The sequence below is a fragment of the Panthera leo genome, chromosome F3, assembly GCF_018350215.1.
Source record: "Panthera leo isolate Ple1 chromosome F3, P.leo_Ple1_pat1.1, whole genome shotgun sequence".
Lineage (NCBI taxonomy): Eukaryota > Metazoa > Chordata > Mammalia > Carnivora > Felidae > Panthera > Panthera leo.
The window spans coordinates 17,622,162-17,766,340 of record NC_056696.1 but is presented as its reverse complement, the minus strand read 5'-3'; the positions used below and the strand labels follow the sequence as shown (position 1 = coordinate 17,766,340).

At 46.2% G+C, this 144,179-nt stretch overlaps 1 protein-coding gene across 1 annotated transcript; it reads left to right on the top strand.

The window, feature by feature from the left end:
• Positions 1–49,098: 49,098 nt before the first annotated feature.
• TNR (tenascin R) lies at positions 49,099–132,476 on the top strand. Its single transcript, XM_042925941.1, has 21 exons — positions 49,099–49,597; positions 52,108–52,584; positions 58,620–58,883; positions 62,151–62,266; positions 64,645–64,795; positions 69,897–70,166; positions 77,425–77,610; positions 90,014–90,103; positions 91,207–91,470; positions 92,062–92,331; positions 93,473–93,592; positions 94,516–94,662; positions 97,379–97,498; positions 100,788–100,931; positions 101,607–101,737; positions 102,643–102,775; positions 120,518–120,669; positions 122,076–122,172; positions 126,248–126,409; positions 131,078–131,241; positions 132,182–132,476. The coding sequence occupies exons 1-21, from the start codon at positions 49,099–49,101 to the stop codon at positions 132,299–132,301; spliced, it is 4,077 nt and encodes a 1,358-aa protein (XP_042781875.1). The 3' UTR covers positions 132,302–132,476.
• Positions 132,477–144,179: the final 11,703 nt, after the last annotated feature.

Here is a 144,179-nt window from a genome sequence, read left to right as displayed (position 1 = left end):
TTGAGTCCAGCGTTCGTCTCCTTGACATCCAAGGGCTGGCAGAATCAGGAAACTTTTTTGATAGCCTGGGGTTTCTTCCTTCTTGGTAGGAGCGAGGGGCCCTCCCCTGGCCTCTGGGAAGTGCACCAGGAAAGCCTGGGTGCATATCTCTGCCCTCTTTCCAGCGCCCAGTGGGTGTCTTTGACTTGCTGTGATATTTGGACGAAAGAAGCTAGCAGAAGGCGGCAGAGTAAGCCTCTCAAGACGCACACCCACCCTGCCCGCCTGCACCTTGGTCTCTCCACCCTGCTGACACGTGTCATCTTCTTACCACCCGTTCCCAGGATCCCAGGGCATGACGGGATCTCCATCTGTCTCCTCCCTCCCTTCCCACATCTCCACGGGAAGGCAAAGGCGCCCTGTACCCCCCCGCTCAAGGGAAAAGCCAGATTAACCTTTCTGACACTACAGCAAATGTTAACAGTCTGCCCTGCCTTTCATAATGCCAATCCAGACACCGTCATTCACCGTCTGTTAGAAATACAGAGAATAGATGTCAAAACTCACCCGCACATGCTGAATTGGAAAAGAGCAGTTACTACTGCAAACTCTATATACATTATTTATCAAATGAACTCTCTGCAGTAGGAATACAATTCATTTCTACTCTCTCCCTCTCTTGTTCTTTCATTTCAATAGGAGATGAAAGAAACCATATATAGAATCTTTCCGGGCATTACTCATGCAGCAGTGTCCCTGGCTAGGGTTTGAAGTCAGAGCTGTCTATTGCCTGAAGGGAGTGGGAAGCTTTGAGTGGGAGAGAAACAGCCCCTGTCTGCCAGCTTCTCTCAGGCTCCCTTCCCCATGGCCACCACCGCCACCCCACATCGGGAACTGTGAGTAATGGATCTCTCTTCAGTTTGCCAGGCACACTTGAAGGAGGTGGGAATGCTGGCTCAGAGTGAGGCAAGTAACTTTAAGTTCATTTTCTTTGCAACAACCGCAGAACAAATTATCACAAGGAAGGGAAGGTGTTCCCAGTAGGTCTATGTGGGGTCAAGACTCGTTTCCCATTGACCTCACCTCAGAGAACAGAAGAAATAAATGTCTTATTCAGGTGAGGCTGACACAGGCCTTAAAGTGAGGACAACTCATTTGCATAATCACCTTGGATCAGAGGAGTTTTGCCCGGTGGAGATGGTGGTACTCATGGCGGTGGTGTTGGTGGTGATGGTGGAGGGGAAGGTGGTGATGGTAGGTGGTCTGTGTGTGATGATAGAGTGTTACAATATAATATTTGTGTTCAGAAGAATTTTCAGAAGGAATAACCTACTTCTTTTGCCTCTATTCCAAGTCAGAGCCCCATAAAACCCCTCCCTCCCTGAATCATGTCCAATTTCGCCTATCTCAGTGTAGAGGTTGCAAAATGGAAGTTCCACGCTTGAGAGACTGACCGCCTGCTCATGCCCAAAGCACTTTCTTAACTTTGGGACTAGGTGTCCTGACCATCTTCTCTCCTAAAAGCCAGATACTTCTTATTTTTAGAGCCCATCACAAGCTCAGCTCCACACCTCTGGCCCATGGTGACTGCCCTCCTCCAACCTTGCTCCCTTAACTTAGCTCATTTATTTCCTTCATGATTTCATCTTATGTGTTATGTTTGTCCATCTCAACCAGACTGTAAGCTCCTTGAAGACGAGGGGCATTTCTTGTCTTCCTTAATTCCCATACCCTTTAACCAACTATATATTGAACAAATGAATGAATGGATTGATGAATGAATTTATGATGTCATCATTTTCTCCCCAAAATACATAGCAGAATGTTGCCTGCAGTAGTCAAGAAATTAATTCAAGCATAAAGATGTTTTTTGACATTGCAAGAAAGGGGGCATTTAATTACTACTGCTGCTGTTTCTCTTACAGCTAACATTTATTGAGCTCTGTGCCAGGCTGTGTGCTCAGCACTTCACACACATTATCTCCTTTAATGTTTACAACACAACCTTATGAAGTGTGTAATATTTCCCCATTTTACAGATGGAAAACTGGGATCAGAGTTTCAATAGTTTATATTAAAGCTTCATGGTGAAATGTATTAGCTTTGGATTCACATGGACCCAAGTTCAAATAAGAACTCTGTCATTTGCCATTTACATGGCTTTTATTAAGTCAGTTGTTATCTCTGGACCTTGGTTTCCTCATCTGAAAAGTAGGAAAATAACATTTAATTGTACAAGGGAGAACTAAATGAAGAGAATCATATACATATATATATATATATATATATATATATACACACACACTCCCTTGGCTTAGCTCATATATTTATATTTATATTTATATTTATATTTATATTTATAAATATATACATAATAAATTTACACACACACACACACACACACACACACACACTCCTTTGCTCAGTGTCCAAGGCAAAATAAGTATTCAAAAGTAATTGTTCTTTTTATTCCTTCTCTAATTTTCTGCTTGAGGACGTATAGCTGTTAAGTGACAAAAACAAAGCTTCGCCGATGTATCTGGTTGTAAAGCCCATTGTCTCACATACCATATGTTCAGGTTCAAAAATGAGCTATTTCCTTGAGGACCACAGCTGCGTCACAAGATGTCTTCAAGAGTGATGGCACCACATGACTAATTCCATGAAAACCCAGTCCGGCCAGCTTTGTGGGCCATCTCAGTAGACACCCATACTAGTCTATAAAGCCAGTGTCTTGCTTGGCAATCCACCTGCCTGTGGTCCATCCACTATAGCCTGGGATCCCACCATCAACTATTATGCTGCTGGGAGCACCATCTATGGACACAGAGCCGCTCTGATGCATCCAAATGGTGTTGCGGGCCAGCCTCTGCGGGAGTCAGCCAGTCCAAGCGCCCCTAGCAGCCCCGCAGCCCACGTGTGGTAGCACTGGGGGCACATTTCTCTTCTGCAGCTTTACCCAAGTGTTAAAAATTAATTTAACTCTAATCACACTGACAGGGGAAAAGTTAATAGAAGTTTTATTTTTAATATATGAGGAACCTTAACAGGATTTAAAGTTAATGCCTCAAAAATGGAAAGGACTGCTGACGATTTATCTACCAGAATCTGCAGACTTTGGTGGAAAGCTAAAGAAATGGAAGAAGTATTACTCCAGCAGCTAGAGGCAGATTTGAAATACCCCCCACAGCAATTGGGAGAAATCCCAACAGTCTGCCAGCCTAAGAAATTGACTCATAAATTGCCCAAATCCTCAGTTTCCCCTTATTACCTGACCTCCAGTTCTCTTTACTATCCAGAAAAAAATATCATTTCAATTTTTTTAAGATATAATAGAGCTTTTCACTTAGAATCATAGAATTTTAGAGCTGATTTCTTCCAGCTATAATAATTTATGATACTGAGAGATGTGGAGGGAAAGTTTACAACAGAAAAGCATGCTGAGTGTGGGCTATACATTTTGTTTTAGACATGGCTCGTGGCTGTTTTCAAAAGCTACTAACTTAAAAAAATCTTTCATGCAAAACATTCCTCAGCAACCTCAGACCAAGCTACCCAAACTATCTGTTGTCAGACGATGGTTCATTTAGGAGACCAGTCCGCTACTTTTGCTCAGGAATTCTCTCACCGGGTATTTATTGTGGACCAACTAGATGTCAGGCGTCATTCTGGACATTTAGGGGTACAGCAACAAATTAAACAAAAATTCTTGCCTTTTTGGAACTTGCATGCTAGTGAAGAGAGACGAAAGTAGTAACAAAATAAATATTTATCATATTGTTTTATGGTACATTAGAAAGAGGTGAGTGCCAGGAAGGAGAACAAAGCAAGGAAGAAAGAAGATGATTGAGTCAGTCCGTTTTCAATGGGGAATGCAGGAAAGGCCTTGCAAAGAAATGACATTTGAGTGGACACTTGAAGGAAGGGAGGGAATGAGCCTCCCTGATGTGACCATCCAGGTGAAGAGCACCTTAGGTGCTTAGGGACCAGAGGTGCAAAGAGATGGAGGCAGGAGCTTGCCCTATGTAATCAAGAATCATCAGGAAAGCTAGCACAGCTGGCCTAGGGTGAACAAGGAGGAGAGAGAAGTAGGAGAGGTGGCCAAGGGCCTTCCGGGTGGTGTGTAGGGATAGGATTTAGAAAGTTATACAGGCGGTGACTGTACATTCCAGCTTCCTAGAACGATCTTGAATTACACCTGTTGTCTTGGCAGAATTATTAATAGTGTCACTGCTCATTCTCAAAATGCCCCAGTTTGGATGATAAATTATTGTTGAAGAAGGTCATCAAGAGGATGTGACTGCTGGTTGACCAGTGAGCTGGATCCAGGCAATTGGAGGCTCCTCTCTGCTGCCCTGTCCTTGGAATGCACATTCTGCCCACTGTTCCCACACTAGGAATCACCTTAAGGACTCAGCTTTGAGACAGCAATATGTTATTGAAATCATCCAGATGGTATATGTGACTGAACCCCATTATGATCTCTATGTAAGTATTTAAGATGTGGCAGGCAGATGTAATATCTTCTCTTGTAACCGCCCAGGACAAGCCTCGTATGTAAGTTCCCTTGCTTATTAAACCTGCCACCTACCAGCCCAGAGTTACCTGCCGCTTCCCTCCCTGCCCTCTGTGTACGGGGGCCAGTCTCAAATTTCACTCAGGGAACTCCAAAGTTTGCAAACAACAATTCTATGGTCACTCCACTCGTGGACCACCATTAGGACTTTGGCTTTTTCTCTGAGCACAATCGAAGCCATGGGAGTTGAACCAGAGTATGAGGACCTGACTTACATCATCAAGGACTCACTGGCCGTTCCGTTTAGAAGAGCCTGACCCAGGGCCGAGGTGAGAGGAAGGAAACAACTGGAAGGATTACCAAACTCAGTCTGCTGTGTCTCTCCCTGGAAGGCCCCCCTCCCACTTTGTCTGCTGGTCTTCCGGGGCCTGATTTAAATGTCTCCTGAAATTTCCCCTGACACAGTCTCCTATCCCCCAATCCTCACAAAATTAAATTGCTCCTTGATTGATCTTTTCACTTTATTTTCATATCCATTATAATGTTTGCACATTGTGTTTAGTTATTAGCTGGCCTGCCTGCTCCTATTGATAGACAGCAAAGATCGTTCTTCTGAAAAGGGAAACACCTATTTATTGGGCTCCTGTGTTATGATCTGAAAGTTTGTGTCCCCTCCAGATTCCTATATTGAATTCTAACCCCCAAAGGTATTTGAAGGAGGGACCTTAGAGAGGTGATTAGGTCATGAGCTTGCAGCCTTTATAAATGGCATTAGTGCCCTTATAAAAGACACTCCACGGAGCTCCCTGGCCCCTTTGCCATGTGAGGATGCGATGAGAAGTAGAGATCCCTCCCCTGACCATGCTGGCGTCCTGGTCTCCAACCTCCAGCCTCCAGACCAGTGAGAAATAAATTCTTGTTGTTTATAAGTCACCTAGGGTGTGGTATTTTGTTGCAGCATCCCAAACAGACTGGGACAATAATATAAGCGAGATGCTTTGTAAGCTTTTTCATTTTCCATTTAAAATGCACTATAATCCTAAGGGAAGTAATACTGCTCACATTCTGGTTATCTGTGCAACAAACCACCCCGAAACCTAGCACTAAAAAATATCAGCCATTTCACTGATTGCATGAATTCTTGAAACCCTGAAGAATGATTCTATCACCAGGCCAGGGATTTGCACAATTGCATAATGAGCACAGCCGGTCCCTGGTTAGAGTCGAACAGCAGAGGTGAGAAGAATCGGGGCTGGAGAATCCGGTTCCAAGATGGCTTTCCTGGTATGTCTGGCCCAGGCCCTGGGATGAGCAGCAAGCTGGAACGTCTCCCCCGTGGCCTCTCTGGGGTGGTGGCTTATGTCGTCGCTCAGTGTTCCAGAGAATAAGGAGGAAGCCCCGTGACTTTTAAGACTTAGCCTCAGGAGTCACATGGCATCGCTCCCGCCGTGTTCTATTGATTGAAGCAATCAAAGTCTGCCCAGATTCGAGGGGAGGCAACAGAGACCCCACCTCTCAATGAGGGGACTATAAAGGAATTTGCACCATGCTTTAATGCTGCCACAGTTCCCACGTTGCAGATGAAGAAACCACGGCTCAGAGAGTGTAGGTTCCTGGTCCAATATCATTAAACATGAGGGAAATAGTACTCAAAGTGCTCTGTCTGACTGTGAGGCATATGTTCTTTCCAAAATACCACATGCCCATTGTGAGGAAGAGATAATGTCTTAGTTCTATCGCCCTGTGCTTAGCACAGTTTAGCACATTATGAATGAATGAATGAATGAAGCACGACCAACTGCTTTTAAGCATTTTCTGCTTGCAACCCTAAAGAATGATTCCATCACTGGATTTCAATCACTGTGGCAAGACCTATGGGAGCCATTTGGGAGTGTGGGGAGGCATTTCAGGTAGAGTTCTGTCTGCTAAAACCCTTTTAACTGAAAACCATGTTCTTCTTACTCCCATTACAGTAACCCCAGCAGACAGACTGCTAGACTCATTTAGAAGATGAAGAAACTGAGCAACTTTCTGGTGGCTTCGACAGTTAACAGACCTAAGCCCATCTTCCTTTCCCCATAAGGATATTAGGAGCCTGGGAGGAGGGAGACACGATCCATCTCAGAGTAAACAGCCCTGCCCACCTCTCCCCCACTAATCGCCTGACCTTTTCAGAAAGATGAAAAATGGCTAAAATGAAAGCAGTTTTACCTTTGATCAAAAACTGCAGATGTGTTGAGCTCACATTCTGGTGCTTCCACGAGTTCACTGTGTGTCCCAGGAAAGCTCACCTCACCTCTCTGGGCCTGGTTTTGCTAGCTGTTACTTAATGGTCAGCAACTTGATGCATGCCCTTCCATATCCAGCGTCCTGTAGTTCCAGGGAAGGGACCACAAGTTGCCTTCCCACAGCCCTGGTTCCCGGACCATCACAAAGTCAGGCTCAACTTTATTTCCGAAATATTTCACCGATCCCCTGGGTAAAGAGTTACGGAGGGTTTTTGCTTATCCTTGCAACTTTTCTCGAAGTTCGAAATTATTTCCACCCTTTTCTTTCTCTCTCCATTCATTCCACCTGGTCCGAACCACCACCCACCTGGGCCACTACAGCTGTCTCGTAATGTTGTGTGTTTGTGTTTCTGCTTCCGCTTGCTCTCCGACCATCGATTGTTCACACAGAAGCTAGTGTGGTCTGTTTTTTATTCACTTTTGTTTGTGTTTTTCTTAATTGTGCTAAAATGTGCATACTGTCAAATTTACTCTTTTCGCCATTTTTCAGTGTACGATTCACTGACGTTAAGTACGTTCACACTGTTGCCACCGTCCCCGCCATCCATCTTCAGAACTTTTCCTCATCTCCAAGTGAAACTCTGTGCCTATCAAACATTTCCTCCAGCCCCTCCAGCCCCTGGTGACCACCTTTCTGCTTTCTGTCCCTGTGACTCTGTAAGTGGGATTGTATAATATTTGTCCTTTCACAACTGGCTTATTCCCCTCGGCTCATCGTCTTCAAGGTGCACCCATGTTGCAGCATATGTCAGAATTTCCTTCCTTTTAACACTGAATAATATTATGATGTACGTATATCCTGTACTTTGTTTCTCCATCCGTCCGTTGATGGACATTGGGGTTGTTTCCACCTCTCTGCTATTGTGAATAATGCTGCTGTGAACACTGGCTTATGGGATCATCTTCTTAAAAATACAAATCAGTTCCTGTCACTCTCTGCTCCCTTAAAGCTCTCCAAAGCTTCACGCTAAGAATAAAATCCAAACTCCTTTCTCTTGTCCACTAGGCCCTGTGGGTCCTTTCTGTCTATTTTCTCTCTCCCCCGAAAGCTTCTCAGGCTCCAGCTATATCAGCCTTCTGTCCGTTTCTCAGACACATCAAGCATGTGTGTTGTCCATTTACAAAATGGACAAGCATGGTCAACTTCTGTCTTCATCCAGGTCTCTGTTCATATATGTCCTCCTCAGGGAGGATTCTCCGTGCTCCCAAATTGCGGGATCCCATGTGCCCAACCAGTCACGAGGTCCTGTTTCTGAGGGTGTTGACTCCCTAACAGCTGCACCCCTGACGTCACATAGCACCCCTGTTGGGTCTTGTCTTCTCCCACCGCACCCCCCCTCCCAGACTGTAAAACAAGCTGTCTTGTTCAGTGCTGAATCCCAGAGCCTAGACGGGGCCTGGCATACAGAGGCACTCAGTGTTTGCGGGACGAATGAAGTCTCAATACGTGATTTGACAGTCCACAGTAGAAGCGTAGCAGGACAGAGGAATCACGGGACCCCAAAATGAGTTGAGAGAAGGGAGATGCAGGGCACAGCATGTTGACTCCCATTACATTGTCGCCTTGGCTGGGAACTGTTCCTTCGACTGCTGCTTTGGCTGTCTCCAAGTGGGAACCCAGGCTAACAAACATACAGCGTGACAGGGTATGCTTGGGACGCTAATACCCAAGGCACACGTCCCCACTATGTCGGGCTTTGTGTTCCCAGAAAGCTCAGAGATGACAAGGGAGACCTGGCGGGGTCCATTCAGAGCAATTCTTTACAGACTCGCCCCTAAGTCACTGTACCACATAACCCATTAGTCTGTGTCTCTCCAACATTCAAAATGTTAAGTCATTTTTCAGACTTGGCTTGAAATCTCTTTCATCAATAAGAGCTACAATCCTGCCAAGTTGGGAACAGATAGCTCTACCTGCTGCTTAGAGAGGCAGCCTTGTAAAAGGTGAAGGGAATGCCAGTGGGTTCCACGTGTCTGCTCCTCAGGGCTGTTAGAGGCTCTCTTCCCTGGGCGACAGGGGACCTAACAGTAGGGCCACAGTGATGAAATCCCCCACTGGAGAGACATAACCAAGACAAGTCCTGCTGGAAGCAATGAACCTAGTGGACAGGGAGGCAGATTGGAGTCCTGGAGGCTAGGCTTCTAGATGCACGCCTTTTACTAACTAGGTGACATCAGGAAGTCTTTTAACTCATTGGGCCTCAGTTTCCTCAAGTGCAAAAGCAAGGAATTGGGCCAGATGGTCCATATGATCCCTTCAAGCTTGAAAATTCTAGCTCTTTGACACAGCAAAAGGGGACAAAGAGAGATGGGAGGGAGAGAGGGGAACCAAACAGTGCTTAATCCCCTTCATGTTCTCTCATGCACCTGCTTATAGTTGGTTGTACATGTCAGGACTCTAAGCCAAGGGTGAATTTATCTTTGTGGAAGAGAAGACCAGGAGAGGAAATCGCTTCCCCTCCCTCCAAAATGAGCCATTAAAGATCTGTGGAGTGCCAGTTGATGAGAACAGCTTTCTCATCGTGAGAAGGATGTAACTGGCTGTGCCTCCAGATCACCATGTGGCAGATGGTTCCTTAGGACCTCTGGGATTTTCCTGTGTCCCTTTAGAGAGACCCCCTGCCCCTGTGTGCCATACAGTGCACCTGGTCAGGGTTCATGAATTCATTAATCAAACAAAAATATGCCGAGGGGCGCCAGGGTAGCTCAGTCGGTTGAGCGTCTGACTTCGCCTCAGGTCATGATCTCACTGTTCATGAATTCGAGCCCCATGTCGGGCTCTGTGCTGACGGCTCAGAGCCTGGAGTCTGCTTCAGATTCTGTGTTCCCCTCTCTCTCCGCTGCACCCCTGCTTGTGCTCTGTCTCTCTCTGTCTTTCAAAAATGAATAAACATTAAAAAAAAAATGTGCTGAGCACTTACTCTGTACTGGGAACTCTCGATACAGAGATAAGATATGGTCCTTGTTCTCCAGAAGCTCCCCACCCAGAAAGTCCAGTAAACAGTTTGTCATGATAAGTGCTATGGTAAATAGAAGTACAAGCTTCTATGGGAGCCCAGAGCAGAGAACTTAACCTAGACTTGGGAGGAGTACTCTGCTCTCAGGGAGGTCTCCCTGGAGGAGGTGACAAATGAGCTATGTCTTAGAAGATTCTACCTAAATTCTTTATTTTCTCATTGCTAAAGGTGAAGATCAGCTCACAGCTGCAAGGGGCTATGGAGAGATAGTACGAGGGCTTGGGGAGAGGAGGGAGGGTCCGATGGAGGGACAGAGAGAAAGGTCATGAAGCCCTATTTGTGCCCAGCTTTAGCTGAAACTTTAATGGCTCTAAATGACAAGTCTGGATAGGTTTTTCCCCAGAGTTCCCAGGAAGGCAGAGGGACCCCTAGGTGCAGTGTGGAGGCTACCCCAGGACATACAGGAGATGGACATGAGAGGGAATAATCAGCCCTCCCAATAGACAGTGATTTACAGGACAGGTCACAGGTCTAAGCCTGGCAGGGAGAAGGAAGGGGTGCCGGGAGGGAGCAGGCCCAGGAGAAGACGGAGGCATGGAGGGCCCAGTGAGCCAATGTCAGTGGATGAGCACGTATTGCAAAAGCAAAGAAAAGACATGCTGAAGGTCGTTGATAAGGCTGCAGATGAAGCCCGTGTCAGGCCGAAAAATGGAGACTCTCTGGGTTACAGAGGAGGAAGCTTTGAGGGGGGAGGCTCTGCCCTCCAAAATCTCAAGTGCGAGGAGTTTCTTTGGCCCTCTGGACTCAGAGGCCTCTCCTCCGTCCTATGTGAGCAGGTGAGAGAGGATCCCCCAGAAAATTCAACCCAGGTCAGTGGGGACTCAGCCACATAGATGCCCTACTTCCTCTGACATTTTAGTGAAGCTTAGCATTTCCATCCTTTTTGTTACCCCTTCACCGTAATCTTCACAAAGGCCTTCCCAGGAGAGATGGCAGCCACAAGTATCTAGTCTTCAGGGCTATTCATTTAGTAAGTGACCCAGCACAAAATGCAAATGTCTCCTAACTCGTCTACACAACTCAATATTTTCAAGAATCTAACATGTGCTCAGTTTGCTGGAGCAAGGAAACGAACAGGGAAAAGGAATGCCCTTAAGTCCTGCTGCAGGATCAGCCTACCCCTGAGGTATTCAGGGCGTGTGGGTGTCCTGAACATTGCGGTGGGCATGTGTGCGTGTCTGTGTGTACGTGCATGCATGTATATTCGTGGGTATGTGTGTGTCCACATGCCTGTGCGTGTGTGTGTATGTATGCCCACGCCTGTGTGTGTGCTTGTGTGTGGGAGTGAAAGAGCAGTAGAGATCCCCGGGGAAATGGAGGTTTGGCCAGCCATTCCGTAGAGGTCTGGAGATGTCGTGCATTCAGGCCGCTTAGGCAAGCAGCTGTTTCCACACAGCATTTTCTACAACTCCAAGGGGTCTCTACTATTTCAGATGAAACACAGCTCAGTGTCTTTGCAGAACTTCCCATGATTTGCTACCACTGACACGTGTCAGCAGATGGCAATACCAGCAGGCCAGTCACCGGGTCAGATGACAGGACCCTCCAGAAAAAGAATCCTCTTGGTTTGGAGCTAGCCCCAAGGAAGGACTAAAGCAGGCCCAGGCAACATCAACATTTCCTGGCCTATCCCTCTGTGTGGGATGCAGGGACCCTCTCGGCATGGAGGGAAGCAGGACAGCTGGAAGCCACAGCCAGGTGGCTCCCTCTCTGGGGTCCCCCACCTGCCTTAGAGGTGGGAACAGCTCCAGGCTCAGTCCTAGACCACAGGTTTGCAGGTGGGCTTCCAGGAGCCACTAACTGAATGGGAACCTTGAACCTGGGAGCACTTGCTTCCACCAGGGAGAATATGTGATTGGTCAGTCTCTTCCAGTGGCTTTTAATTGCCTCTGCTGTTCCCAAGCCAAGCCAGCACACCTACCCATGGGACCATATATACCTTGGCCTGGTTAGAGGTGGACAGGGGAGCACAGTGGGCCACCACTGTGGGATCACCAGACTGGGAAGCTAGGAACCCCCCTGGACTCTCCTGGGAGCCAGATATGGTGGGCAAAGCTAGAGTGGCCATGCCAGAGCTCAGGAGCCACCCAGGGTAAGGAAGCCAGGTATGGGTAGAATGGCACCTGTGCAGGTCACTGGAGCTTTGATGTGGCATCAATCCACCCGTGTTCACACCTGGGGGAGATAAATCCAGGCATCTGCTGTCTTTTCCCAGTGGAAAGTAATGGACAGCATGATAGTAATAATAATAGATAACATTTATTATTGAGCCCTTACTACGCACCAGGCAGTGTGTTAAAGGTTCTCATGGATTAGCCCATTAAATCCTCATAACAACCTGAAAAGATAGGAACATAATTGGTCCCATCTTACATGTGCTAGAATAAAATTTGATGATATTAACTGAGAAATGTTCCCCTGTTGAGAGCCATATACCTCCCTCCCCACATGGAGCTAAGGCCTTTGTTGCCTCTGAAGCTGCTCCTTGCCTGCAAGTGGGAAGGATACAAATCAAGGACAAAAAAACCCCAAACAAACAACAACAAAAAAACAGCCAACTAGCAACCAAAAAAAAAAAAAAAAAAGAAAAGAAAGAAAAGAAAAGAAAAGAAAAAAACACAGAAATCGATTGTGTCTCCAAATAGGTCTTGAAAAAGTCACAGCGGAGAGAAGTCTGTGTTGAAGTCCCAGTAGTTTTGCCTGGCGAAAGCACTGGAACTTTTGGATTTGATGTTTTATAGAGAAAATATTTTCTGTGCTCCAAAATTTGACTTTGATTATTAAGAGTCACAAGTGGAAGGCACCGAGTGTCGAAAGTGTCTGCCATAAGCAGGGGCAGGGAAGAAGGCCGGATGATAAATGGTTCAAGAACTGTGCCCTCCCCTCCAAAAAACAAAACAAAACAAAACACAAAAATGAGTAGGAATAAAATAAAAAGAGAAGGGGGAGGAGGAAGAGGACGAGAAGGAGGAGGACTAGGAGTGGAAGAGGGGGAGGAGGATGGGGAAGAAGTGGACATCTTACAGAGAAGCAGGGGAAGACCAGGAAAAGGGAGGAACCAAATTCACCCCTGGTGAGGGTATCCGAGAAGGAAACTTCCCACCCTCTTGGCGACCACCCCTCCCCTGCTCCATGCCACCAATCCTTCCAGAAGATGATAGGAACCCAAGTGAAGTGTTTCCTGGGTTTATGTCCCAGGCAACAGCACAGGGTGGTTTTGAGCCTCTGGAACACACACACACACACACACACACACACACACGTACATACACACAGACACACACAAACACACAGCAAATGTGTCCCTGAGTTCCTCAGGGGCTGGCTCATCCTGCAGGGTGTTATAAGGACTATCACTTCTCTTCTCCCCACCCCAGCTCACTTGCTCTGAGCATCAAGAACGAACAATTTTTTCCTTGCTTTGTTTTTTATTATATAAATAATTCAGGTAAACCAAATAACCTTTCCATGGTGAAAAAAAAGTTAGAAAATACAGATAAACAAAAGGAAAAATCATTAAAATCCTACCATCCAGAGATGGCCACTATTAATAATTTGTGTACCTGTGCATATCTATAGATCTATACATACTACATATCTTTAGAGCAATAAAGTGTCTAATTGGTTTTACAATCAGTTAGAGAAGGACTAGAGCCAAAACTTAGACTACGTCACCAATAATCACAAGGCAGCTCTTAATTCGGGAATTTCTACATAGTCCCAGAAAGATGAAATAAAGGAAAAATCATAGCCATCTTGTGGCTGGAATAATGTGCCTTGGGGGAAAGAAGCGACAGAGCCCAGCTTCTGACCCAAGATCTGGTGCAGACGGGGTCAGACCCTGAGCTCAGGTCCTTGCAATGGTTCCCTGGGTGCTGGTGTTGGGCTCAGGGGGGCTGAGATGTGCATTGGGCTTCGCTCATTCAAAGTACGTGCCAGGCCTTCCTGCAACATGCCCTGAGTTAGAAAGCCTGCCCTCAGGATCAGAGAGGTCTGTGTCGCGGAGCAGAGGGGCGAATTGATCCGTGAGAAAGCGAGAGCCCCAAGTCCTTGGACCTCCACAAGGTTGAGACCCACATCCAACCACAGTATTAGAGATCGGCATGAAAAGATTTTAAAAGCCAGACACACAGGAACCATGTGTTCCCCATAATGGTTCCGATGAAATTCTATTGTCCAGAACATTTTAAAAGCAAGCAGCTTATTTCAAACAGGGGCACACACAGGCTACTGATGTGCACGGTAGAGACTCAATAAAGGAGAACATCTAATGAAAACAGATAAAACGTACAACTACAATCGCAGGCCATGCATGAATTATTAACCTCGGGGAGTTTTCCATCGGTTCTGGGAACTATGGATTGTGTCTCTGGTATATAATTTGGGAGATATTGGTTCTCCATTTCATAAGAGAAAGCTTGAAGCAGGAAATGTAGTTATTTCTCCTTTAAGTATATACTGTAATTGCCAGTCGGCAATGACTAAATGTTATTATCCATCTGTTGGCTGTTCAGGGACCTGTGATGAGTAAACCTTAGCAGCTTCATACCATTTCCTGTAGCACAGTGGCTGGGGCATGTATACACCTGTAACATATTGGGAATTTGTTATTGAAAAATTTTATAGAGACCAAGAAATGGAAAAATTCTTGCACATGTTTAAGACTTCTCAAAATCTTTTGATGTATGCTCATTGCCATCAGAATCAAATCGAACCTCCTATGTTTGGTGCATAAGGCCTTATATGATCTGGTCCAACTCACTCCCCAATGCTGTGTCATGTCTCTTGCCTCCTTGCTAACTATGCATCAGCCATCTTGGTCTTCAGGAGTCTTCAAAGGTGCCAAGTTCTTTCCAAACACAGGGCCTTTGTACATGCTTTCCTCTCTCCCTGAACCGTTCCTCTCCACCTCTACACTCTCTGCCTGACTTTCTCATTCTTCAGGTCTCCATAATATCACCTTTTTGGCAAGGTCTTCCCTGAACACCTTCTCTTAAGTGGCTTTTGCCTGTCCAGCAATATTCTCTATCTCAGCATCCTGTTGGTTACCAATTGCAATTTAGTGTTGTTTAGGTGTGGGTTTACATGCTAGGCCTCTGTCTCTCCCAGGGGACAGAACAGCAGAGACTGTGTGTCTGTATTATTTGCAATGAGTCTAGCAATAAGAATGCTACATGTCATCGATTTGCTGAATGGATGAATGAACAAATCATGCTGTTTGTTAGTTTTTGGATGTGATGTGTGAAGGACATATTTGATCAGAAACTATGACACATTCAGAGGAATCGGGGTCCAGGAAGCTCTGCCCATAGACCAATAGGTACGGCACCTAGTGGTGGGCCAGCTGCACATCAAGTCCCTTATATCACACCTGTTCTTGTGTGCCTCTCTTATGGCATACACCCAAATTCCCCTTGGCCCGTTCAGATCCTTAGCTCTTGTAAAGCCCCCATCACGTCTCACTTCCTCTATTAAAAAGGTCTTAGATTCTGAGGTACCTGGGTGCTGGTGGCATCTAACTCTTGATTTTGGCTCAGGTCATGATCTCATGGTTTGTGAGATTGAGCCCCACATTAGGCTCCAAGCTGATGGTGCGGAATCTCCTTGGCATTCTCTCTTCCTCTCTCTCTCTCCACCCCTCCCCTCCTTGCACGTGTGCACTCTCCTTCTTTCTCAAATAAATAAACTTTAAAAAAGAGATCTTAGATTCCTTGGTCAGAAAATGAAGACTCCTTAAAACCTTTGTTTATATTACAGGGGTCCTTCCTCCCTGCTCTGACAACCACCTTCTTAACTTGCAATTCACTACTTCGTTGGATTCTGTCTCTCTCAGACATCTCCGATCTGTATGCTGGGTTTGACTTTCCTAACAGATTGTATTTTGATTAGAGTCTCTGATTCTGGTTCCTCCCTATTCTGAGAGATCTAGATTTCACCGACACAGACCCCCAAGTCCATGGCCATATTAAGCCCGACGCTTTCCCATGGGCTTAAGCTTTTATGGACCCCTCTGCCTCAAGTTCATACTGACCAGAAATTTAGTCCTCTATTAGGTTCCTTTGAGGAAGCCCTCCCCCCCCAAAAAAATCAATAATCAAATAGATCATTCGTAGGCACAGTAACGTTTCCTGAAGGTTTTGGGAGCTGGAGGGAAGGAAATCACATGTCGTATCATGGGGTAATCAATCTCCGGATCCGTCTTTTTGTATCCTTTTCTTCTCAAGTCCTTCCCAGCAGCCCCATCCAGACTTCATCATCCTTTCTCATGGTCCTCCCATCTTTCCTCTTCCTCTTCTTTCCCGGGACAAAGCAAGTCTCCTTGCTTAAGTGTGGTTATCACCTACGGGCACTGATGCCTGCATTAAGGGTATCTCACTCTTCTCTCCAGGCTCAACACAGCACAGCTTGTTGTGAACTTCTTACCCCAGATTATAACCTTGCTTTGATATCCCCCACCGTCCCTACCATAGTGCCAAGCACATAGTAGGTGATCAGTAAACCCTTGCTCACTTACATTGAAGGAGCTGGCTGGCCTGAGAGTCATGAGCACTCACCAGCGACAGCACATTCCAGGCCAGTGTTCATGTCCCCAATCCTTCTGGTGTGTGGCATGAGAGTTCCCTTCTCCAAAACTATAAGGGCAGTGCCATCCAGAGACAGGAAATCCATCGTTCAAATTAAAATAAAATGGCAATAAAGTGACGCACTCATATCTAGCTGTAAATGCTGAAAGGACTTGACTTAATCAAGCAAAAGGGCACAGCTTTTCTCTTGCCGCATAATGTAAAGGCGTTTTATTACTCTGGCAATCGGCAAAAAAGTCAAATGACTTTATGGGGCTTTTTGCAAATTACCTTTATTAATGCATGCAATATTATTGAAAAATTCTACTACAGAGTAAATGTTCCATTGAGCTACAAGTTGCCTGCAGGAATGTGTTGTAAATACACACGGTGAATATGTTACTATCTTTACAAGGGATTTCGCACCTTTTACAGCCTTCTGAAATCAGACGAGGGCGGCGCAGTGTGCTTGGAAAGGTAAGGCTAATCTTACAACACAGTATACAACGCGGATAAATTTGCAGAGCCTGGAAGTTCGCCGATTGTCTGAGAGTGTGATGCCCTGTTTGGGAGTTATTTCAAGGCTCCTTCTTCCCAGACACCTTACAACTTTCTGATATGTTGGCATTTACTTTGAGAAACCTGTTCTGGCTGATTTGAATAAGGACGATCTTGGGCAGTTGACAGGACTTTTCATATTTATTGTCCTGTAAAGCTTGGAAACAGAGGAGCCAGTGGCTGAGGTAGGTCAGGACGGATGCGGGGGAGGCTTTCCTCTCTTCCCCTCCGCTCTCTCTGCGTGCATCAGTCTTGATAGATGGTGCATCTGCTTCTGGTTCAGGGATTCTAAACACAATTACTCTTCGCCTCTCCGGATGGCTCTGAGACCTCTCTCTCTCTCTCTCTCTCTCTCCGCCTCTCCATGTTCCAGTAATCCAGCCAGAGTAACATCAGAGCCCTGAGATTTAACATCAATGTTCGAACCCATCTCTCACAGCCTCACAGCCTCCCCTCAGGTGGGACCCCAGGCCGCCCCACCTTCACTCACTCTCATCTTGCTCCTTGTTGAGTTTCTTACCACTGTCAGGGCTGAGTCCAATGGATGGGAATCATCTGGTCCTAATTTATGAGGCAAGTTTTCATGTCCTGTGGCCTGCTGTCCACAGTGAATTCTGTGAACTGGCTGAAGCAGAAGGGAGAGGGGGATAAAGCCAAGAGAAAAGTAATATATATATATATATATATATATATATATATATATATATACATACATGGGAGGTCAGTGAGACAAACTAAAATTTACTGCACTGCTCACCTCATAGATTCCTCCAGAACTCCCACTTTGGAGAAGCATGCCGTCCCACTTTGGAGAAGCATGCCGTCCCTCTGCAGGCTGAAGCCACGGCCATTCCTGAGGGCACACCTTCGCCCAACAGTCAGCAGGCTCTGCCCCTCTGTTCCCACTGCAGTTCCCCTCTGGTTCCCAGCTGGGAATGCTTCCAAATGCAAAATATGTCAAACTTACACGTGACTTTTAAATTTTAGTAACTCGCACTCTCTTTCCTTGCTTACCTAATCCTATTTTCTGATTATTTTATTGTTGTTGTTTAAGCCTGTTTTCACGTTGTTCTCTTGGTGAGCCCCAGTATGAGGACTGGGTGTGTGAGGTAAAGTGATTTCTCTAATGCAGCTCACGGGGATGTCTAGAGACCCCCTTCTTCCACCACAGCTCATTCTCTGGCCTCCTGTGGACCTGACTCCACACAATCTTTTGAAAGTATGTGTATTTCTACAGCTGGCAAAATATTGCCCATGTCAGGGTGCCTGGGTGATTCAGTCAGTTGAGCATCTGACTCTTGATTTAGGGGTCATGATCCCAGGGTCGTGGGATGGAGCCCACTTAAGATTCTCTCTCTCCCTCCCTCTCCTTCCCCTCTCCTCCGCTTGCTCGCTCGCTCTCTCTCTCTCTCTCTCAAAAAAAAAGCTACCCATGTCTATAACAGGGAAGAATAATGATCTAAGATGGATTAATCTAGTTCAAAGTAATTATTAGTGTCTATTAAGTTGATTTAATTTTTAAGTATCTATGTGTAACATATATGCATCTAGATAGATAGATAGATAGATAGATGAGATGAGATGGTATATAAATATGCACAGAAATTTTTTTTTTTATCAAATCACATTGTGTTTCCACCATGGCATCCCATCTTCTCTTCTTGCAGAATTCCAGCAAGTGTTCTGATAAGCAGTACAAAGCTAGAGTAATGTTACATTTCCCAGACAACCAGAAAACGCCAAGTCATTGGGTAGACCTTCAACTCATCCACCATGCGTTAATGACAACCATGTGCCGGGCACCATGTTAATTGCTGGGGACCCGGAGATTGATAACACATGTGCCCTCACCTTCATTTTCAGCAGATGACCTGGCATCTTACTTGGAGAAATGGAAACAAGCAGAAGAGAAATCTATCTACTCTCACTTTCCCATCTGTCAACCCACTTGCTTTTACCCTGTCTTCCCCCCAGTGATTAGGCTTTTATCTAAAGGCAACTTTTTCCATTTGATTACTGGATCCCATTCCCTCCTTGCATACTCAAGGACATCAGTTTACCAAACATCCTCTTTATTCTGCATCATCTATTTTCTTCTGCTCTGAAGCCACTTATCCCTTCCATTGCCAAATCCGGGGATCACTTCTCAGTCCTCATCTCATTGGATTGATTCATAGCTCTTAACACAGTTGAATCGTCTCTACTCCTTGAAACAGTGTCTTCACTTGGTACTGTTAAATCCACTCTCTCTCGGCTCTTCTCGAACCTCAGCAGGTCCTCGTTCTCATTCGTCTATGCTGGCTCCTCATTGTCAATGGGGTCTCTAAAAGTTGTACACCAGAGGGGCCAGTCCTCAGAACCCTTCTGTCCTCCTACACTCCCTCCATTCACTTCCATGAACATTCAGTGGCAACTTTCAAAATTATATCTCTAGCCCAACTTCCTTGAATTCCAGACTCACATCCAACTTTCTCCTCAGTATGACTTTTGGGGGTTCTAACAGCTATCTCAAACTTCATACACAGCTAGTCATGCTTCTGGTTACTCCATGCTCTAAACCTGATCCTCTGTTCCTAGTTAATGTCAAAGCTATTCTATTTGCACAGACCAAAGATCTTGGGGCCATCCTTCATTCCTTTCTTTCTCTGATCTACCATGTTCAGTCCACCAGCAAACCCCATTACTTTCTCCTCCAACATGTCATGGAAGTCACACTCTGCTGCTCATAATCCTGCAATGGTTCTCCATACTATTCAGAGAAAAACTCATAGTTCTCGTCATGGCTTCTAAGGCTCTGCAGAGTCAGAACCACTCTCAGACACCCCTCTGACTTTCCTTTGTGTCACTCTCCCTCTAGCTCATTTTCCTTCTTACTATTCTTAGAATATCTCAAACATAACCCCACCCCAGGGCTTTGCACTTGCTGGACTCTCTGACTAGAATGCTTTCTAGTCATCTGCATGGCTCATTCCCTCACTTCCTTTAAGGAGCTGCTTAGTTTTTCATCAGAAGTGTCCTAGGGGTGCCTGGGTGGCTCAGTCGGTTAAGCGGCCAACTTCGGCTCAGGTCATGATCTCGCGGTCCATGAGCTCGAGCCCCGCATCGGGTTGTTTCGGATTCTGTGTCTCCCTCTCTCTGACCCTCCCCCATTCATGCTCTGTCTCTCTGTCTCAAAAATAAATAAACGTTAAAAAAAAAAGAAGTGTCCTTAGACCTCCTAGCGCTGTTTTGCTTCCCTGTTTATTCGATTTGAACTTTCTTTACAGTACTCATTATTACTTAATGCATTTATGTCACTTTACTCTCTTCCACCACTAGGGTATAAATTCCTTGGGGGTTATTTTGTTCATTGCTGTGTCCCCAGTGCCTAGAATATATCAAAAAAATATGAATTTGTGAATGGAATTAAAAGCTCAGTGCTTGCCTTTAAAGAACTCATCGTCTGGCAGGGAAAACAGAAATATAAAAATACATTCAGAAGGCAATGAAGAAAGTGAAATGCAGAAAGCTGTGGGAGTGAAAAGAGATGCAAAATTATTAGCCCAACCTGAGGAGGATCACAGAAAGCTTCCCAGAAGTGGTGACAATCAGTCTTAAAGTTAAGGAGGCGTTAGCTAGGCACAGTGCATTGGTGGGGAGAGAGAGATAGGGAAGCAAGGAATAGAAAAGAATTGTCAGGAGCATATTAGGCAGAGGGACAGTTGGAGCAAATCCAGTGAATTCAAAAACTCCTTGCTGTATGCTAGAACATGGTAGGAGCCAGCATAGGTGGAAACATGTTCCCAGGCACAAATCAAGAGACACGTGGTGGTAAGACGTGAGGTTGGAGGCCTAAATAGAATCATGTCATGAAACACTTTCAATGCCAAGTTAATGAACTTGGAATGTAGATGGCAGGGAGACACTGCAGGATTGTAAGTAGAGGTACGATGGTGTTATTCATTCAGAAACCCAATAAACTTCTTTTGAATTAACATAGGCAAGATGCCAACTGTTGGGCAAATGGTACTGAGGTCACAGTGTTATAGTCCAGTGGGGGACGTCGGTGCTAGCACCATGCAGGGAGGGATGGAGAATGGTTTGAGCCGTGTCACCTTCCTCCCAGGAGGATGGTGGGGAAAGAAACACACAGGAAGCGGTGAAAGATCAGTTGGAGGACTCATATTTCAATTCAGGTGAGAGATGATAAATTATCAGGCCCAGGGAAGGAACAGTGTTCCCAGAGACAGTCAACACCCCATATGTTGTCACCATAAGAGGTAGAGCTTATCTGGAGTCTCCACTCTTGTTCAGGGCTTCACCTCACACCTGCTTTCTGGAAACGAATGTGTGTTACCTCACAGGCTGCCAGAACCTTCCTGGGAAACCAGCAAGTGGATGAATCTTGAAAATTCAATCTGGCTACATCCTGAGAGTTTCACATGCTGGTTCCCTGGGACCACACACTGAGACACTTTGCAAGAAAATTGAACAGAAAACAGATGGCAAATGTCGTGGGGCCTCACATAACTGAGAAGGCAAAGGAGTAAACCAAAAAACAAAGTGCTAGAACCACAGTTCTTAGAACAGGCAGAGAAGTGGTCACCTCTCCTCTGCTCTTTGACTGCGAGGACTGGGAAGGAGTGGTGACCTCTTGCGGGGGCAGCTATGGTCTCTGCGACCTGGTAGGCGAGCTTGGTGGTTAGATTGATCGAATGGTCTCACATCTCTTCACTCTGTTCCTTCACTCTGAATATTCTTTGGGATTATTACAACAGCTCAGAATGAACACTCTAAATTTAGACCCTAACTATTTCATGTTTCCAAGGGAACTGTAAATTACTTTGTGAATGTACATACAACACAGCCAGCAAAATCCGCTTGATGAAGCCCTCTCTTACACTGGTGTCTGAAGCTGCCTCGTAAATCGTTGCCTTGTCCAGGCTCCTGGACAGCTGACAGCCTCAGACAGATTGCCTTTGCTTCCCCATCTGACATTCTGTAGGAGACTCTGCTGTGGGTACTCAAACCTTCAAAAGCTACAGCTCCAAACTCCCCCAAAGTCCCATGTTGTGCCCATGAAGGGTTTGCTAGATGGAGAACCCAGTCAGGGATGCTTCATTGCACATGACTGGCCAGGTAACATAAGAATGCCTAGGTTTTACCCAGCAGCATAGAGTCCTGCCTAATAGTGAGGACAAAAGAGTCAATGACCCAGGAGGCAAAACGGAGCATGGGAAACGGTTTTGATGAAGCTAGTCAATCTTTTAGGACTAAATTCAGCTATAGCAACAGAGAATGGAAATAACAAGGGCTTAACCAACATAGAAATTTATCTTTTCTCTCATGTATAAGAAGCCCAGAGGCATTCGGTCCAAAGGCTGGATGCAAAGGTATCATAGCTGCACAGTGTCACCATGAACCCAGACTCCTTCTGTCCTCTCTCCAATCTTCTTGTTGTGTAGTCCCCATCTTTAATTTCATGATCCAAGATGCATGATCCAAGATGCTTTCTGGAGCTCCAGCTCCCACGTCCACGCTCCAGTCACCAGGAAGGAGGAAGGGGGTGGGGGGCAAAAATGTCTGCAATTCTCGGCTGATCAACTTCCTCTATGCATCTTTCCCAGAGTCCCACACAATATTCTGCTTATGTCTCACTGGACCCACCTTGATTGCTTAGCCGCACCAAACAAGAAAGATTGAGAAATGTAGTTGTTTTTTTTTTTAATTGGATGCAATATGGCCCCAAATAATATTATGCGTTTGCCACCAAGAGAGAAGAGTTAAACAAATATTGGGAGGAGTCTAGTAGTCTCAACTACAATGAGGTTGTAGTCATATGAGGAGCAGAAGACCCTGTGCTTTTGATACGATGGAACCTAAAATAACAGTAAATACTGAGCAAAAGGAACAAGTCTTAAAAGAACAGAAAGATTGAAAGGAGAAGAGACAGAAAAGGACTACCTTTCCTTTCCCTGAGGAAGGAAGGAAAAAGAAATGAAAGGAATGAGGGAAGAAAAAAGAACTGAAAAGAGCAGGAAGTAAGAAAAAAGGAGAAATCAAGAGCAGGCTGAAGAAAGGAGGGAAGGGAAAACGCAAGCTGGGTGTTTCAGGGTGCCTCCATTTTCCATCCTCAGATTTCTGCTACCTTGGGGAAGTTTTGGCTTCCTCCTTCTCTAGCCTAGGGTCTTCTTCTGGGCCTTCCTAGGAGCAGGCTCCCCACCTCTGCTGTAACCACAGTTGTTTCAGCCCCTTCCCCTGTAATGTCTGGAAAATGGGACAAGCCAGGTCCCTCTATCTCTGGGCTTCTCTTGACCATGAGTTGTCCCCAGACTAAGCACTCTGGAAAATAATGTACCTGCTCAGGATCAGGCACGCCTCCAGTGTAGAAGCTGCTGCTAACTTAGAAGGCCCCTTCTGGACCCACCTCTGCAACATAGTTTCCTCCGTGATTGCCTTCTCCACGTAAGACATGAGGTCCCTGCATCAAGGCTCATCGTTATCCACCACCCCATCCCCTTTCCAGCCCTCTCCAGAGGAGGAGGCTCCTTCCTCCTTGTGTCTTGCAAGTTGGGGCAACAATGTCTCAAGCTTTGGCAGAAGGCAGAGCACTCACCTCAATCGGTAGCCTGCAGAGATAGGTTATGGTCCATAAACAAGGGAATGTGGATTCCCAGTGAGAGCTGAAGACCGGCTGATCTTCCTAGGTTACCTACGAAGTAATCGCCTTTCACAGAAGCAAGCTATGGCTTCTCTCAGCTTTTGATCTTGCCCTTTAGGAACCAGAAGACCACCACATGTTCTCCACCCCCCTCTCAATGATTGTGTGAGAAGCATTGGTTCTTTCCTGCTCTGCTGAGGTCTGGCCTCAATGCAAGAGAAATGGCATTGTCAGCAGAAATTCTCCTGGCCACCTGGGAGCAAAGGTGCCCATGCTGATTAAATGATTTTTATTCTGGACCCTCCTAGGACCTCAGGCATTGGGTGGATGCTAGTTCATCCCCTGATGGAACAGAGGGAAGAGGGAAATGGAAGGTGTCACCTGTGGTATCACCTCCATTAGAGTTTAAGCTTCTGTAGAGCAGAGAGTATCATCTTACATCTATTTTATATTACCCTCAATACCAAACATGGTGCTTTCCATACATGCTAGATACTTGATAATACTTGTTAGATAAATATATGAGAAGATGTCTATTGTTTTTCAGCACTGCACAGCAGAGACAAAAACCTTGGTTTTTTGCATAACAGATTAATATGAAAAACCTCCAAGGAAAACTTTATGTTCTGATTTTTTCCCCACTTGATTCATTCCTCCCTAAACGTCCATTTGGTACGGTCCCCAAATGCAAAGGCACTTTTGAGAATGTCCGATGCTGAATGTCATGCACAATGAATATGCGAGATGCAGGCTGTTCCCTGGGCTCTGTGGGGAGCTGTGAACAACTCCATTCCTAGAATTGGTACTCTTCTGAGAAAAAGCAGATGATGGGGTCACATAGCTCTCTCATGCCATTTATAGACACGTGTAACATACGGGTGCCCAAACTGGGCCCCAGAGAGCCTCCAGAATACCTGGAGTGGTGCTGAAGCAAATTTTCCTTCTTGTGGAAAATCGTATTTTTTTTCACTCCAAAGTATGAAAGAACCCCCATCATTGGAGTAATAATTTCCCTTTGGGTGATGATGTTTCATGGGGCCCTCTTCTCCACATGGTAGGTATAAATAGCTTCTATCTACAGACAGTGAAAGGAAAGCAGAGAAGAACCTGAAGGATTCCAACCATACCTGTGGCACTGCGAGGGTGTAAAGGAAAACCCTGAGGCAGCATCGAAGAGGAAGACCATACAGGGCACAGAGCAGGGAACTGGGAGTCGGGAGACCCACGTTCTAGTCTCAGGTCTGCCGCTAAGAATTGGGGCTGCTTCCTCACCTGCCAGCTACAAAGGCCTCAGATGAGCCCTAAATCTCTGCGCCCACTATCTGGAGTGTGTGCCCACTGGGAGGACTCGAAGATGAGAGCGGGGAGGATGAGAAACTATCCTCGGACATGATGGCACCTCAGCTACGAGAATGACCCTTCCAGCCTGAGATGTGGAAGAACTCAAGTCCTCACTGAGACTTCTGTCAAATTCTCGCTTCAGGAACCCGGGCTTAATTCCCTCCTCAGAAGTGAATCCCTAAAAGTCATCTGAATTGCCATTCAGCCACCTCCCCACCAACGTCTTTCTCACTTTGACTGTTACTGACTGCCATGACTTTTGTTGTTATTTAACTTCCTCAGGTTCTAAGCAACGCTGGCTGAAAACGTGGCATCTTCATAGGATTAGCTGTCCATGCTGTGTCCTGGGGTTCCCGCTGCCAGCGGGGGCGACGTGCCGCTGCTACTTTCTTTGTCATTCCATCCTTCCTTGTGCAGGGCTGCACGGGCTGCTGTGTTGATGAGTCGGTGGGAGAGAGCGTCATGGTCAGTTAGCAGTGTCTGCCATGAGGGAAGAAGCAGAAGTGATGACAGTCATGTCACCTAAATTCTCTCCCTGGGCCCAGGCCCTTGAGCTACCAACCTATGTCCAAGACGACAATGATGAGGACCCAATTCCTCCAATGATGACATCTTTCCTCAACCAGTGACGTCATATGGCACTCCCCCCACCCCCCATCTTCTAGAAGATGGCTCCCAGATCCTACTCTGTTCCAGCCTGCCCTCCAAGTCCCTGAAAGAATTTTAGGAAGAGTAGCCCATGTAATACAAATCCCATAAGATGCTATTAAAAGAAGAGTCTTTGATCCTACATTTGGGAAACACTACATGCTAAATATAGCTAACACTGTCATCTACTAGTTAGTGAGCATTTATCATGTTGCAGGTTCTGTTCTAAGTGCTATATATATATATATATATATATATATATATATTAGTTAAGTTAATCCTCACAACAACCTTAATGTCATGTCCATTTTACAGAGGAGGAAACAGAGGCAGAGAGGTCATACAACTAGAAACTATTGGTTTAATCTGGCAATCCAAATCTAGAATCTATTCTTTTAACCACTACATGATGCTTCCTTTCATTTCTATATCGTCTATCTCTTATCTATCTCTCTCTCTATCTGTATTTATCTATCTATCTCTATCCATCCGTCTTTCTCTCTTATCTATGTATGTCTATCTAACATTATTATCTCTGTTTTCACCTCCATATCTACACTAAATCTATACTTACATCTATGTCTAGATCTATCTTGATGATTCACAAATCACATTAGCATGTTCAAGGCTCTGAAAATTTCTTCTGTAAAGAAATCCATTTAACTGTTTAACTAGGTAACTTCTAAATTTATTCGACACAAAAAAACCCTCTACAGACACCTTTTCCCCCTTGTGCTTAGCTTCTACTAACAATTCATGCCATAGAATGTTCTAGAGCACCATGCAAATATGCTCCTGAGGATTTTCTGAAGGAAGAATGAGAATCTTGATTCCTAGATTCAGCTTTCTGCTTTATTCAGGCCAATATTAGTATAATTGATTAGTATAACTGATGACTCAAACTGCACATGAGAGTTATCCGATTCTTCAGGTCTTTAATGAGTTTAAAAAGCGTTGGTAAATGTAGATAACAGAGACGACTCTATCCCTGAATATTTGACTAACTGTTTAAGTAACGGATGATAGATGGTAGACAGATGAGTCAACTCAAGCCAAAAATAAACTGATAGTAGATGGTGAGCACTTCCACATACATAAAATGAGAATAGAATGGAATGGAAAGAAAGCTTGAAATTTGGACTGTGGAGATTTTCATTTGAACCCACATTCAATCAAAAGCTGGAACTTTATTCCTTGCTACATGCTCAACATATAGTATTGGGCTTGGTAGGTAGGCATTCAAAGAAATATGTTGATCTAAATAAATGTTTGATCTAGAACAATTTACTTACCCTCCCTGGGTCTTAGCTTCCTTGTATATAAAATTGAGACAATAATAACAGTTTCAATTTCCAGGGTTGCTGTGATTATTAAATCAGATGATGTATTTGTAAGCAAGTTTTAATTTTAAAGCCTGATATAAATATCAACTCCAAGTCCTATTATCATCAACAGCAATAAACTTAGTTGGGTTTGAAACATTGCTGTCTTAGTTTACATCCATTCTTTCAGCCATGACCTCACGAGAGTTACACCCTGAGCAGGGGTGCTGGTCAGCAGTAAGCTCACAGGGAGAAGCAAGCCCCTGGTGTAGAATGTGTTACAAGAAAGGCCACTGGGGACAAAGCAGGGACAACCCTTAAGCAGCTCAGCTTCTGGCTCTGAAGAAAGATTCCCCCCCAAACCCTTCCACACTGAGACATTTGGTTACTGTTGATACACAGAGGCTGCTCAATAATTGTTGAATTCAGCTTGTATCTCTTTTTTTAATGTTCATTTACTTTTGAGAAAGCGCAAGTTGGGGAGGGATGGTGGGGCATACAGAGGATCCCAAGCGGGCTCCATACTGACAGCAATGAGCCCGATGTGGGACTCGAACTTGCAAACTGCGGGATCATTATCTGAGCCGAAGTCAGATGCTCAACCAACTGAGCCACCCAGGTTCCTTCTCAGCTCCTACATCTTAAGATTCATTTAGGAGGTAGAATGGTGTCACCATTAACCTTCCCCTCAACTATTCCCCAAAGTTACAGAAAAGGTACGATTTCTAACAATAGATCTAGATCCCAACCCCAAGTTCCTTCTGCCATAATGTGTTTCTTGGTGCTGGGGGACACGTGCCTGAGAAATGCAGCTTCAAACAAACAAAAGACATTTTGTCAGTGCCTCACATACCTGTAAATACCATCTACCTATTGGATTCTTCTTCCCTGAATTATCCTCTAAAGCTACCCTGGCCAAAAGGGGAGTTAGCAGCCCCATGTGACTACTGAGCCCTTGAAACGTGGCTGGTCCAAACCGAGATGTGCTGGGAGTATAAGATGCATACTGAATTTCAAATTAGTATTTTTTAAAAAGCTCACTAATAGCTTTTAATATTGATTGCATGTTGAAACGATACTATGTTAGCATATTAAAACTAATTTCACCAGTTTATTCTGGCCATTTTTAGTGTGGCTAGCCAGAAAATTTTAAATTACGTATGTGGTGTCCATCGGTGACTTGTATTACACTTCTTTCAGACAGGTGCTTCTCGAAAGCAACGGTTTTGAAATTGTGGCCTGTGATGTATTAGTGGAGCATGAAACCAATTTAGTGGGTTTCAACCTCTATTGTTTCTTTTTTTTTAATTTTTAAAAAATGTTTTGTTTATTTTTGAGAGAGAGACAGAGAGTGAGCAGGGGAGGGGCAGAGAGAGAGGGAAACACAGAATCTGAAGCAGGCTCCAGGCTCTGAGCTGTCAGCACAGAGCCCGATGCGGGGCTCGAACTCACGAACCACGAGATCATGACCTGAGTGAAGTGGCCGGATGCTTAACCGACTGAGCCACCCAGGTGCCCCTAAAATTTTTATTTTTATTTATTTACTTTCAACATTTACTCATTTTTGAGAGGCAAGAGTGTGAGTGGGGGAGGGGCAGAGAGAGAGGGAGACACAGAATCCGAAGCAGGATCCAGGCTCTGAGCCGTCAGCACAGAGCCCAACGTGGGGCTTGAACTCACGCACCATAATATCATGACCTGACCCGAAGTTGGATGCTTAACCGACTGAGCCACGCAGGCGCCCCCAGCTGTATTGTTTCTTAACGAATAAAATATAAGAGAATGAATTAGAACACATTCCAAACAGTAAGTACTATTCCGTGGAAATTGTGGTTTCAATTTTACTTATCCACGGGATTTACGTATTACATCCTGGGTTACAATGTAAAAAAATATATTTACTGTCAATAGAGTAAAAAGTATTTGAGCACCCTCTTCTAAATTATCCATGATGAGACAGTCCTCCCTTGAGTCAGAATGTTCCGGCATAAACAACGAATGATTTGTATCTGACTGGGGAGATTCATAGTTGAGTCAGGTCAATGCTGTAACTTCAAAGTTCTGCCCAGGGAAGCTTTGCAGCCTCTCCTGATGTTGTACTAAAGTAGGAGAGAAGGTCCCTGCGCTGCCTAGTAATCCATCTGTGAGTCACTCAAGTACAGAGGCTGGAGTGGAGCCAGGCCAAGCACCCCTCTGCAACCTCGCCAAGAGCCCCTGGAGCCCAGGTAGATGAAGGCAGAGGGGCAAACAGCATCCAGTGCCCCGAGGAACAGGAAGCAATGCCCCCTTATAGGCAAATTAGACCCCGCGTTACTAATTTTATGCAGAGAGAACTGCTTCTCCCTTCAGCACATCCTTGTGCAGCTGGAAAAGTTTCTTCTCCAGACTAGTCAGGGAATCCACAACTCCAAAGAGGTCTTCCCTCAAGATAATTAAATTAGAAAATGCAACCGCCCGCACTTTCTGGAGGCTGAGCCTCAGTGATCTCAGCACACTCTCGAGGCAGCTTTTTCTAGGGGGTTAAAGGCTGGCTCCAGGTTGATTTAAGACCCCACAGAAGCATCGTGGTTAACTACAGTTTGAATAGGTCTTGCCTTACATATGGCAGAGGCTGAGGCCCACTGAGGAAGGGAGTCCTGCCCCGTGTGCAAGGACGTAGCGGCCATGGCAGCTGCGGCTCTCCGTATTACAACAGCTCCTTCACCCCGGCACTGCCCCGGAGTCTTAGCCCCGGGAGGGAGGGCAGGAGGGGCTCTGAGTTCCCAGGCCCCAGTCCAGGGGCTGCTGAAGGAACCCTAGCCTTTGCAAATCCAGGTGGCGTGGTAGCGGCAGCGTGTAGGAAGAAAGGATGCAAACATGGCTGCCGGCTGCCATTTTGCCTGGCTCACGTGTGTCACTGAAGGCCTGATTTGCAGAACTGATCAGGACACTGCTTCAGGAACTGATGTCGCAGGTTTTGATAAAAACCAGTTCTATTCCATGCTCGTGAATTACTTAGGGTACCTGCAGTGAAACGCCTCAGATGGTAAGAACTCAAACTTATTCAGCTTGAGTCCCACATGGCGCCTCAAAAACACTATTAGGTAGACTAACACCTTTTAGAGCACTTGCTTTATGTAGGCCCCGTATTAAATGCTTACTACATATTATATACTAAACACTTAAAACAACCATGAGAGATGGAGACCATTATTGCTTCCATTTAACGGATGAGGAAACTGAAGCTGATCGCTTGCCCACGATCACCCAGCTAACACACAGCCCACTCGATTTCAGGCCTATGTGATTCCCCAGCCCAACACCCATGACGCCGTTTTACCTCACATGTCAAGTATTCTTTTTTTTTTTTTTTTTTTTAACATTTATTTATTTTTAAGAGAGAGACAGAATGCGAGCAGAGGAGGGGCAGAGAGAGAGGGAGACTCAGAACCTGAAGCAGGCTCCAGGCTCTGAGCTGTCAGCACAGATGAAAATCAAGAATATGTGAAAATACTGTATAAACTAGGAAGTGTCACATAAGTTGATGAGACGGCGTCAGCATTGCTAATGTGTGAAGAATAAAGGACCACGTGGTTCCATTTCTGCATGGGCCAGAGGTTTGTTATGGGACATCCAGCCGTGGCAATATCTTTCCTCCTCAATTTTCTGTCAGCCCCAGCATTTAGAGGGCCACAGCAGGATGGTGAATCATCACTGGGTGCTAAGTTAATAATTGTTGAATTGAGTAAAGTGCAATTGAGGATGCTTAGGTGGCAATGAGTGACAAATCCCATGGTGGCAATTGTGGTGCATCTTTTTGACCTACATGTCTAGAGGAGAACTAGCATTTCATGCAGATGATCAGTAACTCTGAGGAAATGGTCAACTTTCCCAAGTGAGGAAGATCAGAATGTAACCCCCCCTGGGATTCCCCTGGGAATCACAGGGATTCTGAAATTATTCTTTGGTTGTTCCTGGACTATGTTTGATCCCTGAAACTAGGCCCTATAAAGCCATAGGCTCACCAGGTTCAAAGCTATTCACTTGGTTATAGAAGCTGGGCAGGGGGCCTAGGAGGCCAGCTTCAGGGTCCAAGGCCAAGGCAGGGCTGCCCTGAGCTGGACCAGAACACGATTCTAGGCAAGACTGAGGTGGGTAATGTGACATATCCAGGGCGCATCCAGGGTCAACTGAAATTCACAGAGCTGGATTAAACGTAGTAGGGTCAGGACCAAAAGGAGAGGGGACACATCAACAGAACCAAGACGCAAATGCCACATGTCTCAGGGGTAAAGGTGAGTGTATGCCAGCCAAACACTGTAAGTAACTTCGGGAGGTAGAATGCCCACACCAATGGCCTAAAGCTAAATCAACTCTATATTTTTAAGTGTTTTTTTCCTGATTATGAAAACAGTATACATTCGTTAAAAACTAACCAGAACATACAGAAAGGTTGTATTGTTAATACACCGACCCAGCAAAAGTCACTAGTCATTTTGGTGTATTTTTTCCTCCTGCTTTTTTTCCGCGTTTATTTATATAATCGAGACTGTATTCTTTATAGTCTGGTGGTGTAAACACTTTAGACCCACAGATTCCTTGGGCTCGCTATCTCGGGAAAGCACTGCCCAGGGACACTGCCGCCTCTCGGGCAGGCCTGGAAGGCCGGTGTTAGGCAAACCAGGTCCACATCAGCTGGCAGGCTGTAGGATCATGCAGATGAGGAAGATGCCAGGCCTGGTGAGGGGGTAAGGTGGGGGGGGGGGGGGGCGGGGAGGGGCAGGGCAGACCCCCACAAGGGACAGCTTCTGTATTTTTCCTTCTGCCCCTTGCACCAAGCACACTTCTCTGCCAGTGGGGAGCCTGGGCACGCGCTGACGGGTTGACTAGCTTCCTCCGCACAGTTCTCCTCATTAACGTGTGTGCAGCATCATGTCTGAACATGTAGCTGTTGCGGGGAACATTGTGTTTCAGTCCCGATCAGAATTAACAAACCAAGTCTGCTAGAGAGAGGCCTTTGGGAGAGAAGGGTCTGCTCCTCTCCCGGCCCTGTGATTTCTGACTAGTCTGAACAGCTGACCCTCAGGCAGGTGGACCTGAGGTCTGGAGAAGAGAAGTTTCAGCAGGGGTGGGAATGACTTGAGCAGGGGACAGAGCAGACATGACAGGTGGGGGATGGAAGTCCCTGGGTTCCCACGCACCCCTCCGCACCAGCCAGGTTCCATCAGAGGGAGCAGGGAAGCGGCCAAGTTTGAGCAGAAGACAGAGGCTGCCGGCTAAGACAGAGGGTGTGCTTCGGGTACCTAGACCACACAGGGAAGACCAACTCAAAGAACCTCGATGGTGACTCAAACCAGAGGTCTCTGGGCATGTTTCAACTACCAACATCACCGTGGGTTCAGGGAGGATGGATTCTCACTCCCTTAGAGAGACTTGACAGTCATTCTTACACCAAGTAGTACAAGCAGCCCTCCAGGCTCAGGTCTGAGGATGTTGCTGTGGGCTTAGCAAGCCCTTTGCTAAGATCTTGAGTCAAGAATACTTGGGGTGCTTGGGTGGCTCAGTCGGTTGAGCCTCCGACTTCGGCTCAGGCCCTGATCTCACGGTTCGTGGGTTGGAGCTCCACAGTGGGCTCTGAGCGGACAGTGAGAAGCCTTCTCGGGATTCTCTCTCTCTCTCTCTCTCCCCCCTTTTCTCTCTGCCCCTCCCCCACTAGCTCTCTGTCTCTCAAAATAAATAAATAAACTTAAAAAAGGAATTAAAAAAATTAATAATTCCCCCTTCACAGATGAGGAAACTGAGACTCAGAGCTGTCACATGACCCGCTCAACCGCATAAAGCCAGTGACTGGAAGTGGCAGGAGACACAGAGAGAAATGTGTCTTCAAGGCAGGTGCCCTGCCCACCAGGCAATGATCCCACTCTAAAGTCTCCCTGAGGTGGGACCTGGCCCTGGGCCCATCTATGACCTGGAGGGGACCATCTATGACCCGGCTCACAGCCAACAACCTGCATCAAGTCCAAGGACAAAGAAGGCCACAAATCACTCCTTCATCCCTGAGAAGAATCAAATAAATCCATGAGACTGACAGGGCCTGCGTAATCAGAGAAACCAGCTTTTCAGCAAAGACGGACAAGCAGCACGCAAAGACAATTAGGGGGTGTGAGTGGTCTGACAGGTACCAAGGTCAATAATAGGGAACAATGTGACAGGCAGCAGTAATCAAAAGAGAAGTGAGGGGGGAAGACGAATCATCCTGAAGCTATCAGTGAGAGAGCCTGGGAAGGGATGGGCAGGACATTTATTACCCTAACAATAAACTGTGCCGACAGCTAGAGGAACAGTGTGTCCCCAGGCCCCTCAGGGTCACCTCACACACTCCGGGCAGCAGTTCTTGGGAATAACAGCCCATTGGGAAACTTGAGAAACTTTGGGAACAGGAAAAGCCAGTTTGTGGGGAAATGTGGACCCCTCAGCAGGCAGGCTGGCTGGAACCACATCACGTGTGTATGGATGTACGCATTTAGATAAAGAACCCCTAGATTTCAGTAGTATATGCTGGGACGATAGATAGCTAGATTACAGATCTGCCCTGTGGGCTCTCTGTTTGCAGCGGGGAGGAAACGACTCTGCAAATAACTACCATGTTAAGTGTAGTAGTAACACATGCTACTTGAGCTCAGAGAGAGATCATTGTTGCAAATTCTTTCTTGCATGAAGGCTTCCCGGTCCGCTGGTTACATCCCTTGGCATTCAGCAAGTCTCAGTCTTGGTGCCCTCACTTAAAGGCTTTGGGATTTTAGACAAGCCACTTAACCTCCCTGTGACTCAATTTCCTCACCTGTAAAATGGGGACAATCCTAGTAGCTTGTAAGGTTGCTGTAAGGATTAAAGGAGTTAATATGCAAAAGCCCTTTAGAAGAGTACCTGGCACGCGTGTGGAATGCATGAGCGTCAGCCCGAGAAACTCTCCGTTTCCCTCAAAGCGCAGTCCTGCAATCATCCTGCGGTGGGGTCATGTAGGTACATGTGACCAGCTCGCTGAAGGTGGCGGGGAGCCTCCCTGCCTAATCAAATGCAGCGGATTTGGACAAACCCAACCACGTCTCCAATCTTCTAAGAAAAGCCCAGAGATTTTGCTATTTCAGAGAAAGGCAATAAATATCTATCGTTAATTGATTCCTATGGACTCATCTTGCAGATCAACAGTTTGGACCATTCTAGAGACATTGGTGGGTCTGGACTAATGAATGTATAATCTTCCAGACCAGGATGAGGGCATGTCACTGCCTACCTCATAATTATCCTCAAACATAGCTCCTGATGGATAAGTCATGGAAAATTCTCAGCGCTGGCTCGGGAAATCATTCCTGCTTCAGGCTTCCCGTTCAGTGAATCAGCTGGTGTCTTCCTCCGCAGGGGGTACTCTTACAATGATTTCGCTGCAGGAATCCTGTTTGATAACGCAAACTAGGATCAAAGGGATACGTTTTCCTACTCCAAACTCCAAAGAAAAGATCCAGTCTTGATTTGTTCTTAAGGAAATCTGAGAGCCTCTTGGGAGTACAGTCCTCCAGCCCTTGAGTAGAGGGGAGCTGTTGAGTAAATCCACAGAGAGAAACAGAAAGTTCCCTGTGCACTGACCAACTAAGGGCCTTGGTTGTCAGACCCCACTCCATCTCCAGACCTGCAGCTGACAGTCAATGTTGGTGAGCCCCCTGCCTCTCCCCCAGCCAGCTGCTCATGGAAGCACCTGTCAGTGACCAAAGCATAGAGAAAGTAGAAGGCTGAAACTTTTTTTTTAATTAATAGAACATAGTTCTTGCTGAGAAATCAATAAACCTGTGCCTTTATTATTATTATTATTATTATTATTATTATTATTATTTTTTTTTAGTGTCACTGTATTTCTTCAGTTTCCCTGTGAGAAAAATAAACCCAAGGAGATGTGAGCCAGATTCCTTTTGACTCCATAAATTTCTCAAATGTAGCAGAGGTCACCCTCAGAATACTCAACTTCTTTAATACCAGCTTTAAAACATGTCATTTACAGGCATAAGCCTCAGTTTACTCATCTGTAAAGTGGGTCAACATACCTACCTTATATACTTAACAAAATTCACAGAAGGAGGAACCAAGATTATACATTTTGTGAACCATAATGAGCCCTGCAAACACCAGGTGTTCTGGCACACTGGCTCACTTCGGTGCTTTTCAAGCGGGGAAAGGTAGAAAGATCAATGCGAGGAAAGATGTTGAACCCTTTTACAGGCAATGAATCTTATTCTCTGTTACTGCATGAAACCACGCTGAACCATGTCCACTGTTAGGTTAGATGAGGCTGTTGTTAAAATGAAAAATGTCACTGTTATTTACGGTCTAAGGCCTACCTGTCTCCAAATAGGTTTTCCGAAGGTGTTAATTTATTGCCAATACTGTCTCTTGTATTACTTTGGCATTTGACTACTGAGGGAATGAGGCCCAGAGGACAGGTAAATTTTAAGCAGAGCTGGGGACAGGAGGAAAGACTGGGGTAAACTGCTGTCCCCGGGGCAGCCCGGTCTCTGAGGGTACCTGCAGGGATGAGCAGGGGAAGGCCGTGCTCAGTCAGTGAGGACACTGGATCCAGACCTGTAGGCTCAGTAGAGACTGAGCCGTTACCATCCTTAAGGCCCAAAAGAGGTGAGGGGAGTTAGCAGACAGGTTACTAGAACCCAGAAAGAGACTCAGTCATGTAGAGAAGGTCACCTTGAGAGGAACAACGCCCTTGAGCTGAGGGACACAGCCGGCCTGAGCGACCTCCCGGGTGGAAGCCGGGACCCGCTCTCCTCCTGACTGGAGCCGCCGCTGAACTACTGGGCCCCCCCACTTCGGCTGAACGGGAAGATCCAGGGCGAGGGCGCCTCTGGGGAGACGGAGGGGGAGAGGGTGTGGACAGGAAGACGGAGGTGCCGCAGAGCCGCGTGTGCGGACACAGGGAGTGAGCCCCCTGGCGGTGCCCACGGAGGCCCCTGTCCCGTCCGGGCGGAAGGAGAGCTCGCATCAAGGGACAGGACACCAGGCACGCGTTATTGCGGGCATAAACCCCAACCCACCGGAGACACTGTGCATCCCCAGTGGGCTTTTTTGTACTTCTTTGCACCCCGTACGGATCACCCATGGACTCCGGGAACCCTTAAAACACGCTTGGCTCACTCCCCAAGCCTCAGTGGCCCCGGCCCCGCTCAGAGACTACTCGGCGGCGACCACATTCTTAATTTGTCAGAAAGGCGGCCGCTTGGGGCCAAATGGTCGATTCTTTTTTTTTTTTTTTTTTTTTTTTTTTTATTCAGATCGAAAACATGTAAAAGCCCAATATTTTGCAATACATATCCTGAATTTAGCAGTCAATAAAACAACTTTGGAATTCGACGGGAGCCTCCTCTTAACAACAATGAACAAAGATGATGCCGTATAACTTAATGGAGAGCAAAACGCACTTTGTCAAGACAGAGTGAGAGAAAAGGAACGTAAGAAATTATGTACCCTGAAAAACCACTCTCTAAAGTAATGAGGAGAGCTAATCGGAGCCTCACTGACTGAATAACTGCAAAATAAGATAAACGACGAGCGAACCATCTTCTGAGGTTTTCAGATTAGTATTCATCTTTGGCTCCAATTGCAGCAGCAGATGTCAAAGGGTTTCTTAATCACATCGTGTCCCGCTTAAAACACACTGATGGTTCAACAGGCCCGCAGAGGACAGAGCACGTTTCTAAAGATGCCAGTCAAGGCTCTGCGACAACTTGGCACCCTCGTCCGTAAACTCACGCGAACACCCGGGTGCCACCACCCTGGGGACAGGGCCCCCTCCTCAAGCAGGATCTTCCTTATTCTCTACCCCTCACTCACCACAACTGCCTTTTCCTCTGCCTCCTCCCTTCAAAATCTTTCCCATTCTTCAAGAGCCAGCTCAAAGGCCACCCTCCCCATTGAGCTTTCTCTAGAGAGTCTTGCAGTTGAAATGCTTCCTTCTGCTGGGCTCCCCGAAGATTATTTCCCCAGACTTCTGAGACGGCACTCATCGTGGTCTGCTGTTTATTCTCAGTTTGTGAAGACCTCCCTCCCAGTTACCCAGAGAGTTACCTGAGAGTTCACTAGCTCATCCCTGGCGTCTCGGATGGAACCCAGCCCAGCGGCTGGCATGCAATCAGCATGTAACTGAAGGTAATTAAGCCAGTTGTGTTACGTATACCAGCACTCTGAGAGCTTCCTCGAACTTCGAGTAACAGATAAGGATGTTATTTCATGCTCTAGAAAATATAATTCACCTGTGTGTAGTCTTTGGGTCAGGCTGGTGCTATTTCATGCTCTAAAAGGCATAATTCACACAATGAAGGAAATAACTCCTTTAGACCTCCAGAGCTGAACTTTTATAAGTTGCCACCTCCAATATACAGGCCATCTGAAGAAATTAATGGATATCCGATATGAAAGCAATTATTTGGTTCCTGCTGGAAGGACCAACTCTGACATAGTTATGCCATATAATTGGAAACAGCATGAATTTGATATTTGAATCTGTCATTAGACATTTTTAGAGTGGATGAATTATCTAGTATTCTGGATGTGAGAGAACATGATTTTTGCAGGTGACTACTCCTAAGATTTGTTTGTTTTCTAAAAGGTTTCAATGCCCTAAGATCGAGCAAATAATTCCTACATTTACAGTTATAATTAATTAGAAGTTCTGAGCACACATTTATAAATTGGCGTGGCCCAGAGTTGGCCTCCTGGACCCACTGGTCCTTGGACATCAAGCCCTAGAATCAATGAGAAGACATGGCCAGATCCCTTATCTCAGAAGTACTCACAGGGCATGTATGTGTTGTTTCCATAGTCTAGTTTTAATCGATTTTAAGTCTTTGTAAAGACTGAACGTGGTCTCTTCAGAGGCAGAACTATGTTGCCTTTGGCCCTGAGGCTCTAATAAACTCTGCTTCTGCTGTGCCCTCTGCCCCCTTCCCCCTCTCCCTACCTGCCCTCTGCAACTCCTGTGCACCTTTCCACCCTCTTGCCTCCATCTGAACTGGGACCACGGCTTCAGGAAGGCTTCTCTGACCACTGCTCCCACAGACAGCTCCGTTCACTGCTCAAGACACCTGTTAAACTTGGCACGAGGACCTTGAGTGTAATAATAAAAATGGACTGCGTCACTTTTTCTTTTAGTATCATGTGTGTATGTCTACTCTTCTAACTGGATTGTGAGCCCCATGAGGACAGAGAATATATATATATATATATATATATATATATATATATATACACACACACACACACACACATACACATATTCCAAACCAATTTCTCTCTCTGTTCTATGGGGTATCCCAGGCAGGAGATAGAAGCCATTGATTTGGGATGCAGTTTGACGGGCGGTCCTTCTTACAAGGGAATTTTCTTTGCATTTTTTTAAATGTAAAGAAGAGGAAGATGAAAAGTAATACTGATGACTCTTCAAGAAGAATAATTGAATAGCAAATGGTGGCATGGTGTTCTCTCAGCTCAGGGAACACAGACGAAAAATAGATATTAATGATAGCAAAAGGTCAGACTCTTGGAAGAATTTGTGACCAAAAGGGTGGAAACTAATGAGGAATTTATTATTTATGTCCAACCTACTTCCAAAGGATAGAGGCGGGTGATGAAGGGGGGCTAAGGCATCCACGACTGAACTGAGAGTCTGGAAATATGACTGAGGATTTAGCTCGGCTCTAACTTTCTTCATGTAGTTGGGCAAATCACTTCCGTACTCTAGCTTCATCTGTAAAATGGGAATAATCCCATGGACCCTTGTGAGGATCAAATGGGACTATACTAAAAAATAAATATAAATATAAATTGTATTATACTATACTATATTATATATTATTACATTATATTAATATTATTACTATATAATTAATATATGTTAATCATAGTATATGTCAACATGTGATAGTTTATATCATTATTATATTATGGTATATATTTTCATATATTCTACAGGTGCTATAATATATTATTAATGTACTAATTAACTTTGCACATATTAATACATTATAGTCTATTAACATATTACATACATTATTATGAATATATGATTTTTTGTTAAAAAATTTTTTTTTAATGTTTATTTATTTTTGAGACAGAGAGAGAGAGAGAGTGCAAGGGGGGGGGGGGAGGGCAGAGAGAGAGGGAGACACAGAATCTGAAACAGGCTCCAGGCTCTGAGCTGTCAGCACAGAGCCCGATGCGGGGCTCGAACCCACCAACCGTGAGATCATGACCTGAGCTGAAGTCGGACGCTTAACCGACTGAGCCACCCAGGTGCCCCTAAATATGTGATATTTTTAAATACATTCAGATACCCTACGGAATCATCTGGGGTCTATGAAAATTGGATCCATTCTTACCTAAATGGAATCTTCATTTACCAAAAATCATGGGCAGGCCTGGAAGGCGGACTGTCAGTTGTCCCTGCGCATAAGGAAATCGGTGCCCTCAGCCGTAAAGCTTGTCCAGCCTTACCGACTGCATTGTAGAGTGGAAATTCAAAACGAGGTTGACCTCACACTCACTTCCGATCATGAGATTTTTATGACTCGCTGGGTATCATTCCCATGACTGATATTCGAGACCCCCGTATTTCAGATGAAAAAGGCATTTCTCTGAGAGGTCTGGCCAGAGAGAGCTCTCAGAGGTGGCGCCAGACGGAGCCAGGGGGGGGACCAGAAGCCAGATTGCCCGGCCGTCCCTGCCACTGTGGTTTCTCTAATCCGCACTGACACAGAACCACATACCGGGCTGACCATTTGCGCCGAAAAGCGAATGTGGCTCCATCGGATTCTGAACCGCAGACCCTCCCTGCGGATTCTCACGCGGGGCCCAGCAAGGTGGACGCTGTTCGGGCGTGGGCAGTGGCCGGGCCCGGTGGGAGGGTTGCCGGGGCCTGGCCCCGTGTGCCCTCCCGCGCCACTCCGCGTCCTTGCTGACAGCTCTGGGCCAGCCACGGGCCCTGTCTGCGGGGAGGTTTCTGCCCTCGGGTTCTTTTCGGAAATCTGACAGGCCCAATAAAAGCCCAGGGCTGAGGGAGACGGCGGGCTGAGCCCTCCAGGCAGCCCGGACCGCGCCGCCGCTGACACAATGGGGCCGGCTGTAATCACATTACACCCTCCTCTTTCATAATTACCCTCTTTCTCCGAGTGACAGAGCATCCCAACGGCAGGGAGGGAACTATTTTTAAACTAATTCTTACTAAAAAAAAAAAAAAAAAGGCACAAAAAAGAGTGTCATTTTTCCACAGATACAGTTCTGGTTTATAAATCGCCCCTAGGGACAGAGCGGGGACTGAGGCTGGCAGGAGCTAGACGATCCAAACAGGGCTGTGGCCGCCCACCCCTGGGGATCACCTCTCCTTCCCAGCCCAACAACCTACACGCTCACTTTTTCTCTCCCATCTCCTGTTGTTGTGTTTCCTGAGGAATTTCTGCCCGTCTTTATCTCTTGTGTCTTCTGTCTGAGTCTAGGGGAGAAAAACAAGAAAAAGAAAATCCCAAAGGCATAGCTTCATTTTGAGTGACTAGTGCCTGTCTCCTGGTCCCCCCTCCACCCTTTTCCCACCCCACCCCACCCCCACCCCCACCTTCTGGAGGCCAGGTCTCCTCTCCCTTCTCTGGGCATGCTTTTCCATTACCGGCGCAAAGCTCTTCAAGGTGAACAGAGCCAGGAGAGGGCCTGTGGAGGTGGCCAAGGGAAAGAAAAGCCACCGGAGAACGACTCTATCTGGGGCAAGAGCTCCAGCCGAGTCGGGTGACCCCGGCCGTGCCCGCGGGGGCCTCGGGAGAGCAGCGGGCACCTGGTAAACAGGGCACCAGCTCGCCTGGAGGACCGGCCTGCTCTCCGCCTCTTACAAATTACCCAGAGACACCTCTGGTGCCGGCCCCGATAATTACATTGATAAGGAAGCGGGGTAGAGGAAATGAATCAATGGCCCTGCACGGATTTCCTGAGTATCAATCTGCCGAATTACCGCAACTCTATTGCACTCTCGTTTGGAGGGTCATTAGCTATCTGTCTTGCTCACAACCGCTGGCGTGTCACCGAGGCTTGGGTGTGCTCGCTGTCCCTCAGGGTTACCTATGCTCACTCTGCCTGTAGGAGTCTCGTCTGGTCCTCTCGCCGGCCTGGCATGCTTCCGTTTTTCCTTCTCCATCTCCTCTGCTTTTCCTTCCTGCCTCCCCTACCCCCCAACGTTCCCGCTTTCACTGGCCCATGCTGACCCTCGTCCTGGAGTCTTATTAACTGTAGTTGGAGGAGTCATCGGAGAGGGGGGGAAGACCACGAGGGCGCAGGGAGGCTCCTCTGATCCCCTCCGGCCCGGGTCGCCTTTGGTCACAGATTCTGCGTCTAGCTTACAGGTGAAACCACCGAAGCCAGGTCGTGGGTCTCAGAGCAGGTGGGGCCCCTCTGAAGGAGATGAGCCTACCAAATGTGGTGCTCCCGGATACGCCCTGGGATTAGGCCTTGCCCACTAGCATCACCGAAAAGCGCCACGGAGAGAGACCGCGTGCAAAACAGTCGATATTCTTTGTTGGGGTAGGAGGCAGAGGTAGAGAATGAGGCCAGAAGGGGAGCCTTCAGGGACGCAAGAAAGAAAAGCCGCTTGGAAGTAATTAAGTGACACGAGCTTAGCAGAACTGAGGGCACATTTATTCAGTCAGCATTAAACGAACGTCTGCTTCGCTCCCCTTCTCCCTCAGCAACGTCAGATGAAGGGAGAAAAATGGAGCCCCTCCTGCCATTCAGTCCACCCTCTGTCTCTGCCTGCCCCAGAGCAGCCACAGCAGCCACACAGAAGTGCAGACACGAGAGAGAAGCAGACAGGCCTGTGCTGTGGCCTGTGGTGTACTTGGGGCCGAGCCGTGTGGGCAGCACGCCGGCGGGAGCCTGTGCAGGCCCCGATCTCTGTAACCGCTCAGAAAGCACACGTTTTTAAATGTCCCCCAGCTCCTCTAAGATCAAGGTTTACTGGTTCAGAATTGTTCTTGATTCTTTGGGACACGGTAGAGGCTGGGCACTTGTGAGTAAAGAGCCGTCAGACAAGACTTCCCTCCAGTGGGAGAGACTAAAGCAATTTCTGGGGTAGCTGCCTGCAGTGGTGGAGAAAACATTAAGCTAAAAGTCATCGCTGTCAGGACGTCCTAAAGATGATCCCAGGAGAGGAAAGTGTTGATTTTTAAGAACTCTGAGTCTCTTCATGAGAATGGTGTGTGGCCACTAATTAAAGCTGGCTGAAGACAGTAGTTAGGAACACAGACGATGGTCAGCAAGATCTGGTTCAGTCTTGGCTCCTCTGCTCATTAGCCGTGCAATCTTGGCCAAATTCCTTGGCTTTTCCTGAAGCTCATTTCCTCGTCTCAGATAATGGAAAGAAAGAGGACAGAGCATGTTAGCAAAATCACCACAGGGCCCTGCTGGTTGTTTACAGAGGTCTGATGGATGGATGCCTCTTTCTGGTTGGCTGTTGCCCGAGCCATGCCTGTTGCTAAATATCTTGCCTCCTAAACCTCACCCCTCCCTTGTTTATAGGATTATTGTCCGGAATGGATACAACAATATAAGAAAAATGCTTAGCTTGGCACCTGGGACATGCCCAATTAGCTGTTGGTTTTGTTATAGATTGAATTGTGTCCTACAAAGAATATATGGTAGAGTTCTAACCCCTAGTACCTCAGAATGTGACCTTATTTGGAAATAGAGTCATGCAGACGTAGTTAAGATGGGGTCATACTGGAGTGATAGGCCCCTAATACAGTATGACTGATGATGATCACGTGAGACACAGAGGAGAAGACAATGTGACAATGGAGGCAAAGATTGGAGTGACCCATCTAATCAAACCCGCGAATGCCAAGACTACCAGCCATCACCGGAAGTGAGGACAGAGGCATGGGAAAGATGTTCCCTCAGAGCCCTCAGAAGGAACCAGTCATGATGATACCTTGATTTTGGACTTCCTCCAGTCTCCAGAACCGCAACACAATAAAGTTCTATAGTTTTTTTTTTTTTTTTAAATGTTTATTTATTTTTGAGACAGAGAGAGACAGAGCATGAACAGGGGAGGAGCAGAGAGAGAGGGAGACACAGAATCTGAAACAGGCTCCAGGCTCTGAGCTGTCAGCACAGAGCCCAACGCGGGGCTCGAACTCACGGACCGTGAGATCATGACCTGAGCCAAAGTCAGACGCTTAACCGACCGAGCCACCCAGGCGCCCCAAAGTTCTATAGTTTTAAGTTAGTCAGTTGTGGTGATCTGTGACCGCATCCCTAGGAAACGAATATAGTTTTATAGTGAGTAGATGCCTCCAAGCCACATGAGACCATGAATTCATAAAGTAGCGGCAAAGAGAAGATCGTAATGTTCATTTTAGTTCACCCTCTCATGTGATGCTTGAAAGTCCATCTTCAGCATTCTCATTAAGTAGTCTTTTGGCTTGTGCCTAAATACCTCCAGTGACGGGGAACTCACTACCCATAATGACAGCTCAGTAGTTCTGACGGTTAGAAAAATTATTCTTTATATGGAGCCCAAATCTGTTTCCTTGTAGATTACCCCAGTTGACGGAAACTACTTCCCTCGGACCTTTTGCCATACAAAAGTCCAAACCTGGGGTGCCTGGGTGGCTCAGTCGGTTAAGCATCCGACTTCAGCTCAGGTCATGATCTCACGGTTCATGGGTTTGAGCCCCGCATCAGGCTCTGTGCTGACAGCTCAGAGCCTGGAGCCTACTTTGGATTCTGTGTCTCCCTCCCTCTCTGCCTCTCCCCTGCTTGCTCTCTCTCTCTCAAAATAAATAAACATTAAAAAAAAAGTCCAAACTTTCAGCATTCAACAGCCTTTCAAATACTTACATTCACTGAGCAAGAACATTCACATTCTGTACATATCAGAGTTTTAGCAAATGCAATGTCTTTTTGTGTATGACAAGCTTCTGCTTTCTCTACCGGAAGAGTAATCCATTAAAATCCAGTTTAGTATCGTCTCCTGATGGGCTATTACGCTGCTGGAAAAACCAGTACCAAAATCTGTGCCTCAAAGCCAGAAGCTCATTTCTCTCTCACCTACTGCCCATCCACTCCGGGTCAGCAGGGGCACTGTGTGTGTTGTAGTCGCTGAGGGGACCCAGACTGAGAAAACAGCCACCATCTTGAACGCTGACAGCCACTAGGCGAGGGGGAGAGCTCTGGAGGGTCTCTCGTCAGCCACCAGCAATGAATGCACTAACCCGGAAGTGACACACTTCACTTCCTCAGAGCTCAGGTGTCAGTCCTAGTGGCCTGGCCACACCAAGCCAAAAGGAGGCCAGAATATGTAGTCCTACCACGTGTCTGGAAAGCCAGGCCAGAAATACTTGGCAAAGGGAGCTGACAATTATGCTACCCCTTCTGCGTAGCTGTCCCTGCTACCCCTGACTGGCTTGTATTACCTGCAGCCTCCTCTGGGCGTTCTGTGTATTTGCTCGTCGTGGTAATGATGATATTACACTGTTTTGTGTTTCCATCTTTTCCACAAGGCTTAGAGTTTCTCAAGGATAGGGACCAGGTCACAAGAAGTGTTTGGTTGGGGATGAATTTTAGAAGAGTGACCCTATAGCCCCAGTAAAAAGCCAGAGCCCTAACAGTGGTTTACAAGGTCATATCTGATCTGGCCCCTACTACTTCTCGGAACTCACCTCCTCACCTCTGCTCCTTCCTTCTTCACTTGGCCACAATCTCACTGTCACTCAGACTCACTGGTCCAGCTCCAGCCTCAGAGCCCTCACACTCGCTGTTCCCTGTGTCTGGAATGCTGTTCCTCAGCCATTCACGTGGCTCACCACTCCACTTCTTTGAGGTCTCTGCTCAGCTGTCACCGTCTCAGAGAAGCCTTCCCTGACCATGCCCTGTAATATCAGCATGATTTCTCCTGCCCTGTTAGCTCCCTCCCCCCTCACCTTTTCTTTTTTCCCACAGCAGTGGAGTCTTACCACTTGCTGATACAAACACACCTCAAATGCATCTTACATTATCATTCATTAAATACCATATAATATGCATTCTATGATACATTGTATGTGATACACAGGTTCCCCTGCTATCTGAAAATAGAGCCTTCCTAGGAAAGCTCCCGGAAGCTGAAATGGCATAAAGTGAAAAAGCAATTACCGTTAATTTATATGGAAAAATTGGCGAGCATTCCCAGACCCCAAAAATAACCTCTCTTAAGCTTTTCTAATACCTTATGACACATCTCACTAACGGATGCACGAAATACATTGAGATAAAGCACAGATGCCCACACAGTCCAAAGCTCCAGCGGATTGATGCCTGGATGCCCAGCGTCATTCCGGGAAGGGGCTGGGCAGTGGCGCTCTCCCTGCTTGAGGTGCGCTCTGCCTCTGTGACGGCTCACTGCACAATCAACGCTGAACACTATTTTAGCTTGTTGCCTTATTTCCTAAAGGCGAAAATCCCTTTCAGAACTCTTCCCCAGTGCAAACTGCCAGAGTGGAAACTTTCAAAAAGCAAGAGATACCTGCACACAATTATTTTCACCGTATATCTGTCCTCCCCCAATGCACACGCGTGCGCACACTCGTGCAAACACACTTGGATGCAAATTCTCTGAATGGAGGAAGCAGCATTTGGTAGGTACTCAATAAATATCTGTCAAATGAAGGAAAAAGGAACCAGTATACCTCCCAGGTCTTCACTGCTCTGGACCCACATGCCACATTCCTCCCTGTGACAAGACTGAGTCCCTTCAACATCCTGGCCACCCCGAAGGGATCAGTGATCAGTGCAGTACAGAGCCAAACAGCCCCTTGCTTGTCCTTTATTTTCTGTATTTTAACTCATTAAGCCTAAATTTAAAAGATTTTGGAACTTGCAAATAGCACAGTGTCGACTGACTCATAGCGAGTTTGGTTATTGACTAAGATCTTAAGTGTTTTTCACACATAAAGCCAAACTTCCTCTCCATAAATATTTTTGTAGTTGTTTTGGATCTAAGTGTAGGACCTGACATTTTTCCATCTTCATTTTCCTGTCACTCGCCTTCCTTTCCATTTATAACATCATCTCTTCTTTCACTTATTTATTGAGTGTCTACCGTGTGCAAAAAAGCTGTATTGAATGCAATGGGTGTTAGGTGGCAATTCTACAGTTTCCGGGGGCGGGGGGGGAAAGCTATTCAGCAATATCAACATGGATCAGACGGACCAACTCTAGTTCAGTAAGAGAGACAGCCTTCAGTGTACAAGTGAGTGTCAATGACTGATAGCAGAGCCGTTTCTGGGAAGCTTTGGGTGACAGGAGGGCACAAGTGGCACTCTAGGGAGGCACCGGCTGGAGCACCTGGAAATGGAAAGCAAGCAGCACCTCGAATTGAGAGCTTGGAAACAGCTGACAGCAATGAGAGCAATTTGGTTCAGACCTGTCACTCCATCCATCCCCAAGGGTGATGTAGCTCATCTGGATGTGACCGGTGGAGCACCGCCTCCCACATGACTCCAAGGACCTCCCCCCTTCTATGAACAAGGGGGTGCTAAGTTGGGGTTTTCCTGCTGTCCATGAGCGGAGGAGACTTCTCACATGTTCCAGTGATTTCAGGGCAGTCCTTGGATTGGGGAAGAGTCAGAATAATTATTCTGCTTGTCTGCAAACCACACTTATTTCAATGAATAATTAGCAATTATTTTAATGAATGCCAGGTACTAGGTAAGCATTATACAGATAATAACTCAACCATTACTGTAATTCTATAAGAGAGGTACTTCCATAATCCTCATTTTATTTTATTTAAGTGTATTTATGTGTTTTGAGAGAGAGAGAGAGAGAGAGAGAGAGAAAGTACCTGGGAGGGGCAGAGAGAGGGAGAGAGAGAGAATCCCAAGCAGGTTCTGCACCATCAGTGTGGAGCCCGACAGGGCTCAGACTCACGAACCGTGAGATCATGACCTGAGCCAAAACCAAGAGCCAGACACTTAACTAACTGAGCCACCCAGGTGCCCCAATCCCTGTTTTATAGATGGAAAAACAGAGGCACAGAGGCTAAATGATCTACGTACAGCTAGAAAGCAAAGGAGCTGGGTGTGAACCCAGACAGTCTGGCTCCAGTGTCCGTGGTCTTAACAGCTCTATTCTGCTTCCTCTTCATATTGGAAACAGGGACAGGTTATGGTCCAATATATAACATCAAGGTGGCTGAATAATGAGACATGGTTTTAAAATTTTTTTTAATGTTTATTGATTTTTGAGAAAGAGGGAGAAACAGCAGGGGAGGGGCAGAGAGAGAGAAAGACACAGAATCTGAAACAGGCTCCAGGCTCTGAGCTGTCAGCACAGAGCCCAATGTGGGGCTCAAACCCACGAACGGTGGGATCATGGCCTGAGCCGAAGTCAGATGCTTAACCAACTGAGCCACCCAGGCGCCCTGAGACATAGTTTTTACACTAGTCACTAATACAGGTTACTCCTACCAAAATCAACCCTCAGACATTGTTCAGTTGAGAATAATGGATGGACGAGAATAGTGAATAACTTGAGGATAATAGAAGGAGATAAAATAACTTGGAGAATGATTCAACCCTTTGCTCACTGGTCATTTACTTATTAATTCATCTGTTTATTCACCCGTCCATGCGTCCACTCATTCATTCAACAGCCACGTACTGAGCACTTTTGCTGCCCTAGGCGCACGTCAAACGCTGCAGAGAAGACATGGTCTGACCGGAATGGATTTACCAGTCCAGGTGGGGAGAAACAGGCAAAGGAAACCCAGGTCTAGTGTGAGAAATGCTGTCAGAGGGGCTCCGCGAGGAGAGCGGGGGTTCACTTCGCCTCAGTGGGGGAACAGAGCAAGGGATAGGAGGGAACAGGCGAGAGAAGGCTTCACAGAGGAAGGAACCTTGGACCTGACCCTAGCAAAACTTTCTAATTTCAATATTCCTGGGAAGATCCTAGTGTGAACACAATTTCCAGCAGAGACGACAGAGAATTGAACATGCTTCTCAAGGAATGAGATGGAACACAGCAGTCAAGATCACAGCTTTTGGAATCAGTCAGGCCCGTATTCAAATCTGACCTCTCCAGGCAGAACTGCCTCCATTATGAGATGGGGACAGTCACCGGGCCCCTTCGTGGGGCTGCCTACGGGCCAGGAAGATCCCGTGCAGGATGCACAGCGCAGTCTGGACACCGCGCACAGTCAGATGGCACTAGCCATCCTTTGTGCCTTCTTCTCAGAGTCAGAGCTACCCTTACCCCGTCCCTCCGTCTTTAATCTTCTTAGAAGCTCTAACACTACCTTTAGAACCAAACTTTGTAAGCCTCTTTCCTCTTTTACATAGGGAATAAAAAAGAAATATAATTTCCGTAAAACTGATTTGCATTATAGTAAATTTATTGTTCTCTGTGGTTCTTGGTGACTAGGTAATCAGCAGAGGAGCTAATGCATTATTTTAGCAATTTAAACAGGACCTCGGAAGAAAGGCACCCTGTGGTCACAAAGCACTGGGACTAAACTAATGAGAAGATTAAAAGAAAGTTCGGCTCACACAGTCCCCGATAATCACAAATGTACCCTAGGATTATTAACAACCACAATTACCTGGAACTATATTATCTGCCTGGTTGGTTATTCGAAAGTCGACTTGTATTGAATACATGAGCTTAGAGGAGTTAATAAGTTATTTTGAAGTGGCTGGCGGGGACCCTTGCTAATAAACACGTGGGAAAATATGAGGATGCACCTGAGGCTCCACGGTGCCCTTTGTCCTACTTCTCACCCAGACGTGAAAGGAGGTTCTGAGCAATCCTTGGAGGAACAGTCTGTCCGGCTGTCCTCACAGGTCCTCTTTGCTGGGACCACTTGCCCACCACGGGGGGCCAGCCCCATACATTCTAGATAAGTCTTTTGGGAAATCAAGATGTCCTTCAGCAGAAGATCCCTCCCCCTCGGCGACAAAGCTCTGGGCTTTTTTTGACCCTGGTAGCCATTGTCCCTTCCCAGCCTCCCCATGGAAAATCTTAACTGCCTATTCTTTAGCTTTGTAGGATTGTGCCCAGCCGTGGCGCTTGGCACAGCTCTCAGGGGTCATCTTGTTCCGTGGTTTCTCTTGCAGATTACCGCAGCTCCGTGCTGGGAGCTGCAGGCTGGTCTCGAACCCAGAGCTCTGGCCGAGAGGATGGGGGTAGACGGGGAAACGGTGGTCCTGAAGAACATGCTCATCGGGGTCAACCTGATCCTTCTGGGCTCCCTGCTCAAGCCTTCCGAGTGTCAGCTGGAGGTCACCACCGAGAGGGTCCAGAGACAGGCGGTGGAGGAGGAAGGAGGTGTTGCCAGTTACAACGCCTCCGGCAAAGAGCGGCCGGTGGTCTTCAACCACGTGTACAACATCAACGTGCCCCTGGACAGCCTCTGCTCCTCGGGGCTGGAGGCCTCGGCCGAGCAGGAGGTGAGTGCCGAAGACGAGGCATTGACAGAGTACACGGGCCAGACCTCAGACCACGAGAGCCAGGTCACCTTCACCCACAGGATCAACCTCCCCAAAAAGGCCTGCCCGTGCGCCGGCTCCGCCCGGGTGCTGCAGGAGCTGCTGAGCCGGATCGAGATGCTGGAAAGGGAGGTGTCGGTGCTGCGGGACCAGTGCAACAGCAACTGCTGCCCGGAAAGCGCGGCCACAGGTAGGATCTGGGGGCGCACGGGTGTCCGGAGGGGAGCAGAGGCACAGGGGGGACGGCGCACCCACGGAGGGAAATCTGCCCTCCTCTGCAGCTCTCTGTTCGTATGTCCTGGTGATCTAAATGCGGTCCCTCCCCGGGGGATTCGGGGCAGGGACTCTCTCCACTGCTCAGCCGGTTTGAAATACATTAACCTGATTTTGGAGGGACGTGTCAGGTAATGGTACATCGGTTCAGCGCAGCAACTTCTGTGGCGAGCACGGAATCTGATGTCTGTCTTCATTCATCTTTGGTTTTCTCAGGCTGTTGAACTGATACCTATCCATGTTAACCTCGGGACTAGAGAATGCAGGTCCTCTGTTCTCTCTGTCGCAGCCTCTCTCCCATCTGAGTCAATGATAGTCATTAAGGTCTCGGAGGACCTGTCCCCGTCTTCTCCGGCAAGATGGAGGTTTAGGCCCCCCTCCACAGACACACACGCAGGTGCAGTTGCACACACACACACACACACACACACACCTGCTCACACACACACTCACACACAATCACAGAGCTCACTCCACGCCCCCAAAGGCTGAGTGTCCAAGAGATTTATTTACGTCTCGCCTCACCCACTCCCGACTAGAGACACTTACGAATTTCTGACTTGACCTCTCTGGGAGAAGTCATTACATCTTCAGAGCCAGACTCCCTGAGTTCAAACCCTGGCTCTGCTACTTACTAGCTGGTGTTTAAGCAAGTTTTGGAACTAACCCGTGCCTTCCTTCCCCACCTAACAATGCTGATTACGCTAGAATGGCAGGGGTTATTTAGTATAAGATTTGGGCTCTCCAGGTGAAAGCCTGTCTGCCGGTAAGCACCACGGAAGCAACAGTTATCAGCTGACGCTGAATATATAGAAATTGTGTCAGTTTCCTTTGTGCTCAGTCCTCTCATCCAGCAGGTATCGTAGACCCAGGCCATTCATTCTTTGATGAGAAGAGGGATTTGTCTTTACTGACTTGGGTTCCAGTTTTCACCTCTACAGGGTCTGATATGTCAAGGCCTTCACAGAGAAGAAGCAGGAGGCAGCAGGGATGACCTTTAACGGGGCTGGATGGCCCACGTGTCCAGAGGGTAGCAGACACATACCAAGATTAGGGGAGGCTTTCGAGTAGTGAAATATTCCACAGGTTTTCATACCTCTTTCGCCTCCCCAAAACTGAAACTGTAAATAAACAATTGTGAAGATGAGAAGAGAAAGTCCAGTTAGCTGTTCAGCCTCCCATTCTTCCTGTTCTTCAGTGAGAACTTTCAGGCTACTTTGCCTTTTCAGCGGAGCTGAGGAATATGGGGAAGTCATAGGTGTTCATGGACATGAACTCTGGGCAGCGTCTAAGTGGGCATTCTACCAGCCTCCCCTCAGGCTCCCCGGCAGATGTGGAAAAATCTACAAGCAAGAATTGTGTGAAACAATGTCAGTGTGGTGTCCCTTCAGACCATGGGACTATGTAAAGTGGCAGAATTAAAAAAGGATATAACTTACTTGTCCCCAGAGCCAAGTGCAGAGAAGCATGCCAAGCAGGTACTGGGCTTGTGTTTGCTTAATTAGTTTATTTATTTGATTCATGCTAGACAGATAAATCAACCACTGTAGAGTGTGGTAAAGGCTAGGACAGAGACATGCGTAAAATCCAAAAAGATCACAGCGAGCGGTAACTAAATGAGACTGGAGTTATGGGAAGCCTTAGAAGTTACCCTGGTGCTGAGTTGTGATAAATGAGCAGAGGTAGTTAGATGGGGGGGGGGGGGGGGGGGGGTGGGGAAGAAGAGGGAGCAAGATGGGTCTGTAGCACATATGACCCTGTGTCTCAGACTCAGCACTCAGCCTATATCCCTTGGGTCTCCATCAGTCTCCACAGCCAGCCCCTGGGCGTCTTTGTCAGGGACTATCCTTGGTCTGAGGGAACCTCCTTGGCCTGCGCGAGAAGACGAGGGAAGAGCGTGAGCGTTTATACCACCCCAGGACAGCCCTTAAGCCATGATGAGGTTGACCTGCATCCGACCTGTGGCCGGAGCATCCTGAAGGATTAAACCCAGGTTATCCTCTCTAGGACTCTGCCCGTTCACACAGGCTTGGGCTGTGGCTTGGCTCCTCCCTCCCTTATCTTCCTCTCTCCCTGACCAGTTTCTCCTGGGAGCACTTTCTCGTAAGTCACCTTGAGTCACCTGAGTCCTCATCCGAGGACTACTTCTAGGAAATCCAAGCTAAGACACACTGAAGGTGAGCTCCTGGGGGATGAGGGGCCAGATCTCATTCACCCTTGCCGCCGGCATGGTGCGAGGCATGGGCAACCCAGACTGGGGGAAAATATTTATGCAACTGGTTATGTACCAAACTGGGTGAAGTTTCACTGTCAGCAACACTAATCTGACCAGAGAGTGAGAGGAGGTCTCTGCCTGCCCCCCCCCCACATGCACCACTTACCCGAGGTGCCACTGCTACCCTTTGACCTTCTCCTTGACCGTTGCAGGACAACTGGACTATATCCCTCACTGCAGCGGTCATGGCAACTTCAGCCTCCAGTCCTGCGGCTGCATCTGCAATGAAGGCTGGTTCGGCAAGAACTGCTCTGAACCGTACTGCCCCCTGGACTGCTCCAGCCGGGGTGTGTGTGTGGACGGTCAGTGCATCTGCGACAGCGAGTACAGCGGGGGCGACTGCTCAGAGCTCCGGTGCCCAACGGACTGCAGCTCCCGGGGGCTCTGCGTGGACGGGGAGTGTGTCTGCGAAGAGCCTTACACGGGCAAGGACTGCAGCGAGCTGAGGTGCCCCGGGGACTGTTCGGGGAAGGGGATATGCACCAACGGCACCTGTTTCTGCCAGGAGGGCTACGTGGGTGAGGACTGCAGCCAGCAGCGGTGTCTGAACGCCTGCAGCGGGCGAGGACACTGCCAGGAGGGGCTCTGCTTCTGTGAAGAGGGCTACCAGGGCCCTGACTGCTCGGCAGGTAGGAAGGGAGGTAGGAAGTGGAGCTGCATGGGGCGTTGGGCAAACTCACCGGAAGCGGGAAGAGAGATGGGAGGGACGGTGTATTTCATGCAAAATAATTCCCCGTTGGGCTGTGCTCATTTGCTTTACAAGAAAGCTGGTTTCTTGAGTCAGTCACAGTTGATGAGGCAGATTTAAAGGGGGAAAGGGCAGGCATCAAGAAAGTCAAGTTTGGCTGAAAGTTGGATCTTACCCCTGCGACTGGAACGACAATGGTAATAATGGTGGCAGCATTGCACTGTCCTTGAGGCAGAAGAAAGCAGAGGGCCACACCGTGGGACTGGCCACTCTCTAACTCAGGGGGTTTCCACGAGCTCCACCTGCCCCAAAATATCCCCTCACCTGTTGCCATATTCCAGGGACACGTCCTTCCCAATGCTACTGCACAGACTCACTAGGCACTCTGGTTATGTCAGAACTTATGTATTGCCAGCGGTTATTCATTTCTGAAATGATCTAGTGTCCACGTGGAAAAAAAAAGTCTTTACAGGCAAGGAATGAAATGTAAACAGGAATCAAGTCCTAACAGCATCAAGCAACAACTCACATTCTACCAATTAGTACAGAATATTAAAAGGCTGTGACTTGCTTTGTGCCAGATGACATTGAGCGAATTGGAACCAGCCCCATCTGTAGTCTTACCTTGTGGAAGTTGATACAAAGGTGCTGTCCTGAAATGAACATCTAAATCCGGCAGTGGGAAAAATATTAATATCTCACTGGAGATAGTTCTTTTCACCCGAAAGCAGATTATTTTCATCATCTCACTTTTATTGCTCATCCTCTTCTAACTAAATCAGTGACTCTTGCTGATACATTTTGTTTTTGTAGCAGGTGAAGTGACTGATCTCGATCTTTTCCATTTACGATCGAATCCGTAACAGTGGTTCCGATTGACCACTGGGAAGATTTAAAAATGAAAATCATAACAAATGTTTTTAAGCCTTCTGGTGGACTGTCCCCTGGAAGGTCAACTTCAGTAGCTTTTTGTTCTTCAACATTGCCAGGGACCCCCACCCAGATAAACAGACTAGTTGGACAAGGTTCCCTCAGTTGTGACTTCAACTTAAATTCTCTCAAAAGACCAATGGCAGTAATGAAAAGACGAAAAAACAAAAAAACAAAAAAAAGCAAGGCAATAACACACTACTAAGGAAAAGAATCTTTCACATTCCTTCATTTTTTCCATATTCAATTATCTCATTTAGCCTCCCAATTTTGTTTACTGAACTATCTTTCTAAAAACACAAATAGCTGTTATACCAATTGTTCCAAAGGAAGATTCAAGCAGAAGTTAAGCCTCATCACTAAGTTAAGCCTTGGTTTAAATCCCACTTCAGTAAGTAGTCGCTGGGAAGGGGAGGGTGAAACATGGCCCTAGGTTCCATCCACAGGATGAGGCTCCACGAAGCCCCATCAGAGGATGCTAAGGGTTGGCTTGAGCCATTTTCATGGATGGCTATTCTGTGGCCCACATGCTTCTCAACAGAGTAGATCTTTGCTGGGCTCTACATACCTGCCATGTTCTTGACCCTGCTTGTCTACAGAAATGGGTAAATTTGCAAACAAAATCTTAACCTGACCCTGGATCCAGACTGAACGGTAGATAAACCCACCTGGCCACTCATGGAAGACACAGCAGCTCCTGGCATAACCGCAGCTCGGTTGACTCCAAACCATGAACACATGTTACCTCCAATATATTACCTCTGTGCTGTTTGAAGAAGACTTCCGGAGGCCCAGATGAATTACTTCACAGGTTCCCCAAGCATGTGAGGAAGGACAGTTGCATAACCTCCACCTGTTTCTATAGCAACCCTGGAGCCACCACTCGTTGTAGGAGGTGCTGCTCTCAATGCCTGCCTTTCAAACCAAACACTACAGGTCTCTTCCAGAGAAGTATCTAGGTCATTATCTAAAGTGCTACTTTGCTTGCTCTTTGTGAAAAGGCTGTGGGAGAGGGGGCTATTTACCCACTGTTTGCCATTTCTGGCCAGATGCACACATCACAGTGTCACTGCTCCCCCTTGCCAGCAGGAGCGAGGACAGGAGAGAGAACAAGGAAGGTGAGCTCGTGGAGAGCCACAAAATATACCTCTGCACGTGTCATTCTTTTCTCTTTGGCAAGGCCATGGCAAATAGCTGCCCACTGTGTGGGCTTCATTCTGAGCCCCCCTAGACCACTAGAGCTTGGATACAATTGAATAGTGTCAACAAGGCCACTATATTTGACTCTGAGCCTTGATCTTTGCTCATAGCATGCCATGGGACAAAATCTCAACCTTTCTGCCTCTGTTCTCTGGCCGTGTAAAGATAATAGAACAAAAAAATGCATGAATATGAGCACTCAAAACAGGCCGTAGAAAGAAGCTACACTGAGCTTCTCATGTTACAAATTTAAAAAGCAGCAGTCCAGAGAGACAGAAAGATTTTTCCAGAGCCAGACCGCTAATTAATGGCGGAGAAAGAATGAGAACCCTGGTCTCCTACCAACTTCTAGCACTCTTTAATCCTCTCCAGGCTGCTGACTAGAGCGGAATTGAAAAATAAAAATTTTAAGAGCCACATACATAAAGAAATAATCTTTTGATAGGAAAGCTGAACCCTGTCAAATGAGTTTTTAAGGTGTTAGAGGTGGGGTAGAGAAGCATGTTAAACTATTTGTCCACGTCTGCCCCCAGTGAAGGAGGTTAGCACAGGATCTGTCCAGTGAGCTGGCCAAAACTCCCCATGAGTCAGCAGGATTAAAGAACCACCAGAGCAGGGACTTGAAACAATCCAGATTGCTGTTCCCTGGACTTCAGTCAGACCTGCGGAGATCCATCAACGTCAGCCTCTGCCTCTGCCTGCACTGCAGCCAGCCAACCTTTGGTACCTGAAATTACTCGCTCCTTGGAGCAAGACACTTCGTGGAACTAATTCCAACTGCTCTCACCACATATGTGCACAACTGAGGCAAGATCTAAAAAGTCAACGGCATGGAATCTTTGCGGATAAGCAACTCTGATTCTTCAAGCCACAGTTCATTCCTTTTTAATTGTCTGCTCTTCCCCCAAGTTCGAAGTCAGAATCCCAAAGAAAGTAAGACCACGAACATTTTGCTTCCATCCCAGACTCATTGAATCAAGGCATATGGCTGTTCTACAGTGTTTTTTAATAGCTCAATACCATTTCATTTTAGGAGAATTACTGACATCCCAGTACACGGCTGCCGCTAAGGCATAGAATGAATTGTGGTGGTCTTGGCTTCTTCCATTGAGCCACGGCCCCCAAGAGTACCTTCCACCACAAACAACACCATTGCTGCTTTCTCATCACAAGTGAAGGCAGTGCTTACCACCAGGCTCAGGTCTCAAGATAAAAAGTTGCCAAGTTAAGCTGTCAAGATCAAAAATCCTTCTATACTCCCCTTTTACCTTAAAATCCCAAAATTCTCTGCTTGGATCATTATTCGTTTTATTTTCTGGGAGAATGAACCAAAAAGGAATACACTGACTCACCCCAAGCACTCTAGGAGTTATTGATGACCTGAAATTTGGAATGGCCATTTCTGTGACTATGACAGGAGAAGTCCCACTTAGGCAATTTGGAATCAGTTGTGTTGGATCGCAAGAGGCAAGCAGTAGAGAATCCTTTTTAAAATAAATTTCTTACCTTTAGGATAAGCACCAATCCAGAATTCATGTCCTAAAGAATAGTCTGAACTCTCCTTTACTGCAATTTACTTTAGATGGCTGTGTATAAATGAAAAAAGGCATCTGGCACAATCCGTAACCTGTCCTACAGATTGTAGGGGAAAGAACGCTAGGTATGGAAGATATGGGTTTGAGAACCAATTCTGACCCAACTCTCTGAATTTTTAGCAAGTCCCTTAACCTGGGTCTCAGTTTCTCCACTTATAAAGTTGGGATCGTTATATCTACCCAATCTACCTCATAAGGCTGCCATTAAAGGACTTCTTAACATTTCATTTAGATGGTGTGTCTGAACATGTTTTATAGACCGGGAAATCCTGGGCAAATGTAGAGTGATAATTGTTTACTGACTAAGAGGTTCTAGAACCATTATGCCTCATTCAAATCTTAGCTTCTGTGTTTGCTGATTGTGAGAGCCTGTTTCCTCATCTATAAAATAGGAGTGATAATAAGACCTATCTCATAGTGTTGGTAAGAGAATGAAATGGGATAATCCGAGTAAGAATGGTTGGCATTGTGCCTAGGATACAATAAATGCTCAGTATAATCATGCAAAGCACTGACACATTCTATATATAAATCCATCTTGCCTTGGTCCAGGGGCTGGCGTGCATCACACAGGCTATCCCAAAGATCTCAGAGCCCTTCAAAGCTTTAATAATGTCAGCATTAGAAATGATATGAGCTTATAAATGATCGTTTGAAGTTTAATTATTGAAATCTCATTTACATGTATTTGGTCTTATAAATGAAAAAAAAAACCCGAATGTTTATGATTTTTTTGTTTCAGTCAGCATTCGCCATCTTCAATCAGAGAGAGCTCTGCTTTCTAGATGGTTTTATACAATGAATAGTTTGGGGAAAAAACAGTCAAAGCAAATGCCAAACACCGCAAATATATGTTCCTAATTTCCATCCCATGAGTCTGAGTTAAAGGTCTAGTTATCTCTGCCTCTGCCGAGGAGCTGGGGGCACCTGTGTGAGCACAAGAGTGCTCCCCACTCACATGATCCTGTGAATGGCAGCTGGCTCAGCCCTGTGCTTTTGTGGAGGTGAAAGAGTGAGAACATTCAGAGGAGAGGCTCAAAGCCAACGGCAACTCATAAGCTAACTACAGTCTTCACTACATGTAAATTTATGAGTTAATTACAATGATTTAAATATCGTTCCAATTTTTTTAAATTTAATCTCTGGGCAGGTCCCATGACAGGCACACCCCCCAATTGGGCTCAAAGGTTCAATTATTTAATACACTAGTGGTGCGTCTTCACTTCCTAAGGGAACCATACATGAAAGACTATTTCAGTGAGGTTTATTCTTGGGTGATACTTTGAGTAACATTTGAGAAGTGGAACAAGAGAGAAAAAGCAAAGCCTTCAAGAATGCCTCTTTATCATCATCCCCAAGATCAAGGCTAATAAAATTAGTTTAACACAAGTTACATTTCTTTCAAATCTTAAACAGTCTCTTTTTAAAAGGGAAAATAATACAATAAAGCATTTGAAGGCCTTCATAGGTCCATGGCACCCAGAACTTACTGTTTTGGCTTCTTATATTTTGTAAGATAACCAGGCATAAGCCTTTATTCCCACTTGCCAAATCAAATATTGGTCCCCAGGGTAATCTGGTGACATATACTTATTACACTACCAGAAACGTTGGCCAGCTGTGTGCTGTTAAATATGTAACAACTAAGTCTCTAAGGGAAAAAATTAAAAACCTGGCTTTGTAGAATTTGCCAGTGTCCATGGTGGAAATACTCCTTCCACGGCCAATTTCAAAACACCAACATGACATACATCACTAAACATGGGGTCGGGAACAGTTTTGCAGTAGAATGCAATTATACAGTATCTCCACCAGAGAGGGACAACACATGTAAACCACCTCAAGGACGTAGATAAGAGTAAAACTTAGTGGAATAAGTTGAAAGGGACGAGTTTTGAGTATTTATTACCTTGTGTTTAATACAGTTCACTTAATTGTAAATTTATAAAGTTTAATCTTTAACGATGGCTCTGTGTAACAGCTGTCTTGAAAAACTCCTGAAGATCTGACATTCAACTTTCGCAAGCCAGCGAGAGCAGGCTCCAGCATACCACTCACTCAGGGCCCCGTGGAGATAGAAATACTGAGCACAGAAAAGACAACAAAAGGGAGTTACAAATCACTCAAGGCCAGCGAGGGGAGTAGAACATACAGACAGGCATGTGGGGTGAGATGTGAGGAAGAGAGTTGAGTCCAGGATGGGGAAGGCAGTCCTCTGAGCTCATGCTATCTGTGTATTGCCTCCCGGTAGTTGCCCCTCCAGAGGACTTGCGAGTGGCTGGTATCAGCGACAGGTCCATTGAGCTGGAATGGGACGGGCCGATGGCAGTGACGGAATATGTGATCTCTTACCAGCCGACGGCCCTGGGGGGCCTCCAGCTCCAGCGGCGGGTACCTGGAGATTGGAGTGGTGTCACCATCACGGAGCTGGAGCCAGGTCTCACCTACAACATCAGCGTCTACGCTGTCATTAGCAACATCCTCAGCCTTCCCATCACTGCCAAGGTGGCCACCCGTACGTAACATTTCCCCATCCTACTTCATTTTTCTTTTCTCCTACATGAGATCATGGGCATTCATGATAGCAGTGTCTTTTCTAAATTCTTCGGGGATGCCTGCAATAATCATTGCTCTTGAGGAAAAGGGCTTCCAACGTGATCCACTTAGTAAAGGGTAAATCATTAAAAAGGCACTTCCGATTAAGAGAATTTCCAAATGCAGGCAGCTCCCATCAATTATAGAACCAAAAGGACAAAAACCAATTATTGAGTTCTGACTTGTTATAAGCTTGAGTCTGATTAGAAGTCAAAGAAAGTACGAGACTTATGCAGACTTTGAATCTAGTTAGGGATTCAAAACGAGGAGATATGAAATAGGACGTATAATAAGCAAGTGCTAAATGGTATGTTACAGATGGTAAGTGTATAGCAGAGTGGGGAAAAAAATCTTATTTAAAACCACACTGACAACACCCACTTCTCCTCAGAGAGAAGTGGCATAATTTCTTCATGGTCTTTTGTTTAGCAAAATAGAGTCCGTCTTGATTATAAAAGGTAAAGCTCCAGAGCATAGTTTAGAAAGATTCAGTGGAGAGAAAGAGAGGTGGAGACAGAGGCAGAGGCCAGCTAAACTGCTCTCCATAAGCAAGAGCTTTTCTTTTTTCTCCAGAACAGGGAGAAATTCCTATAGGTGCATATCTGTGTTTTACACGTATTTTATTTAAGCACAGAAAATTTTTAAAAGCTTGCATACCAAGTATTAACATTGGCTACATCAAAGAGGAGAAGGAGGAGGAGGAGGAGGAGGAGAAGAAACAAAGGCACTGTTATTTTTTTTTCTTTAGACACCTCTGATTTCTTAAATCATCTTTTCCAATACTGCTTCTTCAACTCTCAGACACCAGCTGGGTGACTTCCAATTCCATTCAATTCTGACGTCATCTACCTGGAGTTAGCGTCAGATCCCACAGGTTAGGGCCTGTATCTCACAGAACTGCCCGGTCAGGTGCCAGTCACTGGTCCAAAGTTGTTCCCGGCACTTCTGATTGGCCCACAACAGTTTCCCGCAACCCTTCCTTGGGTTGGACAACTCCTTAGAAATTCACAGAACTCGGGAAAGTGCTTGACTTACCAGCACTGCTTTATTATAAAGGATACAACTCAGGAACAAGCAAATGAAGAGATGCATAGGGCAAGGGGTCGGGGGGTGGGGGGTGGGGGGGGCTTCCATGTGGCTTCCTGGCCACCTCGCCCTCCCAGCACCTCAGCATGTTCTCCGACCTGGAAACTCTCCCAACCCTGATATTTAGAGATTTTTGTGGAGGTTTCATTATGTAGGCACGATTGAATTGATCACCAGCCATTGGTAATTAACTCAGTCTCCAGCGCGTCTCCCCGTTCCCTGGAGGTTGGAAGATGGGTTGAAGGTTCTGATCTTTTGCATCGTGACATGGCTTTTCTGGAAACCAGCTATCTAGCTGTCTCACAATCATACAAAAGATATTCTTATCGCTCTGGAGATTCCAAAAGTTTTAGGAGCTGTGTGCCAAGAATCAGGGACAAAGACCAAATGCTTTTTACTACGTTGCACAGAGATTTTAGAGGTAGCAGGAAACTGGAACAAGATAGTAACCATGAAACAGAAGCCCCTGGGTTAGTAAATGGGACCTATCACCAAATAAGGGATAAGAGATCTCAGTCCATTTTATGTAGGTCCCAAAGGACAAGATGGTATTTGGATAATAAATGCCATGGAAGTTCAGAGAAAGGAGAGGTCAAAGAAAAAAGAGAAGGTCTTGAAGGTTTCACGGACTTGAATCACACTCTGAAGGACAGGGACAGGCAGAGAGGAAAGAATGCAAGAAATCGTCCCATCCCCTTGCTTTGCAGGTGACAGAGATCTTGTTAGAATACTGGATTCCCCCTATGAATGCCGACTCTGTAAATATGCCTATAATTATCTCTGTTTATATTTGACCTTTTTTTTTTTTTTAATTCCTCTGGTGCCTGAGAACCAGTTTTAAATATCTGCAATGATTGTGCAGAGAGGCAGGTCACCATCTGCCGCTTTTCCCACCTTGCTCCGGGATGAGTCACCACAGCAAGTGGCTGGCCCGACTCCCAGGCGTCTCCTCTCCGGTCCACGTGCACACACCGTGATGAGGTTTCCATCCCCCACGGCGTTTATTATGTCAATTCGGGGCATCCCCTCAGGCAAGCTCCCAGGTGACAAGGACAAAATCATGTAAACTCACCTGACATGCCTTCGAGTGGGTTCAGAATCAGACCTGCCTTTCAACCCAGAAGCACCGAGGAAGCTTCCAAACAGGAGGGATGAGAATCTGTCAGTTTTCCAATGGAATATCCCACGAGAGGCAAAGCTAAAATGGGAGCAGGCTCCCTGGAGAACTGAGAAAAGTCATGCTGCCGTATTTCAGGGCTGGTAATTGGAACTCCATTAGGACAGGCATAGCTCCACCTCACGGAACCTATGCATGCCCGTGCGTGTGTGCGTGTGCGTGTGCATGTGTGCGGATGGGGGTCAGATAGGGGGCGATTAAAAAAGGAATTAAAAACAAGATAAGTGAGGCAAAGGTGACTGAGGGAGCTAAGGGACAAATAATGAAGGAGAACCAGAGAAAAGAGGGAGACAGTGGAATGAGAGCCAAATTCCCAGTGTCTGCCATTGTCCTATGTGTGTGCCTCTGCTTTCCTTGTGTATGTGAAATGGAACTCTTAGACCATCCGAGACTTGGTGATGTGGGCTAAGCAGAATACACAGACTGCCTATCAGATGACCAAGAAAAGCGTTCTAGTCTTTATTCTGAAGTTGGCTTGCTCCACATCTTTAGCCAACCGTCTCTGTACCTCTCTTCCCGGGTGTGAAATGGGGACATTTTATTGCCTCTCAGGAATCCTTAGAGCCTCCAAAGGTAGTGTTCAAATTCTCTGAGAAAGGCATCATATTAAATACCAAGGTTTGCCACATTAGTAAGGAAAGGAAAGGGTGTCTTTGGTCACCTATTATGCAATAGAAAGCATTTAAAAAGTAGTTATTAGATGATTTGTTAAGCTCACTCAGGTATTCATTCACCTGAGCGGCACCAGGGCCACGACAGAGCAGGCCAGTCCTGCACGTGGGACCCACGGTGTTTGTCGTAAGATTGAGATTGCCCAGCAGACCCGTGGTGTGGAGGGATTGTACCCAGGCAAAGCCCCAGGTGATGCTCTCTGTCCCTGCCAGGGACAGCCATGACATGGTCACCCACATTGCTGTGTTCCAGATCTCTCTACCCCTCAAGGGCTACACTTCAAGACGATCACGGAGACCACTGTAGAGGTGCAATGGGAGCCCTTCTCATTCTCCTTCGATGGATGGGAGATCAGCTTCATTCCAAAGGTAACGCCCATCTGTCACACTGCTAACCAGCCTTATGTGGAGTATCCGTACCCTCAACTTGGAATCCGGGGCTTCAAGGAGGACACTGCCCAATACCTCTTTCCATGCCACTGAGGATACAAAGGGACCTTTGTGGTGTCTGGGCTCACAAAAGCATGGTGGGGACTGACTAGCGAGAGTGGCCCTGAGCCTACCAGCCTGGCCTTGGAAGACAGGATGTGGGAAGCAGCCACCAGGCCCCAGCTCTCTGCTCAGCTCTAGGGTTTGGCAAGCTATGATTTTAGCGAGTCTGAAAACCAAAGCTTCAAAACTGTGGGGCTTCTCTTTAGGACACAGGGAAAGCCAGACTGAACCCGTCACATAGCTTCATTCCATGCAGAAGATGCACCAAAAGTCAGCTTGTGTGGCCTCAGTCTCTGAAGGTCAGAGGCGTAACCCCAAAACACCTTTTGTAACATATTAACTGAGAAGATTTTTCCCTTAACCAAATTATGCTATTAGTTTTTGAGTTAAAACGGTATCCTGGTTCCTTCCTATTCTTTGAAGTAAGTATTTTATTTTGTTCATCTAGAATAAACTTTTCCAAATTGCCAGAGGTGCCTGCCTAGTTCTGGTTTTCCAGAATTTGTTGACCCGACTGATACCCTCCCTAACTGTAGCACTCGTGGGAGCATAATGTTCACTCAGGTGCCTTATCCCCATCTTCATCTTTCAATATCAAATAGCATTTTTTCAGTCATTCATCAGACTCAATGACAGATGACACATATTTGGCTAACAAGACAGAGATCTCACCATCATTTTACTTCAAAATTCTTCGAGGAATGGACTGCTGGAGCTACAAAAGGCCTCAAGTTCACAGAGTCACAAAGTCTGAGCCTTCATCCAGACCTGAGCTGTCAGCACAGAGCCAGACACAGGGCTTGAACCCACGAACCGGGAGATTATGACCTGAGCGAGAGTCCGATGCTTAACTGACTGAGCCACCCAGGCGCCCCTACATCTAGTTTGTTTATAGGGATTAAAACTCAGCAAACTTAAAGAACATTAGATAGCTGGTTGGTGGCAGGCTTAAAATAAGAACCCAGGTCTCCACTTCCTATTGCAAGGTTCTATCCACTAAGTCAGGACTTTCCTTCTAGATGGATGTAGTGTCGCAGCAAGCTAAATATATCTGAACAGGCATTCTGTACAAATACCTCCTTATATGTCTTATCTGCATTAACATGGCCACTAAAGTATGTATGGTAGGCAGCTGGGTGTATAACAGGGCAGAGAGAATCCTATCACCCTGATCTGAGGCAGGAAAAAAAAAAAACAAACCTGTGCTAGGTTTGCCTGTTTAATATCTAATACGTAAAATTCTAAATAAGACCTTGGCCAGGGCATGCCAAGATCAAACACATGGCCACAGAGAATAACTGTGTGATCCGCAGGTTGCCGCCACTGGCTGAAGGAGGAGGGGTGGGGAAGGGGCGGAGGGGCATGTGTCACATTGATTTATGGGTATGGCTATAAATTACATATAGGGCACTCCAGGGGGACATAAACAAAGTCCAAAGAATAGGGAAGAAGGGAAGTGACACAAAGAGTCTTCTTGTCCCCTCCATTTCCAGGGACACACATAGAAAATGTATAATAACAGACGCCAACAGATAGGTAGATGATCCTGGACCCAACATCATCAGGTTCATCTTTCTCATTTCCTCATCCACCGACTTGTCTCTTTCCTCTCTTCTTTGTGTTACTCTTTGTTCCATGCTCTCTTTTTTTCTTCTTTGTACTTCATAGCTGGTTGTATCACTGACTCCTAACTCATCTGGGTGAAGGGAAAACAAGAGATTGACAGATTTGCATCCAGTGTAACACCATGAGAAACTCCAGATAGAGCAAAATGATAGCTCAGCTCATTCAAAAACTGAAAATGTCTCAGTGTGAAAAATGTTGTGTATACGTGAAGATGTTCACAGACACGCACACAGACACAAGTATACTCTTTTCAAGAGCCAAGGGCATGTTCATAATAATGCCAAAAAATCTGATGGATGTTAGCCGTAACCATCAAACACTGAATCTTTGGCAAGAGTAAATCGACATCACCTTATGACCAATTTGTACTGGCAAACTCAATAGACTAAGGAAAGGCCAAAGAAATGTTCTTGAAAATGGATTCTCCGTTTGCCAAATCTCATAGAGTGATAGGATTCTTACTGAGTCTACTGGGACTTTTTCCTGGCCCCAGATATTCAGCTGTCAGCATCAAGAATAGATGTGGGCCCCAGTTTTAATTCACAATTTGCCATCAATGTTTCACACTTTTCCCTCCCGGTGATTTTCTCTTCTGCTTTTTCTGCTTCTCCCTTCCTCCCACCCTCCAGAATAATGAAGGAGGGGTGATTGCACAGCTCCCCAGTGATGTAACATCCTTCAATCAGACAGGACTAAAGCCGGGGGAGGAATACATTGTCAATGTGGTGGCTCTGAAAGAGCAAGCCCGGAGCCCCCCTACCTCGGCCAGCGTCTCTACTGGTGAGTGCCTCCAAACCTTCTTCCTATGCCTATCCATTAGGTCACTCTGGAGAAAGGACTGCAGATTGCCCAAGAAGTAGAGAGACAGAGGGTGCCAGGTTTTCTCCCAGAGCTGAAGATGATTTGGGTACCTGGAGATAGAGCTACCCTACCAGATACTTAGCTGAACATCTTCCCTACTGCCAATCCTTGCAAGCACAGAAATCTGGGAGCGTATTCTATGGGGGAAATTTTCTGTTAAGATTTCCAGTGTATTTCTTCTGATCTTAAAGAGGCCTCGTTTGCCACCCCCTAGTATCTTGAGCTTTGGAACCAGCAAGAACTAACTCACTCCTATCTATTGTGAGATCTGGAGAAAGTCATCCAACCCTTCCCAAACTTCCCATCACTTTCTAATGATGAACAACAATACCTCCTTCTTTGAGTTGATGTGAGAATTAAATCAGAAAAAGCACACAAAGTGATTAGCACTTTGTTGATGGCAGGTGAGTGTTCAATACCCAGTGTATACACATGTACTCAGAGAACACACTTAGGAGTGAGAGCAGGCAGAAACAAATCATCCGAAACCAGGAAGTGTGGGTTGGGTCACTGTTTAAGGTGATGACTTAAGTTGATTATTATTTCATCCCCACAGTTAATCTTATGCAAGATCATTGTCTCTAGATTTGATTCAGTACCTGTGCCATATTTTGCCTTCTTGTTTTCTTAGCTAACAAAGGAAGGCCAACTTTAATACTGTAAATTAACAAATATGATGCATATGCATGTGCCCTTCCCAAGAACTTCTCAAAAGTTACAAATAGCATCTGGTATCATTTTTGGTTCTCATTTTATTGATGGGGGAGCTGAGACTCAAAAGTTAAGCATTTTCCCCTTTTAGTTAACAGAAACTGAGATAGGGGAATATTGGTACAGCTTTATTTTTCATAAACCCACACTGACACCTAAGAAAGCCAGTCATGAGTTTAGGACAAAGGCCAAGTTGGCCAGAAAGAGGAACCACAACACCATGTAATGAGACCATGTTTATGGACTGGTGATTCATACTTTGCTAATTAGATCCAAACTAAATAGCATCAGGTGCTGAGGCTTATGCTCAGTCTAGAAAACATTGGTTTTAAACTATTGTGGCATTAGATTATGTTCCATTAGAGCACTGGGGCTCCATGGCAGTGGCTCAGGGCAAGGACGAAGGGGAGATTTGAGCCTCTGATCACACCCACACCCAGGCCCAACACACCCTCCAACCAAGGCAGTGCCACGTGTTTTGTATTTTGTATAGTCATTTAAGATTTTGTTATTTAAGAGAAAAGAGTATTATTTCCCCAACAAAGGCTTTAAAACTACTGTTCTACTGCAAACATGTTTTAGAAGAAACTACTCCATAGCCACAAAACCTAAAAGTACTCTGTAGAAATTTCTTCAGACGCCAGTGACTAGAGCTTTTCCACAACTCTATCCCAAAGGTGATGCTGGAACCTGACATTTCATGACATGTGCTCTTCCTCTGGGATGGAAAGTTTCAGGTCCCCCAGTCATTCCTGTGAACTGATATGAAGCAAGCATGAGTGGAAAACAAAAGCCTAGACAAAGAAGATGGTTCAGAAGAGGGCAGAGAAGAGCATTACAGCTGTAGAAAGTTCTTCCTCCACACTTGGGGAAGATAGTCTAACCCTGCCTCAGTCTTCTACTCAAACCACATTTTTGCAAAATTCGCCATATTTTTTGGCTTGGAAGCTCCCTAAGATTCAAATTCCAGATTTAAAAATCTGTGGTAACGTTAGGCACATTTTTTTTTTTCAATTAAGAAAAATGTCCTAGTTAATAGCTTGGCATTGTGTACCGAGTCATGAAGAAATGGAAAGAAAAATATTTATTCCAGTTTACTTTTTGAGTAGAACATGTGTTTGTTCAGAAATTAGGACTTAATTGAAAGCAAGCTGATACCAACTTGACTGGAATCAAGACACCACTACTAAGTGGCCAACAGAAGGGCAGAATCCAAGAGTGGCTACAGAAGAGATGACTGTCTCCAAACCCTGTCTGCTGTTTTCAGGAAACGATTATTTAATTATTTCCTTCTGCTAAAGTCTGACCTACACCAACCCCCTCCTGTGAAGTTCTGAGTCCTCATAGACACTCAGACTGGCTTCTCTTCCAGGCAGGCCCTCTGGGGAATGCAAATTATAAGACCTCCTGCAGCTAGAGCCAGATTTGTGCTGCAGATCATACACTAATATGGACAATCCACTCCGATTAGGGTCTTGGAAATTTAAAGAGTTGGAGGACCAAAGCCTTACATGGTCATCGGAGTCTCTGACATCTTCTTTTCTTTTTTCTCAAGAAGCTCCAGCTCTTTGAAATGCTTCCCCTTCTTTCACATGGACACAGAGAATATTCACTCATTCCTTTTACTCAACACCCATTTCCTGAGTATCTATGTTTCAGGTTTCAGGCTTTATGCTTATACAGCAGCTAGAAGACCATTTCTCCCATTTCACTATTAAATTAAATTTAAAGGGTCCAAGTTACCTGAAACCATTAAGTTCAGCATGCTGAAAACATCTGGATGTGTTCTGTTAAATAATTATTACCCCAAATATGAAAAACAGAACTTCATTTGAACTCCAAGCCAGGTGGTACAAAATGGCCAGGTGATTTTCATTTTGGTGGATGCTAAGCCAAAAATCCTAAGCTGGTTAATAGAGAACAGGACTGGGCTAGACCCAGAAAGAGGGTGGAGTGACCAGGGAAATGTCCTGATTGAGAAGCCCAGAGTCAGACTGAGTCCATCCTGAGGGAGACGCTCCATTTTGGAGACAGTAGGAGGTGGTCCAGTGTGGACTGGTTTTAAAAAAACAGTCCTAGTCAAGACTCTCTGGGAACAAGAAAGAAAAACTTTCTTATACTATCTAAAGCAAAAAAGAATATTTACTGGAAGGACAAAGAGTATCTTCTAAAACCCTAGGACCAGAATGCATCTGGGTGTCATAAAAAAACGAGAACCAGAAAATGGAAAGTCAGATTCAGGTTACTCTCTCTGTCTCCACGCAGTCACTCATTTCTGCTTCTCTATGTATATTTGTTCCTAAAATTCTGCACCAATTCCAGCATGTGTGTGTGTGTGTGTGTGTGTGTGTGTGTGTTGAAGATAGAGGTCCCCACACAAAGAAATTCTCTGAGACACCAGATGGCCATCCTACAATTCAATGCAATTCTGACACTATCTACCCAGAGACAATAGCAAATTCCATAGGTCCAGGGCTCAGTTCCACAAGACTGCCTTCTACTTCAGATGCCAATTGCTTCAAGTCCAGGTTGTTACCTTTGTTTCTGACCAACTAGCTATCAATCAGGCTCCCACCACCCCTCTCCTCAGATTTGATTAATTTGCTAGAGGTGCTCACAGAACTCAGGAAATCCATTTGCTGGATTACTTGTTTACTACAGAGGATATTAAAAGACACTAATCAACACCAGATGAAGAGATACACAGGGCAAGGACCTGAAAAATTTGGGGCCCAGCATGGTGCACGTGGAACCATGTGGTTCTGGTTCCCCAACCTGGAAGCTCTCTGAACCTAGTCCCTTTGGGTTTTTATGAAGGCTTCATTACACAGGCAGAAACAGTTGTGGACCAGAGGTCACATGGCTTACTACTTGGGCAGGCAGCCCCTTCCTCACCTCATTAACATAACAAAAGACATTATCACTCTCATCACTTAGGAAATTCCAAAGGTTTTTGGAGCTTTGTGTTAGGAAGTGACAATATGCCCCCTAAATGTGTGTTTATTATAAATCACCCTCTTCCTTCTCTAACCCCCTCCCCACCTTTTTTGTCTCCCTCTCTAAATCATTCACACATTGATGTGTGAATATGGTAGACAATGGCCACACCAGCCCTGGCTCTCCATGGTCCCAAAGCAGCTAACCAGAGAACCTGAGTCTCTGGTTCTAATTCCAAATCCTTGAAGAACATTAATACTAATATTAATATTAATCAACTCCAGCCAGAGAGGTGTAGTCATATTATAAAAGCAAACATGGAAGCTGGGACTACTCTTTGAGAAGATAATGAGTAATTCAAGAAGGACACATTGGCCTTGCGGAACTACCATGAGGAGTTGAGAACACCATTCTCTATTGTCCTCACTAAGCTCGTTCTTTTTCTATTTCCATTCTACATTCTCTCCCTTTTCTCTACCCCACCACTAATTCAATATGAAGAGGACCCCAAGTGGGTGCTGGAACCATGGACAGTGGGCACCCTAGGAAACCAAACAGCTTTTCTAGTTCACACCACCCCACAGTGATGTTCCCCTCCACTGCTCAGTGCCAGAGGCCAGGGCTCAGGAGGGACATACGCTGCTAAAAAACCTTGAGGGACTTCCCGTGTGTGAAGTGCCCTCCTAGCTCAGGAATATGCAAGAACAGATGGGAAAAAATAGCCTACAAGATACTATTCCTAAAGTGAGTTCTTTTTTTTTTTTTTCCCCAGAGAAGCAAGTTTCCCCAGAAGGCATGTTTTATGTCCACACATACAAATGTCTGTTGGGTTGTGGTATAGACTTAGCAACTGGATTGACTGAGTTCTAGGTGTGGCTGAGCAAGCATATCTTTTGGATATTCATGATACCCCCTTTGGCAACTGAGTTGGAAGTCTCAGATGTTTAGATGGGGCTGATGATTTGGTAGATCTTTCCTCAGGGCTCAAAGAAAGAGAAGGGCAGAAAAACATACCAGAAGCACAGTTCTCAGCTCTCTTTCCCATTACCTCCAGAAGGAAGCTGTGCTGGCCTCAAGCAATAGGTACCCTCCCCCTGCCCAAATGAGGAAGTGACAGCACAGAAAAGCCGTAGCCTGGTGAGAGCAAGATTCAGGGGAACTGACTTCCAATGTCACTTCCCCTGTTGCCTCTATGTGTCCTCAGGAAAAAGCCATTTCATCTTACTGTGTCCCATTTTCCCCATCTATAAATTGGGATAATAACACCCATCCTCTCTTTGACTGATCAAGTTAACAGAAGGAGGAAAGGAGAGAGCTGATTTCAAACACCCACTTCTCAAACTCTTGTTTCTATTTGATCCTTTTCATTCAGTCATTGATGGGCCAACACAGATCCTGGTTCGAGATGTCTCGGACACCGTGGCCTTCGTGGAGTGGACCCCACCTCGAGCCAAAGTCGACTTCATCCTCTTGAAGTATGGCTTGGTGGGCGGGGAAGGCGGGAAGACCACTTTCCGGCTCCAGCCCCCACTGAGCCAATACTCAGTGCAGGCCCTGCGGCCCGGCTCCCGCTATGAGGTGTGGGTCAGTGCCGTCCGTGGGACCAACGAGAGCCAGTCCACGACCACCCAGTTCACAACAGGTAGGCTTGGGGGGGGTGCGCGCAGGGAGGGAGAGGGGGTTGACCTGGCTGGTGCCGTCATCGCGGCAAGAAGGGTACTGAGGGGGTGAGGTGACATTGCCCAGGCACCATGTTATCACAGAAACTGCAAGAAGGGAGCAAGGTGTGTGTGTGTGGGGGGGGGGGGGGGTCAGCAAAGTTATGTGACAGCACAGAGGGACACAGTGCACCGGTGCTCAGGAGAACTGGGTGCTTGTCCTGCCTCGGCCACCAGCCAGATCCATGATCTGATCGAAGACTCTTCTCCACGGCTCTCAGGTATCTCCTTTGTAGAATGAAAAGTCTGTCTTGAAAGGACTTACACATCCAGACCGCTGGCCCAAATGACAATTTTGTGCGAGTTTAGGAAAGGTGCCCTCCTTCGAGGTCCTTTGCTGCTATTTGCTGGCACTGTGATAACTCTATAAATTCATACTAACTACACAGCACGTTGGCACCCCACAGAGCTGTGCAAAGCCCACCTTGTGTGGACAGCAGCAGACCTTCCTCCTGAGGCTCTGGGACCCATCCTGCCGTTCGCGAGCACTAGCAAGAAGGCGAATGGGAGGTCTGCTCCCACACACGGCAGGCGGGAGGAGGCCCACCTGCCTCGCAGTGATGACCACCCCCCTTCCCAAGGCCATCAGGACCCTGAAAGAGCTTCACCCACAGTCCGCAAAGGCCGGACCTCACGGTGACCTGCTCCCGGACTCTCTTGGAGCCCGTCAGGCTGGCCAGCTTGGGGACAAATGGGACAGGCACCATCCGAAGATGGCCTTCCCAGCACTCTCACTGGGTCAACAGGGGCTGGGATCAGATAGCGAGTCTCCCTCTGACCCGGATTCTCAATCTTGGCATCTCTGCCCTGGAGAGGTCACACATCAAAGAATGTCTCTGCCAACTCCAAGTCATCCAGGGATCAAAGGAAACTGCTAGCATCTGTAAGATCTGAGAGCCAGCATCTCCCAGCGGGGTAAAGCAGAAGAATGGCTACTTCGAGCATTCTACCTGGGTTGTGGCCTAAGGGCTGTTATGGGATGGGATAAGCCAGCCGAGGGGCTTCGGGTGGTTCAATAAACAGCACCAGTATCCTTTAGCGGTGTTTAAAATCAGTTGATAAATAAAGCAAAGGATACGACAGATGGAAGCCAAAATATCCCCTAGACTGGAGCCTGCAACTTAGTGTTAGAGCTATAGATGGGCTCCCAAGGTGATGGTCCCTGCGGCCCTGGGCAAGTGCCCCCATGTGGCAGAAGTTGGGAGGACTACTAGGCTTAGGATTTAGGTACAGCATCGAGGAACAAGCCTGATCCCTGGGGGCAGCGGGTTCCCATGAGAGAGGGGAGCAGAAGGGCAGTGCCCAGGTCCTGCTACAAAGTCCACCTTCCCCAGCCTAGGCAAGAGGGAGGCTGGAGTCTTATAATGGGGCTCCCTCTGCACAGAGGGACACCCTGGGAGAGGGCAAAGCCTCCCTGCTAACAGGCAGCAAGTGTGGACATTGAGGACATACAGAAGGCAGAGTTTGATTCCGAGAGAGAGGCTTTCTCCCAGCTCCTGTACCAGACTCCACCCCACCCACGGGATCCCGGTCCGAGGTTCTACTAAACACATCTTGGGATCCCCAGGGACTGAATATACACCTAAAAAAAGGAACTAAATTCTGCCCATTTCTCTCTTCTTCTTCTCCTTCACTTAATCCACACTGATCAGGGCTCGGCATGACCTTACTCCATGTCCCTTCCTGATGAATTCAAGGTCAGCCCCCCTCCCCCACCCCTCCCACCTGCCTGCTGCCCTGCTCTGGTGGCGGGATCTCCTGGGGGCCGCGAGGCCTGCTTTCCATTCTGAATTTCAAGACCGTTTTTTGTTTGAATAGTGGTTTCCTTGTGCTTTGCTCAGATAAGGAGTCTGAAGAGGCAGAAAAGGAGAAGGGCGCTCTCAAGCAGCATGATGAAAGGCAAATTCTTGATGCTTAGGTCGACAAGATGGAAGCAGGATTGGCTGGTGGCCCAGGAAAATTCCAATCGAGACAATTACATTCTGCCTCCTCGGAGCTCCCCGAATTTCAGCTCTGTTTCCGGTCTCCCGGCGGATCGGCAGCTGTTAGGGAGGCTGCCTCCTCGCCTGCAACCCCAGCCTGCTTCCCCTCCGCTCTGGGGGTGAGGGGCGCGTGGGGGTGGGGACATTCCAGCAGCTTCCGCTTGAGCTCTCCCGGGCCCGGGGCTGCCTGCGGAATGCATGCGGAGAGGGTGCCCAGACCCTCGCGGCAGGGCCCTCAGTCATTTCGGAGCTCCGCTTAAATTCAAATTAGCCAAAGTGTTTTTCCAGGTGACGTCTCCGGCACTAGGAGCGCACTAATTGCACAAGCGATTAAAGCAGAGATTTGTTTCCTGCACGGTGAGCACGATAGTTGCCTGGGTCTTAGAACTGCTCCCCAAAAGGAAAGAGCCGTGATGGAAACACACTAGGCCAGTGGTTAGAGAGCAGCCAGCGGCCCTTGGTAGCTCTGGTTTCAGTTGCCCTCATGGGGACATCCTGGGACTCTTTCTGTCCACGGGAGAGGCGTCCTCTCTGAGCACATCCCTCAGGACGCCAAACTTGGCCTCCAGGGCATTCCGCTAAGCAGAGACTGCTGCTTTGAATGCCCCAAGCCTCTCTTGAATGCTGTTATGCGTTGAACTGTGTCCCCAGAAAGATGTCGAAGTCTTACCCCTCAATACCTGTATATGTGACCTTGTTGGGAAATAAGGCATTTGCTGATGACCAGATTAAATGAGGTCGTTGGGGCCAACCCTAATCCAATATGACCGTGTCCTTATAAAAAGGGGAAATTTGGACACAGAGGCAGACACATACCCAGAGAGAGCACCAGGTGAAGATACACGACAGAGATTGGGGTGATTCTTCTACAAGCCCAAGGGACACCTCAGATTGACAGCGAGCAGTCAGAGACAGGCCTAGAACAGATTCTCCCCTACAGCCCTCAGAAGGAAGCCACCCTTCCAACATCCTGATCTTGAACTTCCAGTCTGTGAGACAACACATTTCTGGTGTTCGAGACCCCCAGTCTGCGGCAATGCCAAAAACGACTACAGAGGCCCACGTCACAACAGTCGGAGACCCGACCTGCTCAGCAGCGATTCTGCGGGGATCCTCTCACGTGCAGGTGCAGCCTGGATGGCCTTCGCCACCCCAGCAGAGACCAGTTGCCTTCAGTCAAAGCTACTTTTCCCTCTACCACCTCGCCTCAAGCGCCCTCACAGCCCCACGGTCGAAACTTCTAACAAGACTTTTCAAAAGGCTTTGAGGTGGCAGACGAGACCGAAAACGGAACTTTCAGTCACTTCACATGTGCCTATTGAACACCTAGCAGGTGCCAAGCACTGTTCTAGGCACTGAGGCTACAGAATAAACAAGACAGATAAGAACTCAGTTCACATGAGGTACATTCCAGTGGGGGAAGAGGAGAAGAAACACACAGGATCCTTGAATCAGAAGAATTTTGCTGAGAAGCAAAATGGATGCTACAGAGGAAGGGCCACATTGGATTGAGTGGTTCAGAAATGCCTCATTGAGGGAGTGGAGTTTTAACCAAGACCTAAGTGACCTAAGCCATGTGTGTGTGGATCCAGGGAAGAGCATGCCAGTCAAAAGTAGCAGGCAGTGCAAAGGCCCTGAGGTGGGAGTGAGTTTGATGTGTTTCAGGAGCAGAAAAAACGTCAGCACAACTGGAGCACAGTGAATTAGGGTGGAAGTGATACAAGATGATGTCTGAGAAGCACAGAGCCCTGCATGAGACGATTAGGAGTTTGTAATAGGAAGCAACAGGCAATTTTTCAGCAGGAGAAAGGCGTGAGCTAATTTTATGTTTTAGGGACTAGATGTCCACAGCCCCCAAGCCCCTCAACAGGGCCACCCTGGACATCTGCCTTTGCCTTTCCCTGGCTTGCTGACCTGTTGCAGATACCAGACCAGCTCGTACCTACAGGGGAGCCCTTGAGTTGTCCCCCCTAGAGAGAGATCAGGCTTCAAGACCCAGGGGAGCAAACCATTTCATTCCACCCCATTCCTAAGACCCCCTCCTGTTGCGGGGTGGACTAGGGAGACCTCAGGCCCTGAAGCCTTGACCCAGCCCGTCCAAAAGCTGTAGCTGCCAGGGGCTCTTGGTCTCGCCATGAGAAAGGATTCAAGGACAGACACAACACAGCGGATGAGCAGTACAAGTAGGAAAGTTTATTTATTTATTTTTTAATATGAAATGTATTGTCAAATTGGTTTCCATACAACACCCAGTGTTCATCCCAAAAGGTGCCCTCCTCAATACCCATCACCCACCCTCCCCTCCCTCCCACCCCCCATCAACCCTCAGTTTGTTCTCAGTTTTTAAGAGTCTCTTATGCTTTGGCTCTCTCCCTCTCTAACCTCTTTTTTTTTTTTCTTCCCCTCCCCCATAGACTTCTGTTAAGTTTCTCCGGATCCACATAAGAGTGAAACCATATGGTATCTGTCTTTCTCTGTATGGCTTATTTCACTTAGCATAACACTCTCCAGTTCCATCCACGTTGCTACAAAGGGCCATATTTCGTTCTTTCTCATTGCCATGTAGTATTCCATTGTGTATAGACAGCATGGTATTGGCACAAAAACAGACACATAGACCAATGGAATAGAATAGAGACTCCAGAATTAGACCCACAAAAGTATGGCCAACTAATCTTTGACAAAGCAGGAAAGAATATCCAATGGAGAAAAGACAGTCTCTTTAATAAATGGTGCTGGGAGAACTGGACAACAACATGCAGAAGAATGAAACTAGACCACTTTCTTACACCAGTCACAAAAATAATCTCAAAATGGATAAAGGAAAGTTTATTAAAGCAAAAGTACACTCTCTAGATGTGAGAGCAGGAGAGCTCAAGGGAGAGCTGTGCCCACTGGGACTTGGGTTTCCATCTTTTATTGACAGTTGTTAACAAGGGAATGGAATATTCATTACTTGAGGCAGGGATCTCTTGGAAGCAGGGATTTCGTGTCTTCAGGAATGTGGGTTATATGCACTTTTTCTTCCTTATTTGGTCAGGGTTTCCTGTCATGGCACCCTTAAGAAAAGATTTTAGTATGGCAATGTAGTATAATGAAGGAATAACGTGAACTTTGGCCTACTTTGTCAGCCATCTTGGGCCTGTCTGGTTTAATTCCCTTTCTTGTGGTTCAGGTCAGGGCAGCCTCTGACTTTCTCCCAGTTGGCCATGACCTCCCCTTTGCTGGCCTCCAAGCATCCTGTAAGAACCTTACTAACTGCCTACTACAACATTCTCAAGCCCTTATTCCCAGAATTGACCTCTTTTGGCATCGCTGATGTGGAAAGTGTCTGGTTCCTTCAGGGAAAACACTGCCCCCTATCCACAGTACATAGGTTCTAAGGCCAAAAAATTCCAGAAAACAAAAAGCATAGTTTTCAAGGTCTGGGATTTTTAGTCGTGAAGAGCAGTAGGTAAGTACAGGACTCAACCTGAACTCTAACTCTAACTTCCCTTTGCTCCGGGTCCATTCAGGCCTTACACCCCACACCCGGTTGGTTCCTTTATCGCAGCCTCTGCTCCTGCGTGAGATTTCGGGGCACAGGATCCAGCATGTTCTTCCCATTTGCCCCTCTCTCCAAGCTCCTCTCTCCATCCCAAGGCTAGAGAAATAACACACCCAGCATGTCAAGAACGCACAGAATCCTGCATGCCAGCTCCACATTGAGTAAGGAAACATTCCTCAGAAAAAATAAGCTGCAGAGACATAAATCTGCTAAAAGATTCACCTAATTTACATCACTAAACAGAACACTTCTCACTCTGGAGCAGCTGCACTCAGATTGATTCACAGTGCTCTGTCTTCCCCAAGAACAATTGGTATATACTTGCCTGGCATTTGCAAATTAGAAGTCTGCTGGAGGTTTTCTCAGAACAAAGAGCTGGTCCACTTCAAAGTGAAATTCAAGTCTCAAAGATAAGACTTATTGAGAACTTTTTAAAGGGGCAGTTTTCATGTCCTCTTACCCTGCAAGTTGTTTATGTTGTTTCTGCCTAAATTAGCCTGAGGAGATGACCAGTCTCGGGGAGAGAGAATCAGCCACCCAGGACTGTGGGAGAGATTGTGTGCTGGTGGTCTCCCTTTGCAGAGGAGTCTTTGGAACTCCAGAGAGCAAGCATTGGGGGCGCCATGTTGTTGGAACTCAGGACGAACTTCAGAGGCAACAGGAGGTCCTCCCAGGGTTTAGGCACCTGTTTTTGCACCAGGTACCATGCCACACATGTCACATGCACTGTCCTATCTGTAGGACAACTTGAAATATTGGTGTTATTAGCCCATTTTACAGATGTGGCCATTAAGGCCCAGTGACACCTCACATGACCGAAGACTTAACTATGGTAGAGCTGGGCTCAGAGGTCTAACCCCAAATCCAATATTCTTTCCACTACATCACATCCCCTAGGTGTATACTTAATTTCCTATAAACCTTTCATCAGTATCTATGCAGGTAAACCCAGGGAAGACAGCTTATACTTCAAAGTCTTGCAATCAACTGTCTCCTTTGAACTTGGTGGCCAAATTTGCTATTACTCTATTCTGTCATAATCACTTGGAAGCCGTCTCTGATTTTTTTTCCTCCTGCGGTTTTTCCCTCACTTAGTGTGTCAAGCTTATGATAACTGGTTCATTTTTAAATTTCTAATAATTTTTTTTTAACGTTTATTTATTTTTGAGACAGAGAGAGACAGATGGCTTGGTCGGTTAAGTGTCCGACTTCGGCTCAGGTCATGATCTCACGGTCCATGAGTTCGAGCCTCGCGTCGGGCTCTGTGCTGACTGCTCAGAGCCTGGAGCCTGTTTCAGATTCTGTGTCTTCCTCTCTCTCTGCCCCTCCCCTGTTCACGCTCTGTCTCTCTCTGTCTCAAAAATAAATTTCTAGAATACCACCACCATCATTCGGGAAATATTCTAGAACATTCCCTGAATGGAAATGGGGCAAGCGTAAAGTGTGTTGATATCTAACTCCCAAGTAAAATTCTCCAAACTGCCCATAGAATCTGTTGTGGCTAACCTGGCAGGCCAAAAGCTCAAGACCAGCCCTGGGGTTGACTCAAACCGTGAAGCAGAGGGTCAGGAGCTACGGGCTCTCGCCCCAAAGCGTGTTAAAGTTCAAGATGCGTGACAAACGCAAATTTTGGTGATTTCTGACTCTTTTTAGAGATTGACGCCCCCAAGAACCTGCGGGTTGGCTCCCACACGGCCACCAGCCTTGATCTGGAGTGGGACAACAGTGAAGCAGAGGTCCAGGAGTACAAGGTCGTGTACAGCACCCTGGCGGGTGAGCAATACCACGAGATGCTGGTCCCCAAGAGTATCGGTCCAACCACCAGAGCCACCCTCACAGGTGAGTACACCCTGGCTCCGGGGGCACATCGGTTCCTAACCCCACACCCTCACCGCTCTCCTCCCAGTGCACCCAGCTCCACCCTGCCATCCCCAGATCCCACTCATTTACTCTCTCAAGTCCCTGTTGTGCATCTCCTGCCCTCCATTGTCTTCTGTCACTTGGCCAAATCTACTACAAGTCTCATACAGACCACCGCAGGTAGCCTTCACACGTTCTCTCCTAACCTCTTCACATGGCCCACATGCCCTGCCTGGTTTCCCCACAGTCTTCTCCTGTCTCCCTGCCCTCCCATGTGCCCTGGTGTTCCCCGTGCTCCAGGACCACAGGTCTGCGTCCGACAGTTCCTCAAACACCTTTTCCCTGCTGCCACAGGGCTTGGGACATGCTGTTCCCACCACCTGTCAGGCTGTCCCACCATCCTCTTCACCCGGTTATGTCTGCCTCCCTTTTACCTCTTTGTTCACTTGTCACTTCCTAGGGAGCCTGCATGGTCCCCAGGTGAGATCAGGTTATCCAGCCCTGCTGCCTCCTCTCACTGGTGACCACTGTCCTCACAGTGCTGCTCAGGTTATCATTATACCCTGTGGGTGTCATTATTCTGTTGTTGGTCTCCACCCTGGATCTAAAGCTCTGTGAATGGGGACCAACTGGGTTTTGCTCACTATTGACTCCAGCAAAGTGTCTAAGTCCAAGGTAAGTGATGGATAGATGAAAGGAAGGAAGGAAGGAAGGAAGGAAGGGAGGGAGGAAGGAAGGAAGGAAAGAAAGAAAGAAAGAAAGAAAGAAAGAAAGAAAAGAAGGAGAAAGGGAAGGGAAGGAAGGAAGGAAGGAAGGAAGGAAGGAAGGAAGGAAGGAAAGAAAGAGAAAGAAAGAAGAAAGAGGAGGGAGGAAGGGAAGGAAGGAAGGAAGGAAGGAAGAAAGAAGAAAGAGGAGGGAGGAAGGGAAGGGAAGGAAGGAAGGAAGGAAGGAAGGAAGGAAGGAAGAGAAGAAAGAAAGAGCAAACATTCACTATGACTGGGGCATAGAGTACAAGAGACCAGTTCGAAAAGGGGAGAGCCTACTCATGCTATACACCCCATAAAGAGTTTGAGTTTATTCTTGAGGGCAATGGGGAGTCATGGAGGGATTTTAAATAAGGTGATACAATGACTACATAGATGTAGCTGCTGTGTGGACAGTGGGTGGGAGGAGGGCAAGGCCAGAGGCAGAGACTGGTCAGGGAGCTGTGCTGCAATCAGAGGGCGAGAGGATGATAGTGCGGACTAAGTCAACACCCTAGATCACCATGACACTTGGCTGGGGAGCACTCCCTGTCCCCCTGGGGATGTGGGCCCTAGCCAGTGCTCCTCCTGGGACCTTAGACACACCCATCCAGGAAAACCTGCCCACTGGACTGCACTGAAAGGTAGATGACTGGAAATGTGGGGCATGGTTTTCAGGTGAAGGAGACTGTGCAAAGCGGCCACCCAGGGGCTACCAGTGAGCTCACCGAGACTTCATTTAACTTGTGTCTTGGCTTCCTGCAAAAGCACTTGCCATCTTAGTAGATAAGGGATACATAGCAAAGAGTGCATACAGTAAACAAGGGCAGTATAATCAAAGCTGTTTTCCTCCCGAACCGAAATCCCAGACCGCCTTGCAAAATGAGGCCAGTTAAAGTAAATATAATAAATGCTTTTTCCAGACAGACGCACTCCTCGAAGCACAGCAAGGAGATGGAAAGATCTGCTGACCAAGCAGGTTAATGGGGGTGAATTAAACATAGCAGGAACACACCAGCTGGTGTAAAGGCCTCCACAGAGAGAAGGAGACATTCACAAAGATTAAGCAAAACAAAAAAACTGAAATGATGCAGGAGGGAACTGAGTCCAAGTGCAGCCCCCCCTTGCCTAGAGCCGCAGGCTGATTTGGCAATTAGCAATTTACAAAAACGATGGCTAGTTGTTCAGATGGAGGATAAGCCATAAAATCCTGAGAGAGATAGAGTGGCATCCAGTCACGTCCTAGTTATTATTTCCCAGGCCTGGGAAAGAAGATTCTACATTCATTGATCATCTATCTTATTCCAGGCACCTCCCCATAGTTATAGCTTATTGACTCTTCACCATAACCTCATGACAGATGTCACCATCCCCATTTTCTGGATGAGGAAACTGAGGCCCAGAGAGTCTGGAAACTTGCCCACGCTCGCAGAACTCCCAAGAGGCACAGCTGTGGCTCCAAGGCAGCTCTTCTGACACTTGTCAAAAGCCTTCCATCTCATGGCTGCTTGTACTAAAGAACTTAAAAGTAAAGGACACTCAAAATGTAAATGCTGTAGACTTATAAGGAACGGAGAAATTATCATTGAGGAGTGGGCTTAGCGAGGTCCATTTTTTGGTTAGAGTCGAGCTTATGAAATAAAACTGTAAATATATATTCCACGTAATTATCCCAGGGAGCTCACTGCTGGGGAGATTTATAAAGGCAAATAGCTTTATGTGATTTAAGAAGGAATTATAGGCATGTAAGGAAATCAAGTATGTCTGTACTTGCTGAGATGCAAATTACAAGGGTTATTGGCTCTCTTCCTGTGGTATCTGGGGGAAGAGAAGGACGGACTTGAAAGGAGGGAAGGCAAAATGAGGCAGAAGTTTGATCCCAGCTCTAGATACTTGTGTTTTTTCCCTCGCCCCCCAACTTGGACACTAAAAGGAAAGTTTTTCAGCCTCCAAGGCCTGAGTTTTGTTTTGTTTTGTTTTCTCATTCCAAACAAGTTGTTTATTTGCATGTATAAAGCAAGACCCCAGCCACAGGTGGGAAGAGCATTTCGGGCTCACCTGAGGCAATTCCTCCCTCGCCAGAAAGAGAAGGTAGAAACTTCCAACTCTGCACATCCCCTCATGTCCTACCTCCTAGTCAAGAACAACTGCGGAGCACATAGTCACAGAGAACGGACTGAGGGTTGACAGGCGTGGGGGATGGAGGGGAGATGGGCAAAATGGATGAAAATGGTCAAAGATACAAACTTCCAGCTATAAAATAAGTAAGTCATGGGGATGACTGTAGTCAATAAACTCTGTCATATATTTGAAAGCTGCTAAGAAAGTAGATCTTAAAAATTCTCATCACTAGAAAAAAAATTATAACTATTCGTGGTGATGGATGTTAACTAGACTTACCGTGGTTATCATTTCGTATGCCAATATCGAATTGTTATGTTGTACGCCTGAAACTAATAGAATGTCGTATGTCAATTATATCTCCATTTTTAAAAAAGACCCCGAAGGGGTGCCTGAGCGGCTCATCGCTTGAGCATCTGACTCTTGATTTTCGCTCAGGTCATGATCTCATGGTCAAGAGATTGAGCCCCGCCCGCATTGGGCTCCGTGCTGAGCGTGGAGCCTGCTTAAGATTCTCTCTCTCCCTCTTCCTCTGTGCTTCCCACACTCCCTCTCTCATTAAAATAATTTAAAAAGTAAAAATAAAAATAAATACAAAAGAGAAAGAAAAAAATCATAATGGAGACTCTTAGCACAAGGTCCCTTTGCCTCTTGCCCCAGGTTTATTTGAATGCTTTGTTCTGTGGAACATGTTAGGAGCCAGGACTTTGGATCCTGCATCCAGGCACGACCACTTCCAGTGTGCTTTGGGACAACTGACTTAATCTGCCTAAGCCTCTGTTTTGTCTTCTGTAAAACGGGAATAATATCGCTTACGTCACTGCGTTCTAGAAGACCCCCAGGTGATTTGTGAGAGGTGCTCATTCAGAGCATGGCTTCTGAAGTTGCCAGCTTTGGTTTGAGACTGACTTCAGGGATGTGCGTTTGGGGCAAATTTCTTCAATTTCCAAAGCTTCAGTTCCCTGGTCTGAAGAACATCACATCGTTCTCACGGGGTTGTTGGGAGGGTTAAATGAGATCATATATATCCGCGTATACAAGCACCTGGGATGGAGACCGACTCATAGTGAACATTCAACAGCCATTCGATCTGGTATGGTTTTTAATCCCCACAAAGCTCAGACTGGGTGCACAGTAGCCTGGCCTCTCCCCAGTACAAGTTCACACCCCCGTTCTTCTCACAGCTGACTCTAAGCCCTGACGTCCTGTGGCATCTGTGTTTGCTGTTCCCTGCTGAAGCCCTCGTCTTCACAGCCACCGATCACCCCTGCGCTGTGGGACGCAGGCCCTGGCTGACTCTCTGGGCCTCTGAGTCACGCAGAGGGCTCGCGGCAAGCGGCCCCTGGCAGAGCCTTTCCCCACACATGCCTCTCCCTTTGCAACACAGAGGCCAGGCCCGGGCACAAAATGCCAGACATTTCTTTTCCATTATTCTCCACAGGCAATGCCCAGTGAATTCCCTCTGGAGTATGAACTTGTTTCTGAACAACAGACTCAATGTCTGCAATGATTTTTTTTCCTCTGCTCTGGTGGTTTCTGTGTCCTTAATGATCAGTTTTGTAGGCTCAGCCTCTCGGCCGGGATGATGTGTGCTTGGCCTGTGTACCATACCTGGAGTCCCAAAGGGGTGCTGAGAGTTATGTATTTCACAGGCGCATCAAGGTACCTCTCGGTTAGACAGGCAGCTCTTACCAAGGACACGTACCACTGTTTTCTGGGCAGCGATGAGAAACCATAAACCCTAAAGAAAACTCTGGAAGGAGGAAGGAAAGACAGAAAATGTGGGAGACGGTGGGAAAAGAAGGAGATTCTCATTCCTTGACTGGAATTCAGTCACAAAACCCTGCCTCCACCCAATGCAAATGATAAACACCGCTCTGTGTCTGAGGTGACTCCTCTATATCTATCATCAGAGGCCTGTGGCTGCAGGGTTTTGCCAGGAGGGAAGAGGGGTTCGTCCTCAGCCGTCCACACTCTTCTGCCTGGTGCTCCCGCATGAACAGGAGCCCACACGTGAGGAGCCCCGTGGCCAAGAGAAAGGTTAAAGGAGCTGGCCCCTATGGCCCTGTGAGTGCTGGGCTCGAACCCAGGCCCCCAGAGCCAGTTCATCACAGCCCTGAGCAACTCTATCCCCAGGCCACATGCTGCTAACCAGAAAAATCAGCACCCGGGCTTAGGAAACCCAGGGCCTTGAAGATTCCTACAGACATCACGGTACGACACAAGATTGCAAGGAGACAAAGACCTACAGCTGCCACACATGATACATTCACTCACGCACAAGGCTGACGTCACGACTTGGGTCTGGGAGTTGCCACCTTGGAGGCCGCTGGTTTCTGGGGGCTTGGAACAGATGCCTCTCCCCAAACCCACATTTTCCTCCCCGGGCTCCCACGGGGTCTGGTGGTGAGAAGGTGGGCTCCCGAAGGTGCAGAGGTCCGTGTGTATGTCCACAGGATGATTTTCCGTGAAGAAACCCGAGACTCCCTGAGAAGTCCAGCTGGCAAAACAGTGCTGACCAAGGCACTTGATGTTCACTTCACCCTGTCTGCACTCCCTGATGTGCCAGGGCACAAACACCAGACCCAGGGCCAGACCTTCAATGCCAGGCAGGCTCTTCTGAGGAGGAGTTGGGCAATAGGCCTGTGGCCCAGGCCAGATGGTTCTCAGCCTCCTTCAGGTGAAGTCACAGCGACCCCAAGTGGCCACTCTGGTAAGGCACCCTCTGAACAAGGTGCTGCCTTCTGGGGGCCAGAAAGTGGGGAGTGGGCTGCAAAGACCCACATGGAGGAGAGGGGGGAATGGCCAGAAGCTTCCACAGCTTTCCTCCTCACAGAGCTGGCACATAAGGGCGTCTGTGCCCTTATTTGTGTTAAAGGACTAGAGCAAAGGAACCAGGAGAAAGCCACGTGGGAACTTTTCATCTTCTGCTTTGGCTTCTTCAGCAGGGAGAGCCTATTTACAGTAAAGACCCAGAGATACGATGTTCCTGCGGGACAGGGGTGATGGGCCATGTTTATCATTAATCTCACTGGCAACAAGAGAGCTGCATTCTAGAATATTCCTTAGTATTATTATTTTTTAATATAGGTTTGTGGGGTCATACTTTCCCTTAAAGTCAGCATGGGATTGACTGCTTCTCTTGATGGTTGAACGTCGTCCACACTCAAAAAATTGGTAGATGTCCTCCAAAACCTGATTCATTCAGGGAACCCTGGAGAAGCATCCACCATAACCCAAGATGATAAGGATGGGGAGCCTGGGAGCTTAGACCTCCATGATAGTAAAAAGTAGATGTTGCCCATCTGGTGTGATGTCAGGGGTTCCCAGGAGATCCTCTGTCTCTCTCCAATTATTTCCCATCTAGAAATCTCTAGTACCCAAATTCCACTGTTGGAACTCTTCCTTATGAGGAGCCCTCCATTAGATCCCTGATTTTCGTGAGTTATTTTACCAGATCGGCTGTTGCCTGTGTTATTCGTTCTGCCCGCAATGCCCTTTCTCGGCCCAGATACCTCTGATCCTTCAAAACCCAGTTCAGATATGCCCTCATAAGTCTTTCCAGCATTCCTGTCACCCTTGCTATGCTGCTTCCATGCATCACGTATTTCTTCCACTATGCTACATTCTGAATTAAAATATAAAAAATCAAGGGGCACCTGGGTGGGTCAGTCAGTTAAGCACTTGACTCATGATTTCGGCTCAGATCATAATCTCACGGTCATTGGATCCAGCCCCACGTAAGGCTCTACAGTGACAGCACAGAGTCTGCTTGGAATTCTCTCTCTCTCTCTCTCTCTCTCTCTCTCTCTCTCTCCCTCTCTCTCTTCCCCTCCCTTGCTTACATGTGTGCATTCTTTCTCTCTCTTTTCCTTTCTCAAAATAAATTAAAAACACATTTAAAAAACTTTAAAATATAAAAAAAAGTCAAATCCCTTAACTCAAGACCTAAGGGTCTAGTGAGGAGACCAACATGAAAACTAACAGTAACAACATAATAACATCATTGTTGTAAAAACTGAGAGATGGTCTGCAAACTCCTTGGGCACAGGGTCCTCAATCTTCCCCTCCCTTTGAGAGCAGGTGTCCTGTGAATGCACTAGGGCCAACCAAATCCCTCACCCAGTTTGGTAGACTTGAGGTTCACAGTACTCAGGAGATGAGCCCAGGGATTTAGAGATGGAAAGGGTCCCCATTTCTACGGATCTACCTGAACCCGACCAAGCCTGCAGATCCCAGATGTCATTCATGGTTTTGCTGGTAAGAGGTAGCAATCTCAGCTTCTCGGGGCTGCTTTGCCCCATGACTTCCCTCCTAGCAGCAGGAGGCTGGAAGAATAGGTTTCCTAAACAGAGGGAAGTGAGTCATTCTACATTCATCACCCACGGCCCTTGCGCTGCAGGGGACAATGTGCTCATTCCTCTCGCTCTTCAGCCCTAATTAATCTCTTCCTGCTCGCGTGCCCCATCCTGCCCACCAGAGAATTCCATATCCCCTTCCCTCGACCTTTCCTAATCTTGGCTAGCTTTCAAGGTTCAACTCAAGTCCCTCTTCTAGAAAGCTTCCCTTGGTCACTACAGGCATGCTGATCCTGTCCGCCCTCTGAAATGGTTTCCTTAGTTAGCAAGCCTGTGGTGTAGTGCCCAATTACTGAAATTCCAATCAGCTAGTCCACTCCTCTGGAGGATAGGGACCCTCCTCTCATAGGGACAGGGACCATGCTAGGACATGGCAGGAAAAAACAAAGGACTTGAGTTCCAAAGCCAGTTTTATTGTATATTAGCTTTATGACCTTCGTCAAGGAATGGACTTCTCGGAGCCTCTTTTTGCTCATCAGTAATGCCTTCCCAGCAGAGCCGCGGGGGGATTAAGTGAGGTAACAGGTACAAATCTCTAAGAACCTATAGCTAGTAGGAGTACTCTTGACCATCAGACCCTCAAAAAACTTGCCTCAATTTTTAGGCCTCATTTCTTCCCTCCCTTTCTTTTTCATTGTTCTTCTAGACTCTCCACTGCATGAAGCTCAGTGCTGGGTGTATTGTGGGTGCTCAATAAATAATTTCCTCCTTCAGTACGGATTTCTTTTATATCACTGAGGGCAAGGGTGATGTCCATTCGGCTCACCCTGATATCCCCAGTACCCAACCCTGTGCCTGGCACAGAGGAGGCCCTCAATAATGTTTGGTGAGTGAATGAACTGCATGCCTTTGGGAGTTCAGTGAAGAACGGGTATGCAGTGAAAGAGTTGAGAAAAGCGTCAACCTCCAAGCCAAACAAAGGCATGGAGTGTGGTGGTTTCCCATGGGATGAATTTTCTGAGCTGTTGTGAAGAAAAGGGAACAGAGCCATTCAAATGCCACCATTTTCAGGAGGTGGATGGAAAGATAAAGAGAGCATTGATAGAGAGCAATGGGGTCTTTAAAAAGTGAGAAATCCCTAGGAGTCCACAGAGTCCTGATGTATAAGTGTGCTGGATACGCCTCGGATACACATTTTCTTTTCCAGCAGAACTGTATTTTACCTGCTGGCAAAGAGCAACAATTCACTTGTAGCACAGGAAGAAAGCTGCAGAAAATCAAAAGAAAGCAGCAGGCAGGAACCTATAAACGAGTCCCACTTTCCCATCCCCTAGACAGAAAGCCTGGGACGAGAGTACTTTAAATTCTGCTCTGCAGTTTTTCTGGGAAAAGACGATTCCGTTGTAAATTATTGAACATTTCATTTAAGCTTCATAAATAAGAAACTCAGATGAAAACGTTACATGTTAGATCCGTTCGGCAACATATAATTTCTGTCTTACTCCCCCGATCTGTCACCCTTCATCTACGTCAGAGAATTTCTACTTCATTATAGGCAATTGAAGGTTTCAATCAGATGCCTAAGAAAAGTAGTTTATGTTCCAAAGGTAACCTAATTTCTCCAACCAAGGATGTACCTGGGACTCGTCGAACATATTGACAGAGATAGATGTGTGCTTCCAACGTTTCCAGGGGCGTCGCAATCACCCACTCAATCTAGTGGCAGGTACTCCTCCCAGCCAGGGGCCAGCTCCTCGCTGACAGCTGGACTTCCAGAATCGCTTGTTTCATCAGAGCTAACAGGCTAAGCCCCAGCAAACTGACAACAGGTGTGCCCAAGACTAGCCTCTACCTACCTGGGACACACAAAAAAGGACTCAAGGTCCTGGAATAGTTCTCTGAGTGAAGTAATAATAAAACCAGCTACTATTGCCGTGGTCTAGGCACCGTCCTGCACTTAATCCTCACGGCCACCGTTCAAGACGAATACCGCCGGGTTTCCCATTCTACAGAAACTGAAGCTCAAAGATACTAAGTCTCAAAGTGACGCAGGTAGAAAGTGGCAGAGAATGAATGGTAACATAAGTATGGCAGACCTCAAAGTCTGTCACTCTTCAAACTTTACCTCCACTGGTGTTGACACTTCAGAGGAAGAAAGAATGAAGGGTTAAGAAGTGGGCTGGAGCTGGCCTGAGAAAGGGAAAAGAGGGCTGGCTCTCATACACTCCTTCAAGGGAGCCTGGTTGGTAAGGCCTGGTAGGTACTGTCTTACTCAAGCATGGGGACAGTTATTGCTTTGGGCTGGACTAAAGCTCTACTGACGAGGGGATGCACAGCCCTCTGGCTACCATGCAGCGTTCTCCTTCATTAAACCAAACCATTTGTTAAGGAAAGGTTGCTCCATGCATTTCCTGTCAACGTCATTCCTATTACCTCAGGAAGCCCGGGGAAGTCACAGCTGCTCAGGGGAAGGGACGACATTGGGGGAGGGGTGGGACATTCCAGTTCTCCTAAAAGTCCCGAATCCCTGAGGCCAGAAGTCTGAGTGTCCTCTCCAGCTGGCCATACGCTTACTCTTTGCCTTAGTTTCTTTTCATAATTTGATGGTTACTGGTTTGAATGGTGTCCCCCCTCCCCACCCCCCCCCCCACCCCCAGTTCATGTCTAACTGGAACCTGTGAATACGACCTTACTTGGAAATAGGGTCTTTACAGAGGGAACCAAATTAAAATGAGGGCACAACAGATTAGGGTGGGCCCTAAATCCAATGTGCACAGTGCCTTCATAAGAAGGGGAGAAGACACAGACACACAGGGAGAATGCCACATGTTACAGACTGAATGTTTTGCATCCCCCCAAAAGTCATGTGTTGGAAACCTCATTCCCAGTGTGATATTAGCAGATAGGGACTTTGGGAGGTGACTGGGTCATGAGCAAGTAGCCCTCATGAATGGGATTGGTGCCCTTGTAAAAGAGACCCCAGAGAGTTCTCTTGTTCCTTCCACTGAATGGAAACACAGAGAGGTGACGGCCATCTATGAATCAGGAAGTGAGGTCTCTCCCAATGTCAAATCTGTTGGTGCCTTGATCTTGGACTTCTCAGTCTCCAGAACTGTGAGAAATAAATGTGGTTTAAACCACCCAGCCCATGGCAGTTTGTGATAGCAACCCGAGCAGACTGAGACACTATGAGGCAGAGCCTGGAGCAGAATGCCCAACATGGGCAGCAACCACCTAAAGCTGGAAGAGGCAAGGAAAGATGTTCCCCTTAGTTCCCCCTTGGGAAGGAGCACTGCCCACCCCCCCCCCCCCAGCACCTTGTTTTGGGCCCTCTAGACTCTAGAACTGTGGTAGATGACATTTCTGTTGTTGTAAGCCACCCCTTGTCATCATTTGTCATGGCGGCCACAAGAAACTAATGCAGATGGAGAAAAGACTCCCCATTCCACCATCCTCACAAGGTTGTGCTGAGGGTCAAAACACATCCAGGTACTTTGAAAAGAACAAATGTTATATAAGTGTAGAATAACATGATCATCAGCCATGGCTCTTGTGGCCCCACACAGATTGCCCCTCTCCCCACCAAAATGTCTACCAGAAGGACTCAGGCTCATCATGGGGGACCCCACATGTGATGATTTGATCTTTTTGTATTTTTCTACAATCCCACTTCTAGTAAATGAGGGTGAGTTTGTGCTAGTTTGATGCTAGAATAATGGTCCCTAAAGATGTCTACATTCTAATCCCAGGAACATGTGACTCTGTCAACCTACATGACAAAAAGGAAATTGTAGGTGTGGTTAGGTTATCTCGGTGGGGCCAATATAAGAACAAGGGTGCTTATAAGAGAGATACAGGGAGATCAGAATCAGAGTAGAAGATGGGGCAGAGGTCAGAAAGAAAAACAGATATGAAAATGCTATGCTGTTGGCTTTGAAGATGGATTAAGGAGCCATAAGCCAAGGGAGGCAAGAAGCCTCTAGAAGGTGGGAAAGGCAAAAAAACGATTTCTCCCCCAGAGCCTCCAGAGGCTGCAACCCTGCTGAAACATTTAGACTTCAGACCTGCTGATGCTGAACTATAAAATAATAGACTTGAGTTGGTTTGAGCCACGATATTGTGGTAATATATTACAGCAGCAATAGGATATTAATACACCGGTCAAGCCAGTTAGTCTGAAAATGAATATGGGAGAGAGTAGGGAGACACCCCAGATAATTGCAGGTATCCTGGAAGGCGCCCGGTGATTCTTTGTATTAATCCCCCAAAGGATTTCCCCAGAAAAGTTTATATCCTTTAGTTGGACAGTTTTTGCGTTTTTTCCATCTTCCCAGAGTCTCCTGGAAGTCAATCCTAAGATTGAATCCATAACTTTAAATACCCTGGCATCTGAATTAACAACCTTGGTAGGGAGCCCACAGCAGCAAGGCTTCTGCCTGCCCCTATGTTAAAGGCCTGGTAGCCTATTCATCCAGTGTTGCTCCCTAGAAGGGATCCCGGAGTCCCCATATGGTTCCAGTCCCTATCTATAAAAGGTGCAGATTGATGCTCACAGCATTCAAGAAATGCTTTAGGGGCACCTGGGTGGCTCAGTCGATTAAACATCCAACTTTGGCTCAGGTCATGATCTCACGGTTTGTGAGTTCGAGCCCTGCGTTGGGCTCGAGCCCTGAGTTGGGTTCTGTGCTGACCGCTCAGAGCTTGGAGCCTGCTTCAGATTCTATGTCTCCCTCCCTCTCTCTTCCCCTCCCCCTACCCCCATGCTCTGTCTCTCTCTCAAAAATAAATGAACATTAAAAAAAATTAAAAAAAAAAAAAGAAATGCTTTAAAGGCCCATATACATACAATCCCTCCTCCAATTCACAACTTATACAACTCCCTTTACCAGCCGTAACCAACTTGAGACTCTAAGGACCTTTGGAAGACCTTCCAAAGGAGAGCACATTTCTGAAGGTCACTAACAAGGGCAGCCTTGCTGCCTTCCCGAGGAGACCAGCAGCAAGAAGGAAGCTGCATGGAGCACCTCATCCTGTTGACTTGGTATGGATTTCCTAAATGTTGAAATTGGGATTTCCTACTAGGTAAAATTAGGAGGAGATTCAGGAAGGACTAAACATAAGATCTGTACAGGAATCTAAGCTTATTTGCTTCCCTCCTTTCTGTCTTCCCCATCACTGACACACACACAGAATAATGTTTGTTTCTGCATCTACCGACAGATTTGGTGCCTGGCACGGAGTATGGAGTTGGAATATCTGCTGTCATGAATTCACAGCAAAGTGTACCAGCCACCATGAATGCCAGGACTGGTGAGTAGGACTGCTATAGAAGCAGACCAGGATGCTGTGCAAGCCTGAGAAGCCACGGAGGCTTGTGGCTTGCTTGTCCTGGCAAGGGCCGGTCAGAAGACAATGCCCCCTAATGAACAGGTCCCTGGATGACAGTTATCAGCCTAGGAACAACATCTACCTGCAGATCGTTGATCTCTGTGCCTAACCTCTGCTATCAACATGCAGGATAGTCTCACTCACTTCCCCACAGATCTGTGCATGGTCTCCCATGGTCTGGTGGGCTGCCCCCAGAGGTGGAAAATTCGAAATCAGTTGTTGTCATAGCAAGTCTTTCTAATATAATACCTCAGAGCAGGCAGAATGTGATGTCCCTCACCATGGATGACAGAAGCCCTCAGAAAGGTCATAGGGATAAAGGTTTAGACTTGGAAACAACCTGTTAAATCTAAGGGCAATGGAAAATTCCACTTGAGACCCTTGCCACTCAGCATCTGGCATATTTGCTTCCAAATTCTGGGTAAATTTCTAAATCACTCTGGAACTTTAGGTACAGGCAGCTGCCATGGGGTGGGGATTTTGAGCCAATCCCTGCTCCAAGGCTCGTTCCAACATAGACAACCTCTCTAAGAGAACCACAAGGACACAGGTCCCCAGGAGTTATCAAACCTAATTACCTGTACACCCATGGCCAGATCAGTCACAATGGCCTCAGGAACAGGGGTAGCTACTATTGCCAGGAATGTCATATCCCTACTTGATGGTGGCTCCTAGTTTACCCTGGTTGGATTGCTGACAAAGGCTGGAAGAAAATGAATATGGAAAGCTTGATAATCAACAGCCAGCTTTGTCCCAGAGGTATGTCCCAGAGGTGGATGTATTCCTATGGTGTTGGAGCTATTAATACCTTTATGCAGATTGTCCATCTATATACCAAGCCCTTGGCCATCTTTCAAAGGGAAGGTGCTTAACAAAAGGTGACAGAATTGTCAGCAATGACAAGCTAATCCTCATGGTCAGCAGGCCTGTTTATAGGTTAGAAATCCACAGGGAGGTCCAATTCCAATAAATACTGGCCCTTGTATGGAACTTGTGTAAAATAGGCCACTTATGTTGATCCACAGAACTCGATAGTCCCCGAGACCTCATGGTGACAGCCTCCTCGGAAACCTCCATCTCCCTCATCTGGACCAAAGCCAACGGCCCCATTGACCACTACCGAATTACCTTTACCCCGTCCTCCGGGATCGCCTCAGAAGTCACTGTGCCCAAGGACAGGACCTCATACACACTGACAGATCTAGAGCCTGGGGCAGAGTACATCATTTCAATCACTGCTGAGAGGGGTCGGCAACAAAGCTTCGAATCCACCGTGGATGCCTTCACAGGTACCAGGGTAGCCGACATCCTAGCTGGGTTCAGGGATCAATGGATCTTAGTATGAGAAAGTCATCTAGGTAGCCTACTCTTCCAACGCCTCCATTTTGTTTAGAGAAGGAGGAATGTGGGTAGAGAAAGAAGAGATTGAGGAGAAATTAACAAATACATCAAGACAGAATGGTTGGAAGTAAGGGGGAGAGAGGATCAAAGCTACCTACGTGCCTGAAAATTTGTATCTGGTTTTCTAAAACCTGGACATAGGGATTGATTCTGTTCATCTTTCCCCGTCTGCACTAAATCAGTGGGCATTCAGAGGATCCATGGGATCATGTTAAATTTCTCCCAGGACAAAGATTTGAAATCCTGGGTGAGTATTATGAGGTGTTACCCTGCTGAGGGCATTCATTTTTCAGTATAACGCTTGGAGAAAGGAGATGGACAGGACTAGAGAGTGAGGGGCTGTAAGCTCTGAGTCAGCAGGTGAAGGTACAGTCGTAATTGATAAGGAAAGCAGATCCCTTCAGTCAGATGGCTCTCCTAGCCCAGTGGTCCCACCACCTCGTGTGTGTTTCAGAACCATCATCTTCTCTGCTTTGCAGGCTTCCGCCCCATCTCCCATTTGCACTTTTCTCACGTGACCTCCTCCAGCGTAAACATAACCTGGAGTGACCCATCCCCTCCAGCAGACAGACTCATTCTGAACTACAGCCCTCGGGATGAAGAGGAAGAGATGACAGAGATCTCCCTGGAAGCTACCAAGAGGCACACTGTCCTGATAGGTCTGCAGCCAGCCACCGAGTACATCGTGAACCTGGTGGCAGTCCATGGCACAGTGACCTCTGAACCCATTGTGGGCTCCATCACCACAGGTGAGGTGGGAGGGCTCGACAGCAGGTGGTGAAGGGGGTTCCTACAGAGGTCTTTAACAAGTCAATGAAATTTACAAAGAGAAACACCCAAGAAGTAGGGGCCTGCCTCACTTGGCTAGAGAGGGTCTGTGAGCTGTTCTGAAAGAGCCACCTCTTCCAGGGCTGCATAAAATGTATAAGATGGGAAGCTTCCATTGGGAAGGTAGGACAGACTCAACGTCTTGAGGAGGCCAGGGCTTGAATGCATTGGTCCAGAGGTTCTCACACTACCAGCCTGAAGAGAGTTAACCTTCAAAAGGAAACTCCATCTCTTGACTGCTCAGTAAGGTCACTCGTACAAATGATGCTTCCTCAAAATTATGTGGGACGAGCACTAGCATGCGGCCATGTAGGAACCTGGTACTCAGAGAGTGGGGTTGGTTTGCACGTTGTGTGGAAAACACAGGCACTGTGAGACTATTGGATCAAATTCATCTCATCATTCTCAAATGTAATCCCAGATATGAGTATGCATGTGGCTGAGGACATGTGTATTTGGGTGGTTTCCTATATAATGAAAAGAACCCACTAACTAGACAAGTACATTAAGCACTCAGTTGGTTTTGACCCTGCAGTCCTCCAGTAGTCAAAAAGATGAAGTACCCAGTACAAATGAAATACAGTTTCGGAAAGTAGATTTGTTCTGGACTCGTGCTCTGAAATCCCTCTACAGTCAATAGGCAGTTTTTCCAAACTGAACCATAGGTGGCTGCTAAAAACTAAGAGAAACAGAGTTGGGTTTGTCTAAGAGAAGCTGCTCTAGGGAAAATGACTATGTTACTCCCAGTTCAAAAGAAAACATATGAACTTAAAGGAAAGTTCCAGTTGGCCTTGACACAGCTAACAGTTGCTGCACAGCACAGAGCTTGCCAGTTCGACCTAATGTTGTTAAAATATTCTCCATGAACATGGCTTTAGCCATACCTATGACTTTTCATTTGAAACTTGGGCCTAATCATGGCTTTAAGGATGCCCTAGTACAAAGGGCTTGTCTGTCCCTGCGACGCTATTAGCTCTTGGTCCACAAGAAACCAAGGATAAGAATTGCTTTCTCACACTGTGCTTTTCTGTCTTTTTCCCACAAACACACGGATCCTTGTAGGAATTGATCCCCCCAAAGACATCACAGTTAGCAATGTGACCAAGGACTCAGTTATGGTCTCCTGGAGCCCTCCTGTTGCATCATTTGATTACTACCGAGTATCGTATCGGCCAACACAAGGTAATAAAGTCTCTTGATTTCTCACAAATGGATGGGATTTGGTGCTGAGTGACAACTGTTCTGGGAGAAATACATATCCCAGAGGATATCACCCCTGCCTGCATTCTCCCCCTCTCTGTAGCGCGCTCCTTCACAATGAGAGTGGGTTAAGGAGGAGCAGGCAAGAAACCCTGAACTCACCAACTCCTCTCACACACGGCTGGACTATATTCACCCAGAAACCAGGCCCTCAACCAGCAGAGCAAATCATGGTAACTGGTCACCATTATCTAGGCAGTCTAGTGAGAAACAACCCCCCCAAAAAATCTGCCAAGATCCAGGGTCATGTGCACTTTCCCGAGAGACTAGTCCAAGACTAGAAGCCTGGGGGATTCCTAAAGACTCGGCTGAGCCAGATGGAGCCTTAGAGGGAGCCACAGTGATGGTGGTCCTATTTCTACCACCCCAGCCAAGTCAGGAGTCAGAAAAAGTTGGCACAGACCTTCACCCTGCCAGTTCCTGCTGTGCATGCCACATTGTTAACAAAGTAGAGGGCATGCCCACTTCCAAGAAGGCGGTGGGAAAGTTTTCCAGACTACCCTGTCTCCGGGCTGCATAGACCCCTCTTCACAGTCCATGCCTGTTAGACTGCCTTAAGAAGACCAGCTTGTTAGAAAACTAAATAAACCATTTTGTTGTTGTTGTTGTTGTTGTTCCAAGGAACCTATAAAATGAGGAGGTGGGACCAGCATACAAGCTCTCCTCAAGCTCCAATATTCCCAGTCCATGAACCACTTCTCTTCTTTCCCCACCAAGCGCTGAGCTTTGCACCCGTCTGTGCTTCATGACAAAGTGCTGCCAGAAGCTTCTATGTAGATAGACTATACCATGAGCTGTGTTGAAGCATCTGCTGAACTTTAACAGTGGCTTCTGCTCTTCCTTAGTGGGACGGCTGGACAGCTCAGTGGTGCCCAACACGGTGACAGAATTCACCATCACCAAGTTGTATCCAGCCACTGAATATGAAATAAGTCTCAACAGTGTGCGGGGCAGAGAGGAGAGTGAGCGCGTCTGCACCCTCATTCACACAGGTAGGCATGTCTCCCTGTCATGAGCCAAGTCAGGATGCTGGCTGAGGACCCACAACAGACAGAAGAGGCAAACAGTAGAGTTGTTCTGGCTAATACAGAGGGCACTGGTCCTGGGCTCAGAGGCTCCGTTCTTGGGTGTCCCTCTGACTCACTGTGTTATGCAAAGCAATTTGCAATTTCTCTCCCCACTGATATTCCTAATACTGGAAGTTTAGACCTTATTGATTTGGGTCAGAAATTTTCATGGAATTTCCAGTAAGAAAGGTGACCTTTTAAAGACACATGATGAAAGTGAATTCCAGAACAGACATCTGAATCATCACATCTAATTAAAAGAAAAATTTTTTAATGTTTACTTATTTTTGAGAGAGAGAGAGAGAGAGAGAGAGAGAAAGGAGGGGGGAGGGTCAGAGAGAGAGACACAGAATCTGAAGCAGGCTCCAGGCTCTGAGCTGTCAGCACAGAGCCTGATGCAGGGCTCAAATTCATGAACGGTGAGATCAGACCTGAGCCAAAGTCAGACGCCCAACTGACTGAGCTCCCCCAGGCGTCCCTCACATTTAATTTTTTAAAAGACTCAGTCAAGTAAATTTTACCTCAGAGAAGGAAAAGTTGATTATATCAGTAATAACCCATAGGGTCCTGAAACTCTTCATCCTCTGTGGCCAGAAGCCACCAAGTGGCTGCATTTACTACTGCTTTATGCTCAAAAGGTGGTGGCCTTCCTTTGGAAAGTGAGCCTTTTGGATGCATCTGAGAACAGGGCTCCCGCAACAGCTCCACTGCTCCTCCTTCTCAGTCAGCCCACCATGCCGAACTAGGAAAGATTTGCTGTAGAAGTTACCAGAGGGGACAAAGTTTTCTGTCCCCAGACCCCAGATCTAACCTTCCAGTGAAGCTATTATTCCCACAGCACATGGGAAAACATCCAACCTGCCTCGTTAGAACAGCCGGCTTTCCTGAGGCTGCTTAATTTCCTCAGAGAATGGCATTTCCTGAACGAGGGAAAGGTAACTTGGAATTCCTCACTGCTTTTGTAGATACTCTCACAGGCCCAGAAACATCTGTAAAGTAATGGCCTAGAAACGTTCCTTCAGAATGTTCAGAACCTCAAGAAATTATTCTTCTAAAAGACACCACAGGGTATTCTCATCTTCCCTAGTCTCCTCACAGGCCTGTGACTACAGATAACCCAGCAATATTTTTGGTCCAATATTTCCTTTCCATCAAATTATCTGTGACCATTAAAGCATCAAGAAATATTGACCCAAAGTGATGCCCAATGAGTCAAAAGAAGCCCCCCTCTCACCTTCCTGAAAGTGTTAGAAATTCATAGTAAAGAAAGTAGGCTCTTTCTCTTTGAGAACAAGAAAATGAATTTCAAGAGCTTCCTACCCCCTAGGGTAAAAGAAAGCAGCAACTTGGGTCAAAACACCTCATCTTGGGTTTGTGGTTATAAGCAGCAAGTATCTGTAAAGCAGATATTCAGTAGGGCACCAACCCAAACCACCCTCCTTTAGGTTCAAGCAGAGCTATTGGCAACTCCCGACAACCAGATGACCCACAAAAATGTCTTATCTTGTTGTTTTAATGTAAGGTCTATGATTTTGCAATTGGGAGAAATGAGTACTCCTTTAGGATCTCACGCTTAATCTCAGAGGGATCAAGCTAACTGTAGTCTCCCAAGACTTTTCCTCTTTGTCTCTTCTCATAAGGTTGCATTGGAAGAACTTGCTGAAGACACAGATGATGGATGCAGTTGAGATATTAAAACTGAACCAAAGTTCACAGTTGTTGCTTTCAAATGAGGAATACGGGCAAGCTATAGAAACCTGCAGTTAGGGGTCAACAGCACATCTTGGTCCCCAGAAGTAAATTACATGATACTTGGGTTGAGTTGATACTTAAACTATTCTAATAACCTCCATTTCTAAAATAAATCCCAACCTTATGGAAGGGAAGCATAGTAAGAAACATATGCATAGAACATGGGCAAATAAGAATAGGCACACGGTCCCATGATGAGCAAACTCTGTTCCCCCCAACAGGCACCACTGGCCTTTAGCCTGGAAGAATCCCCTTGACTCTATGCCACAAAAAGGATACCCAGAACTCAATACAGAGGAAGTCTGTGGTAAAGCAATCATCATATGTGGCTTTAGAGGCAACCTGAGTCCCATTCAGTCATTCCACGAGCATGTGTTGTGTACCTTGTAAGTTCCAGGCACTGACGCTACTCCTTGACTTCATGGAACTCCCACCATACTTTCCGACGTTCATCAACAGAGATCGTTCCACAAAGCATGCCCCTTGTATTTGTGAAAGTGCAAATAGCCTGGGAAACAAATTGTCTCATTAACTAAAGGAATATAACAATTCCTATATGTTCTGAGTTTCTCCCTCTACGTTTAAATGTCTAAAGCACAACAGCCATACCTCAGAATCCCCCATAGCACCTGACAGTGCTCCGCATGTAAGAAGTTAATGAATACATTAAAAGGAAGACCCGAGACCAATCAGGGCAAAACTGGGTACTTGGGAGGAAGGACGAAGGGGAGAAGAGGATGAGATCAGAAGGGGAGAAAGGAAAGAGGTCTCCACTCACTTCATCATTTTGTATGGCACAGCCGCAGATGTGCGTGTTGGGTGAAGCTGCAGGAGATAGTTCGCTGCAGTGCCTCCTACGTTCACCTGATATTCTCCGGTTCCATTTCAGCCATGGACAACCCTGTGGATCTGATCGCCACCAACATCACTCCAACAGAAGCCCTACTGCAGTGGAAGGCACCAGTGGGTGAAGTGGAGAACTATGTCATTGTCCTCACACACTTTGCAGGTGAATGTCTACAGGCCTGTGCATCAGGCAGGTGGGAAGGGCGGGGACTGGGGCTGAAGGCTATTATGACAGTTTTTGTTTTTTGAAGGACATTTTATCAAGCTGAGGAACATATTAGAAGTTTTCCTGCTTTACTTTTACTCTCAAGCTCTCAAGATGTCCCCAAACTCTGCAAACAGTACCAACTATGGGAATGCAGAAGGGCCGAATCTGAAATGTACAAGGAGGGCACATAAACAAAGGCAAATACAAAAAACAGAGCAATAGCACTTGGAAGACAAAACTCAGAACTGAGCTAAGACATGGCCCCAAATGCTATGGGCTGGAACGCAGACTTTTCTAGATATTTACAGAGCGAGAAAACCACTAAAGCACCACGCACGGAGCAGATAATACGTGGAAACAGGTGACAAAGGATCCAGGCCTAGCAAACTCCTGTTGCTTTAGTCTTGTCTACCCATATCCAACCCAAAAGTTTGATCCAGCATGAAATCTTGAGTTTCAATGTCTTCTTACCATGCTTGTTCACCTTACATTATTTGAAGTTGAATAGAGAAGCCCAAAGTAAAATAGTGTTGAGTGATTCAAGTGTCTAGGCCTAGGAAAATTACTTGCCTGACCAAATTATACATGTGATCACAGAATTCTTGTGGGTTGTACCCGGGAATCCAGAGAACAAAGATACCAGAAGACAAAAGATAAGCAGATGTCTTGATTTTCAAAAATGACAGAGGAAGCCAGTTTTTGTAAGCTGCAAAGTAAACAGATGGTCAAAGCTTGGGAAAATAAAAACCAAAACAGACTATTAAATAAATTGGGAAAATAATTAGTGGATGTAACATACAAGTACAGGTTCACTAAGAGTAAGTTTTACCAGAACCACTTTAGGTCCCTTTTTTTTTTTTTTTTTTTTTTTTTTTGACTGGCCAATCTGCTAACACACTTGGATTTCAGTAATGTATTAGAAAAACCCACTTATCAATTTGACAATAAATTTCATATATTGAAAAATAAAATAAAATAAAATAAAATATGGTTAAGAGTAAAAAAAAGAACTCTGTTAAATGTTTAAAAAATAATTACATTAAAAATATACATTAATTTAAGAAAAAAAAAAGAAAAACCCACTTATCACTTAGATGGAAAAATACGTGATGGATCATATTTGGAGTTAGAACTGTAGCTGATTGGATGACCCTCCTCAAGGAACAAATATCATGACTATAGCTCCACCAGAACCCCGCTATGTGTGTGTGCGATCCGTGTCAACTCCTGCCACCCCTCCCTGCATGCCATGGGCCTGCGTTTCTTAACTCTCACCATGCCTTCCCAAACCGCCATGCATTTGCATGTGTCATTTCCCCTACCAAGAAATTCCCTCCCTACTTGTCTGCTTAGACACACACATTCTTTAAGTCAGTTTCAACACTATCTCCTCTGCCAAAGCTTCCAATATTCCCCCAAGGTAGATAGACCCACCCGCTCACAGATACAAAGTACATGATTCCAGGGGCGCCTGAGTGGCTCAGTCTGATAAGTGTCCAACTTCGGTTCAGGTCATAATCTCGCGCGGTTCAGCTCTGCTGACAGCTGGGAGCCTGGAGCCTGCTTCAGATTCTGTGTCTCCCTCTCTCTGCCCCTCCCTGCTCACAGTCTGTCTCTCTCTCTCTCTCAAAAATAAACAGACGTTAAAAAAATAAAAACAAAGTACATGCTTCCCTCATACCAATTAACCTCTGTTCGTGCAACAAATACCTTTGATGTCCTCCCACGAGCCACGCACTCACCAAGGCTGCAAGGATTCAGAGACAGAGCATGAGTTCTCTTCGCAGACCTCACTCTGGTGAGGATGAAACCAATACCTGGGTACAACCCAATGTGAGCACTGTCGTGACACAGGCAATCACAGAACAGATGGATCGCTGATTGGGAGTGAGGGTGTTGAAGGGGAAAAAAACAAGCTGATCTCAGGTAAAGTTAGAGAAGGATTGTATAGGAAAAGGAATTCCGAGAAAAGAGAGCAGCCTGAGTGCATTTGTAGAGATATGAGAGAACATGAGGACTTCTGAGAACTGCCATGGTTTGAGGTGGCTGGAACAGCGACCGCTGGCAACATGTTGCAAATGAGGATACTAAAAAGTTAGAGTCGTTATGTATGTTCTTCCAAAGAGCTGGTGTGGATTTTAACTTGTTCGCATGCCTTCTAAGCCTTTAGACCACAAGGAACTTGAAACCCCCACCTAGTTTGGAGAATTGCTTTGTAAACTTTCTTAAATGCTGAGAGTGACCTGGGAGTATTCTAAAGACACAAGAAAGGGCTTGGCCCTGCTCTAGTGAATAGTTGTTTTTATTTTTGTTTTTAACATTTATTTATTTTTTGAGAGACAGAGCGCGAGTGGGGAGGGGCAGAGAGACAGAGGGAATCCGAAGCAGGCTCAAGGCTCTGAGCTGTCAGCACAGAACGCAACGTGGGGCTCGAACCCACAAACTGTGAGATCATGACCTGAGCCAAAGTCAGACACTTAACCAACTGAGCTACCCAGGCGCCCCTCTAGTGAAGTTTTATTGACAGCATGAATGAATACAGAGAAGACACGCTTATCACATTTGTATATAAAACAAATCTGGGTAGTCACTGATACTGTGATATGGTGACCGAGAGTAGCTATGCTTGTGCTGAGCATAGCATAATGTATGCTGAAGTTGAATCACTACGTTGCATACTTGAAAATAATGCACCATTGTGTGTCAACTGTGCTCAGGTATTTTTTTTTAACTGTGATCAATAGAATCCAAATTCAAATATAGTTCAATAAACTGAAACAGTGGTCCAAAACTCAATTGACAAGGCAAAATACGGTAGAAATAAATGCGGAGCTCTGCCCATGGGTGCAAGAAGTCAACAGATTTGGAGCTGCCACATACATGTAATGGTGGTTGGGGATAAATTTTCTCAGCCTAGAAGAGAGGGCTTGATTCGAAGCTGTGGTGGGGGAGAAAGAGCCATGGAGACAGAGGCTTCAGCTTTTCTTTGTAACCCCAGCGGCTTGAGTGAAGTCACGGAAAAGACAATTTGGCTTCCAAATAAGGAATATGTTTCTCAATCGAGATGCAAAACATGATGAGAGGAGATGCTTGTGTGGAATCCAATGCTAAGCTGAATAGCCTTGAAACGATGTCTTCCACAATCCTTCAATATTGAATCTTTATGAAATGTCTTTGGATTTGATAAGCTTTTCCCAGGTTGAATCACCTTAGTCAGCTCTTACCCGTGTTCATGTGATTTCAGTTGCTGGAGAGACCATCCTGGTTGACGGAGGCAGTGAGGGATTCCAGCTCGTTGGCCTGCTTCCCAGCACCCACTATACTGTCACTATGTATGCCACCAGTGGACCTCTCACCAGTGGCACCATCAGCACCAACTTCTCTACCCGTGAGTACATGGTTGGCTATATATCCAGCATCCCTGGATGCTTTTGCAGATCCTGAAAATTATCCATCCCCATGTGGTGGACTAAATTAGAGTCTAGAGGCTTTGGACAGCGCAGCTATGAGCTGTTCGTATCTCAGTTGACTGCTGCCCAAATGCCAGTGAGCTGCAGCTCTCGGGCAGCAGGCACATGTCTATTTTCTGCTTTCATCCTGGGTCTGGCTGACAGCAGTAGAACCAGGCCAAGAGAGGCCAGTATTGGAAATGGATCTGGCCCAGAAAAAACTGGATGCATATGAAAGGGCTTGATATCTGGGAGACACTGGCTGGGTGCAATCATGGCCAGAACAGGAGACAAAGGTATAGTTGTGGGGATGATGATGCAAGTTCCAGAGTGAACTCACAGACATGCAGATTTATTTAGGTCATGATTTCAGACATAGGTCAGATTGGAAGATGACACACCTGGGCCCAGAGGCCCAGGTTAGAGGGGGAAATAGGTGCAGGAATGATCATGACACTGACTGATCATTTTCTGCTCCTGTCCAAGCTAGAACTGGGGTCAGCATGTAAGCAGCCCAGAGACCACGTAGGTGGGCAGATAAATACCTGATACCTGGAATCAAACAGAAAGGAGCTGGAGAGGAAGGTACTCCTGGTGTTTTCTCTTCCTTATAGTCCTGGACCCTCCTGCAAACCTGACGGCCAGTGAAGTCACCAGACAAAGTGCCCTGATCTCCTGGCAGCCTCCCAGAGCAGAGATTGAAAACTACATCTTAACCTACAAATCCACTGATGGAAGCCGCAAGGTGAGATTTTTCTGTAAGGGAGATTTTTCTATCAGGCCATCCAAAGGGAGCAAACTGGGTTTCCCATGACGGATACAGACATGCTGTTGAGAAAAAAGCCTGGGTCTGTAAGCCAGAGATTTTGGTGCTAGTCCTGGCTTCTCTACTACTCTCTTTACAAGTTGAGACAAAACACGAAGCCTCTCTGAGCCTTAGTTTCCGCTCCGGATAATGGGGGTGTCTACCTTTACAACTTCACTTGGTTTTGGGTGGTGCTTCCAATATGATGATGCAAAGCACAGTGGAAACTTCCAAGCCATATAAGTACATCGTTTTGGAAAAAAATTTCACTAGCAGGGCCAAGCAAACATGAGCTGGATACCAAATTCGAGTCTTTTATGCCTCTTGATAAGCATTATAAAGGCTACATCTATAGCCTGCAGTAAAGAGATGACAAATTTCTGTGTTGTGTGATCAGTTGAAATAGTACTTCTAGAGCACCGGTTGTCAGACTTCTGTTTGCAATGAAATCCTTTTTTTTTTTTAAAGTGAAATCATATTCAGGAGCAGAATGTACAAAATGGATGTAAGCAGAGCTAGTCTGTTGGATATGGAGTAGGGAGGCCTAGGCTTCTGCCTCCCTGGGTCCTGAGGAATCTAATACAGTTGGAAACCACTGGATTTGATAATCCACATGCCTACCTTTATGCCAATGTGCATCTATGCGGTAGGAGCTGTCTCAATCTCACACAGGAGCTGTCCTTTCTGCCTGTTGGCTCGATGCAGTCTTTGTTGGGGAACGGAGAGCACACAGTGGCCGTGGCGATACCGACCGATCTGGCCGTGGGCTTGGGCTTCCCTTCCCAGCTCCTCTCAATCATGTGCCTGTCACTCCCATCCACCTGCCTTCCTCGCTTGTTCCACAGGAGCTGATTGTGGACGCAGAGGACACGTGGATCCGACTGGAGGGCCTTTCTGAGAGCACAGACTACACGGTGCTCCTGCAGGCGGCCCAGGACACTGCCCGGAGCAGCCTCACCTCCACCACCTTCATCACAGGTGAGACACATGGCCCGGTGATGCTTTCTTCTTCCCTGCAGGACGTCTGGCTCCTCAGCAACTTCTGCTGAGACGTGATCAGGGAGGAACCTATCAACGGACTCAACTGCCTCTTCCTGTGAAGGAAAATAATGATTTTCTCCACTCCCCCTTTTCCCCCCTTCCAAGACTCTGCCAGGAAACTTCTCACTGCCAGGGCAACCATAGGAACCAGCAGTGCAAATCCCTGGTCCACCTGGACCCACTAAATGACAGATTCCTGTTCAGATTTTCTGCAAGTGTTTTCCCAGCAAATTTCTTCCATCCTTCCTTCCTGCCTGCCTTCCTTCCTTTCCTTCCTTCCTCCCTCCCTCCCTCCCTCTCTTCCTTCCTCTCTCTCTTCCTTCCTTCCTTCCTTCCTTCCTTCCTTCCTTCCTTCCTCCCTCTGCTGCCTGTAATCAGAGAATCACGTAATAAAGGTATGGATAGTAAACCCTTTGCATTAAATCCAGGGTTCTTCTCCATACACGAAGCACTTTTGCATTCCTATGACCTCAATTCAGTCCTTGTAACAACTGGTGAGAAGGGCCTTATGTATACCCCCATTTCACAGATGATGAAACAGAGTGCACAGAAATCAAATAGCATACGTGCCGGGGTCAAACTAGAACCAAGGTCTTCTGCTTCCAAATCCAGTTGCTCCTGCCTTCCTTCATTTAAGTATCAGCAGAATATACCTGAAACTGTCCTTCAGGAATAAGGGTGTCCTCATGTGTGTAACAGGAAATAAACCAACCTTTTGAGAACCTTTGAGAGCTATCTGACAGGCACTGTTCTGACTACATTACATGTATTACCTAATTCAAGCCTATGAAATCACATCCTATGAGGTATATTCCATTATCCCTATTTCCAGTTGAGGAAATTGGGCCACACAGAGGTGAGGCAACTCACCTAAGACCCCATAACTTGTAAGCAGGAGAGCCTGGATTTGACCCCAGTTGATCTGGCTGTGGGGCCTGTGCTATTAACAGTCCTTTCTGCCTTTTCCCACAGTACCTCTCTATAGTCCGTAATGTAGGACTTCCCAGTCCACACTTTGAGCTGTCTTCCTGCCCCACGTTCTGGAGGTGTGGCTGTGCACATGTGTGGGCCAAGCAAGAGTACCCCTTGTCCCTAGATGTACGTCTGCCTGCCATGTCAGAGTACCAGGATGGCTGGAATCCTGGCCCTGCCTCAGAGCCTACCCCTTCATCACCAGAGGGAGGTGACAGAATATGCCCCATCCCTACTCAGGTGGCTCTCCCTGTAGACTCACCCTAAATGGTAAAGCAGGACACTGAATCAAATACACCAAGATGTCACCAGTCGTTCTTTAAGGTAGTGAGATTGTGAATGAGTTCTCCTTTCCCTTCTTTTTAATATTTTGAATATCTTACAAAGTGTCTACAATGAGCGCACTCATCAGAAAAATGATTTTTTAATTAAAAAATAAAAATAAGCCGAGGGCGCCTGGGTGGCTCAGTTGGTTGAATGCCCAACTCTTGATTTTGGCTCAGGTCATGATCTCACAGTTCGTGAGATCAAGCCCCACATCGGGCTCTGTGCTGACAACATGGGGCCTGCTTGGGATTCTCTCTCTTCCTCTCTCTCTCTGCCCCTCCCCCACTCATGCACACACACTCTCTCTCTGTGTGTGTCTCAAAATAAATAAATAGACTTTAAACAATCTTAAAAATAAATAAAAATAAACATAAGCCTTGGTCGCAGGGCTTGCCACAAGTCGAAACGCGTCTTCACGAAGCGGAACTTAGAGGACACTTGATCCCTTTAAGAGGCTCAAGCCAATTTTGCGCCCCCTCCATGCCCTTTCACAGAGGGACTTATCTCAGCATCAAGGTGCTACCTTCGCTTGTTCCATCCCTTCGCTGCGTATTCACAGGTGTAAGGGTCCTCTGTGGTCCTCTTTTTCAAGCTGCCACCCAAAGACCCGTGGATTGGAGCTTTTCCCTGAATTAAGAATTTCTTTCCCACACAAAGGACAGAGACGACAGAAAAAAACCAGAGCTCCCAATTTGCATATTTATTAAGTGCAAAGTAATCATTTCATCCCCGAAATGCATAGGTTTCAAAGATCGCTCAGTGTAGTATGGGCCACGGCTCCCGCCCTCGTAATGCCACAGCTGGTGTGTGTGAGCAGGATGATAAGACACTGAGTCTACGGCCCTACCACCCGGAACGTGCCTCATCTCGCCTGGCACACCTGAGGTTTCTCCAGCATCTTGTGGCTGTGCCTTGCTCCAGATCCACCCGGGCAATAAAAGTGTACCAGCTTCTGTGCCCACCACTGGCCCTCTCTTCTGCGAAGCCACCCCACAGATGTATAATAGTTTGGGTCTGGGATCCCAAATCCAGCGGGAGGCTCAGCCAGATCTAATAAGCAGAGGGCTAACAATTCATGGAAATCCAGAGAGGGGGCGAGGGTAGTGGCTTTGTTTAGTGGACAATGCATCAGGGGGGATTTAGGTGTTTGTTTCTTTGTTTTTGTGAAACTCCAGCTGACACTGGGCTTCCTGGGGCATGACCAATACCATCTCAAAAAGGGGAAAACTGTTAAGAGCCCACGATCCTGTATAATGAGCGTAGCTACTGACTGAGCCGCCCCATGGACAGTTTGGGGTTGACTAGAGAAGGACTTGCCCCTATTCCCGCGGTACAAGGCAAAGATATATCCATGTTTGGAAGTCTTTGCAGAGCTTTGCTGCGAAGCTCAAATTTAAATTTAAACCACTGATGTGTACCACACCCTGCTGGCTTTGTCTTGGAGATTTATCAGAACCCACTGAAATGACCAGTTGCAGAATGAAAAGTGTGTGGATGAAAGTAATGCATATGGAAGTACCTTGCACAAAGCCTGACACACGGCAGACATAATAAATGTGGGTTGAATGGAATAGTTGAATCCCAGCTGCAGAGCATGGAAGAAGGGTTTCTGGTGAAACAAAGCTGTAGAAGGAGATTTTCAATATCCATCACAGGGACGGGACTGGCAGAGAGAGAGGTACTGCCTGCACAGTGTGATGCCCCAAGTCCCTCCAATTTCAGGTTCTTTCTGCCACCAGAAATGCAAATTTCCCTGAAGAGATTGTACTAAACCTGCACAGTTATTTGCACGTCAACATTAGTGAGTCTTCTCTGCTTGAGCCATGCCCACCCCCACCTTTTCTACCACCCCCTTCCAACTCCCCTGCCAAAAGCAAATTTTATTAAGGAGGAAGAGAATACAAGAGTATCAGCTTCCTTCCTAAATGTGGGGGTCAGGATGTTATCAAGAGGGAAGGACACCTGGTGGCTCAGTCGGTTGAGAGTCCAACTCTTGGTTTAGGCTCAGGTCATGATCCCAGGAGTCATGGGATCGAGCCCTGTGGGGCCTGCTTAGGATTCTTTCTCTTCTCTCTCTCTCTCTCTATGCCCCCTTCCCTGCTCTTATGTGCACACATGCATTCTCTCTCTCTCTCTCTCTCTCTCTCTCTCTCTCTCTATATATATATATATATATATATATATGAAAAAGAATAAGGAAAAGTTTGGGGTTTGCTTAATGGGTGGCTTGAGCCAGATGCCTTGAGGAGGAGTCCAGGAGAGGGGGCTTCCAGCATCAGGGGCAGGTGTTTTTCATCCCAGAACTCTCCTGTTAGCCCCATAGATCTCTTACAGGTCTCTGGAGATCAGGCTCCCTCTGAAGAGTGGCCTCAGTGGCTGCACCTTCGGCCTGATTCTGCCTCCCCTGACGTGAAGCACATCCCAACTCATCCTCTCCCTGTCTCTCTAACTCCCTCCCAACACACACACACGGGAGCCACATAACTTGCCCTGTCCGCTCTATCGGCGGGCCCCTGTTTGCCTAGAAAGAAGAAAAGGAGGAGGAAGAGGAGAAGAGGAGGAGGAGGAAAAAGGAGAAGGAGAAGGCAGGGAAGGGGAAGGAGAAGAAGAACAAGAGGAAGAAAGAAACAAAAACAAAGAGCAGAGAATCTTTTCACATACTTGAAAGACTGAAGAGCTGGCAGTCTGAACCCCATGAATTATTCCCGCTGAGCAAGAGGTCTGAAAAACACCAGAGCATCCAATGTGACGGCACATCAGGGCTGATGGATTTAGAGACTAATTTCATTCTCATAACAGGCATCCTTTCCGACTTCATTGACAGTGCCTGAGCTCTCCACTTAGCAGCATCCTATTCTTAGGACGGGATGTTATCAGCTGGTCGTTCTAAGCATTTTCTATGCCTTGTCTTATGGAACAAAAGAGCCTAGAGCTGGGCCCCTAAGTGGCCTCCATCCGCTGACAAACCTTCATCTTGCCTTGGGTGGGCCGCAATAAGAGGCTCATTTCAAGCAGATGTCTATTTAATGGTCTGGAAAAGAGTTGAGATGTTTTTAAAAATAAAAATAAAAGAGAGAGCGAGAAGAAAAGAACTCACTCCCACAAAACCTCAGAAACTTTCTTTGATCAAGATATCCTCCCTTGCTGTATTCCTGCTATAGAGCATAAACCCATTTCATTCTTTCCATCATGTTAATAGCTGTCTGTCCTGTTGTCCCTGGTGTTTGCACAAGACTCTAGGGGGAATTAAATACAAGTAGTATGGAAGAGAAAAAATATGGATACATTATTTATAATTTACTGTCGCCTGAAATTTCATTCAAGGTCTACTTGTCTTTCAGAGACATGAATATAAATGAGGAAACAAATATTCCCCGTAGAGCAACAGGGACTTGGTGAAATGATCTTCTGAGACGCAGGTTTCATTGTCTCTTTTAATACTATAAGAAGCAAACAAGACGCTCACTAAAGCTTGTCCTCAGAGACAGCGAACACTATAAAATAGGTTGTCTTGACCTTGAGGTTAAGCGAAGACAATCATTTGTGGAGGTACCCAGAGATGAGTAATGAGAAGTTTTCTTTATTACCTTTGCTCCAGTCTATCCCACATCCAGGCTGAGCTGCTCTCTGGGGCTTTTCAGGAAAAGCTCTGGGAGTCTATTCTAACACAAGCTTCAGTTTTGAAGCTGTAAAAATTAATAAGGATTGGCAAATCCCGGATCCCTGGACAATAGATAGTGGGTCATGCAAATCCACGTAATTATCAGTTGGGAATTCCAATGCCCACTGTGCATTGCTTCCTACTCTCACTTATACCACACTTCCCCCTTCACCAAAGTAGGGAACTGGAGAGGATTCCCTCTGCTCCACTACTTAGAAACAGCTGGCGTGCCAGCTCCGTTGAAATAAGCAATCCCCCAAAAGGAGAGGTCCACCTTCTCCTTTCTTGGATACCTGACTGTGTGGAAGGAGGGCACTACAGACCCCATTTGAACAAAGTATTCCCATCCATGACCCCCAAGGGCCCTCTCTATATTTATTCATTTCTTTCTTTCTGCTTTCACCTTTTCTTGTGCCTGCTACACGCAACCGTTCTGAGGCGTTGAATTTGTGTCCTTTGGTTTATATGTGTTTTTGAAAAATGTGTTCTTGGGCAAGTTTTGAGTATATTTCAAATGTGTGCAAACGGTATTGGATTACACAATTCATTCCCTGCTCTCGTATTTTCTACTCAGCGCTGTTTTTAAGACCCATCGATGCTGTAGTACAGGTGCCTAGTCTCTGGCTTCCAACTGCTGCAAAACACTGCGTGCTGTTCATCCATCGCATGTTACCTCTCCATTCTCCCAAGATGGACAGCAGATGGTCCCCAGCCTCCCACACCACAAATGGTGCTGCAGAAAATACCTTATATGTGCCCTCTTATGAATCAGTGAGGCATCACCTTTGGGATATGTTCCCAGAAGAGGAATGACTGGGTCAGGGGGTATGTGTTTACCTGGTTTAACTAAGTATTGCTCTTTGGGATGGCTATGCTAGTCCACACTCCCTACGGAAGTTCATGACGGCTCCTGTTTCCTAATGACATGATCCAGCTTTGTAACTTTTGACAGTCTAATAGGCATAACTGAGATTTAATTTTCTGGTTGAATTTCTTTATTTTTTTCTTTTCTTAAGATGAAATTTATTGTCAAATTGGTTTCCATACACCACCCAGTGCTCATCCCAACTGGTGCCCTCTTCAATACCCATCACCCACACTCCCCTCCTTCCCACCCCCCCCATCAACCTTCAGATTGTTCTCAGTTTTTAAGAGTCTTTTATGGTTTGGCTCCCTCCTTCTCTAACTTTTTTGTTCCTTCCCTTCCCCCATGGTCTTCTGTTTAGTTTCTCAGGATCCACTTAAGAGTGAAAACATATGGTATCTATCTTTATCTGTATGACTTATTTCACTTGGCAGAACACTCTCCAGTTCCATCCACGTTGCTACAAAAGGCCAGATTTCATTCTTTCTCATTGCCACGTAGTATTCCATTGTGTATATAGTTGAATTTCTTTAAATAATAACAAGTGTGAGTTTAAACATCTCATCTATGCTTGTTAGCCTTTCGAGTTGCCTTTTTCTATAAATTGCCTGCACATACAGCCTATCTTTCTATCAGAGTTCCTGTGATAAGTAAGTGTTACCTAGCATTATTTGAGTTTCTGAAGTCTTTAAGTCTTTACCTGCCTGTGGGACACAAAGGTATTCTTCTATGTGTACCTTTATTAACTTTCTAGATTTTTTATATTTAGTCATTTTGTATGTGGTATTAAGTAAGGATATAGTTTTTTTTTTTATTTTTTTTTAACATTTTTATTTATTTTTGAGACAGAGAGAGAGAGAGCATGAACAGGGAGGGTCAGAGAAAGAGGGAGACACAGAATCTGAAACAAGCTCCAGGCTCTGAGCTGTCAGCTCAGAGCCCGACACGGGGCTCGAACCCATGGACTGTGAGATTATGACCTGAGCCGAAGTCGGACGCTCAACCGACTGAGCCACCCAGGCGCCCCAAGGATATAGTTTTTTAAGTTTATTTATTTATGTTGAGAGCGAGACTGCATACAAGCAAGCAAGGGAGGGACAGAGAGAGAGGGAGAGAGGGAATCTTGAGCAGGCTCCACGCTATCAGCACAGAGCCCAACATGGGGCTTAAACTCACGAACCATGAGACCACAACCTGAGCCAAAACCAAAAGTCAGACGTTTAACTGATTGAGACACGCAGCTGCCCCAGTAAGGATACAGTTTCATTTTTCTTCATATGGTAAGCCAGTTTCCTCAACATCATTTACTAAGTAATCCATCTATTCTCCATTGATTTGTGTTGCTTTACTGTATATTAGGTTTCCATATGTACATGTATCCGTCTCTGAACTCCGAACTCCATATTCTAGTCCATGGTCTGCTCTATAGCCAACACTACATTGTGTTTTAATATCGATCACTCAGTATCTTAATATTAATATCTCAATATTAATATCACTTTTCTTTTTTGAAGTTGACTCAGCTCTTGTGACCTTCATTGTCCCATAGGCATCTCAAAATAAGTCTATCAAGTTCCACAAAAGAAATTTTGTCTTGAATTTAGACTGGAATTGCAATAAGTTTATAACGTAATTTGGAGAGAACTGACATCTTTAGAATACTAAGTCATCCCTTCTAAAAGTATACAATGTGTCTTCATTCATTCAAATAATATCTGTGCTCTTTAATAGGATTTTAAGTATTTCTCTATAACATTATGTTCTTGGCTAATTTCTAAACAATTTACAATTTCTTATTGCTCGGTGACTTTCATTGAACTTTAAAAATTATTTTCTAGTTCCTTATTGCTGATATGGAAAAATGCTATGGATTTTTGCGTATTGATCTCATACCCAGCAATCCCGCTGAGCTCTTTTATTAATTCTAATTATCTATTATTTCTGTTGATATTTTTAGGTAAATGTTTTATATCATTTACAAATAATAATGGTCTTATCTATATATTTCTAATCCTTATACCTCTATTTATTTACTTTTCTATCCCTTGTCCCATTAGCTGGGACCTCAAGAACTATGTTAAACTGAACGGTGAGATTAGGTAACCTTTACTTGTTCCCATTCTTAAAGGGAATGCTTACTTGTAGCTTCATGTTGCATACTTTTTGCTAAGTCTTCATTTTTAAGCTTCTTTTTGATGGGAAAACAGAAGCTTTTCTAAAATAAAATAAATATAGGGGCGCCTGGGTGGCTCAGTCAGTTAAGCGTCCAACTTCGGCTCAGGTCATGATCTCGCGCAGTCCGTGAGTTCCAGCCCAGCGTCGGGCTCTGTGCTGACAGCTCAGAGCCTGGAGCCTGCTTCATAATCTGTGTCTCCCTCTCTCTTTGCCCCTCTCCCACTTGCACTCTGTCTCTATCTCTCAAAAATAAATAAACATTAAAAAAAATGTTTATTGAAATAAAATAAATATATAATTAGCTAATCTTAAATAAACCAAGGTAATATTCGCTTAGGTTTGAAGTTTAAAACATTTAAGTTAAAGAATTTTCTTCTATTTGAAGCTAAGAGTTTTTGTCACAAACTTTGTGGTTAAACTTTCTCAAATGGCTTTTTTCTGCATCAACTGAGTTAATTATATGATTTTTATCCTTATCTTAATAACGAGATAAAGTACACTGATAGAGTTTTCTGTATAGTCCTAGGAGAAACCTCACCTGAATGTGATTTTTTTTTTAATGCACTGTTGGGTCTGATTAGGTAAAATTTTGTTTAACCTGTTTACACATCTACAATCATAAGTGAAATTGACCTATACATTTTCTCATGTACATGGTTCCTTATTGAGTTTTGAAATCCATGTTTCAATAGATTCATTTAAAAAATCTAGACAATTTTCATTCTTTTTCATACTTTTTTTGGAGTAGCTTACAACAGAACCCATCACTAAAACCATTAGGGCATTTTTTGTTGTCGTTTTGGTTGTTTCTCTTTGTTTTAGGGATGTGAGATGGACTAGTATCTCTGCATTATCTGTCTAAAGTCCCAGTTTCTTCTTATACCAGTTGTGGCACTTTATAACCTTCTAGGAGTTTATTCATTTCATCTGAGTCTTAAATTTTAGTAGCATGAAATTCTTCGAAAGACTTTATTTTTAATCTCTACTATATCTGCAGCTATTTTCACTTTTTCAGCTTATTTTTGGCAACTTCGGTCTTTATTTTTTAATCAGCCTTATTAACATTAATCAATATTAATATTTTCAAAGAGCCAGCTTTTAGATTTAAGATCCATATTCATGTTTACTTGTCCCTATAAATTTCTTAAACTGATCAATATAGTACCTTCCCTGCAGCAATCCAGGTACTTGAGCATGTTCTCAAACCCTCTGGACTCTTCCCCACTCCCTGTCCCTTTCACCTTCACCCAAACCAACCCTGTGTGGATTTGGGCTGTGGGTTGTTAAAAATAGGCATTTTTCCCTCCTGTTTTGTGATAGTCTTTTATTTAAGGCAAAAAGAAGACATCTTACTCAAGTATTTAACCACGCTTACTTTTCATATCTGTAGCATTTGTCACTCTTCTGAACTGTGTGCTTCCTCTAGATTTTCCAGAAAGGATTTTGTAAGGCAGACCTCATGAAATCTCACATGCCCGGAGCATTTTTTTGTTTTTTTTAATCATACCCTCACATTTGAATTGCAATGTGATCAGAGATACAAAATGTTAGGTTCCAATATTTATTTCCTTCATATTTTAAAATATTCCATTGTCTTTTCATATGCAGTGTTGCCACTGAGAAGTCTGATGTCAGTCTGATCCTTGTTCCCTCTGGAGGCGGTCTGCTCTTTCTAGAAGCTTTTAGAATGTTTCTCTTTCTTTTTTACAGTCTTCCACTTCACCATATGTCTTGGGGTTTGTTTTTCTTTTTATCTTTCGTCCAACACTCCTAGAGCCCTTTAAATCTGAGGTGTTTTATCTTTAATTCTGAGACATTTATCTTCATTATTTCTTTAGATATTTCTTTCTGTTTTTATTTCTCCTTTTTAGGACATCTATTAGTTAGATGTTGGAATGTATATTCTCTCCTCCAAATCTCTTAGCTTTGTCTTTATGTTTTCTTGCCTTTTATCTTGCTTTTAAATCTTTTCAGAAAGTTCCTCCATCTGATCATTCAAGTCATTTATTTGTGTTTAGCTGGATCTAAATTCTCCATTCATCCCATCCATTATGTTCTTACTTTCAACTATTATATTATTCATGCCTAATATTTCTACTTAACTGTGCATGATTTTGGTTATTTTTTTTATATTGTTAATTTCCTTTCTTACCTCCTTAAATAAAGCTGTCATGCTTAATTTAAACTTGGACCTACTATTCTAATAGTTCTGCATCAGGTGATGGATGTCACACAGACTGTGGTCTTTCTTTCTCAGTAATCTTACTCTCCAGTGATGGACATTCTGGCTTATGCGCTCATGTCTCTTTGGGGTTATCAGCTGCTGTGTCTGTTATGTGTGTAATAGAGAAGAACCAAGGACACACGAAGAGGTAGATAATGAATAGTCCATGAAAGTATGGGGGAGAAACAAAAATATAACTTCAAAACTTTTTTCTGACCTACTCTTTTTCTCTTTTTTTTGTACTGTTTGTGTCTGGTTTTTGTATCCAGGTAATGCTGGCCTTATTGAATGAGTTGTCAATGTTCCCTCTTTTTCCATTTTCTATAAAAGAATGTATAAAACTGGTGATGTTCCTTTTTTAAATGTTTGATAGAATTAATAATGAAGCCATCTGGGCCTGGAGATTCTTTTTCTAAAGGTTGTAATCACAGATCCAATTTTTTTAATAGTTATAATCTTGTTCAGGTTACCCATTTCATCTTGGGTGACTTTTGGTAGATGGTGATTTTCAAGGAAATGGTCCGTTTCATCCAAGTTTTTAAATTTATTTACATAGAATTGTTTATGATATTCAGCAGGATGGGGATGTTCAATCACTCTTTAGGGAGGGCAGTGAATTTTTTCAAACATCAATACCATCTGCCTCGGTTATAAGATGGCATTGTGAATGTTATAGAAGGACCTTATATGTCATTATACACAGGATTTTATCTGGCCAATTTTTAATTGTATTGTCCCAAATGTTTTCAGAAAATCTAACTGTAATTTCCCTTTTCATAATCATAGGAGTGGATATAGTGCTTTATATCCTTTATACCTTTAGCAAATATTGACTTAGCATCTACCATGAGTCAAACACTGTTCTAAGGTCTGAGGATAAAGTAATGAACAAGATGAACCAGATGCCCACCCTCCTGAAACTTATATTCAAGGGGATGAGGCAGTTGGGAATAGACAAAGGAAGGAAAACAGGTAATTTCAAGTAGAGATAATATTATTTAAAAAAATAACCAGTAATGGAATAGGCACAGATGTAAAGAGCTGACCTCTAGGACAGTTCTTATGGCAGGAAGTGTTTTCTGATTGTCACTTCCTTCCCCTATCATAGACTCTGGCCTCAACTAAGATGGTCAGAAGAGGCCTCCCTTTGAACTGAGATATTTGAGCCAGGGCTTAAATGATGAGAGCAAATTACACAAAGAAGAGCATTCCAGACCTAGTAAGAGTAATTACTATACCCCAAAGGAGGAATAAGTTTGGTATGTTCAGCAGATTAGAAGAAAGCCAGCAAGAGAGGGTACGAAATCCAAGGCAGAGCCAGAGCGTACCGGGCTTTGTAGGCCAAGGTAAGGATTTTGGATTTTCTTCTAAATGCAAGAAGCTATTGCAATTGGAGCCATTGCACTGAAGAAGCCATTGGAGGTTATTTGGCAAGAGAGAGATAGGATGAGATAGGATCACATTTACATTATTTTTAAAAAAGCACTCATTAAAAATGGAGAGTAGATATAAGTGGGGTCAGAATGGCAGGAAAAGACCAGACAGGAGGCATTACCATGATCCAGCCCTCTCCTTGCGAGGTCCAATCAAGAGCCACAGAGAGGGTCCAGGCTGACAGCTGCTAGTCTGTGATCAACTCATCTGCCATGGAACTGGGTTTCCTGATATAAGTGAATCCACAGAATAAGGCAAATTATGTCAGAATATTGCTCTGTGAGAGTACCTTTAGCTTATCTTTGAAAAGAAGATTTGGAAGCCTACTGAGTTTGCCCATGGTGGGTAGAGGCAGATGGTCTGCAGAGCTTGAGGACCTTCCTCAGCAACTCCGCTTCAGGTGAAGGTATCCAAGTTATCTATTGTTCAGTTGATTCTCCATTCCTATTATACCCTTAAAGACTTTTGTCACTTCTCCTCCCAGATTCCCTCTTGAATTGGGTCTTAACTCCAGTCTCACCCCAATCTAATTCATTCTTCACCCCACAGTAAGAACAATCTTTCTAAAAACTTGAGCTTAAAGTCCATCAATGGTCTCTTCATTCTACCACCTGCCCAAGATAGTTCAGCTCCTTAAATGCCATGATCCAGTCCCTACTTACCTCCCTGAAGCTCTCACTCATCCACTCAGACCAGCTCCTGGCTAACTCTGCAGTTTCCCAAATAAGCCATACTTTTTGTACAGACCTGGGATACCCTTCTCCCACCAATCTGTAGCTAATTTCTGCATCAGTTCCTAAAATAAGAAGTACTTTCTCAGTAGCACTTGCTAATACTGCCACATCCCAGGCTCTACCGTTCCCCTTACCTTCATTAGCCCCAAGCTTCATTGAATGCCCACCTCCATGTTTGATAACTCTCTATATTTACCTCTTCCCCAGAGCACTTAGAGCTTGGGGTTATATTTGTTGGTTTCTCCCACCAGAGTGTGAGAAACCTGAAAGATGGGACTGCGTCCTTTTATTCTTCATATTCCCATCTTTTAGCACAACATTTAGAACTCAACAGATGCCCCCTATATGTTTGTTGGATGAATATATAAAAGAATAAACAAGTAATAAATTAGAAGATGCTATTAAGGAGGCTAAGGTGGTAGGTTTTCACAGCCCATGTGCGCTGAACAGGTAACTTTGCCCTGTCCATGACTTCAGACTACCCTCCACAAACCTGCCAACCAGAAACCCACTTCTGGGAAGAACAGTCTAAGTGCTGGTGGCCAGAGGCAGCCACCTGTGCTTCTGTGGAGCAGCACACTTTGCTGTGTAGTTACACAGACACCTGCTGAGGCTGTCCTCAGAAGGAAACACTGGCATCATGGCTTTGGTCCGGATGCTAAGGTCATATGAATAGGCAGATGCTCTCCAAAGCCATCTACTCTGACTCTTTTAAAGATGGCATCCAAGAGTGGAAAACAAGTAAGAGACAGGGCAGGGAGAGAAAAAGTCTCTTCCTTCACTCCCAGCCAGCTGGGGGTTGTCTGATTGTGCTGTATGTCACGTAGCTCACTTCACCCCACTCAGCACTCAGCCTTCGGATGCCCAACACAAACCAATTTCTTAGCAATTCTTCCGGTGAGTGCCCCAGTCCTGTTGATCTCACAATTACACCTACAAACACTTAACCATGAGACATCCCAGTGTACCGATCACTTGGCATCGCTTTCCTCTTAACTTGGTAATCACTGCAGGTTGTGCTTTGAAAGAAAGAAAGAAAAAAAAGGCTCTTTGTGAAGCCAGGCCTCAGTTATTGTACCTCAGGGAACAAAAGTTTTTGGTCCTAAAATTTCTGCCTTGGAAAGATCACTGGAACGATCTATGTTAAGGTCAAAGGTGAGTTTCTGATGATATTAAATGGCGTGACATCTAGAGATGCCTGAAATCTGTCCTGACAATCTCCTAAGAATGTATGAAACCACAGTATACATGCAAGGAACACAGCAGAGCAGAAATCAGTGCATTCCTCTTTTTCAATTTTTTTAAATGTTTATTTATTTTTGTGATAATGACAGACAGAGTGAAAGTGGGGGAGGAGCAAGAAGAGGAGGGAAACTGAATCTGAAGCAGGCTCCAGGCTCCGAGCTGTCAGCACAGAACCTGATGTGGGGCTAGAACCCACAAAACATGAGATCATGACCTGAGCCGAAGTCGGACGCTCAACAGACTGAGCCACCCAGGTGCCCCTCGGTGCATTCTTTATAATCAGCTAAGCCAAGGTCTAACAACCCCCGACACAGAGCTTAATAGAAAAAAAAAAAAAACACAAGGCTTAAACTCAAGGATAAATAACATCTCTTATTCCCTCTCTTTCCCAGGCCACCCAGCCTAAATCTTGGGACTGGCCTGCTCAAGACATACCTACTGGGAAAGATGGGGAAGGAAAGAGGGAGGGAGGGAGGAAGAGACTGAGACACTCAGTCTAGTCACTAGAGCATAGGATCTAGGCAGAGAAAGCAGGCCGCCGGGCCCCTAGGGGACACAGCGTGGCTTACCAATTCCATCTCTTGGCCTCTCTAAGAGGAAAATGTACCCGAGAAAGAGTGGAGTTCAAATCCAGCTGTTCCTCAGACTCATCTGAGGAGATCTGGTAAGACACTGATCCCCTGCCACCCCCTAATATTCTGATTCAGTTCATCTGCTGCAGAACCCAGGAATCTAGATTTCAATGAAGTGCCCACTTGGGAACAATTAGTGAGCCTCTGCCTCCTCTCATCTGGTGAAAAGGAATAATGATTTGATCAAGGACTAGTGATATGAGGCAAAACTCTGGCAATATTGACAGCCAGAGAAGGTGGAAAGGAGTGGTTTTGTGGTAGAGTTGTCTTCTCCAAACCCCAAGAAAACCCTAGTCGCTGCACAATCCTTGTTGATTGTCTTCCATTAATGCCACAGACTATGACGAATCTAGAAACAACCAGGTGGCCTTGCAATTTGTCAACAATAAGACAAGTGTACCTGGCAACTATGCATCAGCCCCAAACACATTTGGTGAGCACCTCCACCATCCAGCCCAGGGTGGGGGCCCAGGAGGAAGAAAATACAGCCCTTCTTCTCCCAGGGGACAATCTGTGAGTTTCATCTCCTCTAAACTTTGAGACCGCTTAAATCCACGTTTTCTTTATTCATTTAGAAATAAATTTCTAAATTCTTTCTTTATTTATTTCTTTATTAATAATAAAGAAATTTATTATTGAAGGAAGTGAAGGAAGAGACTTTTTCTCTCCCTGCCCTGTCTCTTACTTGTTTTCCACTCTTGGATGCCATCTTTAAAATAATAAATTTATTTATTTATTTATTTATTCCCATTTTCTGACTTAAAAAACATGAATCCATTTTTTATATGACAGTCTTTCAGATGTTTCAAAACTTCTCCAGGGCAAATTCATCTCAGTTCACTATATTTATTTTTGGTAGATCTACCTTTAAAGCAACTAATGTGTTTGAGCCTTTTTAAAGTATCACTAACTTTAGTATTAACAAATATTAAATAATCAACATCATCAAGGTGAGGAAACCTGTATAACATCATTTATTTACCTATCCTGAAGTTTGGTTCTATTTTAGATGTGTATTTGTATGAGGGTTGGGGGAAGATGTTCTGTTGGGGACACATTGGATATTGGCAAAAAATTGGGGGTTCTGGCCCCTTTAAGGAGCTAAGCTGATTAGGGAAAAAGAACTATTTTTATTTCATTTTATTTTATTAAAAAATGTTTAATGTTTATTATTTTTGAGAGAGACAGAGCATGAGCAGGGGTGGGGCAGAGAGCAAGGGAGACACAGAAACAGAAGCACGCTTCAGGCTCTGAGCTGTTAGCACAGGGCGCGACATGGGGCTCGAACCCACAAACCCACGAACTGTGAGATCATGACCTGAGCAGAAGTCGGATGCTTAACCGACTGAGCCACCCAGGGCCCCAGGGAAAAAGGACTATTTAACACATGAGGTAGGAGCGAGCTGATGGCCAAGAACGTTCTGTGCTGATCTTCTCAAGCAAGAAAGTCAGGCAATGAGGGAAGAGTGGAGAAGGGAAGGAAGACAGGCTGGTTGCTGCAGAGACCAGGTGGAGAAAGGCCCAGAAGCCAAGACATAATCACAGTGCTCCCGAAGCAACAGGGAGAGGGGAAGTGCTCGCTTACACCTGTCCCCTGAAACATAATTGTAACCTCTATAAATTTGTGGAGTCAAGAACTCCAATCAGGCTCTAAGACATGCTGGAGACAAAAGTTAAGAGCTTTTCCTCAGCTATTTAAGAAAATCAGTTTGGGGGATAAATATGTTTAATTTGAACATAGAACTTCCTGAGGTAACTTTAATCTTTGGGGCTTTATATGTTTATAAGATAAATACAGACATCAATTAATCCTTTGCTGTATGGATAGATGTAGATCGTGTGAACTGTATGCCTATGTGACATTCCATTTAGTCAACTGTAGGGAGTACTTGACTTGGGGTCCCAACACTTGAGTTCACGCGACCAGTGGAAGTTGTGTGATCTTCCTGAGTACAGTTTCTTTGTCTGAAAAATAACAATCCAGTTGATCTATAACAATCAGCCTTTCTCTCCAAGTTTCTTGCAAGAATCAACTAGAAATAAAACGCACTTTGTCAAGTATAAGTTTTATAGAAATGTATTGTTACTCCCTGGTACAAATGTGTCTGAAGGAGGAGGCCCCCTTGTTCTAAACTACCTTAAATGGCAGTGCCCCTTGACCGTGGTATGACAGCAAGCTGGACAGTTCCTGTGCTAGGAGTTAGCACATCCACTGAATCCCAGTGACCTCTTCCTAACACAGGATGCTTCACAGATGATCTGTGACAGGAGCCTTAGATGACCAGAGTGTTCAGTGAGGATATTATATCACCTTCCCTGTGTGGCATTATGCTGTCCACTTGCTCTGACCACCCAGCTGACTCCAAGTGGCCCTCTGTCACACCTGTAGTGCACCGAGCCCGCCACTAGGGGACACGGTAGTGAGTGATACGTGAGGTCCCTACCCAGACTCCTCATAACTGCTACAATTCAAGGATGCAAAACCACATCAACTGCACTCCATTGACCCTGAACATCATTGTATTTACAGAGCACCAGAACCACTTTTCCTTACGCGGCACGCTCTTCCTTGTGCTTGCCCTATCCACTCCTTCAGTCCAGAAATCTCCTCCGGTGGGATCTCTGCTTCTTGGCTTGTCTGCTAAGTATTAAAATTTGCCCTGAAGCTAAGCTCTTCAAGATACATGATTTAAGCTTCTCTTTCAGCTAATTAGATATTGTTCTACAAATTGGGCTGTTCTCTCTGAAAGATGAGCAGTGATTTGTCTCCCCTGCCCTTTCCTCAAACTTAACACTGAACTGTAAAACATGGCCATTTGATTGTTTAGTCCAATCAGGAGATTATTTTGCTTGAGGAGTAGAGATCCATCTTGTTAACGCAGAGCTTGTTCGGGCATTTCTTCATGCTGGTGTGAGGATGGCAGAAGGTTTTGCTTACTGCCTCTCATCCTTTTGAAAGGTGGGCTCTACAGTGATTTCTTGTGGCCCGTGCATCTGTAATCAGCACCTGAGTAACCCCACTAGCTACATTAACACACATTCACTCTTAAGGGGCGGGGGGGGAGATATTTTTATTATCTCCATTTTACTGACAAGAACACTGATACCCAGGGAAGTCAGGCCATCTGCCTAAAGCCAAACAAATAGGTAAGTGAAAGAGCGAGACCGTGAATCCAGATCTCTGGTCCTCAGATCCCATAAAACTGTATATTGTTTAATAAATCCGACATCAGTTAAAGAGGGGGAATGCAGGATGATGCAGGGTTCCCACACACTGAGATTCAGTGAGGATTTCTTACAGCTCTTGACAAAGTGCCACGAGGCCCTCCACAACCTTCTCCAACCCAAGGGCCCATTATGCATAGTAGGAGAAAGGACCCTTTCTGGAAATTGCCTCTTTTCCTATGCAGGGGGCCGGGTGTTTCCTCATCCTCAAGACTGTGCCCAGCATTTGATGAATGGAGACACTCTGAGTGGGGTTTACACCATCTTCCTCAATGGAGAGCTAAGCCGGAAGTTACAGGTGTACTGCGATATGACCACCGATGGGGGTGGCTGGATTGTAAGTACATGTGGCTGTTCTCCACGTACACAAACATCCTTGGTGTCTCATCCATCTGGATCAGCGCCTACGGATCCAAATTTCACCATCCTCTGGCCATTCTTCATCCACCCCTCACCTGTCCATCTTGGGGCTCTTTGTTACCTCTGGGCCCTTGCTCAGTAGCCCAGGCATAGGTTTGGCCCAGCACTGGAAGGAAGAAGGTATTGAGGCCGCAGACTGCAGTGACCTGACCCGGTGTAGGAACCCCAGGAATATGGTTCCAGAGTGCCGGGGAAAGGGAGTAGTGGTCAGATAAGTCCAAGGGTCTCGCCTGCTGTAGGCTGTAGGAAAAGAAGGGGTGGTTCCTCTGTAGGAGAAGGGCCCTCTGCAGGAGCAGGGGAGCCTCAATGGGGAGGTCTATGGGAAGAGTAAATGGAGGGGCAGATGAGGGGCGGAGCCTGGATAGCCGGCTCTAGTTACAAAGGCCTCCCCTGCCCCACCCTTCCCTGGCCTCCCTGGTTCTTCCCCAGAGCTGTCGCAGCCTTCAAGAAGCACCAGTGTTCAGGAAAAGCCAGACACCCTCCTTCTGCGTCTACTAGGGTAATACCAAGAGAAGACAAAGGACAGCCTCACAGATGTCCCCACCTATCAGTGCAGCTCACCATAAGACAGATGGGAGAGTTTCCACAACCTGGCCCTAAAGCAGCCCAGCATTAGCTCAGTCCCTGCGTGCTTGCAGGGCCCCCTCCCCACACCACCTCCCGCCCTCTCCCCACCTTCTGCTGCTAGCACACAGCACTGGATTTTTCTTGGTGCAGAATGGATAGTTTTTTAATGGAGTTAAATGGTGGCTGTGCTCATAAGCTACTCTTGGGAGACATTTTCTTTTATGTTTCTGACATATTTGTGCCTCCTTCTTAAAGCATAATTGGAAATTGAAGCCGAGGCTGATGCATTGGAGGTTAAATGAAATTAACACTTAAACAGCTCGGAAAGCGAACGATATGTTGTTGCTTTGCCTGCAATGGGATGATGACAGTTACTAGCTGATTTGAAGTTGGTCCCGTTCTTTGGGTGCGAAATGCTTTCCTCTACACTCTGCCGCAAAAAGATTAATTGGAGAGCCAAGCCTGTTTCCCTTGCCTATCTGGGGGCTTGATATGTATCCTGAGTCCCTTGTGTATCGCAGGGGTGCAAATTAGTGTCAACATCACACCCTGGCCTATTCATCAGGGGCCTCTGCACTTCAGGAGAAGAGCTCCCAGTACGTCCAGCAAGAGTGCTGTGCCAACACCGGGCTCTGTACTGCAGTGCTCTTCATCTGAGCGTCTTTGTCGCAGCAGATACAAAACTCGGTTATAGCAGTTTTACTCTTGAGAGTTTCTTCTCTTAGTTTCACTTTTTCCCCCCTTTCTCCCTCACAGGTATTCCAGAGACGGCAGAATGGCCAAACTGATTTTTTCCGGAAATGGGCTGAGTACCGTGTTGGTTTCGGGAACCTGGAGGATGAGTTTTGGCTGGGTAATCCTCCTTTGTGCTTTCCCTCGGAGCCCTGCTCTGGCTTCTCGTCCATCTCTCTCCTTTGCGTGTCCGTCTGGGATTATCGGAAACGCCGTGGCTGTTGAGAAGCTGACAGCTCGTGAATTGCTTTCAGTACCTCTTGGCTCTGTTTGGCTCCACTATTGATCTGTTTTTATCTTATTGTGGTGTTTTCCTCTTTGCTCTGTCTCTTCCCATCCTCATTAATAGTCTCTTATGCTGATGGGTCTTGACATGAGGCAACTACAGAGGAAGTAAGCCACCTGGTGGGGGAGGGGGCGGGGGACACACAGCGAGCCGGCCGGTCACCTCTCAGAAGCCAGGCGCTGGCGGGCCAGCCTGCCGGTCAGGACAGAACCGAGGCGGTTGCCCTGCCCCAGCTCCCTGGAGGAATGTGATCACCTGACCTGGCGAGGGAAGGGAAAACGTGAGAGTGGCATTGGAAGTGACCTGCAATCTCCCAGGGGTCTGACACAAGCAGGAGGCGTAGATTGAGAACCGAACCGGTGTGTGAAGGTGAATCCGCACCCCATCCACGCAGCTGGCCGCGGTGCCAATCCCAGAAAGTGGTGCATCTGTTGCCTCCATCTCCCGCTTGGTTAGATTTTCACAGTGATGTGTACGGGAAGGCAGGGGGACAGGCAAACAACCGGGTTCCACAGCTGTGGTCTCCTTTCTGTGTCCCCATCACCGTCTCACGGGGCCTCACTGTCTTTCTCCTGGCTGCTCGCATGACAGCCCCCCACCAGACCTCCCTGCCCTTCCATCGTCACATGGCCGGCTTCCTCACCCAAAGGTTAGGGTGAGGTTAACCTCATCTGTAAACCCTTTCAATGACTCATCACCACCAGGTGAAAGCCAAACACCTTAGCTAAGGTCAAGGCCCTCTCTAATCTACCTCCAGAGACTGCTCCCCGCCACTAGGCACCCCACCCCTCTCCCCACCCCCACCCCCATCCATACACACACCAAACTCCAGACATCCACGATCCCTAATGCTTCGTCTGCACGGAACGCTCTCACAGCGACCATGTCCCTCCTCTGGACACCTTGGTGTCCATCTGTGTATATTCAAAGACCTAACTAAACTCCTCTTCCTCCACAGAACCTATTCTGCCCACTGTTCTCACCCTTGGCCTGTGGGACAATTGACCACTCCCTCTTCTGTGGGCCCAAAGCACAGTGGCCATTTTCCTCTCTGTCTCTCTTGACTATACTGCGTAAAGTTCTTTCAGGACTAGGACCACATCATAGCCCTCTTTTAATCCCATTGCCTGTTATGGTGCCTGAGAGAGTAGGTACTTAATGTATAGGTATCAATCAGTCAATTAATGACAAGAATTTATTGAGTACCTATTAGATGCCCAGATCTATGTTTGCTGATGTAGGTAATAAAACTACAAGGTAAGAACGTTGAGAGACAAGTCAAGTGAATAGGAAGTATTTTTACCTTCTAGAATTTTCCATACAGCTTGGGAGGCCAGTGCAATGCACACAAATCCGTGGGCTTGGCAGACAGGGCTCGTGTTCCCCAGACCTCAGGCACTTAACACCGCTTCCACAATTCTTGCATAATCTGTGAAGTAGCTAAACTACCACACACTTAAATTCCCTCTGTATCGCTTGCTTTATTTAGTTAAATCTACTGTTTGGGGGAGGAAACTTAATAGCATTGCCCAAAATGGCAAGCTAGTTATCATGTGCCAAAATAAAAAGGAGACTTAAAAATTAACACAACGAAAAGGAAACAATATTAATATTATTAAATGACAGTTAAATACGGGGCCCTCAAGGCTGATGCTGCTGGGAGTGGTACAAACAAAGATTAAAAAGTGTTGGGGGCTCACTACCAAGCACTAGAACCAAACAGAGACTGGGAGTCAAGGTTAGGATTAGAGTTAAGGTTCCTCCTTCACCTATTAAGGAAGAAATAGAATTTGGAAATACCTTTCTCCCTATATGTTTAAGGTTATTTAGTAGCCCTTATTCCCAAAGTATTTCTCATATGGTGAGAAAGGCCATCCCGCACTGAGAAACACTATAAACCCACCAAGTACCAAGGAGAAGGCCACAGATAGACAGGGGAGGGGTCAGCTGTGTGGAGGAGGTGCCGATGGATGAGTCAAAAGAAGCAGGAAGGAAGGGGACAAAAAAAGAGGTAAGGCAGGGATCCTTCTGACAGACGCAAATGCAAGAGTAAAGAAACTATGCACCGAGAGGAAAGGTGCAGGTCAGGGAAAGAAGAAAATGAGGTTAGGTGGGTTGAATGAAGGCACATTATGGTACCTAAAGCTGGGAAGAAAAGTCTTGACCTAATGCCATAGGTAAGAGGGAGCCAGTGAGGGCTCTTGAACAGAGGCATGGCCTGGTGAGATATAGTTTGGCAGCAATACTCAGGTTGAGGGTAACTGTGACCCATGGTTTATATCTTAAGTTGGGTTCCCTAGAAGCAGAGCCAGAGACAAGGAGTCTTGTTTAAGTGATTTATTGGGTGAGTGCTCTTAGGGGCAGGGGAACGGAGGAAGCAAGATAGAGCAGGGGAAATACGCAAAACTGTGGTTGTGGTGGGAGACAATCTTCAGTCTTGTCCTCGGGTGAGCATGAGTGCTGGAACATGAATTGCTTCTCAGAGTCAGTCCCCACTAGGACAAGGGAGCTGACATTTTGTACCCCCACATTAGGCATTAATGAAAGTCTGCTTCAAGGCAGGGGGGAGGGAGAATGTAGCTGCCAGGAGGAAGTGACTCCTGTTTGGTCAAGTGTTATTATCCAAGAAGAAGGTAGTTGTGAGTTGTTACCAGCCAAGACATCTAGCAGCTGGGGGATAGGTCCACCATCTACTGAGGGCATCCGGGCAGGCACACCCAGGATCCACTACACCACACAAGCACGAGGCTAGGGTAGGTTGTGGGTCAGCACCCCAGCAAACAGCCCTCAACTTATAATCAACGTAAAGCTTTAAATCTCAAAGAGGAGAGGGAAGCAGAAAGATCCAGGTGGCCCTCAGCCAATCATTTCGCCTGTGTGGATTTCAACCTCCTTTTCCACAAAGAGATAAACCTAAGCAATGTCTAAATTCCCTTCCATCCCCTCAATTCTTTCATTCTCATGATGGTGTGTGATAGATAGAGATCAGATATGACAGCCAAGCGAGAGGACCTCGGTTCAGTAGGCAGATAGAAATCAGGAGGACTCAGACATCACCAGCAGTGCAAGCTGAGTGGTTCAAAGCCTGGACAGGTGGGTCAAAACCAGAAAGTCCCAGAGCACAGCCAGCCAGGGCAAGCAGACAAGGGAATATATATCAGAAAACATTGCTGTGGAGCATGTGGGCTCACAGAGGTTTGCACCTTATGAGAATCCATCAGACCAAGGCCTGGGAAGCTTAGAGCCCAAAGAGAAGCATATGGGGGAACATAGCCACCCAGAAACCAGTGCAGAGGGGGCAATGCAAGCTGTAGCAGGTAGATTAGACAGAAAGGGACTGTGGTCAGGGGGCAGATGGCTGTATCTCCTGAGCTGACCAGGGGAGCCCAGGAGGACTGGAGGCTGAGACAGGGAAGGGCAAGGTAACAGAACCTCTTTTGCAGGCCACTGGGCGATGGTAAGATGTCTGGCTCTCCTGGGCCCCTAGTGCCGGTCCTGAACTCCTCTGATCAGTATCTTTACCTCTCTTCACCTTCTCTGACTCCCTAACACTCACGCCAAGGATTTAAGCCCATGTAATTAATGCCTTTTATCATTTTTCACCCAACAACACGGTTTGAAGTAGAAGGTGGAAGAGGATGGGGCCAGGAGTCCCGAGGCTCAAGGTTTGTCCATAACTGGGTCAAGACAGGGTGTGAGGACCCCCGAGCTGACCCGTGGTAGAAACCCATCAGCAGACCAGGGCTTGTCTTTTTGCAGGAAAAATTTCTGAGTCTAGCAAGATCTGTTTGGTAAATGACCTGACAAGGCCTGAGGGCTCCCCCTCCTCCTCTATAACATCCGTCTGAGGCCACAGTCCCATTCTCCCTCCCCTTTCCAAAGCCCCTGCATTCTCTGCTCTTCTCCCCAGGGCTGGATAACATACACAGGATCACATCCCAGGGCCGCTACGAGCTGCGAGTGGACATGCGTGACGGCCAGGAGGCCGCCTTCGCCTACTATGACAAGTTCTCTGTGGAGGACGGCAGAAACCTGTACAAACTGCGCCTGGGAGTCTACAATGGCACCGCAGGTACCCCGGCCCCCAAGCAGACAGACCCCAGGGCGTGTGCGAATTCCCTGCTAGCCACAGTGAGGGCGGAGGGCCAGGAGTCCCGGGTGCTGGTCCCGGCTGTCCAGAGCCACTCAGGTGACCTGCAATCAATTTCTAAGGACTTCAGTTTCCTCATCTGGAAAATCATAATAATGATGCCTGCCCTACTGCACAGAGCAGTCAGGAAAAAAAAAAATGCTATCAATGCAGTGAAAATACTTTCAAAGTTTAAAAGAAAAAAGTGCCATGTGAGGGCAAAGGATTATTTTTCTTGTCCAGATTAATCAATATGGGCTCGTATCCAATGAGAGCATAATCAGCTATTGTCTGGCTAGAAATTCCCCCTGCGATGACATCTAGGAAAACCGTCTTGCAACTAATGGAGATAAAGCAGATCCCTCCATACGTTCTGAGATGACCCCCTCCTATCAGCAGTCCTGCCTTCATCCGGTGCAAACAAGAGCACTGGAATGAACCTCGCTGGCCACATTTCTTTTCATTCCTCCACAAGAACCAAGTACACGGTCACGTTTCCTATATAGATTTTTATGACATCTCTACTAAGTAGAACAACCATCTCTATGAGCTCTGTTGCATTAATAGTTTTATCAGAACATAATATCCAGTCTCCTTCTTAGGCTTTGCCAATCTGTTTCCTGGGCTCTATTATAGCACATTTCATAAGACCTGTTTTGCCAAATATTCTACTGTTCGGTACACGGAGTTATTGGTCCTTTCATTAACTCCAATCTTAGGGCTAAATGCTAGTGTATAATTTTAGCAGCATTTTTATGCCTCTTGGAATTAAGAAAATCAGCAAGGTGTTGCCCTTCCAATTACTGCCTCTGTCCAATTATTTCTCTTCTCAGCCAGGTATTGTTACTCCACAGGAAGACACGCTTTGCTATTGTTCACAGTGGTGATTATTCCCAATGGCAGTCAGTCGGATCTGCCTGAAGTGCCCCTAACAAAAATTCCAGTTTGCCACACTTTGGGCATAAAATCGCCATTGAAATGGAGTGTGCTAAACAAGACATCAGACTAAACCATTTCAAAAAAAAATCTGGTACCATCCACTCCCTAAGATTAGAATTGCACCTGCAGAAAAGCAGCTCTTACCCTCCCCATAGGAAGGAAAGCAACCCCTCCCGGTTGCTCCCATGTCCCACCTTCCTCCCCCTCTTCACCTGCTCCAGGCCTCTGCCTCTCTCTGCCTCCATCGGCCCAGCCACCGCTGACTTTACTGCAGCTCTGTCTTGCTACTGGGTCCCATGGGGGGCGGGACTGTTGCTCCACATTGTACTCTCACGTCTCACGGGAAAATCCTGCTGGCAAATTGGCCAATCACCAAAAATTAATTACGGTGTGAGCCCTCCCTTCAAATATTCAGTTCATTTTCCTCAAAAGATGAAAACCCTCACTTACGTAGTCTGCCCCCTTCTCTGCGCAACTCTACCCAATGGTAGAATTGCTTTGTCTAGACCAGAGGTCTCCAGAGGGGAAGAGGTCATCTTCTCTTTCTGGCTTTTACCATTGCCCAATTCCCCTGGCCTTTATCTTGACTTACTGCTCACTTTATTGGCCCTATTGGCAATACCCCATCCCATGTCTTCCAAACCAAGTTTAGCCCCTTCTCTTGTCCCCATTTCTCAAGGCTATAAAAACCCAAGTCTCTAATCAGGACTCTAGATTAGAACTGAAAACTCCAAATCAAGTTATCAATAAGAGGTTCTTGAGCAACCCCTAGATGTTCATTGTACAAGTTATGGGGACCCAAGAGAAACATAAGACATGGCCTCCGCATGAACTAAACATCTATTTCTTTAAAACAATTTTTTAATGTTTATTTATTATTGAGAGACAGAGAGAGACAGAGCATGAGCATGGGAGGGGCAGAGAGAGGGGGAGACACAAAATCTGAAGCAGGCTCCAGGCTGTGGGCAAGCTGTCAGCACAGAGCCTGACGCAGGGCTCGACCTCACAAACTGCGAGATCATGACCTGAGCCGAAGTCAGGCGCTTAACTGACTGAGCTACCCAGGCGCCCCTCTATTTCTTTTAAAAGATCCATAAGGGACACCAGCTCTTGATCTCAGTGTTGTGAGTTCGAGCCCCATGTTGGGTATAGACATTGCTGAAATAAATAACTTAGAAGCATTTTTAATTAAAAACCTTAAAAAGAATCACAAAAGAAATGGTACTCACTTCCAGCTTACTAGGTGCTCATTGGCCTAAGAAGGAGCAACATCTGTCTGGGACCCCAGTGGTGAGGGAAACAGTCCAGAGAAGGCAAACCCTGGAAGAGAAGGCATGGAAGGAGCTGTTACCGTGGAGGAAGGGCAGGCGTGAAGGTCCTTGTTGCCCAGGGCAGGTGTGACTTCAGAAGAACAGAAAGAAGATTGGTAGAGAGTAGGGTGAAGCTGGACCCTGAAGGGCCTTAGAAAAGGGGGCCCTCTTACTATGGTGAGCAGGGGAGAGTCCCGGTAGGTCCTGAGACTTTGGGATTTGGGGGCTTTTAGGAAGATCAATGTGACAGCCGTAAACTGGATGAAGTAAATCTGAGTGAAGAACAGACACCAGCTGGCATGAGCTGGTGCATTAATCTTGGTAGGAGATAATAGGAGACTTGACTAATGTCAGGAATTAAGAGAAAGGTATAAATCTGAACAGTGGTTTGAGAGAGAAAAACCAAGACTCACACAATGAATTGAATACATGAGGTGGGTATAAGGCAGAAGTGGGAAGGGGGCCAGATCTGGGGAGGAGACAAAGACCAATGCTGGGATCTATCCCAGACAGCGGCAGGTGACACCAGAGTGGAAGGTGGAGAGAATTGTTCCCGGACAGCAGTGAGGGCAGATTCTAGATTCCAGAGGAGCAAGAGGGAGATGAGAAGATGAGGTGGACAGAGGCAACAGAGGTGAACTGATGGTAAAGAAAGGGTCACTAGACAATAGGACTAATCCAAGAATTTTAATTTTTTTTAATGTTTTATTTTGAGAGAGAGAGGGAGAAAAAGAGAGAAGCATGCATGTGCATGAGTGGGAGAGGGGCAGAGAGAGAGAGAGAGAGAGAGAATCCCAAGCAGGCTGCATGCTGTTATTCAGAGCTCCAACTCATGAACTGTGAGATCATGACCTGAGCCAAAAATCAAGAGTCGGACGCTTAACTGACTGAGCCACCCAGGTGCCCCCTAAGGATTTTTAAAGATAAAAGATATGAATATGATTTAGTATTGAAGGAATTGAAAATGCTAAATATATATGTATATATATATGCAAATATATAAATATATATGCAAAAAAAAGAAAAAATAAGAAATAATTTTTGCCTTCCTCTGGACCTAGAAGAAATGGGAAAGAATGAATTACAGGCAGTGGGATTATCTCTCAATGGACACAAAGTCTGATCCCCTGTAGACTGGCAGGACAAGATGAAAATGATGGGATAGAGACAGGATATGTTGAGTTGGTGACCCAACTGACCTGAGAGGATCAAACTTCCCCATAGAATAAAGATCATCCCCTAAGAGCTAAGCTGTGGTGGGAAGCAGTTGAGGCACTGAGTGGCTACCATTGAGTGTGGACTCAGATGCCACAGATGACCCAGAACTATGGTCTCTTGCAGCTTAAAGGGAACTCAGAAGCATCTACAATAATGTCCATTCAATAACATGAGCCCCTTCACGACATATCCAACTATAAATCCCACCAAAAGTTCAGCCAATAGTTATAGATTAATTACAGTTTGATCCCTTGCCTCAATTACTCAGTTCATATGAGTCACCTGCACAACATCCCAACAAGACAATACCCAGCCTTTGTTTACCTCTAAGACTAAAGATCTTACCCCATCTCCAAGCAGTCTGTCCCATATGTGAGCAGCTCCAATAGCTGGGTAACTTTTCCTCCTATATTTAGCCAAAATATGCCTCCTCTCAGTCTCCACCTACTGATCCTCATATCCCCCTCCCCCCCCCCACCATTTACTTTATTTATTTATTTTTACTTAGTAGCCCATGAGATATTTGGAGATAGTGATCGCAGCCCTTGTCTCCCATTGAACCTGCTCTTCCCCAAGATACAGCCCTGGTTTTCCCAACCACTTCTCTGCCGTGGTGAAGATTTTCTCATCATGCTTTCTCCTCTGGACAGGAACTCTAGCTTGCTGAGATCCCTGTTTACATGTGGCATCATGTTTTGTGCCACATGTGGGGTTTGGGGTATGGGTTGACCAGGCCTAATAAACCACGGAGAAGGCCACACCATGGATGCATGGTGGTAACCCAGACTGGTCGCGTCACCATGGCTCATGCCTATCTCCTGTGAAGATACAGGAATACAGTGCAGGCCTGGAGGAAACAGACAGGGGTGGTGAGGTGAACTGAGAGGACACAGCTCTTAGCAGAGGGTCAGAGGGATGAGGAAATGAGTAGCAGAGAGCAGCATGGAGAGTTGCTGACCCAGGGGGTAAGGGGGAGTATGAGTTCAGTACAGCCAGGCTGAGGAAATGGGTAGAAATGGGGGAGGAGGTGAATGGAAAGTCCCTTAAGTGGAAGCTAGGTTTGTTGGGAGTGGGTCAAATGTCCAGAAAATGCTGACAAAAGAGTGACAAATCAGACAGCCTTACAAAAACATCTTTGTTACAGGGGACTCCCTCAGCTATCATCAGGGACGCCCTTTCTCCACAGAGGACAGAGACAATGATGTTGCAGTTACCAACTGCGCCATGTCATACAAGGGGGCCTGGTGGTACAAGAACTGCCACCGGACCAACCTCAATGGGAAATATGGAGAGTCCAGGCACAGTCAGGTAGGTGAGGCTCTGCCCCAGAGCTGTGGAACCCACTGTCCCTAAGCTTTATGTTCTAAATGCACAACTGGGTCTTACATTTCCCTTTATAACAAAAAAAAAAATAGTCTTGAGAAAGGACTATCATGAAGAGGGAGATAATGTAGGCCCTGGAATAAGGGCAGGACAAAGTAGACTCCAGTGGAGGGAAAGAAAAGTATCTGGACTCAGGAGCCAGAACTCACCCAGAGAAGCCCTGGACAACCAGTCACATTCCATTTCGTTTCCTCATCTAAATGATCCCAACAACCCCATGGAGAGATTGTCAATTTTAGGGACAGCTTACAGGCTCAGCTTCATCTTAAGAAGGGTCCCAGGAAAAGAGAGATCAGAACGCCAGTGTAAACTGGACTATGCCTCCCCATTAGAGACTACAAGTCCACAGACTGGGAAGAGTGATGGGTTGACCAACAGGACCAACTGGGACTTTCCCAGTTTTAGCAACGAAAGGCCAGCAGTGAGGGAAATCCCTTAGCCCCGAGCAAATCAAGCTGCTGGGTCACCATAGGTGGAAACCGCCTGACTGTCCCATCAGGAGTGAGCAGTCAGACACAATTATTCTCTTCAAAATGCTTGTATGCTATTGGGATTTTGAAATTCAACACTGATAACTGGTGCATATAAATCCTGAAAGCCAAAACATTAGAGCTGGCAGTAAGAAATGACCTGAAGGGCAGCCCTAATGAACACCCAGGCCACAGGCATGTTTAGAAAGAAAAGCTGGAAAGAGACCCCGCTCCTTTGACCTTATGAGGGAGCCGGACCGCAAAGCTTCACATTAATGAAAAATGGCTAAATCCACATCTTGGATTCCCCGCTCCTGCTGTTCTCCTCCTTTTCAAGCTGGGTGCTCCCTCTGGAGGGAGGCGGTGACTGACATGCTCATCTGTCTCCTTCCCAGGGGATCAACTGGTACCATTGGAAAGGCCACGAGCTCTCCATCCCTTTTGTGGAAATGAAGATGCGCCCTTACAGCCACCGTCTCACGGCAGGGAGGAAACGGCGGTCCTTGCAGTTCTGAGCAGTGGGCGGCCGCGGGCCAGCTGACCTTCTCTGTCATCTGTTTGTATCTTATAATATGAAACAAGGGGTGGGGGGTAAGAGTAATGTGCTTTGCAACATGTTAAGGGTGTTTGAGGAAGCAGGCCGCAGCTGCTCGTGGTTTCTGCTGTCCCGGGCCTGGCCCTCGGCCTCCATTCTCCCTCCCAGCCAGTCATCCGGAACCTTCCCCTCTTTTCCCACCAAGGAGGGAAAGTGTGAAATATTTTTTTAAAAGACCGATTTAAAGGCAAGTCCTGGAGTCAGATTGCTATGGCAACGGGCCTTCTTTTCCTGCCCTCCTATGAGTTGCCCTTCCCTTCCAGGTATTTGTGCTCTGGTCACTGCCTTGGATGGCCAGGTTCTCTCACCAGCCCACGGCAGAAGCCTCGGCACGAGAGCTCCGCCAACAGCTCCCCGTAAGAGGAAACAGATGAGTCTCACTGCATCCCAACAGCCCAAGTTCTTTTTAATGGGCCAAAGATTCTCATTTTCTGACACTCTTACCAGCCCAGTGTCCTATTACCTTCTGAGATCAGTGGCCTCTTTTCCAGCCCCAATCAATCCTGTGCCTACTGCCCTCCGACCCTTAGATGCCCACGGCCCCACGAGCCCAGCCACTGTTTGCTCTGGACTCTGGTTCCCAAGGCATTGCCCACACCTGGCCCTGGGCTGTACAGTGGCTGTGTCCCTGAGGGTCTTAAGTCACTGCCCCCTCTCTCAGGTCAGACAGACAGCAACTTCCTTTGTGGGTGAAAGGGGGAGATGGTTGTAGATTTAGTGCTTCGGAGTCACACAGTGAGGAAAGGACAAAAGAAGTAGAAATCAAGGCATCTGCCATTTGAGATTACAGGTCCCGTGGGAAACACAGATCCTACCTGGCTCTGTTTTCTTTTTTCTGGTCCTATGTGTCATGGACCTTTTTTTTTTTTTTTCTGAATTGCAAACAGAAGACCTCGTTTCCATCTTCAGCCAGGCTCAACCTTAATGTGGGTGGCTTAATAAGAGTCAGAAGGAGAAGTTATAGGACCAGCCAGCCATTCCCCTGACTGATTATTCCTGGAAAAAGGTGAAATTCGGCGTGGGGGTGGGGGTGGGGGTTCTCTATTTTGGTCCCGCGGGAAATAGGAATGACCCCTTTAATGAGTTGACATCATGAGAAGCCTCTCTCCATCTTCTTTTATTATTCTGCCTTTGAAAGGAAAAATGAAAAGTGCCAGAGGAAATTACATCTGGAAATCCAAAGGTGAAAAGGGGAGGACTGTAGGCCCACCTCCCACGTTATGAGATGTGCTTCTCTTCACTACCATGATTTGATTTTTAAGCCCAAGAGAGCTGGAGGCTCTAGAAACCATGACCCCTCGACTTCTCCACATCAAATGTCAGCTGCAGCCATCCCTGTAGCATCCGCCAAAATCCACACCCAGTGCCCTCGCTGCCTTCCCCCTTTCCTCTCCTTTTCCTCAAGGCCCCAGCTCTGTTTCCTGTAGTGCCTGCGTTCAGCCAAACTAGGGCATCTTGTTCCTTTCCCAGCCCGTGGCTGGAAGAGCCTGAAAGTTAGCATCTTGCTAATGGAAACAACTACACTGTAACCAAGCCCTGATCACCAGGGAAGGACAGCCCCTCGGGCTGCTGATCACACTCCTGGTGTCTTAAGGATGAAGTCAGCTGCCACCAGCGACAGGCTCTCCTTTAGCAGCCCTCCGAGGCCTCATGCACTGCTCTGCGCGGACGTGACTGACAGACCCGACTGACAAACCCGGTGTTGAGAAATGGAAGTCACGACGCCATTTCTCAGTTCAGCGGGGGCTTCAAAAAGAACTAGGAGGAGGAGGAGGAGGAAGGAGAAACAATCCTTTCAAGAAACCCATAAGTTAAAGGAGATCCAGCTAGAGAGTGGGACACCTGGCCATAGTATGGAGCATGCCAAAAGGAAGCTGGGAGCTGAGGCAGAGGTCCACCCCGGCCATCTTGTTGGCCCTGTGACATCAGGGAGGCTGTTTTCTCTCTCTGGGCCTCTGTTTCCTCTCCTGTTGAATCAAAGCTTAGACTAGAATGGCTACTAACTTCCTTTTCAGTTTTGAAAGTCAGTAATGCTAGTTTCTGATCTGAAAATCTAAGTATAATTGGGCATTGATGAGAAAGCACAATTAAGTAATGAAAATTCACCAGAAGCCCTGCTTTATTGAAAGGAAGGAAGGAAGGAAGGAAGGAAGGAAATAAGGAGGGAGGGAGAAGGAAGGAAGGAAGGAAGGAAGGAAGGAAGGAAGGAAGGGAAGGAGGGAGAAAGGAAGGGGAGAAAGAGGGAGGGATGGAGGGAGAAGGAAGGAAGGAAGGGGAGAAAGAGGGAGGGAGGGAGGGAGGAAGGAAGGAAGGAAGGAAGGAAGGAAGGAAGAAAGGTTGGTTTAGAAGTCATAAATAAAACACACACACAAGAAAAAATTTTTCAGAAGAGGCAATGCCAAGTAAGAGGCTGAACTCATTTTGTGCATAAAAGCAGAGCCCAGGGGCCTGGGTGGTGCCCGTACAGCCTACCTCGTCCAGGAAACTGAAACAAAGAGCTTATGAGTCCTTGTGTGGTCAATTCAGGTGAAAGCCAAGAAGTATCAGTGGAAACCAAAAGCTGCCTTTCATTATAACCATTTTACCCTATGGAACATTTTTATAAATAGTATCAGCAGCAATGCCTGAATTCTTTTCAAAAACTTTTAAAGCAAGAAAGGGACTTCAAAGATTAACTCGCCCAACCTCCTATAAAAGGATGTATAGATTCCTTTTATTAAATTGAGTGATTTTCTCACAAGCTTTCACCATTTTCAAGAGACACTGTGCCCTATTCTCTCCCCAAGACCCATGATCAACTAAACTGAAAGCTTCTTAACTTTACTCACTGATTCCTGCTTATCTCGTTCCTCCACATTTGTGTTCTTCCCAAAGGTGGGTCCAGTAAGCAATACTCACAAGGCACTGACCTAAGCATACCAGTTTCCCTCGAGGGACCCTCAAGGAATAGAATTGGACCCTGCCCAGAGGCTATTTAACTGCAGGATAAGGATTTAATCCCAATCCTAATTACAGGCACTTACAAACGGATAAAACGTACCAATGACTAGATCCAAGATCCAGACAGTTTTTCCTTTTTGCATTTCCCCATCAGATAAAGACAGTTCCCTACAGAGTAACTCACATTCTCCAGAGTTCTTTGGAGAGTAAAGGAGGTGGGTATAAGAGTGGGGGGAGGGCGAAGGTGGGGGAACAAATCTGTGGAAAACTCCTGCCTTTAGACTGGATTTAAGTGGAGGAGGGCGACTTGCTAAGTGTGGCCACGAGGTGGCGATCACCACCCCCAGCCACCATCTATAACTATGAAACATGGTGGGAGTTGAGGACAGCAAGCTCTTTGGGGTTTCCAGAAGAACTCACATCAAACCAAGATTCAGGAAAACCTGAAAACTGATTTGCACAGGAGGTTGAATTGTAAAAGAACAAAAATGGCAGCAAGGAAGTGCAGAGCAAACTTCCACAAATAGTTAAACCCACCGCGCCCCCACTCAGCTGCTTGTGAACTGGTAAGACACCTCCCACCCTCTTCCCTGGAAACCAACCAGCTCTCTGCACACTGAAAACTGTTATTTCACAGACAAACCTAAAAACCCAAGGTTGCCAGTGAGCTCCGTGCCAAACCAAACAACCCTCATCCCGTTTGTACTTTGAAAATCCCATCTCGGAACAGAGCTGTAGATTATGGGACACTAGGTCATTATGGAATCTTTTTCAAAGAGCTCATTTAAAAGCATCAGTTGAGAAAGGGTTTATGAGTTCCTGTTTGTCTTTTCCTCTGGAGAAAAAGTGGAACCTGGCAGCCGCAGATGCGCCAAGCTGCGGAGGCTGAAGTAGACTAGCCCGTGACCCAGACTTGCACGTATTCCTGGGCCATGAAAACAATTTTCTTCTTCTTCTTCTTCTTTTTTTTTTTTAACCTCCCCCGAAATTTCGGCTCAGGAAGAACCACTTATTCGGGGTACATGCTTGCTTTCTATCATCAGACTCCTAGTCAGTCTAATTCCTCACTTCCATTTCTTTCCCTCCAAAGGGGGGCACTCTATTTGCATCTCACTGGTCCTAAAACTTTGAAAAGGAAAGATTCAAACCTCAGTTTAGTTTCAATAATCCCACAGAAGATGGAATAATTTGTTCATTTGCTTCAAACCGGCCAAGGCCGTGGGACCTCAGAGGCCTGGGGCGGGAGTGGTGAAGTTTGGGAGTCTGCCTCTTCCACAAAGCTCCAGATGCCAGGAAGTGGCCAACTCAGCTCCACCCAAACCTCCCTGGGTGGCCCGTCTTTCTCCAGGTGACAATGACAGAGAGGTTCTGCACTCAGGGAAGGCGACACACAGGGCTGGCTTCCGGGTTCTGCCTGTAGCTTCTGTCTGGCTATACCTCCGGGTCCTTTGGCCACATTCCTGAACATCTTTGACTAAATGTTGCCCCAGACCTTTGTCTCTCCCATAACCCCACCCCAACACAAATGTGACCGAGTCTCCCTCAACTGTAGTCCAGCATTGAGGTGCCACCAGGCCAAATGAGAATTCACAGACCAGATGAAACTTCCAAAAGCAAGTAGGGAAAAAGCTCTAGTGCGCTGGGAGTGGGTGTGTTGTGTACATTCGGGTCTGGTTTGAAAGAAGGGCTCTGGTTCACCCTAATTGTAGCCACATTAGATTTGCTTGTGTCCATTCTGTGTTCCTCAAGCCTTGGGAAACGGCTGGGAAGAAGAAAACACAGAACATAATACAATACAATACAATACAATACAATACAATACAATACAATACAATACAATGCAAGCATATGGATGACTGGAAACTAAAAGCAAGCCTCTAGGGATGGCCCACAGTCGAAGGACAGAGAGCAAGTGTGAGGGACCCTGCTACAGGGACCCGCATCCTTGACTTCTGGTCTCACCTCCCACCAGAGCACCTGTCAGTTCACCCTTTTCACCTGAGGAGAAACTAAGGCACCAGAGGCGTACTGCCGAAGAAAATGAGAAGAGAAGGGCTCTCTTTGCTTGCTCAACCAGTCCTGCCTGGACCTCCTTCATGGCACCCACTGGCCTGATTTGCCATTTCTAGCATTTCTGATTCACGTTTCAAGGTCACCCCTTGCCTGAAGCATGACTTCATTGCACCTGCAGTATTTCATTGTCCAAATGTCCTTGGCAAACCTCACAGTCTTTGGACAGCGTTGCCTTTTCTCCAAACCGGAAATCCTCCCTCCCTCCCTCCCAAGCTTAATAAGGCTGTTGCCGAGTATCCAAATAACACAGCTCTTGTTCCTCAGACAAGCTCTGCCCCCTCTGTAGACTTGACAAAACAGCTCCTCATTTTCGACCGTGAGGCTGGGCTGAGGCTAAATTTCCAGCTCAGAAACATGTAACCCTTTTCAGTCTCACCGATCGGTTCTTACAGGTATTGGCATTGGTTCATTGGCACGGGGGGGCTCATGGGAGGTAGAGGAAGCATCCCAGAGGCTGGGAACACCTAAGCCACAGAGAGGATTTGGGTCCGGATGTATGGCCAGGAGGCAAAGCACAGATGGGAACTATTGTTTTCTTCCTATTCCTGGTTTAGCACCCTCAGGGACACCCTGTGTTGCTCTGTAACACCGGATGCTAATGTGCTCAACACCGCCTTTAAAAGGCAAACGTTGGGAACATACCTTCAGAGCTAGAGAGGACTGGAGGCCACCTACCCTGGCCGTCTCATTTCATACTTCCGGAAACAGAGGCCCCGAAAGGTTAGGCAACCTGCCCAAGGTCACACAGCTAATCAGTAACAGAGCTGAGATCCTATCCAGCAGAGGCCTTTTAATATTTCTCTCCCCAAGTGAAGACCAAGAGACATGGCATTACTGCACTCCTACTACTTTCCAGATACTGCGCTAGGAACTTTACATATGTCACTTCATGAAACCCTCACCACAACCCTGACTCAAGTTTAACCATTCTACAGATGAGGGAATGGAGGCACAGAAAGGTTTGGTACCATGCCCAAAGTCACAGAGTCACTAAAGAGAGCTATCATCAGAATCTCCCTAATTCCAAAGCCCTTGTTTTTGCTACTTCAGAAGGCTGCCACCCCTTCTACTTGTTTAGCCTCACGGCCGCCATCTTGGATTTGTTAATGTTTGTACAAAGGGGCTTATGATGCCACTTCCCTCTGTCTTTTAAGAAAAGGGAATTCTTGAGTTGTTTTTGCCACATCCTCCAGGGGACCTTTAACCTTACTGTCAGAAGTAAGAAGCATCCTAACAGCTTTTTCCTTTTCTTTTTTTTCCTCTTTTTTTTTTTTTTATTTGTTTTTAATTGGGAAGTAAGAAAAAGATTTACAGCAAGTCGGTAGCAGACAGAAAAGACCAGGACACAAGCACTATTTCCCCCAACACCACTCCTTTGGGAATATAGTGGCCTCTTTCCCACCCAACTTTAGAAGAGTAGGAAATTCCAGAGTCATTCTCCTCAAACTGGGAGGACAAGATTGGCAAGACTGGGGAGAATAAATACAGCACATGTTCCCTTGGGCACCAGTTTCACTCCAGACTTTTAGAGGAAAGGAGTTACATGATTCATATATTGAAACCAATACAGACAGTATCAAATGCAGAAATCTCATGAATCTTTAGGTTCAAATCAGCAGGCTGCAGACTGATTTGGGCTCTTTCCTCCCAGACTTTCATGGGTACGATCAAAGTGTCCCAGGGTTGTGGTGAGGGTCAGTGAAAGCTTTGGGAAATGAGGCTCGAAGAAGGCAGGAGACTAATGTTACTTATTCCCCTCTTCCCTCATCTCTCTAGTGTGTGGGGTGGTCTCAGAGGACAGTTAGGTACAAACTCAGCTCTCTCTGCCACATTAGGGAATTGAGAAGGAAATTAGTACTTGGTAAATAGTATTTTTGGCTGCCAGGCCCAAACTCCAGAAATGAATGCCTTCCTCTTAATTGAATGCCACTTATGTATAAAGGAATAGATTTCCCCAAGACAGAACTCTGAATTTTATGGTCCTCTTCCACGTGGAGGCTGCAGGGGCAGCAGAGATATTTACGTGTTAGATGCAGCAGACGCCATGGTTTCTACAAAAATGGCAGCCAAGTAAGTGCCCACCTACCTACCCCCTTTCCCTGCCCATGCCCTCTAGACTCACACCCTGGTCCCACAGACTCAAGGCTCAGAATCTGGATGAGTTACTATTAATACCACTGACCCCTCCTTCCTATCCTTCACACAGACACAGCCATCCGGTCATTCTTCCCTCGGTTACGCCCCAGGCCCATAGGAACCCCTGGGTACCCTGAGCAAGTCACTGTGACTTTGAGGGAGCTGTTATCTTGGGCCCGGGGAACCTGAAACCCACCCTGGTGGTCTCTAGATCGTTGTCCTGAGAAACCATAAACACCAAGTCCTCCGATGCCCTCGAATTTGAGTTTGTCGTTTTAACCTTTAACAGCCTTTTCAGGTAAAAATAACAACGACCAATTTACCGACTTTGTAGCTACGCTGTGCTCGGGAAAAGCATTTGCTTCAAAGAAAGATGGGAAGAAAGAAAGAAAAAAAAAAAACCAAGAAGCAAAAGGGAGTACCTACTCCTCAGGCGATGTACACTTTAATGAACTGAAATAAAAATAAAAACAGAGGAAGGGAGAAGAGATACCAACTTGCCCCATCCTTTCCTGGCACTGTAGCTCAAAGACTGGAATCTCCACTTGTTAACCATTGTTAACTAGTATTTTTAGTCCTGATTGCTTTTAGCCTCTGTATAGTTCCTTTTTTAAACACATTTTCTATACGTCAATAAAAGATCCTGAAGGAGTGGTGTGCATCTTCCAAGTCCTGTGGGGAATTATGGAGGCATGCCTTTCTTAATGACCGGCCTGCCTTCTTGGCTCTGGGCCTCCTCCCCTCAGCGTTTACCCACCACTGCTACCAAAATGTCTTCTCTGCATCACCCTGTTGTGTTGGCAGCTGTCATCACTGAAGGTCCTGCTACTCCACCTGTGTCCCTTGCCTTCCTTGATCCTATTGTCTCACTGTAGCCTCGCCTTCTCTACCCTCCTCTTCCCGCCACCTACCCTTCCTCCCTCTGCCACTGTCTCTCTCTCTTTCTCCTCTGCCTCCACCCAGTCTGAATTCTTCCTCTCACCGGTTGCTTTCACCCACAGAAAAGGTCCCTGACGAGTGGTCACTTTTGCTGGATGCCCCAGCATCACCCAGATTGGTCCAGGCTATGGTTTGGAGCCCTCGATCAGCCACAAAGACTGACTTGCTGTCCGGTTCCCTCAACCCTGGAGCGCCCAGTGGTAGTAGCCGCATCTCCAAAGCTCTAGTGCCATCTATGGGCACTGGCGGAGAATATTTAATCGTCTTAACTTGCCCAGCCTGTCTGCCCTCAGTAGCTGAGTCTCCAGCTCCTGTGACCACCTGCCTCTCAGGCTTGGTCACCTGAAAAACATTCCCCCTTTCCCTCCCTTGAAAATGAGCGCGGTGCACATTGTGAGATCAACTCTCACCTCCAGGTCATATAGGTAACACCCAGCCAGGTGATAGCCTGGAAGAGCAGGGGTATGAGGGAAATTTCCATCGGGCTCAGTTCCACAAGAACACAAAGCAGAAGTGTAGAGACAATAACAGAGCGTAGTTGGGGCCCTGAACCCAGACAAGCCCTCTCCCCCACTGGAGGTGGAGGGGCATTCCAGGAGACTACCTGGGGGACAGTCCACCTGGCTGTGTCTTATGACAAGAGAAATTACCCAGGGGGGAAAGGTGAGGAGGGAACAATAGCACGAATAAGAGTCAGAGGGCATTTCTTCTGGTATTTTCTAGGCTCCAGCAAGCCTCTTCCCAACCCTGGGCCATGTAAGAGACAGGGACAAAATCCCAGCTTCCAGCTACATGGCGGTCTCCCACTGAAGCTCCTGCCCTTCCCCAGCAGCGGGACGGACACTTTTGCAGCCCATTCCCTGCGGCTCATTTCCTCTTCCTCCATCATTTCCTAAAATACAGATTTCTGTGATAGCAGCAAGAGAGGCCATTTAAAAACAGTCACATTTCCTGGTCCCGTTTTAAACAAGCCGCCCCGGAAACCCATACCTGAGGACTGACCATTGTAATGTGCAGATAAAACCCATCACCTGAATCTCGTTCCTGCATGTTAAATGGGCAACGGGAACTAGACATATACAGTGGAACATAAAGGAATTTCAGTCATTAGTATTTATTCCTGAGGCAGCTGAATGCTAACATTATGTTTTCACTTAAATGAGTATGATTCACCCATTGCTTAAGACCTCTGGGTGCATTTACAATGATCTGAACACAGATTTAATTATTGCTGTGTTGTGGGAACTAAGGACTGCCACAGGGAAAATTAAAAGTGGATTATTAAGTAAGAGAAATGTTAGCAGCATTAGTAATCAGTGCAATTACCAAGAACCCAACGTAAACACAGTAGCGTCTTCTCTCCCGTGATGACCCGAGTGGCCCTGGGGACATGTGCCTCAGCAGCCACCTCTTTACCTGTCAGCAGTAAGACATCATTAAGAAATAAGGGCTCCTGGGACCTGTATCTCTCCTCTCATGTGATATGCACACTACACTTCACTGCCCAGCCTTTCAAAGAATCATAAAAAGGACATGTATTAGACTCGTAAATCCTCACATAACAACGTCTCTTGTTCCTCTTCTCTCATCTCCCCACATGAGTTCATTGAACACCTACCACGGACCAGGCCCAGCACTGGCTCTGGGTGGACAGGGACGAAAGCCTGGTCCTTCCTTGAAGAGACAGAGTCTCTTTTTGCCTCATTCCGTTTCCATCTACTTGCACCACACTCCCTACTCCCCAGCCCAGATAGTCCACACGTATGTGGATGAAGCCCTTCGCGTCAAACATTTTAAAATAGGTTCGAGAAAATTTTCCAAATTTATGTTTCCGTGTTCGTGAGGAACGGAGACGAGATGTACAGTAAAAGAATTCAGTTAATTAGGAGGAGGGTTGTCATTTCAATATTGACAATATTCTTTTTTAAACCTAGGCCTATTTCAAACACTTCAAATACTAAGAAAAGTGGCAATTAAGGAGCTTTGGATTCAAAGAGAAGCTTTTTGAATCCAAAAAGCTCACAGAACATTCTCAAAGGACTGATTACTATAGAATCTTCCATGGTTGGGAGAGCAGAGGGGAGGGAGGGCATTCCAAAAGGCTCTGATACTTTAAGATGTTGATGCCCTTTAATGCCTTAAATGAGAAATGCTATGATCAGAGATCATGGCCAAACACTCATTCATAGCTTGTGTGAAAGCTTTGGGTCTACTCTTCATGACAAACAATAAGCCCTTTGGAGGTTTCTGGGAAATAAGCGTAAATAACAAGAAATGCAGCAACAATTATGAAAATTTGATATGCTAGCTGTACAGGAAATTTAAAGATCCAAGAAAAACAGTGAGAACGATGAAAAAATGTATAAATTACGTCTGTGCCCAGGCAGTACCTGGCGTGATTTGTGACCCACACTCACTTTTTATGACTTTTTTTCCCCATAAATAAAACCCACAGAGGAATAACCAAAACTTATATTTACAACCAAAGCTACACGGAAACAATGACAACCTGGGTTGTTATGAAAGACAACTTGGCTGACTTATTGACACCGGAGAGTGAGGAATCACTGAAGAAATCAAGGTGGAACCATCTGTCCTCCTCTTCGACCCCCCCAACCCCCATCTTGTGCCATTTAAAGACCTTGAGAGGTATTCGTGTAAATTTAGTCTTCAACATTTCTCTTCCAAAGAAACGACCTGAATTTTAACTCCATTTGAAACATCCATGCTTGCCACAAGGCAGGGTTTTAATACAGCAGGGCTATTGGCATTTTGGTCAGATGGTTCCTTGTTGTGGGAAACTGTCCCGTGCATTGCAGAGTCCTTAGCAGCATCCCTGACTCCTCCCCGCCACAATCCAGAGGACCACCACTGTCCTACAACCAAAATATCTCCGGATACTGCCGAATGCAGTTTTGCCCTGGGGTGGGGGACAAAATCTCCCTCAGTTAAGAAGACAGTGAGTAGGGAGATTTATCACGAAAATGAGATGACTTCAATCCAGAGATTGTTGAAGCAACATTTTAAGAACCCAGCTCATTTCAATCCAAAAGACAAAAGAGCCCCCCAAATGGAACACTGCTGTAGCTTTTCTATTGAATTTTTCATAAGAGTTTCTAAATGTTTGGAACGCATGTGTCTGTGTCTTATTTGTAGTTATTTTGTTGGAATCACTCTTGGTATTTTGGTGGTACGAGATTAGATTCCAAGGTAGGGAGGAGAATTTATAAGACGGTGCTTCCAGGAGATGAGAGGTTGACCCTGGTTCAATTTGTCATGGCTGTCCAGGAATCAATTACGTTTCAAATCAAGGGTCACTTGTAAATTAGACCTTTCGGCTCTGTTGCTTCACCTGATGGACAATAATAAATGGTGTTGATTGTTTAAGATCTCTAAATACCTCACAGTCTTATACGGCCTGAGATTTCTTTAGGAAAAAAAAAATGAGATCAAGGGTATGTTAGTCACCAACGACAGGAGGAAAGGAAGATGTCCCAAAATTCTGCCTAGGTTCAAGATTCTTATCAACTGAACAAGGAAAGCCAGTATCATTGCCCGTGTCCACAGGAGACTGTGGATATCAAAGTCACATGCCTAAGAGAGTGCTCCGTGATGTTAGGGGAAGCAAAGGGTTAACTTCACACACACACACACACACACACACACACACACACACACACACACACATAACCCACCCAGAAAACTTTGCG

Bases quoted from the DNA above. Each gene is read 5' to 3' on its own strand.
- TNR (XM_042925941.1), top strand. From the start codon at position 49,099: ATGGGGGTAGACGGGGAAACGGTGGTCCTGAAGAACATGCTCATCGGG. The intron at 102,776-120,517 runs GTGAGACACATG...TTTCCTATGCAG, and splicing joins CTCCACCACCTTCATCACAG to GGGGCCGGGTGTTTCCTCAT. The intron at 122,173-126,247 runs GTAATCCTCCTT...TCTTCTCCCCAG, and splicing joins GGAGGATGAGTTTTGGCTGG to GGCTGGATAACATACACAGG.